General features: G+C 51.0%; 4 protein-coding genes, 1 long non-coding RNA gene and 1 pseudogene across 9 annotated transcripts; 4 read left to right on the top strand and 2 right to left on the bottom strand.

Moving 5' to 3' along the window:
* Positions 1-9,249: 9,249 nt before the first annotated feature.
* On the top strand, positions 9,250-14,500 carry XCR1 (X-C motif chemokine receptor 1). Its single transcript, XM_070391685.1, has one exon. The coding sequence runs from the start codon at positions 9,424-9,426 to the stop codon at positions 10,447-10,449; it is 1,026 nt and encodes a 341-aa protein (XP_070247786.1). The 5' UTR covers positions 9,250-9,423; the 3' UTR covers positions 10,450-14,500.
* A 681-nt stretch (positions 14,501-15,181) lies between these two features.
* On the top strand, positions 15,182-79,476 carry FYCO1 (FYVE and coiled-coil domain autophagy adaptor 1). Its single transcript, XM_070391684.1, is given in 19 exon segments — positions 15,182-15,276; positions 25,221-25,356; positions 26,791-26,897; positions 28,786-28,911; positions 32,430-32,536; positions 33,874-34,017; positions 34,907-34,997; positions 35,969-36,919; positions 36,921-38,351; positions 39,548-39,640; positions 40,347-40,465; positions 42,536-42,703; positions 44,505-44,651; positions 45,385-45,590; positions 48,782-48,926; positions 62,107-62,202; positions 69,193-69,403; positions 74,689-74,798; positions 76,036-79,476. Coding segments are annotated over 18 exon segments (4,383 nt in total). The 5' UTR covers positions 15,182-15,276; positions 25,221-25,301; the 3' UTR covers positions 76,112-79,476.
* CXCR6 (C-X-C motif chemokine receptor 6) lies at positions 53,307-57,977 on the bottom strand. 3 transcript variants are annotated; one of them, XM_070391070.1, is made up of 2 exons: positions 57,913-57,977; positions 53,307-55,416 (listed from the first exon to the last, which is right to left on the bottom strand). In XM_070391070.1, the coding sequence occupies exon 2, from the start codon at positions 55,393-55,395 to the stop codon at positions 54,376-54,378; it is 1,020 nt and encodes a 339-aa protein (XP_070247171.1). In that variant the 5' UTR covers positions 55,396-55,416; positions 57,913-57,977; the 3' UTR covers positions 53,307-54,375. The 3 variants fall into 3 exon arrangements, with proteins under 3 accessions (XP_070247171.1, XP_070247173.1, XP_070247172.1); XM_070391072.1 differs by having other exon boundaries at positions 57,917-57,973; XM_070391071.1 differs by having other exon boundaries at positions 57,886-57,925.
* On the top strand, positions 66,810-68,011 carry LOC138992343 (52 kDa repressor of the inhibitor of the protein kinase-like; annotated as a pseudogene).
* Positions 79,477-81,194: 1,718 nt separating the features above from the next.
* LOC138992749 (uncharacterized) lies at positions 81,195-86,795 on the top strand. Its single transcript, XR_011468132.1, has 3 exons — positions 81,195-81,434; positions 82,370-82,499; positions 86,014-86,795. It is a non-coding gene; the product is annotated as an uncharacterized lncRNA (long non-coding RNA).
* CCR9 (C-C motif chemokine receptor 9) lies at positions 84,416-94,831 on the bottom strand. Of its 3 annotated transcripts, none has more exons than XR_011468131.1 (3): positions 90,359-90,499; positions 85,258-89,071; positions 84,416-84,600 (listed from the first exon to the last, which is right to left on the bottom strand). XR_011468131.1 is itself a non-coding variant. In XM_070391677.1 (3 exons), exons 2-3 carry the CDS (start codon positions 90,377-90,379, stop codon positions 87,983-87,985), a joined length of 1,110 nt encoding a protein of 369 aa, XP_070247778.1. In that variant the 5' UTR covers positions 90,380-90,403; positions 94,733-94,831; the 3' UTR covers positions 84,642-87,982. The 3 variants fall into 3 exon arrangements, 2 of the variants coding, with proteins under 2 accessions (XP_070247778.1, XP_070247777.1); XM_070391677.1 differs by lacking the exon at positions 84,416-84,600 and adding an exon at positions 94,733-94,831 and having other exon boundaries at positions 84,642-89,071; positions 90,359-90,403; XM_070391676.1 differs by lacking the exon at positions 84,416-84,600 and having other exon boundaries at positions 84,642-89,071.
* Positions 94,832-103,255: the final 8,424 nt, after the last annotated feature.

Genomic DNA, 103,255 nt, shown 5'->3' with positions numbered 1-103,255 from the left:
CCCATATGTCCCTGTCCCAATTTTCAGGATCTCTTTTTCCCCGGTCAATGCCCTCACTTTAACAGAAGATACCCTGCAAGGCTGTAGATTTGGTTTGCATTATGATTTGGCCACTGCAGGTTGAGAGGTGGTTTGGTTTTCAGAAATCTCAGTCTGCTGGCCACAGGAGATAGATTTCTTTAAGGACAGATCTAGAAGTTTTCATGTCACTCATGCAAAACTTGAGCTGACAATCTGAAGCCCTGAGCTAATCTTCTTCTTTGCTCACTTTCTCTAGGACAATGGAGAGCCACCAGCCAATGTCATTACACACCTTAGATTGACTAAAGCATCTTAAAGTATCAAATACATGGATAGTCACCCAGAACCTTGCCTTTGTAAGTATTTGATTAAGAGCACACATTGGCAATATTTTCCCTATCTCTATTGCCACATCACAACAAGATGACCAACTTTTTATCACCCACAGAAGTTTCATCATGCCCCGTTGTATTCAAACCCTCTCTCCACCCTCAACCCAAGCAACCACGGATCTGATTTCTGTCACTGCAGAGTAGTTTGCATTTTTTTACAACGTTCTATAAATGCAATCACCCAGTGTATCCTCTTTCTCACTTCCTTCACTCAGCATCATTTTGAAATTCATCTGTGTTGTAGCACGTGTTAATAGTCGGTTCCTTTTTATTGCTAAGAGTATGCCACTGTATGGGTATTCCACAGTTTATGTACCCATTCACCTGATGATGGACGCCTGGACTGCTTCAAGTTTTTGCACTATTACAGATATAGCTGCTATGAATAGCAGAAATAGCTGCTATTATGAACAAAATTTTGTACGGACATTAATTTTATTTCCTTTTAAAAAAAATATGTCTTTATTGATATGAGAGAGAGGAAGGGAGAGGGACACAGAGAGAGAAACATCGATCAGCTGCCTCCTGCACATCCCCTACTGGGGACTGAACCCCCAACCCAGGCATGTGCCCTGACCAGGAATTGAACCAGTGACCTCTTGGTTCATGGGTTGACGTGCAACCACTGAGCCACACCGGCTGGAGCTGGTTTTTGTATTCTTGAGTAAATACATAGGAGTGGGATGGCTAGATCACATAGGTGTGTGCGTTTAAATTTTGAAGACTCGGTCAAATTGTTTTCCAGAATGGTTATATCGTCTCTTCAAGTTAAAGCTGTCACCAAATAGCCCTTCATTGATCATGTGGGTCAAAATCTTTGGGTGAAAAGAAAAATCAGTGTTGAAATGAAATCTTGAAATGCTAGTCTGACACATATAATGAGGACTGAACTTCCTCCAGGCGTTTCTAAGAGCAGTAAGAAGACAGATGGAGGGGGACATTCCACCCCAGCCTAAGGGGTCAGATACTGTTTAACACCCCAACCCCAACCCTACACCCAATCTTGGAAAACATGCAGAATTTGATCCTAGATTGGATCTTGACTCGGGGGTGGGGTGGGGTGGGGGGAAGCTATGATAAAGAACTTGATCGAATCAACTGACTAAGCAGGAATACCCATGAGTAGATTAGACACGTGTTAACATTCACACAGAATTTACTGATGTTGATAACTGCACTTTCTTGCTATTTGACTGTAGCCCAGTGACTTCTTACCTCTGGGCAGCTCTGCTGGCTCATCCATAAAGTTCAAATATGGATAGTGCCCTCCTTACTGAAGTGTTGCTATGAGGTCTAATCAAGTCAGTGGTTAGCAGAGAGATGGAAGCTCCCGAAAGCCATGCTTGTCTGTGCAGATCCTCCTGCTAGACAGGCAAGGATCCCAACAGCCTTGGGCTTTTGAAGTTATGGAATCAGGGCCTCCAGAGGGGCTTCTAGGACCTCTGCTCCCTCCTTCCCAGCCTGAACCCACTTCAGAGGGCACCTAGGGATACAACTTAGGAGAAGCTCTCTTGCTCCCACACCAAGGTCCAGATGTCTTACCTGCTACAGATTCCGCCAATGAACGAACGGACTACTTGGCCAGAGGGGGAAGTTCGGAGTATTATACTAACAATAAAGACTTCTGCAGGAAACAAATGAAAAAGCAAGGCCATTTGAGTGACTCTTTGAGAAGGCAGAGACTCTAGATCAGTGGTTCTCAACCTGTGGGTCGCAACCCCTTTGGGGGTCGAATGACCCTTTCACAGGGGTCGCCTAAGACCATCAGAAAACACATATATAATTACATATTGTTTTTGTGATGAATCACTATGCTTTAATTATGTTCAATTTGTAACAATGAAATTGGGGGTCACCACAACAGGAGGAACTGTATTAAAGGGTCACAGCATGAGGAAGGTTGAGAACCACTGCTCTAGATCATGACTTCATGCGAAAATAACCCGATTGTATTTGCAAAGAGGAACTTGGGAAGGAAACACAAGAAATTAATCAAAGTGGTTTGAAGGAGGACAGGAGAGTAAGGTTTTGCACCGTCTACTTTTTGTTTGTTTTTAACTTTTAAACTATTGATTTGAAAAGAATTTCAAACAGAGAAAGATGGCAGGACTAAGAACAGCACATACAGAACTCACACTGTTGCCATTGTCACTGACAGTTGCTAACATTTTGCCCCACAGCATTTTCCTGTGTGCTTGCAGGCATTCTCTCTCTCTCTCTCTCTCTCTCTCTCTCTCTCTCTCTCTCTCTCTCTCTGAATTATTTAAAAATAAATTGCATAGCCCATGGCTCTTCATCCCTAAATATTTCAGTGTGTACTTCCTGAGAATAGGGATGACGTATTACATAACCACAGTGCAGTTATCAATGTCAGTAAATTCTGTGTTGACATTAACATTTGCGTCTAATCTACTTCTGGGTATTCGGCTCAGTCAGTTTATCCCATCATGTTCTTTATAACAAGTCTTTCCCTCCAGGCAAGATCCAACCTAGGGTCATATCCTACATCTGGTTGTCATGTCTCTTTATCTCCTTTAATCTGGAATCATTTCTCAGCCTTTCTCAGATTGACATTTTTGAGGAATAGAGCTCCCCTCTTTCTTTTTCTTTTTATATTAATTTCTGAGAGGAAGGAAGAGGGAAAGAGAGTTAGAAACATCAATGATGAGACAGAATCATCTATCCTCTGGCTCCTCCACATCCCCCACTGGGGATTGAGCCTGCAACTGGGCATGTGCCCTGACCGGGAATTGAACGGTGACCTCCTGGTTCATAGGTTGGCGCTCAACCACCGAGCAACACCAGCCAGGCAAGCTCCCCCCTTTCTTAATAGAGCATTCCACATGTTGAGTTTGATGAGTTGTCATCTTTGGATTTGGGTTATGCCTCCCTGGCTAGAATAGTGATATTGTGTCCTTCTCAGGACATCACATCTGGAGGCACGTGATGTCCACCTGCACCCTCATTGAGGATGTTAATTTTGATCATTTTGTCAAGGTGTTGTCCAATTTCTCTGCTGTATAATTACTATTGTTTAATAAGTAGCCTGTGTGGAGACACTTTAAGACCATGAAAATATCCTGCTTGTCAGTAAAATTCCTCACCCTTAGACTTAATGTCCATTGATGGCTCTTGCTTGAACCAACCTTCACTGTGATGGCACAGTGATTTTCCAACTCCAGCTCTGCCTCCACTTTGACCTGCTGGCCTCCAGACCTCTCCTGTATGCAGAGCCCTCCCCTCTAACCTGTCTATTGTCTTACTTGCTTTCTTACTTACTATCAATATGGAGTTGTTTCTCAATATGTATCTTTGATTTTGATCAATGATTCACATTGACTCCTGTGACTGTATTACTGATGCAATAAGAATAATGTGCAGTGACCTGCAGTGACCTTCATAGGGTCACAAATTTCTGTAACTCCTGAAGCTAATGCTATTTCATGTCCTCCTGTAGATCTAACTTTGCCTTAGACTCTGGCATTAATAGAAGGGCCCACCCTCTCCAGCCTAACACTCAAATAGGTCACACTGACTTCAAAATCCAGATTACATTGGCCCTCGCAAATACATACCCCCCATGACAGGACCTCAGCACTAGTCTTCCTGACCCTCATCTCCCAAAGCCTATTCAGTACATGATGAGGGCCTGACATGGTCTCATGTGTTGTCATCAACAAGGCTGCAGCATTCTTCCTTTCTATCCCTTCATGGTATCCTTGGCCTGCACGGCTATCCAAGGCTGCCCCTCATCACTGCCATGGTTGCATATGTTCCCTGTGAACGAACTGCTCACTGAAGCCAGGATGCTCTCCCCAAGGGCTCCCAACGCTGCAAGACCTTTGATGTGAATAGGCCTATGCCTGGTCTCATGTCCATGGGGCTGAGGCTCAAATAGAGCCATTCATATTGCTGGACTTGGTCCCATTAGATCATGAGACCGTGGAGACCTACAGTCAGAAGTTCATGTATTAATAGCAATTCATTCCTGCCAAGGACTCCACTCTGATGCTGATGCCAAAGACCTCTGACGCTGTTCTCTGCCCTGGATCCTACTTTCCCACAGATGGGTCCAGACCTTAACAGTGGTAACCAGGTCGCTGTCCACACTGTGCTATACCCAGGACTGGACTTCTCCTTTTGCATGTTGAGCCCCACCTCTGTGCAGCCTGACCAATGTTTTAGAACTTTCTGTTTTAAAATGTATATACTGACTCTGGAAAGGAAGAAGTAAAACCATCTCACTATGATGATGGCATGATTTTACAGAAAACCCTAGATTTATAAAAACAAAACAAACAAAAAAACTAAAAAAAAATTATTAAAGCTAGTAAAAGATGAAGAATATAAGATCAACATATAACAATCAGTTGTATCTTTATACTCTATTAATGAACAATCTGAAAATAAAAGTAAGGAAACAATTTCATTTACAACAGCATAAAATTAAATACTTAGGAATAAATTTAAGTAAGAATGCATAAAATCTGTATATCAAAAACCACAAAACACCATGGGAAAAAGTTAAAGAATACCTAAATAAATGCAGTGTTTATGGATTGAAAAACTCAGTATTGCTAAGATAGCAATACTCCCCAAATTGATCTACAGGTTCAATGCAATCCCTATTAAAATTTATTTTCCATTTATTGATAGTGTCCTTTGACCCACAATAGTTTTATAGTTTTAGTTCTTAACAATTGGGCCCTTAATCCATTTTGATTTAATTTTTGTATCTCACATGAAGTAGGAGACCAAATTTATTCTTTTGTATCTGGTTGTCCCTCAACATTTGCTAAAAAGGCTAATATTCCCCTACGGAGTAGTCATGGCACCCTTGTTGAAACCACTTGCAATCATACTCCATTTATCTATTTACAATCTTAAACAGAAGAATACAGTTGGAGGCCACATACTTCCTGATTTCAAAACTTACTACAAAGTTACAGTCATCAAAACAGTGGAATGCTGGCTTAGACAACAATGGAATATAATTAAGAGTTCAGAGCTAAAACTGAAGAACTTTAGGCAGGAAACAGGTACAAATCTTTGTGACTTTGGATTAGACAGTGGTTTTTTAACTATGATACCAAAGCCACAAGAAACAAAAACAACTTATAAATGCACCTTTATCAAAGTTAAAAACTTTTGTGTGTAAAAGGATACCAACAAATAATTAAAAAGGAAACCACAGGATGGATAAAGTTATTTGCATATCACATATGTGATAAGAGACTGGTGTCCAGAATCTATATATATAAAAGCCTATTATACATCGTGTCCCCTTGGGAATTTGACTACCCGTGAGTTTGATCACTCACTATGACGTGCACTGACCAACAGGGGGCGGCATGGAATGAAGGGAGGCCCCGGCCAGCAGCCAGCAGATGCTAGGGACCCTACCTGTGCACGAATTTTGTGCACTGGGCTTCTAGTATATAAATAACGCTTTTAAGAATAAAAAGCCAAATAACCCAAATTTTAGAAAGGCAAATGTTCTGAATAGATACTTCCCCCAAAAAACACCCAATAAAGTAAATTTCCAAATGACGTGGAAAGATACTCAACATTGTTATTCATTAAAGAAATGTAAACATAAATCATAATGAGTCATCATTTCATACCCTATCAATTTTTTAAAGGAAGGAAACTAACAAGTGTTGGTAAAGATGTGGAGAAATTGAAACACTCATACAACATTGGTAGGAAAGTAAAATGGTGCAGCTTTGTGAAAAACAGTTTGGCAATTCCTCAAAGAGTTAAACATAAAGTTACGATACAATCCGGAAAGTTCACAACCCAAGAGAATTAAAAATATATGTCCAAATAAAATGTGTACATGGATGTTCAGAGCACCATTATTCATAATAGCCAAAAAGTCAAATAACCCAACTGTCCATCAACTGATGAATGGATAAATGAAATGTGGTTTAACCATACAATGGGATTATGCAACCATTACTTAATCAGTTATTTAACCTTAGAAAGAAAGTACTGACATGCCACAACATGGATGAATCTTCAAAATGTGCTAAGTGAAAGAAGCCAGACACAAGAGATCACATATTGTATGATTCCATTTACATGAAATGTCCAGAATTGACAAAACCATAGAGACAGAAAGTAAATTAGTGGTTGCCAGGGGATGGAGAAAGAGGTAGGGAGTGGGATTGATTACTAACAAGCATAGCATTTCTTTCATGGGGGTTGGTGATGGAGATGTTCTGAAATTGGATAGTAATGATGATTGTACATTGTGAATATTCTAAAAACTTCTGAATTCCACAATTTAAAATCATAAATTTTTGCCTGGTCAGTGTTGCTCAGTGGTTGAGCATTAACCTATGAACCAGGAGGTCATGGTTCCATTCCCGGTCAGGGCACATGCCTGGGTTACAGGCTCGATCCCCAGTAGGGGGCCTGCAGGAGGCAGCCAAACAATGATTCTCTCATCACTTGTTTCTATATTTCTCTCTCTCTCACTTCCTCTCTGAAATCAATAAAAATACATTTAAAATAAATAAATAAAATAGTGAATTTTACATTACATGAATTTTATCTTAATTTCAAATAATCATAATTATTTATAACTGGCACATTAATCGAATACAATTTTTGATAAAATAGAAATACAACTTAAAAAATACATTATCCTTTATTATCCCTTCTAACTCCAAAATTACCTGAACCTACCCTTGATAGATTCCAGGTAGGAAGCCTGGTGGTGGGAGGAGGAGGGGTTAGTGAAGACTCCATCTCCCACCTTCCTCCAACCTACTTTTGGTTTCTCATGAGAAGCACCATTTCTGCCTGAGACGCATGGAAAGAGGTGTAGATATAGGTGAGTTCCTTTTAAACTTATGTTCTCCTCTAATTTTAACAGGAATTCTTAGACTTTGGTGGCCAGCAGAACCACCTGATGAGCTGATAAATGTGCAGATTCCTGAGCCCTCCCTCCAGAGGCTGATTCCATGGGTCGGTGCATGGTGCTTGGAGTAGAACTGTCATATATAACACTTTTCTTTTCCTTTTTTTTTTTTTTAATATATTTTATTGATTTTTTACAGAGAGGAAGGGAGAGAGATAGATAGTTAGAAACATCGATGGGAGAGAAACATCAATCAGCTGCCTCCTGCACATCTCCCACAGGGGATGTGCCCGCAACCCAGGTACATGCCCTTGACCGGAATCGAACCTGGGACCTTTCAGTCCGCAGGCCGACGCTCTATCCACTGAGCCAAACCGGTTTTGGCAACTTTTCTTTTCCTTATGCTAAAGACAGTAGAGGGGATTAATTGGTTATAAATTTTTATGTAAGGTGTGGTTGTTATTGGTAGTTAGATAATTTAGAACTGTGTTTCTCAATCCAAAATATGTTGCGGACCAAAAAGATAAGTTTACTAGGGTTGAGGAGGCCAAGGAGATAGGGGGAGAGAGCAATGACAGGCAAAGGGGAACCAAACTAGAATGTAACTCAGAGTGGTATAGGGTCTGGCAACATTCTCCTTCATATTCCTCAGGCCTTCTGGGCCCAGACTAGGAGTACCTCTCAATTTTTGAGTAAATGAATGAATAACCAACAGAAAAGTGGAGTGGTTTTTGTAGATGCCCAATATCCCCTTTATTTTTAATTTGCTGAGAGTTTATGTCATGAATGGGTATTGAGTTGTGTCAGATGCTTTTCTGCATTTATCAAAAAGGATCATGTAGTTTTGTCATTATTCTGGTTAATATGGTGAGTTATATAGATTATTTTTTAAAAGAACAATTCTTTTTTAAATTGATCATTATTGATTTCAGAGAGGAAGGGAGAGGCAGCGAGAGATAGAAAAATCAATGAGAGAGAATCATTGATCGGCTGCCTCTTGCACGCCCCACAGTGGGGATTGAGTCCACAACCCGGGCATGTGCCCTGACCTTCAGAATTGAACAGTGACCTCCTGATTCATAGCTCAACACTCAACCCTGAGCCATGGCAGTCGGGCAGATTAATTTTTCAAATATTGAACCAATCTTATATTTCTTGGATAAAGACCACCTGGTCATGGTGTATTATCCCTTTTAAATATATTGTTGGATTTGATTTGCTAATATTAAGTCAAGGGTTTTGCTTCTATGTTCATGAGGAAGTTTGGTCTGTCATTTTGGGTGGGGGGGTTGCAATATTTTTGTCTGGTTTTGGTATCAGGATTGTGCTGGCCTCATAAAATGGTTTGGGAAGTATTCCATCTTATATTTCAGATAGTTTTTATAAGATTCATATAATTTCTTCCATAAAGTTTCACAGAATTCACTAGAAAAGTCATCTAGAGTTTTCTTTGATGGAAAATTTTTTTATATAGTTAATTAAATTTCTATAATAAATGCAGGACATTTCAATTTGCCATATCATTTCATGTCTGTTTTAGTAAGTTGAATTTTTTAAAGTTTTTTCCCATTTCATTTAAGTTGTTGAATTTAAGATAAAATTAATATATTTCTTTGTTATTCATTTAAAATCTGTAAGATCTGTAGCAATCACCATTCTTTCATACCTGCTGTTGACAGTTTCCGTTCTCTGTTTTCAATCAATCTAGCTAGAGTTTTATTACCTTTACAAATATTTTTCAAACAACCAGATTTTGTTTTGTACATTTTCTCTCTTTTATTTTCTATTTCTTTATTTCTTTCTTTATCTTTATTATTTCCTTCCTTCTACTTACTTTGGGTTTAATTTGTTCTCTTTCCAGTTTCTGAGCCACCGATTTTAGATCATTGATTTTTAAACCTTTCTTTTTTCTAATTAAAGCATTTAAAGCTATAACATTTTCCTCTAAGCACTGCTTTAGTTACATTTCATGAATTTTGATATGTGCTACTTCCATTATTATTCAGTTCAAAATATTTTACAATTTGCCTTGTGATTTGTTCTTTGACACCTAGAGTCTTTAGAAGTATTTTGTACTTCCAAGTTACCGAGGTTTTTCTAGGTATCTTATTGTTATTCGTTTCAGATATTCTCAGTGTCTAGATGGAGCCCTCAGGCATCCCAGAGTCCACCACCCCTTATGATTATGATTCGCAGAGCCTTTTGTGTGAGACTCAGACCTTCACCTTTGCGACCTTCAACACCACCATCCTGTACTGCCTGGTGTTCTTCCTCAGCCTGGTGGGCAACAGTCTGGTATTGTGGGTCCTGGTGAAGTATGAGAGCCTGGAGTCCCTCACCAATGTCTTCATCCTCAACCTGTGCCTCTCAGACCTGGTGTTCTCCTTCCTGTTGCCTCTGTGGGCCTTGGTGTACCACTGGGGCTGGGTGCTGGGAGACTTCTTCTGCAAGCTCTCCAACATGATCTTCTCCATCAGCCTCTTCAGCAGCATCTTCTTCCTGACCATCATGACCATCCATCGCTACCTGTCTGTGGTCAGCCCCCTCTCGTCCCTGAGAGTCTACACCCTCCAATGCCGCGTGTTGATGACCACAGCTGTGTGGGCCGTCAGCATCCTGTCCTCCATCCCCGATGCCATCTTCCACAAAGTGTTTGATCCTCCAGAATATTCATCAGAACCTTCGAAATGTGATTATTCAGAACTCAAGTGGTACCTGGCCTCGGTCTACCAGCACGTTGTCTTCTTTCTGCTCTCCATGGCGATTATCCTGTTCTGCTACGTGGAGATTCTCAGGACTCTGTTCCGCTCACGGTCCAAACGGCACCACCGGACAGTCAGGCTCATCCTCACCATTGTGCTGGCACACTTCATCAGCTGGGCTCCCTACAACCTCATCCTGTTCCTGCAAACACTGTTGAAACTTAAGATCATTCAGAGCTGCAAGATCTACTGGCAGCTGGATTATGCCTTGCTCATCTGCCGTGATTTTGCCTTCTCCCACTGCTGCTTCAACCCAGTGCTCTATGTCTTTGTCGGGGTCAAGTTCCGCAGACACCTCAAAAGTCTGCTCCGGCACTCCTGGCTCTGCCGGTCACAGGCGCCCAGCCTTTCCCCGTTACCTCACTCCCCAGGTGCTTTCCACTTTGAGGGCGCCTCCTTCTATTGAAAGGGAGTTTGGCGCTGCAGGTTGAGATGGACAGAAGAGATGGAGGGGGAGCAAAGAGAAGTGGTACAAGAAAGAGCATTGCAGAAGGCACAACACTGGGGATGCTACGGCTGCAGGGGTGGGAGATGAAAGAAATACGTTATACCAGGAGGTCCTACTGCAGAAAAGGGGCTCCCTGCCTGGAAATTTTATATTGCCATCAAGAAAAACATTTCTTAGATTCTGAGTTTATTATTCATTCCTTCATTTATTCATTCATTTAGACATGGGTTTGTTATCATTGCTTAGTTCAGAAGGTTCTAAAACATAAAAGGATTCCCAGAAAAGAGCATCCTTCAAGACTTGAGGAGGGGCTGAAACTCATGTGTGATAATTGTGCAAATGTAGGGTGCTGGCAAGACAGTCTCTCCCATTCCTGACTGTACGGTTGTCCCAGCTAATTTTAGAGAGCATTCTTCAGTGATGACTGGATGAGGACAAAAGTACCCACATTCTCAAATCTGGATTCTAAAAACCTACAACTGGACTGGAGATGTGTTCTGCATCATAATTCCAACTTCTAGCATATGTAGTCCATAGATCTTTTATTGAAAAAAAAGAATGAATTCAGTAAGTGCTGCCGTCTGCATGAAGCAAGTACTTGGAGGATATAAAGATGAACAAGGTACCAACGTCCAGCTCTGAAGGCCCAGGCTGGCATCCATCTTGGTGAAGGCAGCCAAGGTGAAGATTCCTCCAATATCTCATTCTCTCCCGGTAGCTATTGATCTGACACTTCAGATTCATTATGTTCCACCTGGAATGTTCTCCTGCTTGGTTGACGGCACCAGCTTCTCCCCAGTTGCTCACCCTCCAAACCTGAGTCATTTTCAAGCCATGCATTTCCTTTCCCGCCACTCCCACAGCCAAGTTCTATTGACTCTGCCTTCCCAGTGCCTCTCAGAGTTGTTCTCGCCATTGCATGGTCATGGATTCGTCCCCAATGGCCTCACTTCCTCAGCATCTTCCTGCTGCTCATCTCTTTCCCCACCAGCATCCTCTGCATTGAAACCAAGCTGCTCAAAACCCTTAGGCAGCTCCTTATTACCTACAAATAAAGCCCACACACCTTAGCAAGTCCTTCAAGGCCCCTGAAATCCACTGCTAGCTAACTTGTGCCTTCTATTCCATCCTAAGCCCCCATGCCACCAGCGTGGCATCCAACCACAAAAGACCCAGTTTCCTCTTGGCCTCTGCCATGCTGTCACCTGGGCCTGGGACACTTGTCCTTCTGCTCCCTAATCTACAAGCCCCAGCTGAAAGGCCATCTTCTTCAGGAAGCCCTCCCCCATCTTTAAATCAGGAGAGCAACTCTCTGGTTGTTGTGGCACTTCGCTTGTCCCTGAAAGATATTATTTGTCACTTTCTACCACGTGTCATAGTTACGCACATGCATGTCTTTTTAAAAAAAAATATATTTTACTGATTTTTTATAGAGAAGAAGGAGAGGGATAGAGAGTTAGAAACATCGATGAGAAACACCGATCAGCTGCCTCCTGCACACTCCCTACTGGTATGTGCCTGCAACCAAGGTACATGCCCTTGACCGGAATCGAACCTGGGACCCTTGAGTCTGCAGGCTGTTGCTTTATCCACTGAGCCAAACTGGTTAGGGCCGCACATGCATGTCTTAGCTCCCTGCCCCATCAGAGGGCAAACTGGCTGAAGGCAGGCACCTGGTCCTGCACCCTGCCAAGCATGGACCCTGGTGCTCTGTCATTGTGTGCGAAGTGGGAGCAAAGAATGACAACTGTCATTATTCTTCTCATTGTTTTTGGGGGATGTGTGCCTTGGGGCACTTTCTACCTTCCTTGCCCCAAGCCACTTCTTTATAGATATTAACCTTTCTTTCCTAGTCTACACTCAGAGCACATTGCTTAATCTTCTAGGTGGCAACGACTATATCTGACCTTGCCTTTTAGTTCATGGTACGCATGCTTGCCTCTTCCACGGTCCCGTAGCTTCACATCCAAGGACCACCCTCTAACTTTCCCCATACCATCCAGACCTGGTCCCCGTCTGTGAACCTGATTCAGCTCTGGACTGGGGCCTTTAGAAAAGCTCCCCAGCTGATTCTGACATGTACCCTACTTAGAAACATTGGGTGCAACTACTTGAAAATGGGAATTCCAGAATCTTCCACAGTTCATTGAGCAGGAGTTTGTAGAGTCACTGTGGCACTCAATATATGTTTATTGAATAAAGTAGTGACTAATACAGCCCTCGGCTGGAGCCTGGAGAGCTTATAAAGCATCTTTTCCCTTCAGTTCCAGCTATAATTTCAATACTCTAGTTGCCATTGGGTGGCCAGCCTTGGAGGACATTGACCTTGCTGGGGAAGAGTGAAGGTCTAATTTTAAGAATTGGTCAGTAACACCTGGAGAAGGCTGGGTGGTGCACCAGGGAAGGGACTAGCTAACCAATAGGTGGGCCATCACCCACCATCTATGGAAGAAATAGCCCACCACCTAAGGAAGAAGATGATAAGATGGTTTCGGGGTCTGAGCTAAGCCTATGGGCTTCTATCAGGACAATAATTTGGCACCCCCTTACTTAACTTTTGTTCAACTTTTATTTAGATGGCAGGCTGAGGCCAGGGAGCAGAAAAACAGGATTCCAGATTACACACCCACTTGGCCAAACCAAAGCTCCATGGGTTCTGAGCCCACTCTTCTTAGAAGGCAGGCTTAAGGGGTCTTGTATCACCAGAGAGCATGGCCTTTGAGAGGCTTGATCCACTGTCTCCTTACCCCATCCCATTCCTTCAAATCTCAAGATGCATATCTAAGTATTTCTTTCAACACATACAGCCATATCCCTAGGAGCAGTTCGTGAAATACAATCATGTCCATCTCTACATTTCTAGTGATGTTTTGGCACTCCCAATAGACTAGCTCTGAAAGTGATCTTTAACCAAGAGTCTTCTCCTAATCCAGTTCCTTGGGAATGCAAGGAAAGAGGCATAGAGACAGAAAGGTAAAAACTGGAAGGTAGAGGGACCACCTATCAGAAAGGGAGTGTGGGTGAGGCCAGGGACTGTACTCTACATTCTCTGACCACACCCTTCATCAGCTACAACCTCCTGCTTTCTCCTCCCTCCACCCACTAAAACCACTGTTCAACCTCAACCGGACTCTTGTGAGCCTATCCCTCCCCTAATAGTTGAAATATGATGCCCTGGTCACCGGGCTGCAGAACTGCCACACCAGAAACATATAAAATCCCCAACGGTACCCAAGGAAGATCCTCTTCACAGCATTTCCACCTCCATACTCCCTCAAACAAAATCAAGAGGAGAGGAACCTTGCTGATCTCCAAATAGGAACGTGCCTCCAAGCCCAGGGCAGCCCCAGACCTCAGATGAAGTTCCAGCCAGAGTGGAACTTCCTCAACAGCACAATCTGTGTTGCATAACTAGAACCTGCCTTGGTGCCCCACAATATTTATGGTTGGTTGAGTAAGTGGATAAGGAGACTCTCTTTTTGGTGTGTTTTTTTTTTTCTACTTCCTTTTCCTCTTCTGACACTTGCTTATATTACATCCATCTTCCAGTCAACTCCAGGTATCATTCACAGACTTCTCATGGGTTCTTCTCCAGAGCCCACCAGCCCAGGCATCACCTGGTTTGTTGAATTCCTATGGCTTTCATTTGTGAAAGCTGCCTCTGGTGGGACAAAGAAACCCACACGCATGGAAAGCCCAGTAGAAAAGACCCCCAAAGTAAACTGGCTGAGAAGTCTCTTGGGATTTGAGCCCTGGACTCAAACCCCAAATCCAAGCTCTTTACTCACTTACTGTGACCTTGGATCTCTCAGAGCCTCAGTGTCCTCATTTGTAAAACTGTATGTCAACAACACAAAGACAGATTCTACGCACACAGTGGAGGTGCACATGAGGTTATGTGTGTAAAGTACTTGCTTTGTAAATCATTCAGCCTAAACTAATATGAATTACTATTGCAATCGTCTAATAAAAACAGAATCATTGTATCATATGCACAAATAAATCTCTACCCAAGATCATTACGTAAGATTCCTAAAAGTTCTCTGCTTATGGGGGGAATTGGGTTAGGATTTGGGGTGAAGGGAGGGACACAGAAGAAGGGTTGGAGATAAAGTGTGAAACAAGTCCTGTGTGAATCAGGATGGTGGAAAATTGGCTCCATTTAGGTAGGCCTTAGGCAAAATTGTCCGAGGCCAAGTCTGTCTTGAGTGTTCCCTGGCTCAGTTTTTTGTCCTTATCTCTCCTCTGGCCTAACACCCACGTCTCTGTCTCCAAGTCCAGGGCTTTTTCGTATCTCTTAATCCAACTGTGTCTGAACAAGGACCAACCAGAAGGAATGATACTGCTTTCTGCTCGGAATTTCTTTTTCACACTAAGTCTTTGGAACTCAAGTGTATTCTGCACTTACAACACATGTACAATAACTCAAACTAGCCACATTTCAAATTCTCAAAAGTCACACACGGACGGGGCTGCTTTCCCAAAACCGTGGTTTGTGTGTCCTCGGAGATTGAAAGGTTAACCTACAGCCAGATGCAAGGGAGAACCAGTAGGCATTGTCAACCTCAGCTCTGCGGAGCATGCCGGGAGTTGTAGTCTGAGCCCATCTGCCGCTGGGATCCGATGGGCGTTGTAGGCCTCGGGCTTGTGGTGCATGCCGGGAGTTGTAGTCCGCACCCGCTGGTGGCGGGCTCTGCGTATCATGGCCGTCTCCGCCGCTCACCCGCAGTCTTCCGCTTGGCCCCAGAAAGTTTCGGTTCTGCCCAGCGGTGGACCCACTAGCGCGTAAGTGCCACCGGGGGGCCGGCCGGACCCTGGGGGCGCCCAGGCTGCTCTCGGCCCCGGAGCGGAAAACTTCAAGGCACCTGTTGCCCTTTCCGTTCCCACTCCTCCTGGGTGTCCCGCAGACCCGGAGCCCTTGCCCAGCGGGCCTGGGAAGTGTCCACTGCGGGTGAAACTGGTGCGGGAGCCCAGGCTACCCCTGGTGACCAGTGAGGAAGACCCCCCCAACGCCAGCTCCAAGACCTCCAACGGCCGAGGGGCCGCAGAGGAACGCCCCCGGTGGGGGTCTCAGAACAAACCTGGGGTGTTTTAGGCGCAGCGGGGAGAGGTCCCCAGCTTTCTGCTTGCATGGTCCAAGGCACTGACCTGAAGGAGCCAGTTCCTGGCTCAGCGGAGCCAGGACTGCCCAGACCCTTCACTTTGCGCTGCTCCACGGATGCTCTCCCCTCCTCCCGTAAGAGGTTGGTTTGTTCATCCCGAGACATCCATCCTCAGATCACGGCCGTCGGCCCTCTACCCACTGCCCCTTGTGCCCAGACACAGGCTCTCAGGTTGGCCCCCGGCCATCCTTGCTGAAACACCTGTGGGTTTGTGGATTGGCTCTGGTGTGGCTGCTCCGCACTTGAGCAGAACCTCGGCTGGGGGACGTAGAAAGGGGTGCTGAATGTTGTTGTTAAAAGAAATCATGTGTGGTTGACACATTAACCACGTGGCTCCCTATGCGTGCATCTTCTGATGCCCTTTGTCACTCGTCACAGTTCCCATTGGCTGCCCTCCCCAGGGGAAAAAGAAAAAAATTAGAGCACTTCGTGAAACCGCCGGCGTTGGCTACAGCCTTTCTGCCCCTCTGCGCCCGCGTCTTACCACAGCCGCTTCCTTTTCCGACAGAGAAATGGGTCAGGGGCTCCGAGGGCAGAGGATCAGGCCTTAATCTGCTCACTGCCCCCCTGCCGCCGCTGCCGCGCGCCTTTCCGTCTCAGTCGCAAGCTTAACTTCCCTGCCATCTGCCTCGTGCGGGTGCTGGGGGGCAGCCGGGGGAGCGCTGCCGGCTGAGGTTTCCTGCTTTGGGGGCTCCCACCTGAAGTGGGCCGCCTTCTCCCCCTTCTGTGACAAGAACTGCTTATAAACGATTGAATGCCCTGTACCGGTTGTGGGCCGTTACTATCTTCACCCCGGAGAGCAGAGTTCATTGTCTCCGAGCTGGGCTGTGTGGCCTTCGTTGATTAAATGATTCCTGTTTTAGGAACCGGGTTTTCCGCTTCGGTTCGTTTTTTAATTGTTTACAGGATTTGGTTAGGAAAATAGCTCAACGCACAGACTCTTGGAAAGACCTGTATGGTGAACACACACCCACCTGTTCGATTCTAGGATCAATATTTGACGTCGGTGGTTTTTGTGCGTTGGAGTCAGTCCCTCTAGCGGCTCCTTGGATGGTCTTTGCTCCTTGTGGCTGGTTTCAGGGCACCGGTGTGGGCTTGGGAGCCACGCTGTTAGCCTGGTCCTTTTGGGGGGCAGGGTTGGCACCCACAGATGTTTGTGATGAGAGGAACCACTTAGAGCAGATATCGGGGAGGAAAAATTATCCTCTGCCCTTCAAGGTTCTTCTGGTGGGACTAATAGTCAAATTGACACGAGGCAAATTAGCAGGAGAAAAACAAATTAAAAAGGTTAATCACACGTATCCAAGGGAGAGACCCAGGGAGAACTGTGTAACTCACCAAAATGGTGGAATCCAACACCTTCAATACCACCTGCAGCTAAAGACAAAAGCAGATGTTGGGGGTGGAGGGTCCTTTCTGGGAGGGTTCTGGGGGAAGCACGGCACTCCAGGGTGAGGCTGTTATGCAGATTTAAGCTCCTGCCTTCTCCAGTGCAGGCAAAAGCAGGCCTGGTCCCCTGAGGGGAAACACCCTTACAAATGGAGATTGCCCTTACAAATGTAAATGGCCTTTTACTAAGGGTAGCTTCTAGGTATTTTGGGCTTCGGGCACCTCTGCTGTTTCTTAAAATTAACTGGCCTGCCGTGATCTGTATCCCAGAGAGGCCAGGTGGAGCGGTTAACTGCTTAACCTCCAACCGCCAGGCCAGAGCAGCTGGTGACGTTGACCCGTGTTGGTCACCGAGGTCTTGGGCTGCTGCCACCAGAACGCACAGCCGCCCACCACTCCTGGCGGTCCTTCTCTTCCCTCTTGGCTGATGGGTTTTCTGGTGAATCCAAGGACACCTTGGGTGAGTCAAGACCAGAATGCCTTTAAACTGGAGGCAGAGGAAGGGTGTTGTCTAGCTGTGGTCTCCTGGTGAAAATCACTGCTAGGGACTCAGAGTCTGGTGCCTCATTCACCAGAGCAGCCCCAGTCGGCAGAGCAGGTAAGGCTCATGAACTGGTGTCGTAACTAGGCAGAAGCCACCTGTGAGCAGAGATGAGTGGAGTTTGGCCTTGTCAACATCTGCTCACCTAGTGGCTGAATGTCATTGTCTTGCTCAAAAGATAAACGATGTTCTCTATTTGTAATCTCAGTGCCAGGTTTGTTTTGTTTTGTTTTTAAGCTCTTGATTGGCATAAGAGCTTCTGTTTGAGGAACTAAATACACGAGTAGAGTGGCTGTTGAAATGTTTCCATGGCTCTGTGTTTATCTCCTTGCTGTTTTTAGATGTGTCACTGTGCTGTCCCCATATTAAGAGGTTCACCCTCAGAGCATGTGGGCTCCATGGCTTTTAGAAGATGAAGATGGCAGAGATGTGCCGAGTTGTGCAGGAGGCATGTTCCCCTCTTCCTCACATTGAAGCCACTCAGCCTGGTGGTTGTAGTGAACACCAGTGGTCCTTCCTGTTCATGCAGTTCTCGGTGGCATTAGAAAGACACCAAGCGGTTGTTTATAGCTGGGCCAGATCCTGTTTTCAGGGACCAGGGTGTGTACGTCAGTATAGTTCTGAGGACTGACTTAAGGAGAACCTGAGGTCTGGTTACGGCACTGTGGCCCTCCGGCTGGTTCAGGGACCCAGGGGCAGGTTTGACCAAACCATGGGAGGATGTAGGTAGTGCACCTTCAGCCTGAGGCAGAAAACTCTTAGGGACAAACTTGCAATTAAAAAAAAAACACACACATAACGGAAGCAGAAAAAGCATTCTAAGCAAGTCACTAGAAGGCAGAGGGGTAGGGCAAGAGAGTCCCTGTAAGAGGTCCAGGATGGATGGACAACTGAACCAGAGGTGGTGTCCATTTAACATAGAGCTGGAAGGAATTTCTTCAAGCTGAACCTGCAGCCTTGGTCAGGGAGGTGCAGCTCTCAGTAGGAGCCTCAGCCAAAGTTAGCCACTGAGAGTATCTGTTCTTCTCTTTCCCCAACTCATGAAGGAAGGTAAAGGATCACCTCCCCACACTGTACCAAGAAAACAAATTTTAAAACCACCACACACAACGTAGGAGGAGGTCAAATAATGTCCCTAGGACAAATAGATTTGCTAAAACTGCCTGAAAATAGTTTGGTGAGCGAAACATACCATGGTTCTCACCCAATCGTGGTGTGATCTTGATTGCATTATTCATCGCATGATAGGTAACGGAAATTTCACATGACCAGTCTGATTCCAAATTCAAAGAGCATCCAGATTGGCAATACTCGGCTACAACCGATAAAAGAGAAGACCATTTTCTTGCCCATTGCCACAACTCCCACAATCCTAGTTCTTGCTTGCCCCTCTTATGTGCCAGCATAGCCCCACCCCCTACCCCACCTCCGTAACCATGTTGCTGCTCTTGTCACCCAAGGAGCACAACATAACTCAGATCCATCAATACTTCCCACACCCACCCCTGTAGTGTTCCTGTTGATGGTTCCAGATCTAAACTTCCAGGAGTGGAGGAAGCAGAGGGCCTTGGGGAAGTCTGGGTGAATGGGGAGGTGGTGGTAGTGGCCCTGGTTATTATTGTCCTGGGTGAGGGAAAGGAGGCTTCTGGGTAAGGCTGCCTCCGGGTCAGAGCTGTGGTACACACTCTCCTGTAGACACACTTAATCCATCCAATCCCTAAATTACATAATTCCATTCATTCTCAGAGTAATAACTATAGTATTGCCACAATAATGATGATATAATGTCTGCGTTTACAACTTGACTTTTGAAATGCATTATTTTAGTCAACATAAAAGTATTTTTATGCTCAATAAAGGCAAATTGAAAAATCAGAGAAATAGCTTTTGGGGGGCAGATTTACCTATGTTACTCACCATTGCAGGATAATTATCATTATTTACATGGTGCTACATTTCTAGTACATTTCTACGCCTAAAGTTTAATTTGGTTTGTGGAGCAAGAGTCAATGGTTTGGTTTGTATTCATTCATTCATTCAACAAGTAATTTATTGAGGGCCCACCAGCATAGTCAGAACTGTGCTATGTGCCTGGGATGAAAAAATAATGAATAGTGATGGAGCTTACAGACAAATGGGAAAGACCGATTAAACAAGAAAGTACTGGACGGGTACTGCAGGCGAGTCCCCATGCAGTGGGGGCTTAGAATCGTGAGCAAAGTAGTTTGCCAATGGGTTCACCTGTTTTCATCGCAGTGATTCTCAGGCCTCAAGTGATCTCTTATTCTATAAGCTTGTACAGGAGGCGTGGTCATGCTATCTGCTTCTCCTCCCTGGAGCATGAGTTCCTTAAAGGTCTGGGACTCCACCAGCCTGTTCACAGCTGTAGCCCTATCTCCTGGACCAGGCCTGCCTCTTAGAAGTGGTGCCCAGCAAACCCCGTTGGCTGGCAGGAGGTTTGTTAGCACATATGGGTCACCTGCTGTCTTCCTCAAGGCCATGTTTAGTGGTACAGCACATCCTGCCAGAGATTCGGTCCGGAGTTCAACATTGGCCGGCCTGGCTCCCAGGGTACAATTTGGGAGCACTGCTGTGTTCCCACCTGCTTGGGGTTTGTGCTGTTAGGGGTAGGTGCGCCCGCTTGTTCTCACTTGTTTGTGCAGCTGTCCCAGAAACTGCCCACATTTTCACACACACATGCCATTGTGACCTCCCGGATGCTTTCTCTGGCCTTCGATGGCACTGCAGCCCCAAATACCAGTACTGATGGGTGGTACTGATGGGTAGCCCTTCCTGGGAGCAGCTGCCCACCTTCCTGGAAAAAAAAAAAAAAGACAGCTTCCCCCAGGCCCAGAAGCACAGCCCCCCCCCCCCCCGCCCCCCATCCACAGGTTCCTCTTCACCCTGCTCTCCTGGGTCAGTGGGCAGGAATTGCGGCCAGATTTGTGTGTCTTTCAGGACAAGTGACCAAGAAACCTGAAATTGTTGGTGGGGGGCTGGGCAAGAGAAGGTTCAAGAAGGGATGACAAAGTCTGAAGTCTTCATTCCCTTTAAGAAAAGGAGAAGATTGCAAGCCAGACGGTGTGTTTGGGAAAGATGACCCAGGCATACAGTGGCTTACCATTTTAATTATAGTCGAAGGGGTGGGGTTGCCTCAGGAGCCTTTGCTCACGTGAGCTGAAATGTCTGCTCTGAGCTGGCCTCTGACAAACTGCTGAGCACTCGCCCAGGCACCTTGAAGCTGGTGAGGGCAGCCTGACTGCCGGCAGCCGATTCAGCGCCGAGCCAGCAGCGCCGCGGGCCTTCCCAGCCGCAGGTACCTGCCTGGGGCCCCCCTTTCCATAGGCGGCTGAGCCAGGCCAAGGCAGTGGGCTCTTCCAGAAAGGCTTGCTGCTTTGGCTGATCTGAACGGGTTAACATCCTTTCTTGGACTGGGTGGGATTTACAACTGGTGTGTTCCACCGTGTTTGAGAGTGGGAGGAGCCCCACCGGATGGTGGCCTCTCAGGGTCAGTTCTTAGTTATTGTGTTGTTATTATCAGTACTGGTTATTGAACAAGTAGGACCGATTTTGAGAGCAAGGCATGGTTGCCTTTCATGCCCCAAACCTCCTCCTCCCCTTCTTTTTTTTTTTTTTCCCTCCTCGGACCCTTCCGATTCTTCTTTCCTGATGTAGCTACTCACACACTGTATTGCCCCTGCCAGAACCCATTTCGGGGCAACATGAATATTAGTCATTTGCACCATAGAATAAATAAGTTTATGTGAGTCAGTCTTTGTATCTTGATTTGGGACTAAAGGGCTGTGTCTATTGTTTAAGCATTTAGGGCTTCTGGGCAGGAATAGGAGGAATTTTCAAGGTGGGGGAAGGTCATTTACCTCTAAAATAATTTTTAAAAATGCGTATAGTCCCCTTTCCTCTTTCAGAAGATTGGATGTTTTCAGGCATTCTGGCTAAGCTTAAACATAATTTTCAGTTGTTGGCAAGAGAATCCAGTGTCTCCCCAAGTAGTTAGTGTCAGAAGTGAATTGAATTGTGGGACACGCAGTTGTTGTCAGAACTGGTTCCTGCTGTGGGAAAAAGCCACACATTTGGTGTCAGAAGTGGTGTGAGTTAAAAAAAAAAAAAAAAAGATAAAAAGCTTCATCCCTCAACCAAAGGCCGAAGTTATCTAGAGACACAGGAAGTTGACCGTGGTTTGGAGAGAGGCAGTGCCCTTGCCCCTTTCTGTGTCTTTCATTGGTTAATGACCTCAGACTAAGGAAGAGGGAGAGCAAAATGCTAAGTCCATGGAGCCAGCATCCCTATGGTGACCATGTCATGTCTTCCAGGGAAGCTCTGACTTCCCAAAAACCATGTGAGGTGGTGACCCGCAGCCTCGGTGGAAAGCCCACCGCGACCTACAGGCCCAGCAGCCGGTTCTTAGGGCTCACTAGCTTGGTGGTGACGCAGGCTATTTGGAAAAGCAGCTCAGGTTGCTGGCAGCTGGCACAGCTCACCCCGTGACCCGGGAACTTGGCTCCCGCTGAGCACACTGCTGGGTCAGGCAGGGAAGGCCTCCTGGGCTCGGGCCCACACAAGGGCAGCTTCCCCAAAGCGCCAAGAGGTCTTGAAGGAGCAAGTCTCTCTCTCTCTGTCTGTGTTCAGGCTCGTCATGCGAAGGTGCCAGTTTGGTCTGCAGACATTGTTTCCCTCATGCCAGACTCCAGAGAGGGCTGGTTTCTAGGATATGCAGCTGGTTGTGTGGTTCCTGCATTGTCCTGGCCTGAGCCTGCCAGCTTTACTCCACCTGCTGTTTTCATGCCCTTCCAAGCTCCGCCCTCTCCCAGGTGTGCCAGTCTTGCCTCTACTTTGAATAAACACACAGGCCCAGTAGGCTTCCTTTGAGGACTCTTGGGGTATTAGTCATCTTCCTCCGAGATTAGTCCTCCCAGAAGCTGCAAGGCTCTCTGTGTTGACAGCATTCAAAACAGAGGGACGTCAGTAGAGAAACAGGCTTCCCGGACCCTCCTCCCTGGCGCCCTTTCCACCTTGTGTCTCTCTGAAGACCTGTTCATTTTCAGGCCTGGCCCGACACGGGTGCCATCACAGTGTCCACCTCCCCCCTCCTCCCCCAAGCAGAAGGAACCTTCCCTTCCCCGGGTCCCACCGCAGCTCGTGCTTGTGAGATATTTACAGTCAGGTGACCACCACCACAGTCAAGATAGAACAGAATTGCCCCCCAAATTTCTGCATGCTCTTATAGTCAAAGCCTCCCTTCACCCCAGCCCCTGGCAACCACTATCTGGTGTCTCCCCAGTGTTTTGCCTTTGCAAGAGCATGCACGTGGATCGGAAAGCATGTAGCCTTTTCAGTCTGGCTTCGTTCACTCAGCATAAAGCACTTGTTATGTGTATCTGTGGTTCATGCCTTTTCACTGCCGAGTACGCATAACATCTTACCCAGATGCCTGCATGGACCTCTTCTGTCCTCTCCTGATATCTGGATATTTTTCTGTCTGTCTCCTCGGTGCACAGCCAAGCCCGTCCAGGGCTGGCCTGTGCTTTGCCTGCCTCTGTGTCCCCAGCCCACACATAGTAGGCCCGTGACAGAGTGTGGGGCCAGGGCAGCTGGGCACTGCCTCGCCAGGGGGTCCGAAGTGTCTGCCTGGGCAGCAGGGCCCCTGCAGAGGTGTGGCCCAGCCTGGGCGCCGGCTCTCTCCAGGCCCTGGCTGCTCCCTGCTCAGTCTCTGTTCAGCAGGCGACCTGGACAGACGGGGCTGGGTGGTCTGGCCTTTTGTAAACCGCTCCCACCCTCAGTTTGGCGTCTGTGATGGGCAGGGTGCCAGCACTTGCTGGGGGGCTTTGGCAGGTTCTCTCTGTTTCCCCCGACTCTCTGGGGCTCCGTGTCATGAGTTACTGGGAGTGTGTAAATATGCGCCTGTCTCGTTCCTCCCAGGCCAGAGAAGCCCTCTCTGGGCCTTGTTTTCCCTGAGTCACAGCTGCCCTAGCTTGTTAGTTAAAAATAGGCCTGGCATCCCCGCCCTGTGACAGGCCCTCCCCACTCAGGCTGACACTGGAATGCTTACGTAAATATTTGTAGGAGCTCAGATTGGGATCATTTCTATTCCAGGATCTTCTTGCCTTGACTCCTGGAGCAATGAGGGGACGGTGAGGGCCAGCACGCGTTAGAAACACTCGGGGTAGCGGCACGTTATTTGGGAAGTGGCTGGAGTTCAGGGTGGTTCCTAGAAGCCAGTGGGACTGGTTGGTCATTCACTGTAGTGACAGTGGCTCAGCTGAAAGTCCAGTTTGCTATCAGACTGACCGGGGTTGTTCAAACCCCATTTCCACTCCTTGCTGGCCCGTGGTCTTAGACAAGTTCCATGACTTCCCTGAATGCCAGTTTCTCCGTTGTGCTTTATCTCCTCTGCTCAGGCGGTTGTGGGAATTAAAATGATCACGTGTGTAAAGTGCCTGACAAGGCCCAGCATCGTTTAGCGTGGCTACTACTACGGGCACCTCTAGTCTTGCCAATTGCTGTGCCAGCAAACACTCCACCTTTGCATGGGACATCTAAGGAAAGAGCTAGAGGTTCTGAAAGAAGGACACAGGAGTGTCCAAATGCATGCCCAGGCCTCTTTCCAGTGCTGCTCAGATCTCATCATTGTTGGGTTCAGCCACTGCAGTGTCCTTAAATCACTTCAGCAGCTGCCCAGTAGGGCTGGTAACTCAGGACTCACCAGCCGCAAGAGGACAGTAACTGAGCTTAAAATAGAAGTGTCCCTTGAGGGCTGCGCAGGCCCCGGGGAAAGGCCCGGCAGTGTCTGCCCACCCAGGCAGAGCCGGACTCTGGGCTTTGGAGCTGCAGACCTCTCCCTGTGAGGCAAGCCAGGCTTCCTTGGTCCAGAAGCCCTGAGGGTACGTGTCCTGTCTCGCCCACTGGTTGCAGAGCTGCCCTCCGAGAAAGCAAGCCAGGGAGGGTGTTGGGAGCTAGGGGTCTGGGGGTAGCCGACACCAGAGGCCTGGCAGGCCGGTGAGCTGGGTGGGTTGGACTAGTTCTGGCCTTGGTTTCGGGGTGTAAGGGAGCCACTGGGAGGCATTTTTAAAGGTGGAAAGTGAAGCCGCGCTAAGAGGGCAGATTAGGAGAGGCTAGGCCAGGCTGTTTGGCTGATGTTTTTTGTTTTGTTTGTTTGTTTTTTTCCCATTGGTTTTTTTTTTTTTTTTTATGGGAGAGTGGAAGATAGAGAGAAAGACAGAGAAACATCGCTGTGAGAGAAATACATCGATGGTTGACTCCCACAGGAGCACTGACTAGGGCAGGCCAGGGAGGAGCCTGCAACCAAGGCACGTGCCCTTGACCGGAATTGAACTCGGGACCCTTTGGTCCGCAGGCCGACGCTCTATCCACTGAGCAAAACCGGCTACGTCTTGTTTTTTTGTGTGTGTGTGTGTTTTTTAAGGCTCCAAACAGGTCATTGTGTCTGAATATAAGTGTGTCAGAAGCCAACCAGGGGATGCCCACAGAGCAAGGCCCACACAGAAAGGCCAAGCCCTCCCCATTGCAGGAAGATGCCCAGACGGGGCAACTTTGTGCTCAGAGCAGCATCCCTCTGCTGTTTGTACATTTTGTCTGACTGGTGCTTCTTCCCCCTGCAGGTGCCACCATGGAGTCTGACTTCTGCTGATCGGACCCAGGCAGGAGGGCACAGCCGAGACCACGGCCTGTAGCCAGTCGCCATGGCTTCCCCCAGCACGGATGGCCAGCTCCAGAGGATCATCCGTGATTTGCAAGGTACGGTCAGGCCGCCAGGCATGCGGGTTTGGTGTGGAGGGAGCTGTGACTGCTTTTGCTTTTGCGGTTGAAGTTCAGCCCTTTCATCTGTGTTCACACGGGGAGGGGTGGGGGACGTAGATTGGAGCCCTCAGGACACATTATATTGAAATATTCGGGGCTCAGCTGTCCATCCTGTATGGCTGGGAGACCCCAAGGGCCCTCCTCTCTGGGCACTGTAAGGGCACTTTGTAAACAAAATCAAACACTCCTTTCCAGGTCTGGGTCTGGTTTGTGTGTGTGTGTGTCTGTTTTCCTGGCTGAAGCTCGCGTCTCTGGGCTCTCTCTGATGGAGACGGGAACGAATATTCTCCTTCTCTCTGAGCAGGAAAACCAGATACCAGTCTTTCTTGTTTTGCTGTCTCGCCTGCTGGCAGTAGGCAGGTAGCCTATCCTGGACGAACTCCGGAACTCCGAGCTCCGGTTGTGGGCCTGCTGCTCCTAGGCATCGCCAGGCGCAGGAACTCAGCCTGAGGGTGCAGAGGAAGGCCCCTGCCACCCCGCCCCCCACCCCAGCGCTCAGTGCACAGCAGTGATCTGACCTCTCTGCCAGCTCCTCGTCTGTAAAATTTACGTTGTCCTTATTCTTTTTCGTGTTTAAACAGCTCTAATGTTGGGATCATCTTAAAATCAATTGCATCTTAGATTTGTTGAAGTAAGGCACTTCCTGCCTCACACGGCTACATTAAAGGAGAAAGACTTGCAAAGGCCTGGCCCCTAGCTGGGCCCCGTTAACAGAAGCAGGCACTGTTGTCATTCTTGCGATTGTCACATGACTATTTGCACATTCTGGGTCTTCTTGAAGCCTGGACTTCCCTGTACTGAGCGGTGAGGTGATAGTGAAGGGAGAGTGAAGAAACATGGCCAGAACGAAGGATAAGGCTTTCTGGCAGCCATTGTTAGGAGACTGCTCAATGATCCATCCACACAGCAAACATCTGTTGACCAAGCAGTATGAGGTCTGCATGGTGGGCCTGCAGGGATGGCCTGGAAAAATGCCCACCCTGGGAGCTGTTACAAAGTGCCTGTGGGCTCTCGGGACACCTTAGCGCCTTCTGACTTGGCCATGTTTCTTCACTCTCCCTTCACTATCACCTCACTGCTCAGTACAGGGAAGTCCAGGCTTCAAGAAGACCCAAAATGTGCAAATAGTCATGTGACAATCGCAAGAATGACAGCAGTGCCTGCTTCTGTTAACGGGGCCCAGCTAGGGGCCAGGCCTTTGCAAGTCTTTCTCCTTCTGACTTGTCCTCCCTGGGGGTGGACACAGCACTTCACGTTTTCGAGGTGCTTTGCCATCATCGACCACTGCCGCCTCCTGCTTCCCGGTTATCCTGCTTGTCTCCCAGTGGTTGGCCTCCACCTGGTTACGTGTTCCTGTTTGTTGTCTTAAAGATGCTGTGACAGAACTAAGCAAAGAATTTAAGGAAGGAGGGGAACCCATCACAGATGACAGCACCAGCTTGCATAAGTTTTCTTACAAACTTGAGTACCTCCTTCAAGTAAGTGACTCTGTAACGTGTTGATTTCTGCTCTGTTGTCTTGTTTCACTTGTCAGCTTTAAGGATGTGGGCCAGGAAGCTCAGTGAAGCCATTAGGCCGTCCTGATTAGGCCCGAGGCATCGTGACTTGGGCCTCCAAATGCCATCCTCTGAGGATTCGGCAAGTTGCCCCTTAGGACAGTGGTTCTCAACCTTCCTAATGCCGCAACCCCCAATTTCATTGTTACAAATTGAACATAATTAAAGCATAGTGATTAATCACAAAAAACATGTAATTATATATGTGTTTTCTGATGGTCTTAGGCGACCCCTGTGAAAGGGTCGTTCAACCCCCAAAGGGGTCGTGGCCCACAGGTTGAGAACCGCTGCCTTAGGAAGATTTGGGAATCCAGAACATTCTTTAGAGACTTAGGTCAACTTAAGGCAGGTAAGAAGGTTTCTGTATAGCAGGGATCTTCATTTGGGGGAGTCACATCCCCTTTTGAAAACTAGGTGAAAGCTATGGAATCTCTTCCCAAACAACATGCGTATGTGCACACACGAATCACATTTTGCAGGAGCATTTGGGCCTCTGAAGGTTGTCCAGAGGCCTGTGCTAGAGCCTTCCTGCCCAAAGCATTGTGATTCGTAGGCCATCAGCACCAGCTCACCCAGGAGCAGGCTGGAAATGGACGCTTGGTCCCCACTCTGAGGTCAGCCCAGGGAGTTTTCTTTTACACACTTGCAGCCTAAATCTTGTGTCCGCTGGTTCAAGTGCACAGACCAGAGAACTCTGCAGATGCAGAAAAGTACATCAACTACAACAGGAAGGAAATGGACCGATATGTTAATAGAAGTTAATCTTAGGCATTATAATCTTTTCTATTTTTAAAAAATATTTTTTATTTTTATTGATTTCAGAGAGCAAGGGAGATGGAGAGAGATAGAAACATCAACGATGAGAGAGAATCATTGATTGGCTGCCTCCTGCACGCCCCCTACTGGGGCTCGAGCCCACAACCCAGGCATGTGCCCTTGATCAGAATCGAACCCGGGACCCTTCAGTCCGCAGGCCAACACCCTATCCACTGAGCCAAACCAGCTAGCACATCTTTTCTATTTTTTAAAATCCAGATTTCCTAACATATCTGCATGTCTTCTATAGTCAGAAAAAAAATGCTGTAAGGTGTTGTGTTATAGGAAGATACGCCTATACATTTTGAGCACCATTAGTTTTCAGCGTCACATCCCACCAAGGTATACAGGATGAGAGCCCGCTGGAGGGGTGCCCCAGCTTGTTGAAGGACTCCTGCCCCATGCGTGCCCTTTCAACCTGTTCTCTGTTTTACTTTGTGAAGATATTTATGGACTTTTTTTTCTCATGTAGCCAGTTTTGGTTTTGGATTTGAAGTGATTCATAGCTGACACTTACTTGAATTTATTGTATGTGTATTAAACATTGATGTAACGGATTAAATCCCACTAACTCATTTTCCTAAATTGAGACATAGTTAACACACTTCATGTTGCCCTTAAGACTTTTCACTTGTATTCCTTTGTCATAAGTTGTTATATATCTTTATCAAGGTTGTTACTAGCAAACTTTGGTGGTCTCCCACCCAACTCTATGCATAGAGATCTCTTCAAGAGATGAATTTTTTTGGGGGGTGGGCAGGGGCTTCTATTCCTGAATCTTAATAGTTGTATGACCTTGAACCAGTTATTTAACCTCTCCCAGCCTCAGATCTGTAAATTGGATTAAAGCACCTTCATTTACAATAAATAGAAATAATGCCAGTAAAGGGCCTTGCCCAGTGCCAGGCAACCAAAAAGCTATTGTTAGTTATCATTTAACGAGATGAACAGCAGTGGGTCTGGACCGCCTCTCTCTGTCCCTTTCCCTACCCAGTTCGATCAGAAGGAGAAGGCCACCCTCCTGGGCAACAAAAAGGACTACTGGGATTACTTCTGTGCCTGCCTGGCCAAGGTGAAGGGCGCCAACGATGGGATCCGATTCGTCAAGTCTATTTCGGAGGTAAGCAGAGCAGCCAAGGACCCCACATCTTCCTGTCACCCGTCTTCAGCGTCTCTTTACAGAGAACTTTGCTGCAGACAGTCAAGTGAGGAAGTGGTGTTTACGGGTGGTGAAGTAACACGTTAGCCCAGGTACACTCAGTGCCCACTGTCAGCGCAGGGAAGCCGCCCACATGAGCCTTCACCCAGTCGGGCCTGTTACGAGACCGCAGCCCACACTCATAGCGGGCTGTTCACACTGTGGTCGGCCCATGGGGCCCCGGAGGTGTACAGCACCTGCTGAAAGTGTCAGTTTCTTAGATAAATTCTTCATGTTTGCTGGGCTGTTGCTTGCAGGTTTTCCAGAAACCTTAGATTTGAAATGAAGAGAGTGATGTGGGATCTTAAGAGACATTAAATGCCGGTGTGCTAAGCAGCTTCCCACGTTAAGTGCTGAGCCCCTAGAGCAGAATGCCCTGGCTCCCGTTTTGCAAAACTCCAGAACAATCTCTCTGTCTCTCCCAAGTCTCCTACTCCTGAGGAATCTTTTTCTCTCGTACGCCTAGTCCATCTGAGAGTAAGAACTTTACATATTAGGGAGCAAGTGACCCCCTGGATTTAGAGCAGGAGGCCTAGAGGGTTTGGACATTTCATCTTTTCAGTGTCTTGTCTGTAAGTTTAAAGATACTTTAAAGGCAGCACCGTGCTCCTTGGCTGGCCTCCTGCAGAGACCGCAGTCAGGTGCTCCCGGGAGAACTCCTTTCCAGCGCTGGAGCCAGCTGGTTTCTTCTTATAGAGCATGACAGATACGCTGGCATGAGGGCTGGGCGTTTTCCACCAGCTGCACCTCTGACATCTGAGATCATGAAAGATCCCGGACTTGAGGAGTTTGTTCTGCCAGTGTCTTCCATGTCCGTGTAGCGCAGACGGGTCTTGTGAGATCTTGCCTGGTGGGCCACTGGGGCCTGTGATGTAGAGCATGCTTGCTGCTCCCCAAATCTGGAGGAGGTGCTCAGTGTTGCCCTCCTCTCCATATGCTGAGGAGTTCCCTTGCACTCCATCTCCCGCTCCTCACAGCAACTGCAGCCTGCGACCGCTGACCTCCAACAGCTCAAGTCTGGAAGTACATTTAGTTTAGTCCTCACGGCCCAGGGTTATGAAACGCCTCCATCTACTCTTTAGCTGGTTCTTATTCTTTACTCACAATTGCAGTCCAACCTTTCGAGGCCAGGAAACTGTCTTCTAGAAGCAGGAGCGTTTCCTGCTTGCACAAACATGGTTGGGTTTCTGGTGGCTGACATAGGCTCCCCTGCCCAGAGGGTGCAGTCCTCTCATCTGTTGAGGACTCTGCTCTCTGGGCACCACTGAGCTTGGGATGTCACTGGCAGGATGGACTGCTGGTACTTGAGTTAACTTTAATCAACGATCAAGTGCCAGTAAGCCAGAAGGTAAAAGTTCATGAGCAAGAGCATTGCTGGGCCCCTCTGGCCCCTTTGGGCGGAGGCAGCCATGTGGACTAAAGCAGTCAAGGGCTCTGACCTGCCACTTCTAGAGGTTCAGGATGGGCTCACGCTGGGCTCTGTGCATCTCCCCACATTGAGCAGGAGCAGAACCTGCCTTCAGCTTGGTTGTCAGGCTCCTGGCACATGGCCCGCGTAAAGCGGAATCAGCTCTCCTGTACCTTGTAGACTTCCTGTCCTCGCTGCTGCTGTATCACTTCCTGATAGACTGCATATGGTCTGATTGATTGCTAATAAATTTCAGGAATTAGGCCATAAAAGCAGACCCAGGATCTTAAAACGTAGAAAATAAAATGGCTGGGCAGTATTTTCATTTGTAATACAAGGGAACCACTGTTCTCTTCCCTAAGGGATGTTTAAAAAGACCTTAAAATAAATAGCTCCCTTTCTGTATATAAAATACATTCCATTAATGGGCCTGGTTAAAAACAAGACTCACGTGTTTTCCATTAAAAAGGTAAATGTCCCAAATGCTGTGACAGTAGCCATTTTGCTCATAAAGACAAGCCGCTCCCTGGGAGCTCACAGACACGGCTGTCCTGTGAGGTTGGCTCGGTTCCATGGGGCTGGTGGGGAGGGTGTTTATGTGACAGACACGCTTCGCTTCACCGCACCCAGCTCAGCTCTTCTCGCTGCCCGAGTTCCCTACCCGTCACCACTGGACACTTCGTTCTCACTTCACTCATCAGTGGCAGAAATGCTTGGACACAGTGATGTCATCAAGATTCCCCCGGGCATCTATCACAGCCAGCCGACTGTAGACAAGCCACGGCGGTTTGATAAAGCCAGGGCCACGCTGCCACCCACCTCCCTCCAGGCATCCTGACTTTACCCCAAACCCACAAAGCTGACATGGAAAAATGTCTTGCAGCCTTTGTGATTATTGAGGTTTCACACCTTTTTATTTTTTAAAAAGACTTCATGTTGTGGTATCATCTCCTTAAGTGAACCGTGAGAAGTCGGATAGCTCTGAGCTAAACGGTGCCTGGTCTTCTGGAGCCGAACCGTCGGCGGTATGAGTCCTGATTTGCAACTGGTCTCACTTGTCTTCTGTGGCTGACCCCTAGGTCTCGTCCATCTTGGCTGCTGTGTGTCCCCAGCTGGCAGTCTGACCAGCACTCTCCCTCTCCACAGCAAGCTTCCAGAAACCTTTAGAAACCATGTTTTGTTACAGTCGGGAGAGGTTTCGAAGACAGTCCCGTACCCAGGCCCTCCATCCAGCTCCTCCACCCTGAACGAGAACTGTGCTCCTTTTTCGTGACCCCCGCATAGCGGGGCCACCTAGATGCACCCCTGCTCTCCCCCCTGCCCCCCCGCCCCCCCCCCCCCCCCCCCACACACACACCTGCTGACTAAATGCAGTGAGTTGGTGTAGCTGCAAAGAAACCCACCAGGAAAGTGTCGACGATGCGTGCACTTCACTGCTGGTCTCATGAGGGTGCAGAGGAGGCAGTTATACAGTCATTAGAACTTCTTAAAAGTCCCCTTACACAACCCTGCCCTTTGCCCTCCTCTCTCCCCCTCCACAAGGGCTCCAGCCAAGCCCTGTAAGCCTCTTCCGCCAAACAGCCCAGATTAGCCACGCTGACCAGCTCTCGCTCAGGCTCACTTCTGGTGTGAGAAGTCCTTTTTCGGCCTCCAAGTTTCATTCTGAATATTCCAAATTAAATCATACAGTTCTTCTCTGACTCCAAACCCAGAGACTCTGATGGAGTAGAACCCACAGGTGTTCGGAGCCTCGTGAACACATCTTTCTGAACCTGCCTATAGGTTATTCTACAGGTTATTCTTGGAGGGAGGCCCAGAAGAAGGTGACCCACTTCAGGCCTCACATTGGGGGGTGATGTTATCAGATGTTTGTGTCCTTTGAGGGACATGAGTGAAGCCAGTGTACAGGGTAGAACTGGGTGGCGTTGTCTGTGCTGTTTCTGTTTTATGCAGGCCATCTATGGGTGCTCACAGACATGCGCCATTATGACTTAGGCTAACAGTTCTACATCCCCATGTCATCTTTTTCCAGCTCCGAACATCTCTGGGGAAAGGAAGAGCATTTATCCGCTACTCGTTGGTGCACCAGAGGCTGGCAGACACCCTGCAGCAGTGCTTCATGAACACCAAAGTGACCAGGTAAATGCCGACAGCTCTGGGTTGACCCTGGTCCATTCACAGGTGAACCCAAGTGCCCTGGTGAATGTAATGACACCTGCGGCTGCAGTGTCTGCCCTTGTGGCATAAGCAGAGCCCTCCCACATCTGTCATCCTCATGTGGGGGGCAAAGGGCACTAAGTGCCCCCCTGCCCCCAGGCTCCCCATGCTGAGTCTGAGTCCTAGAGCAGGAGCGTGGGTCCAGATTGACAAGCAGTTTTCCCTGGGGATGGCATGGCCTTGGCAGGCACTAATGAGTGGACACACCCCCCTGGTCACCCTGGCCTGTCTGCAGAATCACCTGTGGGGTTTTGAGCCCCACTGAGCCTGGGCCTCACTGAGGTAACCAGGCATGTCTGGGCACCCTGGAGGTCATGATGGGCACCAGTGAGGGAACCTTTGGGCCACTAGTGATGACACCTGGGGTGGGGGAGGGGTTGAGTGTGTAAAGCAAGTGGAGTGAGTGTGTCAGACCAGGACCCCACTTCCAGCTCTGCCTCCCTCTCCCTAGGGAGCGTGCCTCCAGGTAATCAAAGAAATCATTGCTGAATTAATAAAAAAAAAAAAATAGAACTGTTGGGGGAGCATACTTTGTTTCATTTTGTCACCTTTAAGATGGATTTGCCTAAAGGTGTATTTCTCACACAGTGACACGTGAGGGCCTTTGTGAATTCATGTGAGGCGAGAGAATCTTCACACATTGGATTTGCAGGCTGTTTTGTTCTAGTCTTTGGTGAGAACAGCTTGGCTTCCAGTGTTTAGGAAGCCAAGTTCACGGGCATCAGCCAAGTAGCTCTTTAAACTCAGCAGTGTGTCCTTTTAAATTCTTCCTGCTCCAGGAAGTGAACAGCGGACACCACACAGTGCAGATCTTTTGTTCTTTGTCTTTTAAATTGGTGTCAGGACAGAAATTAGCAGTGAGGTCAAAGTCCTGTAATGAATTCTCCAGGAGGAATTGCAGATGAGACAAAAAGGAAGTGTTCTGTCCCCTACAACTACCCTTTCTGGGCAAGTAATTGAGACTTAAGGTTTCTCATATCCTTTTGGGGAAATAGATCTAACAGAAATAATAACTGTATAAGTATCTAGTTCATCTCAGGAATTTCTGTGAAGAGCAGGCTTATAGGGGAGTTAGGAGCTGCAGTGGAAATCACATTGCGGGGGGGGGGGGGGGGGGGGGGGCGTGTGTCTGTCTGTCTGTCTGTTCGCTTTAGTAGCCTGTGTTAGAATTGGATGGGGCAGCGCCATGCTGAGAGCACTCAATCCACTCTTTTCTTTCCTGCATTTCTTGTAACCTCACCTTGTATGTTTCCCTGCAGCGACTGGTACTACGCCCGGAGCCCCTTTCTGAAGCCCAGGCTGAGCTCTGACATTGTGGGCCAGCTCTACGAGCTCACCGACGTTCAGTTTGACTTGGTGTCCAGGGGCTATGACTTGGACGCGGCCTGGCCGACGTTTGCCAGGTATTGTAAAGGATTGCTTGGTTTAAAAGACAGGGTGGTGGGGGGATGTTTGAAGTTTTCAAAATTGCCACCAGTCTACTCAAAGGACTTTTGTGTGCTCAGTAAATACACAAAGCTTCACCACTCTTATGCCTGTTAATTGTACAGACTTTGTTGAACTGTGACTCACCAAACATCTGAAGGCTCCAACCTTAAGCTGACCTAATTGGCCAGGTGGCATGAGAGGAAATGCATATGCAAAAGCCAGGGTTTTTTAATGTTAAGGGACGTGTGCCAGTCTGGGGAGGAGCAGGTGGGCTTTTTCCCGTTCATTCGTGTCCTTGGGGGTTAAGGAGGCCTTCCAGTCAGGAAGAGGGAGTGGAAGCTACAGCCTGTCTGTGGAAGGGTTGCTGGGAAGGTTGCCATGTTTTCACTTTTTACACCAAGATGGCGCTCAACACGTCATCCCGCTGAATCCTGACAACACACCAGGAGGGTAAGGCTGAGGACACGGGCTTAAAGAGGGGGACTTGCCCAAAGTCACACGGCTGGTGGGCCGCAGAGGCAGGGCCTGCACCTAACTCCCCAGGACAGCCACCTGACTCGAAGCAGGTCTGTGAAGCCGTGACCATGAGCCCCTAGGCACGGTGTGACCTTATGGACCACGTTGACTGCTCCTTGTTCCCACTAGCAGACAGACTGAGGCAGGCACCAACAGTCAAGGAAAGTTTAAACCAAAAATTGGGAAATACTACACTCACTTAGGTGTTGTTTGGCACAGGGAGGAAAGCCATCATGTTTAAACGTTTACAGCGGAGTCCCCCCAACACACCTGGTTTCCACGTGTGAGTGCGTGTGTGCGTGCGTGCTTCCTGCTGTGATACAGGTGTGCCTGTTCTATGCCCCGCAGGAGGACACTGGCCCCCGGCTCCTCTGCCTACCTGTGGAAACCCCCCAGCCGGAGCTCCAGCATGAGCAGCTTGGTGAGCAGCTACCTGCAGGTAATGCCCGAGAGGCTGGGGTTTCCCCGCCGTAGTGTCAGCCAGGTTGTGTCCTTGCCCCGCACAGCTCAGGGCGATGTTCTCAGACACCTTTGTTCCGGCCAGAGCAACGAACCCTCAGTTACACCCAATATTTTCTAGAGTCCGGGTTCTTATGACCAAATAGAGCTTAAGCCCCTTAAAAAGTAAATTCTTTTAAAAGCTTTAAGGTATTTGAAAAGAAGCAGGTTAACATTCTGGTTAAAAGCGGCTGAGTCAAATCCCGCCTGTCACCTACCAGCTGTGCCCCAGGAAGATGCCTGACCCTCTGGAAGCATCAGCTCTCACACCCATACGAAGGGGATCGAAAAATCACCGTAGCTGAGCGGATGGTTGTGGGGTGGGTACAGGAGCCGTGTACTGCGCATAAGGGCTTGACACAGCAAGTGCTAAATAAGTGCTGGTGGGTAGGGTTAGTTTTGGTAGTTTTGTTAGAAATGAAGGTGTCAGAGTTGTATATAGTTTTGTGGGAAAGGCTGCTGAAATTACTCAACAAAACAAAATAAAGGGACTTAACATAAGCAGCATTAAGAGTAGAAAATGGACTAATCCTTCACCCTGTTTTGTGGTCTAATCACCCCAGGAGTTGTGGGCATAGTTCGTGGTGGACAGTAGTTTAAGTTATGTAAGTTAAGTTAGTAACATTTTTATGTTACTAATGCACAGGAATCTGAGTGGGAAGCAAGTTCTGAGTCTTGGGGCTCTCACGTGTGTGGCCCTGGGTGTTCAGGGTGTGCTGCTGGCAGGTGCTGTGAGCAAAAGGGTTCTCATCCTTTGAACAGCTCGATGGACTAACCTTAGGTCATGTAATTGCTATATTGTTACTTCTGTTCTCATTAAACTTTAAAGATTTTCCAAATAGCCATGTAGCTTCATCCCAAAGCCATGTTTTTGTTGTTTTCCTCCCCCTTTTCCCCTCCCCCCACCCCCAGACTCAGGAAATGGCCTCCAGCCTTGACCTGAACAGCCCCTTGAACAACGAGGCACTGGAGGGCTTCGATGAGATGCGGGTGGAGCTGGACCAGCTGGAGGTGCGGGAGAAGCAGCTGCAGGAGCGCATTCAGCAGCTGGACCGAGAGAACCAGGAGCTGCGGGCCGCCGTCACCTCACAGGGGGAGCAGCTCCAGGTGGAGAGGGAGCGGGCCCGCTCTGCAGCCGAGGACAACGTCCGCCTAACGCGCATGACGGCTGAGCTGCAGAAGCAGTGGGAGGTCACCCAGGCCACACAGAGCACCGTGCAGGAGCTGCAGAAGTGCCTGCAGGCCCTGGAGCCAGGCCCTGCGGAGAAGGGGGGGGATTCCCACTTGGCCCTGCAGCGGCTGGAGCCCATGCTGCAGCGCCTGGCGCAGGAGCTCGAGGCCACACGGGACGCGCTGGGCAGGAAGGATGAGCTTTCGGCTAATGTCCCAGGTCCGGGCATGGCTGAGCAGAAGGCAGATGTGGCACTGGACACAAAGGGGCAGCCAGAGCTCGACCCCAGTGCCTCGGCCCTGACGATCCAGCAGCTGGGGGAGAAGCTTCACGCCCTAGAGCGGGAGAGCACCAAGGTCCAGGAGCTCAACAGGCAGCAGAGCACGCAGCTGGAGCAGCTGGCCAGGGAGCTGCAGCTGAAGGAGGAGTCCCGTGCCGGCCTGGAGCGTGTCGTCAGGGAGATGGCCTCGCTGCAGGAAGAGCTGTCCGCGAAGAGGAAGGAGGCGACCCAGCTCCGGCGCCGGCTGCAGGAGTCGCTGGCCCACATGAGCACCATGGAGGAAGAGCTGGCAGAGGTGAGACAGGTCGAGCGGCAGCAGCGCGAGGAGAAGGAGCTGCTGCAGCGCGAGGCCAGGTCCCTGACACGGCAGCTGCGGCTCCTGGAGACCCAGCTGGCACAGGTGAGCCAGCGCGGTGAGCGACCTGGAGGAGCAGAGGAAGCAGCTCATCCAGGACAGAGACCGCCTCAGCGAGAAGGTGGGGACGCTGGAGCGGCTGGCTGCGCAGCCAGGCCCCGGCCTGCCTGTGGCAGCGGAGAGCAGTGAGGTGCTGGCCCCCCAGGATTCCGCCCTGCAGGAGGGACCGATGGATGGTACTACAGTTCAGGGGAGCAGCCGGGAGGAGGAGCTGCGGCAGGCCAACATGGAGCTGGAGAAGGAGCTGCAGAGCGTGATGGCCCGTAACCAGCGCCTGGAGGACAAGCTGCGGGCCCTGCAGACGGATTACCAGGCCCTGCAGCAGCGGGAGGCAGCCATCCAGGGCTCCCTGGCCTCCCTGGAGTCCAAGCAAGCCAGCATCCGGCACATGGGTGACCAGATGGAGGCCAGCCTCCTGGCTGTTGTGAAGGCCAAGGAGACCATGAGGGCCCGCATGGCCGAGAAGGAGGCTGCCCTGCAGAGCAAGGAGGCCAAGTGCCAGCAGCTGCGGGAGCAGATGGAGCAGTGCCGGCAGCTGGCAGAGGCCCGGGAAGGGGAGCTCAGGGCTTTAGAGAGCCAGTGCCAGCAGCAGACCCAGCTGATCGAGACCCTCAGAGCAGAAAAAGGCCAACAGGGGCTCAGCCCACCTCAAGAAAATGCATCCCAGGACCTAGCTGCCCAGCTGGCCCTATCTCAGGCGCAGCTGGAGGTCCATCAGGGGGAGGCTCAGCGAGTGCAGGCTGAGGTGGTGGACCTCAAGGCCAAGCTCCAGACAGCCCTGGGTGACCGAGAGAAGGTCCAGAGCCAGCTGAGCGTGACTGAGGTGGCTCTGCAGGAGCACAAGGCCCTTGTGCAGCAACTGAAGGAGCAGAACGAGGCCCTCAACAGGGCGCATGTCCAGGAGCTGCTGCAGTGCTCAGAGCAGAAAGGGGCCCTGCAGGAGGAGCAGGCCCAGGAGGCCCATCTGAGGATGGAGGAACTCCAGGCCCTGCAAGAGGAGCTGTCCCAGGCCAAGTGCAGCTCCCAGGAAGCCCAGCTGGAGCATGCCGAGCTGCAGGAGCAGCTGCACCGGGCCAACACAGACACCGCCGAGCTCGGCATCCAGGTCTGCGCACTGACCGCGGAGAGGGAGCGGATGGAGGGCGTGTTGGCCTGCACCGTGCAGGAGCTCCAGGACGCCAAAGAGGCAGCTGCCAAGGAGCGAGAGGGCTTGGAACACCAGGTGGCGGGGCTGCAGCGAGAGAAGGAGAGCTTGCAGGAGAAGCTGAAGGCAGCCGAGGAGGCAGCTAACTCACTGCCTGGCCTGCAGGCCCAGCTGACCCAGGCTGAGCAGCGGGCCCAGGGCCTTCAGGAGACTGCACACCAGGAGCTTGACACCCTCAAGTTCCAGCTGAGCACCGAGATCATGGACTATCAGAGTAAACTTAAGGTAATCCTAGCCTTGACCATGGGCTGCACCTGTCTCCTGCGGCAGGACCTGGTGGGTTCATGAGGGGATAGGACGCACCTTCAGCCACGGGCACATGAGGGCCCAGGTGTACATAGTCCCGTCCCGCCATCATAGCTCACAGCATCCTCTCTGCAGGAACATGCTAGGGGCCCAACATTGGGGAATGATGCCTTAGCCCAGAAATCTAAACTCAAGGCCATGGCTCACAAGTTTGGCCCAGAGAATTTTTTTAAAATTAATAGTCAGCATTCAAAGAGCAGGATGTTTACACATTCACTTTGGGCACTTTTTCAAAATCTTGAGAGATTCCTTTTTTTTTTTTTTTAATATTTTTTTATTGATTTTAGAGAGGAAGGGAGAGGAGAGAGAGATAGAAACATCAATGATGAGAGAGAATCATCATTGATCCGCCTCCTACTGGGGATCGAGCCTGCAACCTTGGCATGTGACTTCCTGATTCATAAGTCGACGCTCAACCACTGAGCCATGTTGGCTGGGCTGGAATCTTGAGCGACCTTAAAGCCTATGCCCTCCTCGGTGCGGCAGCGGTCAGCAGGAGCTGGGCGGGCACCGCCCACATTAAAGGGGACCTGCATCCTCTGGTATTTTCCTTGCGATCCTTCATGCACTTACCCAGCCCGTTTGGGCATGTGAGTTTGAAACCCCTGCTGTAGCCTCTGTGAGCAGCAGTCCTGGCTGCCTCGAGGCCTGTGTCTGTCCCCTCAGGTTCCATTCTGCCAGCAGGTGCAGTCGGAGGGAACTGACTCCGTTATCACAGGGCCTTGGAATAGATGAGAACAGCGGTTACCACATGCCTTTGATGCTGCACAAAGAAAAGGAGTTAAGTGAGGACAGGGATGACTGTTCTCATCTGTTCCAAGGGCCCCGTGATAAATGGCATTTGTTTGCACAGATGTGCCTCCTATCGCCCCATCCCATTCAGCTCCATGGGGCTCAGAGGCCACATTTTCCCTTGCAGAAATGAAATTCTAAGTTGGGGGACCAAGCTAAGTCTCTTAGTAAACTTGGAAGAGTTTTATTACCAATGAAGCCTGACGCCTATTGAGTTTGGGGGAAAAGAGGGAGGTAGCTTGTTTTTACCCATTTGGGGAATGTGGCTGAGGAGTCTCAGAGCAAGGACCTCACATCTGCGATCCCTTTCTCGTCCTCTCCAGACTGCCAGCGAAGAGTGCAGGAGCCTCCGGGGCCAGCTTGAGGTACGAGGCCAGCAGCTGCGGGCCGCCAAGGAGGCCGTGGACAAGCTGGAGGTAGGCCTGGCGGGGAGTGCCCCTCTGGGAGCCCTGATCAGAGGCTGGCACCTGGGAAGGGAGACCGATGTGGTGGCCTCCACCTGGTCGTTTTCTCTCTCAGAGTGTGGACCCATCAGGGGCGAGGGGATCTGGTTTGATTCTCACTGGACCATTGAGAGGCTCCCCATAGGACTTCCCATTCCCAAGCTGAAGGGGTCATCAGTCCACTTTTGCAGACACCCCGAGTTTGTATCTTGGTCCCTTTCACTCCCCGGACACCTGGCTGGAGCTGCCAGATGTTTTTTTCACGCAGCCTCTGGCAAGGAAAACGTCCTCTAGTCATCCCTGCAGATGTGCTCTGAGTCAGTCTGAACCGAGCAGGGACGGGGGTGGCGCTAAAACCACAGTCTTCAGGGCAGAGGCCTTTTTCACTGAATCCTGCTCCCTGCCGCCCACCCCCAGCCCCACCCTGGAGATCCTGACCCCTGCCTCCCCTCCAACCACCACAACCGGTTGCCTTTGATGCTTAAGGGACTTCATTACAAATCGGAGTGTGTCACACGCCACAGACATAGAGCAAAGGTTCTTGGCCTCATTTAAAACATAAAAACAGAAGTCCCTCCAGTTGGAAGGGACCAGCCAGATGGTGAGAGCACAGCTGTCGCCTCATGGCGTCTGACATGTGCTTCTGCGCCTGAGTATCCGCCCTGCCGTCCTGTGCCAGGCCACCCAGGCAGACCTGGGAGAGAAGCTGAGCCGCACCAGCAGCCGCCTCTCGGAGTGCCAGGCCGCCGTGCTGAAGAAGGACAAGGAGGGGGCCGCCCTTCGAGAGAACTTGGACAGGTTAGTGACGCGGCCCTCCCACGCGACCCTCCCACGCGACCCTCCCACGCGCCCCTTTCACGAGCCCGGTGGCAGTCTTCAGGGAAGGGGTATTGGGTGCAGTCATTTAGAAAGTCAGCCACTCGTGAAACTGAGGTCCTTTTTCAAGAAAAGCCACAGACCAGAAAGTGCTTGTGCCGGAAGCATGCCACCGAGAGCCTGGCCGTCGCCCCTCACAGCTTTGTGGACGGCAGGCCCTTCCAATTCCACTTCCTTACCCCTGGCAGGCGTATTTCAGTCCGGTAGCGTCGTGTTTTGGAAAAACTAACAGGAAGTAAAAGTTGGGATGTAATAATGGCAATAAAAGCAGCAGACACTTAAATAATGCCTGAAATGGAGCAGGTACCGCCTTAAATACTTCGCATCTAGTTGCCCACTTAATCCTCCCAACAGTCCAATGAGGGTGGTATTATTTATTCCCATTTTATAGGTGGGAAGAATGAGGCTCAGAAGAGTTCATTTGCCCTCCCAGGTCAGACAGGGTGTAAGCGGTGGTAGAATTGGAACCCAGACACTTTGGGCTCCAGAGGTCTGTTTTCTCAACAATATCCGGACAGACACGTGTTCTGTTTGACTGGGGGGGCGCTGGTGTTGGTGCGCGTGTGTGTGTTTCCCCCACTAAAGAGGTGCCTCGAGCTCTCCCTCATTTCCCAAGCTCGTCCTGACAGTGAGCGAGTGCACCAGGGACCCTGGCCGGCTTGTGTCCCCACAGCCGCTCTGGTGCTGTGTCTGTGCAGAGCACATCACGCTCTCACCCTTTCCTCATGGTTTTTAACCTTATAGTTGGGGCCTATCTGTGGCCAGCCCCTGCGCCTGCCCCCTGTGCCTCCCTGAGCCTCCTCGTCTTCAGGCTTAGGGACCACCTGGAGCACGAGCCCACCACCTGGCCATGGGGCCCAGCTCGTCCTGCCAGGGGCTGATGAAAACAGGTGTAGCAGGAGGAGATGCAGGGACCGAATTGCACGTGTGCCCAGCTCCACCCCCAAGGCAGGCACCCGAATTGTGCCGAGGGTTTTACTTTTCTACTCACCCTCCTCCCCTTCTCCTCAGAGTCTGGGCCCACCAGCAGGAGATGCAGCGCCTGTTGGGTGTTCAGTGGCTAGACATGCATTCCTTCTCACCTGACTCCTGGCTCCATTAGGTCACGTTCACCTGGCAGTGTAAATAGAACTTCTACGTTGGTGATGGGTTGTTTTTAATGCAGTAATAGTGGTTGGTTGTGAGATCTCACACCATTGTTTTAGCTGCTCCAAGTTTCATTTTCCATGTGGCAGGAGTGGATTTTTTGTTATCCACTGTGTGAGCAGGCCGTGCTGGTCTGTGTGTACTCATTTAGGTGGACAGGGTCTAGTGAATAGCCTCCTGACGACATTATGCTGGAGGTGAAAAGGCCGGATGAGATGCAACTTAGTTCGTCTCTGCAGAGCCCTCTGTCTACTGGAGCTTTTACGAACATCTTGTGGGCCTTGGGATTTAGAGAGCATCCTTGGCAAACCACTGCCTTAGGGGATAGCCAGGCTGAAGGTGGGGTGGGCAAGGGCTGGCCGACAGCGGCTCAGCCAGCACATCGGGCCGTGCCCGTGGAGCGCCTGCTGTGTGCCCGGTGCCATGTCTGTGTGTAGTGTCACAAAGACACATGAAGACTGTCCTCCATGTGGTCACCTCCAGGAAGCTGTGCCCCTCTGTCCTTTCTTTCCTGATTCCTTTTCCTCTTGCAAATACTCCCCCTCCCCAGCACTAGTCCCTGAGCCTTGTCCTAGGGCTCCTCTTAAAACCTCATTTCAACTCAGCCTGGGGTGCTCGAGTGCCTGCGGTTCCCTGCTCTTCCAGAATGCCCCTTGTGTTTGGTGTGAAGAGTTTGGGTGTGTGAGGGGAGTCCTCGAGGCCAGGGGAGTGCCCCACCTGTGAGCAGGCAGTGCCGAGGGGCTCCTTCACTGTGGGGGGAGGCTGGGAGGGCCGCGGGACCCTGTTAGAGGCCCAGGGGAAGCGGGAAGGAGTGAGGAGTCAGGGAACGTACCACTCCCCCACCAGGACCCAGAAGGAACTTGAAAGAGCCACGGCAAAAATCCAGGAGTATTGCAGCAAACTCTGCCAGGAGGCGAGAAGCCGGGAGAAGAATGACCAGAAGATGCTGGCGGACCTGGATGACCTGACTAGGACCAAGAAGAACCTGGAGGAGCGGCTGATAGAGCTGCTCAGGTGAGTGTTGGTGTTTCTTTAAAGACATGCAACTGTTCGGAACGGAACTCTTCATGGAAACGCGCCCCCTCCCCATCTGCCACACACACACACACACACACACACACACACACACACAGACACTCACGTACAGGTTCTGCTCAGGCCCATGGCAACCTGGTGAGAGTGGATTTCGGTTTCACAATTTTTTCAATTGCCTTATAATTTTCCTAAATTAGATCCATGCATTGCATGGCGATATTTTCTTAGATCTCTTTCGTCTGTGGGTGTCCCCACCATCTCTCTTAACTTTTTTTTTCTTTGCAATTTATTTTTGAGAAAGCCAGGTCATTTATCTGGTCATTGCATCCTCCTGAGGTCATCTAACGTGTTCCCCCAGCCTTTGTATTTCTATAAATTGGTGGTCAGAGCAGTGCTTCTCAGCCCTGACTGCCCATTAGCATCACTGGAGAGCCATTAAAAAAAATAAAATACTTACGTCCAGGCCTCACCCAGACCCAGTGGGAGTGGGTTCCAGGCATCAGCGAGCCAGAGCCAGAGCCAGAATCTCTGCTCTGCTAGAGGCTGGCTCAGACTCAGGTTCACACTTGTGGCCAGGACGCTGCATGGAATTGGCTTAGAGTTCTGAGGCGTTCAAGGGCCACATCGATCTGATTAGCCCTTTCTTTGAATGTTAGTTGCCATTGATAAGCAATGCTAGACCTAATCATTTATTTGGGGTTGCAAAATGGTGATGTTAAATTATAACTAAGGTGGACGTTTAAAAACGCCACCCACATGTCATCAATGTGCAGACCTGAGACCTGAGCACAGAAAACTTCCCCCGATGGGTGAGGAGGAAGCCCAGGTCCGCGGCATTCCCACATTCCCAGGGTGTGGGTGCCTGGCCTCCTGGGACAGAGAGGACAAGTTGTGGAGCAGCCGGGAGAAATGCTCGTCCTGACAATGTCTTGTGTGCTGGGAAAGCCAGTCGATTCCATGTTCTGGCTTTGGGGGTTAGGGGGTTGGTCTGGGGTTGCTGTGAGGTCCCTGGCTGGGCGGAGCCTGTTTCCCTCAGGGCTGAGGTGGCTCTGGTGTTGGTCATCAGGGCTGAGGTGCTGCTGGGCCATGTTAGGCCTTAGGATGGTGACTGGGGTTCCATCGGGAAAGAATTAAACACTTCCGTGTCAGAAGCCGGGAGCCCCGAAAGTGACCAATGGCAGCAGTAAGGATGTCTCTGTACGCCTCTTCCCTGGTGTGCCGGGCACATTCGGATACTGCCAGGCCTTTCTCAAAAGCCCCCGCTTCTTTCAGACTTACTTCCTGGAGTGACTGCTGTCCCTCGGGGAAACACGGGGTGACGGACATCATTCAGGCTGGGAAAGCTTTGATCCCCTGCAATGATTAGATGCTACTTGAACCATGAGCCATAAATGCGTAAAGGCCCCGAGCACATTGGAGATGTGAGAGGGCAGTGTGCTCGTGGTCCTTGGCTCACAGCACACTGTCGGGTAACCACGGCAGCACGCTGGGCTTCAGCTCCCGGCGGCCTCGTGCACTGTCATCTAGACGCCTGAGCTGTGTCACCCTTGCCTGTGCTGGCCGCTCTGCAGGTGCCAGGTCACCTCTGTGCCTTGACGTGTGTGGTGCCGATGAAGGGCCTGCACGGTGGAGGGGCCTGTGGAGTCGGTGTGCTTCCAGGGTACAGGTGAAGTTTCCTTCTGTGTCTTGGGGAATTTAGAGTCAGTTTTTAAAAATGAATCCGGGATAATTCTATTGTTTTCATGGATTCCTTCTTTTTCCTGACGTGGCTCTGTCCCAGGGACAAGGATGCACTCTGGCAGAAGTCCGATGCCCTGGAATTCCAGCAGAAGCTCAGCGCTGAGGAGCGATTCGGGGACTCGGAGGTGAACCATTGCTTTGACTGCAAGCGCGAGTTCAGCTGGATGGTGCGGCGGCACCGCTGCAGGTTAGCAGGCCGCACGCTGGCCAGCACCGCCCCTGGCAGGGCCCGGAACAGGGCAGGCAGCCGACGGGCCGGCCTGAGGCTGTGCCCACCAGGACCACAGTGCTTTTTGGTTGTAAGGGACCTGGGCGAGGAGGGTGTCTTAGGCAGGGTAATAGCAGGACCCCCAGGGGATCCTGAAAGGAAAGAACCTTGCATACAGATGTGTGAGTGGAGTTAGGGGACCCGAGGGGATGTGGAGCACCCAGAGCAGCAGCCCTGACCCTCCCTCAGCCTGAGGGACCAGAGGGGGAAGGGTATTACTGGAACCCAGGCCCGTGGGGCTTAAGCTTCTCTGGAGGAGCACAGAGCAAAGACCCCTGGGGCCCAAAGAAGGGCAGACAAAAGTGGGTCTCCAGTGGTGGCAGAGGGGACATCGCACAGGCCTGGGGTCTTCCTCTCAGGGCCTCGGCCACACCCGGATCCTGTGTCAGGGAAGGTGGTCTTGACCGCACACTTTATCCCCCAGCCTCCCACAACCTTAGGAACAAAACGTTCTCCCACGAATCCTACCAGGATGGCTTTATTGGAATCTTACAGATGGGCCTTACGGCCACATTCTAAAGTGGGGGCAGAGCCAGGTGTGACGAGAGCCATGTGGCGTCTAGAACCCAACCCAGAGCCCCTTTCTGGTGCTGAGCAGATGGCACGAGGCCCACAGCTCCGTCCTCACAGCCCATGCTTGCTTGGTCCCCAGGATATGTGGTCGCATCTTCTGTTACTACTGCTGCAACAACTACGTGGCGACAAAGCCCGGGGGCCGGAAGGAGCGCTGCTGCCGAGCCTGCTTCCAGAAGTTCAGCCCTGGCTCCCCGGACAGCACCAGCTCGGGCACCAGCCAGAGCCAGCCCAGTCCCACTCTGTCGCCGGCCCAGGCTGGGCTGCAGGCCGCTGGAGGCCAAGGTCAGACTCCTGCTGCCGCCCTCGGTGTTCCCCAGGTGCCATCCCCACACCGCTGCCCCATCTTGGCTAGTTAGCTGCCACAGCTCAGTTCAGTGTTTTCCAAACCTGGGCACTAGGGAGGTATAAAAGTGTAGTCCACCAATTTGAGACTTTCTTTATGATGCACTTGGGATTGAACAAGAATTGAAAAGGGAATACCTTTCTGCCGGTGTGATTCAGCGTCGTGAACGTGAGGTCTGTGTCCCTGTTAGCTCACATACTACCAGTGACCATACCCCACACCCGAGAGACACTGTCTCTCGCAGCCTGGGCCCCGACGTCTCACCCTCGCCCCCAGAGTGACTGAAGGCCAGGAGCTGTGTCTGGAAATGACCGCCTCCTGCACGCCTTCCTGAGACTCACGGTCTCTCAGTGGCCAGGGAGGGTGTGTTCTCCTTCGTGTCTTTCACTCGGTGCAATAAAAGGAAGCGGGATTTGCTGCTCCTGCTCCCAGCACGGCCCACCTGGCCAGCTCAGGCTGCTCTCGGGGGCTGGCCTGTGGGCGTCCCGGGAGGCAGAGCCGGCATGGCCAGGGCTGAGGGAGTCTCATCTCTGCTCAGGCAGCGCTGCCCGCTGGGCTGCTCCCTGTGGACTCCTTGGCTTCTGCCTGGACCCAGGACCGCCAGTGTCTTTTGTTTAACTGGATCCTCAAGGAGGTTGGCAGCCTCATCACCCACAGTGGGTACAAAGAACCGCCCGGGAGGGGAGCGGGTGCTTGGCACAGCTTTAGTATTTCTTCACATCTTTTGCGAGTCCTTTATGTGTTCTGGATACAAGTTATTTACAGATATGTGTTTTACAAGTATTTTCTCCCTGTCTACAGCCTGTCTTTTCACTTTCTTTCAAACAGCACAAGTTTATAATTTTGATGAAGGCCAGTCTATCCATTTTTTTTTCTCATGGATCAATTTTTTTTTTATTTTGTGTATCATATGTATCTTTGGTTAACCCAAAGACTCAAAGATTTTTTCAAGTTTTCCTGGAAGTTTTACAGTTTGAGGTGGCATGTGTGGGTCTCTGACCTGTTTGGAGCTCAATGGGTGTGGTGCAAACTCTCGGTAGAGATTCATTCTTTTGCACATGGTTGTCTCATTGTTTCACTACCTTTGGTTGGAAAGTGTATTCTCTTCCTGTCGAACTGCCTTTGCATTTTGTCAGAAATCAGTCTAGTCTTCCAATCCGTGAACATGGTACAGCTCTCCGCTCATTACTGTCCTGTTTTATTTCTCTCAGTAGACATCACTGTGGGTTCCTGATGCTCCTTTGTGTCTGGGTCTGTACAAAGAAACCAATCCCCGGCCCCCTTTTTCAGCCGCTCCTCAGCCCTTTTATTATGTAGACTTGGGGCAAGAGGAAGAACAGAACGTTCCTTCTAAAGCACGGCCCGTCCCAGGAGCCATGTGGCAGGGCCCGTCCCAGGAGCCATGTGGCAGGGCCCGTCCCAGTAGCCATGTGGCAGGGCCCGTCCCAGGAGCCATGTGGAGGGCCCGTCCCAGGAGCCATGTGGAGGGCCCGTCCCAGGAGCCATGTGGCACAGCCCGTCCCAGGAGCCATGTGGCAGGGCCCGTCCCAGGAGCCATGTGGAGGGCCCGTCCCAGGAGCCATGTGGCAGGGCCCGTCCCAGGAGCCATGTGGAGGGCCCGTCCCAGGAGCCATGTGGCAGGGCCCGTCCCAGGAGCCATGTGGAGGGCCCGTCCCAGGAGCCATGTGGCACAGCCCGTCCCAGGAGCCATGTGGCACAGCCCGTCCCAGGAGCCATGTGGCAGGGCCCGTCCCAGGAGCCATGTGGAGGGCCCGTCCCAGGAGCCATGTGGAGGGCCCGTCCCAGGAGCCATGTGGCACAGCCCGTCCCAGGAGCCATGTGGCAGGGCCCGTCCCAGGAGCCATGTGGAGGGCCCGTCCCAGGAGCCATGTGGAGGGCCCGTCCCAGGAGCCATGTGGAGGGCCCGTCCCAGGAGCCATGTGGAGGGCCCGTCCCAGGAGCCATGTGGAGGGCCCGTCCCAGGAGCCATGTGGCACAGCCCGTCCCAGGAGCCATGTGGCAGGGCCCGTCCCAGGAGCCATGTGGAGGGCCCGTCCCAGGAGCCATGTGGAGGGCCCGTCCCAGGAGCCATGTGGAGGGCCCGTCCCAGGAGCCATGTGGAGGGCCCGTCCCAGGAGCCATGTGGAGGGCCCGTCCCAGGAGCCATGTGGAGGGCCCGTCCCAGGAGCCATGTGGAGGGCCCGTCCCAGGAGCCATGTGGAGGGCCCGTCCCAGGAGCCATGTGGAGGGCCCGTCCCAGGAGCCATATGGAGGGCCAGATGGGAAACTGGTTGCTCGTAGGAACTGGAGCCTTCTTTTTGCTCTGACTCAGTGGTGAGTGTTCTGGCGGCCACAGAGGGTGGCCCTGTGCCAGGGCACTGGGGTCACTTGTTTTGATTTCTGATATTTCCTGTCTCCTCTCGTCTCTCTGCCTTCCTCCCTCCCTCCCTGTCATTCTTGTTTCTTTCTTTCACCTCAGACCTGCCATCACATTTTCCATGACGTATGCAAGAGGGTGTTTGTGGGTGGGGACGGGCACAGGAACACACACAGGGCATCCTTGCTGCCAAGTGGCCCGCAAAGCCCAGCACCAGTCCCCTGGTCAGGACCACAGTGGCCGTTACAAGTCCTTGAGCAGAGGGAGCCCCCCCCCCCCCCCACCTCCCTGGATTGGGATGAAAATGCAGGCCAGACAGAATTCAAAGAGGCGTAGAAGGCCCTATCTCACAGAGCGAGGACTCAGCAGCACAGAAGTGCGTTTACTTTTCCGTTCGGGTCTTTCCTGATAAGGTTTTGCTACATGGTTTCCCTTCTAAACCAGGGGCTTCAGAGGCCGTGTAAGAGCGTGAAACCTCTCCAAGCTCCTGACTGGAGGGCTGGAGGGAAATTAAGCTGTGCATCTAGTTTCCTCTGTAGTCCCACTCTGCTTTTCTGGCTCTTCCCAGTAGCCACGTCCCGACAGCCATTCCTCGCGCATCTGGGCAGAGGAGCTATCGTTGGGTGATTCCTCACTGTGTGTTCCGGTGGCCTGTCCTGCGTGGCTGCACCCCTCACGTCCCCGAGGCTCCCTCCCATTCTGTTCATGACCGTATGTGTTTCTCCTCTCTCCTGATCGGCCTCTGCGGTCCAGGCGCAAACCCAGACTTCAGGTCACCAGACGACACTGTGTTCGACATCATCACGGACGAGGAGCTGTGCCAGATACAGGAGTCGGGCTCCTCCCTGCCTGAAACGCCCACCGAAGCCGACTCTCTTGACCCCAGCGTGGCCGAACAGTGAGTAGAGGTCGCCGCCATTTCCCGAGTGCTCGTTCAATGCCTGGCCCTTGCGCTGGCTTATCAAAGGACCAGGAAAGTCTGGAGCAGCGGTTCTCAACCTGTGGGTCGCGAACAATGAAAATACATCCTGCAGATCAGATATTTACATTACGATTCATAACAGTAGCAAAATTACAGTTATGAAGTAGCAATGAAAATAATTTTATGGTTGGGGGTCACCACAACATGAGGAACTGTATTAAAGGGTCGCGGCATTAGGAAGGTTGAGAACCACTGGATTCTGGAGGGAGGATCGCTGTCCTTGCTGAAGGGAAGGGGCCTCGGCACAGTGCTGGGGAGCAGTGGCCCTTAGGGAGTTCAGGGCTCGGGATGGTCACTGTTGACCTTGTCAGAGACGTCCCGGGAAAGTCAGTGGTCCCGGATTTCAGCATTAAGGCCTTCCTGGGCGTGGGCAGCTACAGTAGCCTGCTCAGGCTGCCATAACAAAACACCCAGACTCGGTGCTAACACGCCGGAGATGAGTTTTCTCACTGTTCTGTAGACTGGAAGTCCAGGTCCAGGAGGTGGCAGTTTGGTTTCTTCTGGGACCTTTCTCCTTGGCTTGCAGACCATGACCATGCCTCCTCGCGTGGTGTCTGCACGTCACCTTGGTGTCTGCACGTCACCTTGGTGTGTCCTGCCTCCTCCTTGCACAGGACACCACTCAGGTTGGATGAGGGCCCATGGTCCAAATGCAGTCACTTTCTGAAATCCGGCGATTTAGGACCACAGCATGAGTCTTGGTGTTGCCATCTCGTATTGATCTCTCTGTTCCTCTCTTCCTCCCCGACTTGAGAGGCGGCTGTCACCCAGGATTTCTGCTGCACGGGAGGGGATGCATTTAATATCATGGGACTCTCGACAGGAGATTTTAGGCGTAAGGGTACCTCCGTATCCAGTGTTCTTTTACTAAAGAGTGACTGCACATACCATGGTGTGGTCTCATGGTTAAAGCCATCCTGATCACCCAACCAATAGAGCCCCTGCTCATGTCACTTCTGTGGCTTTGGGCCTTTTCCTTCTGGAACCCCAGAATTCTTCCCAGACTGCAGCAGCCTGCGCATTCTCCCCAACCCTCACAGCCCAGCGGTCCCCAGGGTGTGTTCCGTCCCATTAGCGCTAAGTCGCTGTCTGCCGTCCTCACCTGGCCCCTCTTCACTGATGGCGCCTCGCCTCCCAGCCAGGTGATGGTCAGGCTAGCAGGACCGAGCTTCGGGCCTGGGAGGGCAGCCTCGGCTGCAGCTGCATGAGAAAGTGAGCCCCCTGCAGCCTTCTCTCCCCGGCCCCTCACCTTCCCCTTTCTCAGCAAGAACAAAAACAGAAGGTGTTCTGAGTGCTGACAGATATGTGCGCGTCAGTCACGGGAATCAGGAAGTGTCCCAGGGAAGGAAGCTGCCAGCGCTTCTGGGAGGCTGGCCTGGGTTGTGATGTGTAGGGCTGAGCTGGCATGTCTGCTGTGTGCCCATTACCTGGCACCTAGCGGTCCCCTTGTCTTCTCCAAGGTAAACCACTCCAGATGCCCAGATCATACTGAGCTTCAGCTCACCCACACAGCATCATGGCTGGTAACGCTGTAGAGCTGATGCTTCGTGGTCATGTGCTTTGGGGAGCTGTGGTGGGTTTGTCACCAACCGGGAAACTTGATGCCTGGTATCTCAACAACAAAATGAGGACAGGATATGGTGATGCTGATTAAGGCTAGAACGTCACAGTGTGCTTGGGTTAACCAACAGCTCTGCCTTCGGGTAAGTGGAGCTGGCAGGTACCTTGGGCCCGTCAGCTGCATAAAACCTCACCAACTTTTGGGGGAGGAGAAAGGCTCCTCACTGGGGTCCTAGCCCTCGTTCTGCAGTGTGAGCCTTGGCGGGTATTAGTCTCTGAATTAGTTTCCTCGCCTGCAAACGGTGTTGGCAGTTCCCAGGAACCACAGGCCGGGCACATGGAAGGTGCTGCCTTTGGAGCCCTTGGAGGAGAAGGCTGGAGTGCACGCCCTGACCGTTCCTGGGCCGTGTGTTCTCTGCTCTGCCTCCACCCCTCTGGTGGGGCAGCTTCAGGTTTCCCTCCCGCAGCACCCTCTCCCCAGTCAGCGTGCTCACGGAGGTCACCGGGCCGCTCCCAGATAGCCCTGCATCCGGTCACCCTGTGCTCACACAGGACAGGGCGGCCATCTGTGGTCTCTACCACGTGTTGCAAACATGGTCGGCGAGGAGCACTTTCTTTACCTTCAGACCCTGAGGCCACACCCCAGGCAGAGCGCCCACACCCAGCCTGCTCCCCTGCTCCCCGTCCTCCCTCTGTCTCCCTTCCTTTCCCTGCCCCTTCACCAACCCCTCCCCCGTCTCCAAGGCCTTTGTGACGTCCTGGTGTGCGCGTGAGAATAAGGGGCGGAGAAGAGCAGGTCTGAGGGTGGGGACTTCGACTTCCGGGCTGTTGTGTGGATGGAATGAAATCAAGACGCAAAAGCCCTGCGGCCTCCGTGGGCTGTGCCAGTGTCTGTGGCCAGTAACGAATGGCGTGTACCCAGGGGAGGACGTGAAAGTCATCCCTACTCCCAGGTGTCTCAGATAAGGGCCCAGTGAGTGATGAGGCAGGAAGGTGAAGGATTCAGCTGCTGTGCGGTTCCTGGGGACAGGTGGGCGGGTTTGCTAAGCTGTGGAAGGGCCGGGGGTGGGGTACGGACTGGCGGTGCCTGGTCCGGGAGGAGCCAGTGGTCCCAACAGTGGCCCTTGTGTTGCCGTGGCCAGGCAGCCCCCAGCCTGGCCCTCGGAGTGCACTGACCGGGCCTCTCTGTCGCTAGCCAGGGGCGTGGGTGGTGACGTGGGTCTGGGGGCCTGAGTGACTTCCCCAGGGACACAAGAGGTGGGGCTGCCACTGAGCTGGTGTTTGAGTGACCCAGGGCCCTGCTCTCCCCTCACCACCGCTTCCCCCCACAGAAGCCTGTGGAGATGCCGCAGGGCCTCGCCTCTTGTGCGGGGACACTGTCAGGAAAGTCAGGGGCTAGTGGCCCCGCTGTCAGAGGTGGAGGCACACAGGGAGATGACGGCAATGCCCCAGTGAAGCCCATTTAAAGAAGGTCATCGTCGGCCTTGTCCCCAGGAAAAGAGCAGATCGTGTTGTTTGGGACGGACGCAGTGGTCATGAGGCCCGAGTATAGGAAAGTCACTCATGGATGCACTGGGCGCGGTTATGAAACAGCAGGTGGGGTCACGCGGGCCCTGTGCCGCTGGCAGTGCGTGTGGCATGCCACGCCTCTCTGAAGGCGCGAAGCAAACCCTTCCAAGCCTCGCCAAAACAGCAGCTTCCATTTTGTGTTGCTAGTTTTTGTCTTTTCAATTTACCGGGGTGACATTGTTAATGAGATTATATAGGTTTCGAGTGTACACTTGAAACATCATCTGTATATTGTATTGTGTGCTCATCACCCTAAGTCTACCCTCCTCTGTCACCATATATTTGACCCCCCTGACCCTCTTCAACCTCCCCCCACCCCTCTTCCCTCTGGCAACCACCATACTGTTGTCTGTGTCAATGAACTTTTTATTTGTTTCTTTTGTTTGTTCATTTGCTGCCTTCTGTGTTATGTCCTTCACGGTGAGTGAGAACATGATTCCTGCCCTTTTCCATCTGATTGATTTTGCTTAGCATGTGACTCTCAGGATCCATCCACGCTGTCGCAAACGGCAGTGTTCCATCCTTCCTTGCGGCTCAGCAGTATTGCTGGTTCTCGGGACAAAGAGAAGGCACTTCTGCCATTTGGAGCCCTCCTTGCCCGTGAATGTGAACTGTGCCGTGTTCTGTACGCAGGGTCTCCAGTCCGCAGCCAGCCCTGGGAGGTCGGCCGTGGTACAGTCCATGTCTCACCAAAACAAAGGTGAAGAGATTACCACGTAGTGACGGGCAGAGCTGGATCCAGGTCTGGTCTATCTAAACCTCAAAACCACACTATTCAGCCCATAATTCTGCCTGCATAACAGCTGATGTCAGCTGTCCTCCTCATTTCGGCAAGTGACTTGTGACTCATGAACCAAAGAGGCAACTTTAAGCCTATTGAGCAGAGAGTTAGGATCTAGTAGACACAACACGCACAGTGTCTGACATTTAAAACTCTGCCTCATTCCGTGACCACAGTATGAAGGTTAAACAAATGCACCTCACATGGTGGGCAGGAGGTTGGAAACCACAGCCAAGGAGCTGGGTGGTGTTCACTGGTATATTCCACGTCCTGGGTAGAGCAGTGCCCTGAGAGTTTGCAATCTTAACTGCTTTCCTGTGCCCTGGGCCCACAAATAAGCTCTTGGCCTATCCCAGGCATGCCACATTAAAGTGGAAAGTGCCCAAGGGGTAAAAGTAGTTTGGAGACTTTTAAAAGTTTTATTTCTTAGTCATGAAAATCATATGCTGTTTGACATATGTGTGGAAGAGAGAATTACATACACATAAAGGATTTGTGTGCATGTATGTGAAAGGCATAGGATATCTGTGTTGTTGGTTTTTTAAAAAAAAATTTTTATTGACTTCAGAGAGGAAGGGAGAGGGGGAAAGAGGTGGAAACATCAATGATGAGATAGAATCATTGATTGGCTGCCTCCTGCACACCCCCTACTGGGGACCAAGCCCACAACCCAGACATATGCCCCAACCTGGAATCGAACCGAGACCTCCTGGTTCATGGGTCAGTGCTTAACCATTGGACCACATCGGCCAGGCAGATCATTCAATTTTAAAATGAGCAGACCCAGCATAGACTCCTTTTTAGAACACTTCTTAGATTCACGGTGATCTTAAACTTGGCTATGCACAGTTTCTAGCATTCTGTGGACCCCTGGGATTCTCAGCCAACTCAGTTATTTTGGCCTGTTCATATTCCCTGGTGCAAGTCCTTCCAGGATTAATCACAGAACAAGAGCATAAAAGTTAACCCAAAAGTGAGGCAGAACCTGACCTCCTTGGTGAGGAGCCCAAAGGAAAGGGTCAGCACCTGTTCTCATGGCTGATCTCATCCCTGCCTCCCCGAAACTGGAAGAATCTCCTGAACTTGGGAGCTCCACGTCACCTGCTGTCAGCAGCTGTGTGGTCATGGAACCTCTTCAACCTTCAGTCTCCGTCTCAGTGAAGGAGAACCTGGGGCTTTAGAATCACGCCATTCCCCCTGGTGTCAGAATTCTCGGAGATGGAGGAAGGAAACCCCTTACAGTTTCTAGCTCCCCCTGTGAGCTTTAGGCCTGGTGTTTAAGGAGAGAACAGGTGTGTTCACGCCTGAGAAGAAGCATTGCACACCAGCTGCAGCGTTGGGTCACTCCTCCGCGAAAATGCACAAGCTATAAACAAAGCCTTCCCCGTCGCCGCCAGAGGACACGGCATTCTGTGCTCCTGCAAGTTCCTGGGCAGCTTCTCTGAGCCCCAGGGCCTACAGCTGGAAGATGCTGGTGCCCTCCGCTTGCTGGGAGGCGGAGCATGTCTTGGAAGTGTCCTCCGAAGACTTCGGCTGGCTCCAGGCTCCCACGTAAGGGAGGCAGCCAATGTCTTTCACAAGTTTCCAGAAGTTCTTCCGAAACTTCAGGCCAACAAAAGCGTAGAGCACAGGGTTGAGGCAGGCCCGCAGGTAGGCAATGGCCTCCGTCACGACGATGGCGTAATGGTAGCTGGCCATGGTGTGGTACACCCAGCTCGTGCTGCGTATGAGCTTCACGAGAGTGAAGGGCGTCTGGGTCAGCAGGAACACAGCCACCACCAGGAAGATGATCTTGAGAGACTTGTGGTTCTGGAAGCCTCGGGCACGAAGCAGCGTCTTGATTATGACCGAGTAGCAGACAATCATGGTGAGCAGTGGCAGGAAGAACCCCAGAGTCATCTGGGTGGCGAGAACCACAGTGGAAATCGTCTCGTTGTGATCACAGACCCACTTGTCGTGCTCATGGACATCACCATAGATGATCTGTGGCAAGGCCAACAACAGGGAGACCACCCAGATGGACCCGCAGATGGCCTTGCCCCAGCTCATCCGCTTCGCCTTCTGGTTATAGGCCTTTGTGGCCCGGACCACCGCCATGAAGCGGTCCACGGTAATGCAGACGAGGATGAGCATGGACGTGTAGAAGTTGAAAGTATAGACGCCCAGCAGGATTTGGCACATCACCTTGCCGAAGACCCATCCGTGTATGCCTGCGTAGGCCCAGAAGGGCAGGGTGCAGACAAACACCAGGTCAGCCAGGGGCAGGTTCACCAGGAACATGTCCGTCAGGCTCTTCAGCTTCTGGTAGAAGATGTAGATGATCAGCACCAGCGAGTTCCCCACCAGGCCACAGAGGAACACGGCCACATACATGCAGGGCAGAAAGAGCTTCTTGAACTCCAGGAAGTTATTGTGCTCCTGCTTGTTGGCGTTGGACACGTTGAACATGTTTGCAAGATAGTCATCGTCCTCCATAGTGTCTGTTCTGATGAACACCTGTGAGTCAAAACACAGGAGTCATGTTTGGGCTGAGGGTCCACGCCCGTCTTCCCATTGCCCCCTTGCCCAGCTCCACCCTGCACAGTCTAGTACACGAGACGGCCAGTTCAGTGGGGAAAATGCTCCAGTGGGACAGGGAATTCTTCATGAGCCTTACAGTTCTCAGGACTCACCTGCCTGGGAGACCATGGGCATCCCAGAAAACCTGTGCTCACTTCGGCCTCAAAGGGCACCTGTGGTGACATGGGGTCGGTGCCCTTTGGTAGAGCAGCACAGCAGGGCCTGCTACACCTGCCCAGGCCTCACAGCATGTGCCCGCCCATCCCGTGCCCCACCTGCTGTTACATTGGACCCCTGAACTACTCGTGAAAGCCAAGGCACGTGTTCCCCAGGAGGTGTGTGGGGGATGGCCCGTCCCTCCTGCCTTTTGCTCTCAACTACATAGATTTTAAAGGACGGCTGATAGAAAAACCAGGCAGAGAAATGCACATGGCTGCCCAGCACTTGGGCTGAGCCGGCCCCTGGCCAGGGGTTGGGGAGTTCTCACACCCCAGCCTCATCTTTCCCCTTTATCGCCTGTCCCAGGGAGTGTGCCCTGTCAGAGCCTCATTTCCTGAAGATACTTTGACCTTTAGGCATCTCTTAAGAGGTAGGTTTCCTTAGAAGAGAACATGGCTTTAACTTTTACGACTAGCAGTTTAGGCTGAGGGGTCTCCTTTAACAAATGGGAGCCCTGGTTGAAATGGCCAGCTGGGTGGCTGGCCAGAGGCCGGTGGCAGGCCTTGCAGTGGGGCTTGTAGCCAAGTGCAAATAGCTGCCTCTTTTGCCTGGGACTCCCTGCCCTTCAAGGCCCACACTTCCCTTTGACCCTTCTCTTTGCCCTGTGACCCTGCCAAGGACCACAGGCAGGACATAACAGGTGATGTGACCCGTGGCCTGGGCACGGGCACCTGCCTGCAGCAGCTTCGAGTTTGGAGTGCCAGGCCACTGGTCTGCAGATTCTCCACACACAGTGGCTCATTTCCAGGGACCCAGGGCTATACCTTGCCAGTACCTCAAGAAGATGGGTTTTTTGTGTTGCTATTTTTTTAAACGAAAACACAGGTATTCTTTATTGCAATTTCATAGTTGGAAGGAGGCAGGTATTTGGATTAGCAAAGTCAAAATAACCACCAGCAAAAAAAAATACAACAACCGGCCAGACAAGGGCATAAACAAGGAGGCCTCATCTCTCCTTTCTTATCTCCGCGAAGACTTCTGACTGGAAGTGGCATCAGCCCTGGTGCTGTCCCCTCAGTCTTTTCTGGGAACAAAGCAGCCTTCACTGCAAGGAAGGGCCTTGCCTTTGGGTGAGACTACGCAATAAACAGTCCCTGCTCCTCGTCCGGCCGCGGTGGCTCAGTGGTTGAGCACTGACCCATGAACCAGGAGGTCAGGGTTCGATTCCCAGTCAGGGCACATGCCTGGGTTGCATCCTCAATCCCCGGTGCGGGGTGTGCAGTAGGCAGCCAACCAGTGATGCTCTCTCATCGTTGATGTTTCTAATTCCCTCTCTGAAATCAATAAATCGGATTTTCTCAAAACCTTAAAAAATTACTTTCCCTTCTAGAAATGGGAAAACCATTTACTTCCATAACCAAAGTTCTATGTTTATTTCTGAAAATAAAAAATAAAAAAGGTAATATATGCAACTTTGGAAATAGTGTAAATGTCTAATAATAAAAAAATAGCTAATTATAATTCAGACAAAATAGAATATAACTAATGTTTAGTGCTTTTAATATTTTTAAAAACGGTAACGCATTTGAATTGCTCAGAAGAGTATAAGCACAAACTTAGTATTGGCTGTTACTATTGCAGTGAGTAGGTGACAGGGGTATAGAATTAATCATGGTTCTTAACCTTTGATCATAAACCCCTTTGAGAATCTCATCGAGGCCGCAGACCTTTTCCTCAGAAATACGTACACACACTTGCACTCCTGGGGTCCGTGAGCCCTTTGACACTCTGCCACATACCCGGCCACCCTGGTCTAAAAATCCACGATAAGCTATAGGGTTTTGACTATATATTTTTTAAAACAGAAAAATGACCAGATTTTATCAGCAGTTCACTCTGGTTGGTGCAGACTTATTTCCCTTATATTTTCCAAAAGTTCTGTAGTGGTGAACCATATTCCGAGATAGGAGCCTGTCGTATTAAATGCAAAAGAAACAAAAACAAAGGCTATTCAGTGAACAAACATAGACAGCGAGTCTCCTCATCTCCCAGGAGGGTCTGACTGCCGTTGCCCCCCAGAACCATTCGCTTCCAAGCACGTCCAGTGCCCAGGACCCATAAGTCATTTCTCTAACCCTCGGCAGCAAGCAGCAGAGATGGGATCGGAACCTGGAGCAGCTGCGCGCTAAAGCCTGGGCATTTCAGGGCGGCTGCTCCCGGCAGGAATCTGAGAGCCCTGGCTCTTACCTATAGAGAGGAAGACAAATGACTCACCCACCAAGATGCCTTTTCAGTTTGTTCCAGAGATGAGCTGTGCTCAGCAGCAGGCTCTACCTCTGCCTCTCTCTGATGTGGTCCATGTTTCCGCTGAGTAGTTTTGAAGAACCCTCGGTTGCTGATTGGAAGAGGCCCAACCCATCTAGCAGATCAGAATCCACATGACCAGTCTGCACCCATGTAATTTGGGGTCAAAGATAGGAAGCTGTGGCCCCGTCACTGAGCCCCCTCTGCCCCCCCGGGCTGGCAACCGACTCGCCCGCTGGGACCTGAGAGGGCTTTTGTTTGTAAACCGATGGCATTCGAATCTTAAAATTCTTTCATTCACTAGTCATGCGTCTCTTTGGAATAGTTTGGGTCTGGACCAATGCAGAGTGCATGCTCTGGTCTCGTTCTGTGTATGTGTGCAGCTCCAACGTGATAGCCACGGATTCCGAACCCTGCAGAACTGGTACCCCCATTTAATAGGTGAGGACACCCAGGGCCGTAGTTGAATTAGTCCCATGCGCACACAGCTAGTAACTGGCATTTCCAGGCTACAAACCCAGCTCCGTCACTGCCAGGCCAGTGAACCAGATGGCTTCTAGGTGAATGTGGGTCTGTCATGGGATAAGCCAGCCATGTCATTTAGGACGAGTTCAAGAGCCGGAGTTGGAAGGACCTGAGCCTTGTCTCACACACGCTCGGCCGTGCTCTTCTCGCTTAGTAATCACTTGTGCCCCGTGGGGCAAACCAGGTCTCGACCTGCTGCCCTCCACAAGTGCCTTTTGTGATCTGCCTGTTTGCAGTGTTGCTTGTTTCAAGGGCATTCCTTTTCTTGGAAACAAAATATGCCTTGGCTTCCCACTGGCGTACTGCAACATTTTCTGAGCAGGTGAGGGGAGAACCGGAGGGGCATGGCAGCCGCCTGCCGCACACTTATCGGGGAAGTCAGGCTACGCTGACCTGCTCGCTCTTCCTCAGCACCTGGCACTCTCGAGCCAGAACTCTAGTTAGGATGTTGGGACCGGGGCTGAGGCCGTCACAGCTGCTGGCAGAAGAGGCTGCCTGCAAGACTTTGGTGGGTGACAGGGCTGTGGAGGGTAAGTTAAAAGATCCTATAAGTTAAAAGATCCTAACAACGGTAGCCTAACCAAAGGGCTAGGGAGGTGTGGGAGGGAGTTGGGTGTGGCCTGCACAGCGTCGCCCCCAGGTGTTGGTTGTGAGAATGGGCCTGCAGGTTTGTCTCTTGTGTCAGACCATAGTTACCAAGTAATCAGAAATCAAAATACCAGAACTGTTCTTCTTCGCTTGGTTTTTAGGCAAAAGGAAATCAGTGACTAAAACAACAACTACTAGGAGTTTACTTTAATCGTAAAATAAAATACCCCAATCCACAAAATGACTCACCCAACCTTGCAAACCGGGCTGTTCACTAGAGTCTCCTGCAGTGACGGGCACGTCCTGGGTCCGTGCTGTCCCCGCACAGTGGCCACTAGCCCGTGTGGCTGCTCAGCACCTGCTGTGTGGCTAATGCAACTAAAGAGTCACATTTTGTAGCTTTAAAATAATTTGGTGAATTTGGGTTTCAATAGCCATAGCTAGTGGCTATCTGTTGGACAGTGCGATTGTAAACCCAAGACCTCTGCCGCTCACAGGGCCCTGCTCACAGATGCAGGCTGCCCGGGGGACTGCAGGACTCTCATCAGTCAGAGCACCACTCCAACTGCTGGGCTCGGCCAGGCAAAGCCGTAGATGGAGCCCCTGAGGAAGACGGTCAGCCAGACCCTCGGGCCATAGGGGCCTTGCAGGCATCCTTTCCTGCCCAGCCCATCCAAACGAGCGGGCCATCTGCTATCCAGCGGTCTGCAAAATTGACATACAGCAATTCAGTAAAAAAGAACCAAGGCATTTTGATCTGTGGGAGGAAAATACTAGAGATTGCAGCTGCAGAAACCAAGCTGGAGGACCCCACCCGGGAACCCTCCTCCAGGCCGTATGAACCCCTGGACTGCATTGCCGGGGACTGCTCAGCATCCACCTCGTCTGTGATCACCACTTTCTTCTTACTTGGTTCTAACTTGGAGCCTTGCCCGGCTGGCGTGGCTCAGTGGTTGAGTGTTGATCTGTGAACCAGGAGGTCATACTTCGATTCCCGGTCAAGGCATATTCCCAGGTTGCAGGCTTGATCCTAGTGTGGGGCATGTAGGAGGCAGCCAACCAATGATTCTGATCTCGATCTCCCTCCCTTCCTCTGAAATTAATAAAAATATATTTAAAAATAAATAAGTAAATTGGTCGTGTCCTCCCTTGGGGGCATTTGAGACAGAAAACTGCCTTAGCCTGAGGCACCTAACCTGGACACTTACTGGGCACAGGCTGTGTGCAGGGCACGTGCCCAGGGATGTCGAGATGAGCACCTCAGGGGGTGGAGCAAGTTGGAAGATACCTGTGGTGAAGACAGGTCCAGCTGGACTGACCGTAGGCTCGGGGAAGTGTGGCATGCCGTCTCCCCACGAGGCTGCTGTGGCTAGCGTTAAGCTCCCAGGGCTGGAGCCTGGCGGGAGGAAGGTCACTTGTGGGCAGTGAGTTTGTCTCGCTCCTTTTCTTAGAAAAGCACGTCAATGACAACAGAAAGAAATGGGCCTGGGAGGGGATAGGCTGCCCCCTGGTGGCTGTGCTTTTGTTCCCTGTCATTCTCACATTTTTTAATCCTTGGGCATCTTCTAACACAGCTGCTTGGACAATTTCTACTACATCTCACAGTGAGAGTACATGTTACCTGACCACCTGGGTGTGGACATGTGTAGACTCCAAATCAGAACAAGAGCCTCATAAAACAATACTGAACCCTCCCCACATGCACTGGTCATTTCCGGTCTGTTTTCCTAATGTTGGCCATAACTTACTCACAACCTACTACGTGGGTTGTGACCCACTGTTTGAAAATCTATTGAAAACTACTCGCTACCTTCCCAACTTCATCGCCCACCCAGGCATTCTCTCCCCTCCTCCCCCCCCAGCTCCCTCTCGCGGGGCCTCAGGCAGGACCAGCAAGGGTCTGAGGCACCTACTCTGGGAATCATCTCCTTGTGGGTTGCTGGGGGTTGTCTGTCGTCATGATGGTCAGAGAGGGGGGAGATGCAGAAAGAGAGGGAACAATAGGTAAGGACATCTTTTGTCCTAAATGTAGGAAGATGGAGAGAACCCACTGCAGTTTTCAGAGTTTGTTTCATCATATGTTATAGATCTTTCTCGTTTACGGTGTTTCCACTTTGGACAAGGATAAAAGCAAATGAAATGAGGTCGGCCTGCATGGCCTTGGGCCCATCTCTCCTCCCCTGGACCCCTGTCTCTTGAGCTGCTTCTTGCAGGGACATTCTGTGATTCTCTTTGTCCCAGGGTCAGAGGTGGGGGATCTGGAAGCCATGGTTAGAAGAACAAGAAGGGAGGAGGGCAGAGCTGGGGCAGGGCCTGGGGGAAATGTAATGGTGAATGACAAGGCTTGCCTTGGTGGCAGCAGGCGAAAGGGCTTAGCCAGCGTCACACAGTCGCAAAGCCAAGACCGGAACTGCCTTGAAGTGATTCCCAACACCCCACCCCGAGCTATGCCACCTCTCTGCCCTGAGCCATAGTGGGCTCCAGTGGGAGGCTGACTGTCCCGCTGGTCATGGGCTGGTGTGAACTGTGCAGAGACAGCCCCAGCCGGGCGCCTGGGCACTCCTGGGTGTCTGGTGATCTAGACACCCCTGGGCGCCCCTAGTGCCAGCCCTCACCACCCCCACGTAGTTGCACCCGAGAGCAGATTCCCACATCCCATGGCCTCAGCACTCCAGCAGTAGGCAGACAGGAGCAAGGTCGGGCAGTGGGAGCTCTGGTGGCAAGCAGGCACGATATCCAGGCTGTCCAAAGGAAGCCAAGAGGTCAGAGCCTCTCTGTAACTCAGCTGGTGTGGGATGGGGGGTGGTCCATGTGTGCATGGTCATCCCGTCCCCACACCCGCGGGGAAGACGTTAGGGAGATCACTGCAGCCCTGTTGTCCTCTCCCACCCAGTGCTCTCTGCCCACAGGGTATGCGGGCCTGTCTCACGACCTCCGGATTGAAGGGTTTCCATGGGGTCTGATATTGGCTACATGACTCCAGCTGTGGGCCTCAGGTAGTGGGCCCCTGTGTGCTGATAGCTAAATGGCTGTATTCTCATGACATTTCAGGGACACCGCATCGAGCTCACTAACCCCTGAGGACACCGAAGACATGGCCCTGGGGCAGGACACAGAAATCTGCTTGCTGAAGTCCGGGGAGCTGATGTAAGTGCCCATCCCCAAGTGGGGCCTCCCGGGACAGTGGGTTCGGGGCAGAGGAACTGACTTCCCAGTGCCGGAGCTGGAAAGCACCCGCAGGCTGACTGGGCACCGGAGGTTGTGCTTTTTTAGGTATAATGCTTGGCCTTTGATAATACAGTGTAATAGTCACCAATCATCCTGCCCAGCCCACACGCAGCTCGGCCAGCAGCTCATATGATCTCAGGGACCTCAAAGCCCACCCAGCTCTGCTCCCCACTTGCTGCTCCATCTTGGACAAGTTACCTAACCTCTCTGAGCTTTAGTTTTAGTTTCCACCCCTGAGGCAACACGTTTTTTCCAGAAAAGGCAGAGTTGAGGAGATGTGACTGGCTCCAGCCTCAGACATTCCTAAGTTGTAGCCCTGAGCTAACGTGCTGCGAAAGAGGCAACCTCGTTCTGGGAAAGAAAAATAGTCCAAACCAGGTCCATCACCCCCAAAAGCTCCCTGTCCCACTTTAAAGTCATCCCTCTCCCATAGCTATGCCCTATGTTCTTTTTTGAAAATAACTTTGTTTTCTTATCATAAACACACTACATTTTCATTGTAGAAAACTAGGAAAATAGAGATAAGTAAATCACATTGACATGTAGCTCTCCAGTCTTTTTATACTTATACACATTTACATAATTTTTACTTAAATATTGTACATTGTATTTTGCAGACTTTTTAAATTTAATATTGCATGTGTATTTCCCCATAGCATTCTTGTTCTCTCCAGTGTTGTGCCCAATGGCTGTGTAACTGCATAATAGTCATTGAATAGATTCAGTCACTCATTCACCGGTGTTTATTCAGTACCTCCCGGGTACGAGGTACTGTTCTAAATCCTTGGAGTACAGCAGTGAACAACACAGAAAAAGATCCCTGCCCTCATGTTCAGCATGTAGTTCAGGAGGGTTGGACAAACTATAAACATGAGTAAGGAGATTATATAATATGTTGCAAGGTAGTTTGCTAGGGGAAAGAAACAGAGAGTCAGGTGAGAGGTCAGGGGAATTTGCAGCTTTAGATGGAGTGACGCCAAGAAGGTTAAGACTTGACAGAGTTGCCATTCAGATATGTGAAGGACCAGCATTCAAGCAGAGAAAACAGTCAGTGCAAAGGCCCTGAGGCAGGATGGTACCGGGCATGTTCAAGGACTAGGGTAAGGGCCAGGGTGGCGGAAGCAGAGAGACCTGGTCAGAGAGGGAATGAGGGCTGGGAGGTCCACATCACATCAGACCTCGCTGGCCATTCTAAGGACTTTGGTTTTTGTCTGAGGGGGAAATGGGAACCCCCAAATTAGGTTTGGAACAGAAGAGTGACTTACTCTAATTTACATCTGAAAAGGGGTCACTCTGGTGTGGAGGGATGACTGTGGAGACCCAGGGCAGAGTAGGGAGACCAGTAGAATTTACATTTATGATGTGAGAGTCCTGTGGACAGGAGGCTTTTATTTGAGCAGAGATAGCAAACCCTTAATTTGTCCTTATTTGCATCTCCTTTGGGGAGACTGGGTATTGTTCTTTACTGAACATATAAAGTCTAGAAAGGTCAAAAACATTAATTAAAGGCACAATCACAATAATGATGCAAGGGACAGTTCTGGAACATAAATTATAAGATAGCCCAGCCTTGGCGGGCTATTCCGTCAGGAAGTGACTACACACGTAATGTAGTAACACTTGATGTTACAAGAAAGACCTCTTCTCCACAATGAACATCTGCCTACTCTCAGATTCTCTGAAAAATGTAAACGTTGGGAAAGGCCTTTTATACCATAATTAGAAATAAAGCTTAGTACATGGAAACACGTTTAATGGAATTCAGTTTTCACAAAGGTGAATGACTCAGATCAGAGCTGTTCTTTTTAAAGCATTTGGGTTTTTAAATCATGGATTAGTCTTCTCGTTAGTGTAGCTTTGGGGAGTGTTTCCATCCATCCCCACAGCTTGGGAGGCAGACAGAACTCTCAGCACCAACACTTGCTGTTCAGTCTTGGGAAAGTTACCTAACCTCTCTGAGCTTTCGTTTCCACCCCCGACGCAACACATTTCCTCCAGGAAAGGCAGAGTTGAGGAGATGAGACTGGCTCCAACCCACCACATCCCAGGCTGTAGCTCTGAGCTACATGCTGCCTCTGGAGTTGCTTGGTACAGGACGGGGCGCCCCCCCCAGTCAAGACAGATAGCATCAAGGAGACTTTCCTATTCAGGTTCATCCTCTTACGTCATCTCCACACCAGGCAAGAGGCAGGTGGCTGTCTCTGTTTGCATATGAGGGGACGGAGGCTGAGGAGAGTCAGCCTACAGCAGTAAGAAGTGAGGCAGGCACCAGAGTCCAGGTCCCTCTGGCTCCACACCTCATTCTTCACATCCCCGCGGGGTCCTGCAGAGGGCCTGCAAGCAGAGGCACTCCCATCACTAGACCCTTCAGATTCTGGAAGAGGCTCGTACCCGCCTCGTGAGAGTTAGAGCCGGGGCACAGCCCCAAGATACGATCCCCGAGGCCATGATATCAGCCCTGCGTTAGAGAGTCGGGGGAGGGATCCCAGACGGCCGTGGAGGAGGTGGAGGTCGCACTCCCCACCTCCCAGGACCAGACTGGCATTACAGCGGAAACAGAACGCCTCACCTGAATAATCAGCTGAGACTAGCAACAGAAGTCTTAAAGCTAAGGATTTACAGAGAAGCCACATTGAGACTGGTAGGAAGGGCAGAGATTCCAAAAGGGCCGCCCCCCCCCCCCCCCGCCCCTGCCCCGCCCTTCAATGGGCACAACTGAAATTCCAGAAGGTTGTCTCAGCTGCCAAGGTTCCCCCAGGAGCGAGCGGTCTCAACCCTACCCCCGGCTCCCCAGCCCAGAGGACCGGAGCCGGGAAAGAGGCACCACATAGCATCTGGCTGTGAAAATCGGGATTCTGTCCTCCTTGGTTTCCTGCTGGAAACTAGGGTGCCCCCTTTAGGATCCAGCACAAAATCTCGTTGGCAGATACTCACCCAGGGCTCCAAAGGAGGGAGGGCGGAGGGACTAGAGTTCTGTGAGGAGAGACTGGGGTTTGTGGCTCCAGGGAGAGAGCTGAAGGAATGGCCACCAGGGTCCTTGCCCTAAGTTTCTCTTGTATTGTAGATGCTATCTTTCTTGGGTGGAGCATCTTCTCCGTCCAGCATCAGCCTGGGGGAAATGCCAAGAGTCCCACCCTCCAGGCTCCCTGTTGTCCAACACAGCAAAGATCACGTCCTGCAGAGGAGTCAGCTGCTTGGGCCCCGAGTGTAGAGGTCCAGACAGGTTCAGGGGGTGTTAGTGACTGAGTGGTGTGGCTCTGGGGTGGGGGCCACACCCCTTACCTTCCCCCAAGACTGACCATTGCCTCCCTCTCACAGGAGAGGCAGAATCTGGGACAGACAGGGTTGTGTGGCTCTAAGATGGTGTCAGTTTTTCCCCTCACACGCCCAAGCAGTGCAGAGCCCTTCACACAGCCAAGCCTTAGTCTGTTTGTGCCTGATAAACTCTGCTGCCTCCCCCTGACGACTCCCTGAAACCCTGCTCCACCACGAAGGTCTGCAGGCACCCAGCAGCTGGCGGCTAGCCGCAGTATACCCCAGGACTTTAGTGAGTGGCCTCAGATCCAGCACTGACCCCGCCTGTATCGGTGATAAACACCACTCACCCCTCCTCCCTGGTGACTCACTAAGGACCTACATCATTCAACCCAGTACTGCCGGAGGCTCTCTTAGTGACGAGCCTAATGGGCAGCCAGAAGGCAGAGGCAAATCTCAGAGTGCCTTGTACCTTTTACTGACCTGCCCCCAGGCTCAGTGCTACTGAATGCCAGCCTTAGTGCACAACTTGGTCCTGCACACGCCCAGGCTCTGCGGAGGCAGCCACAAGCTGTGGGTTGTTTTAAAACTCCAAACAGGTTGCCTAGGGCCAGTCACAGGCAGCACCTGACATTGACCTGCACCAGAGTCCCTCCCACGAGCCACCAGAACCAGCTAGTGACAAGCATCAAACAACTCCAGAGCGGGATCCAATTACCTTCACAAGGGGCACCAGACCCTGCTGAGGAGAATTCTGCTTCGTGTGGTCAACTCCTGCACAGCAGCTCGTACACTGTGGTCAGGGTCAATCCTCGGTTAGCCAGCCTGAGGGTCAGCCCCACATGTGAACAGGCAAATCAGAATTAAGACTCAGTTACAATAGCAGGGCTCCTATAACCCACACAGGGACATTCCTGGAGCACCCAGCTCCAGTGGTCAAGGAGACGGTGCCACTGGGTCACACCTACTACGTAAGACACCCTGTGAAGACTGGGAGACATAGCAGATCTACCTAATACACGGAGACGAACACTAAGAGGTAGCCAAAATGGGGAGACAAAGAAACATGCCCCAAGTGAAAGGACAGGAGAAATATCCAGGAAAAAAAACCCCAAAGGAAATGGAAGCAAACACTCTACCAGATACAGAGTACAAAACAATGGTTATAAAGATGCTCAAGAGGCACCTGTCTTGCCCAGCCAGCTGGCCAGGCTCCCCTTCCCGGAGGAGGCAGAGAGGGGAGCGCTGGGCAGGCCCATGGGCGGGCGATGATGCCGAGCTTCTGCACGGCCTCCAACTGCACACTGAAGAGCATGCAGTCGGATTTGGCCGCCTTCAGGTTCCCGAGGGATCCGGCCAGATGCCAGAAGTGGGTGGAAAATTGTAGGAGAGCAGACTTAGAAGATAAAGCACCTCATCAACTGAATAAACATTATCGATTATGTGCCAGACACTTTGAGACTCCTGTGATCTGTAGAACTAGTCCTTACAGGACAGTTCTTCAAGACAATGCAATACCAACAATATTTGATCTTACCAATCATTTGAACAATCCACATAGTAGACACAGAAAACAAATAAAAGAATTGAGTGAAGATGAAATCAGGACACTGAAACAGAAAAATAATGAGGAGGCATGGACTCCGGCAAAAAAAAGAGGGAAGGATATTGTGTGTAGAAGTAGAGTGGCTTGAAACAGGGTGCCAGGTTTGAGGAACTACATTCATTTTGTTGTTGGAGCTTTTAAAACCCATGATGTTGACAAAACTTCTGAACAGGAACAAAAACATAAAGAAATCTACAACAGCAATGCTCAGAACTCCAGTGCAGAAGAGGGTGGAGAACAGGATGAAGACATTTTACCTTTAACCCTTGAAGAGAAGGAAAACTAAGAATACTTAAAATCTTTATTTGAGATTTTGATTCTTACGGGAAAACAAAACATACCTCTATGGACACGAAGCTGATGAAATCCCAGAAGGTCTCTTTACTCTTGATAACTTTCAGGCACTGTTGGAGTGCCCGATAAGTTCTGGGGAAGAGGTTCTGAGAAAGCGCTTTGAGACAACAGCAGTCCACACGCTGTTCTGTTCAAAAGCACAGCAGAAGCAGGTGCTAGAGATCTGTGAGAGCTGCATGCGGGAAGAAACACTCGGGGAAGTGAGAGACTCGCACTTCTTTTCGATTATCACTGACGACGTAGTGGACATAGCAGGGGAAGAGCACCTGCCCGTGTTGGTGAGGTTTGTTGATGAAGCTCATATCCTGAGAGAGGAATTTGTGGGTTTCCTGCCTTATGAAGCTGATACTGAAATTTTGGCTATGAAATTTCACACTACGATAACTGAGAAGTGGGGATTCAACATGGAATATTGTTGTGGCCAGGCTTACACTGTGTCCAGTGGATTTTCTTGCCAGGCTGTCTACACAACAGATTGGTCTGTTTTATCCTGTCTTTTTCCATGACTGTATCTACTGCCTCATCTTGATTTATAAGCAAAACCTAGAAAACCTACAAAAAAATGTGTTTTGTCGTTTATCTAGGAATAACACAGAAAATATTCTATTATTTTTGGTGAAGAAAGTCAATTTTGTACAGTTTATTTTGACATAAATAAAATGTGAATTTGTTTTTTTAAAAAAAGATGTTCAAGAAACTTAGTGAGAACTTCAACCGCATGAAAAAGGACATAGAAACCATAAAAAAGGACCAGTGAGAAATGATTAATACAAAAATGTGAAATGAAGAATATAGTATAAGAAATAAACAGTCAGCCCTAACCGGTTTGACTCAGTGGATAGAGTGTCAGCCTGCAGACTAATAGGTCCCAGGTTCGATTCCAGTAAGGGCATGTACCTTGGTTGCGGGCACATCCCCAATGGGAGGTGTGCAGGAGGCAGCTGATCAATGTTTCTCTCCCATTGATGTTTCTAACTCTATCCCTCTCTCTTCCTCTCTGTAAAAAATCAATAAAATATATATTTTTTAAAAAAGAAACAGTCAGTTAGATGAAGTAGAGGTTTGAATCAGCAATTTGGAAGACAAGGTAGCAGAAAATATCCAATCAGTGCAGCAAAAAGAAAAGAATTTAAAAGATAAAAATGAGGATACTTTAAGGAAATTTTGGTACGACATGAAATATAATAACATCTGCATCATAGGGGTACCTAAAGGAAAAGTGAAAGAACAAGGGTTTGAGAAACCTATTTGAAAAAATAATAAGTGAAAACTTCCCTAATCTGGAGAAGGTAAACAAAACATAAGTCCAGGAAGTGTAGAGAGTCCCAAACAAGACGAATCCAAAGAGGCCCACACCAAGACCCATCATAATTAAAATGGCAAAGATTAGAGACAAAGAGAGAATATTAAAAGCTGCAAGAGAAAGGCAGTTAGTTACCTATAAGGGAGCTCCCATAAGATTGTCAGTTGATTTCTCAACAGAAACATTTCAAGCCAGAAGGAATTGGTACGAAATAGTCAAAGTGATAAAAATCAAGGCTCTACAACCAAGACTATGTTGCCCAGCAAGGCTATCATTTAACATTGAAGAAGAAATAAATAGCTTCCTAGACAAGAAAATGCTGAAGGAGTTTATTACCATTAAATCAGTTTACCCATGTTGATCAGGTCCCTCTCTTCATTTGTTTTTTTAGGGTAAAATTGCCCTTCACAGTGGATGAGATTGCCAGCTTTGGGGAGGGTAGCAGGGAGCTGTTTGTGAGGTCCAGTACCTACAGCCTCATCTCCATCACCGTGGCCGAGACCGGCCTCACCATCAGCTGGGTCTTCTCCTCCGACCCCAAGAGTATCTCCTTCAGCGTGGTCTTCAGGGAGGCAGAGGACACTCCGCTGGATCAGTGCAAGGTAAGGAGGCCAGCTCCTTGCCAGTGGGCCCGGGCTCACATCAGGACGCCTGGCCAGGCCCTCCCTACAGCAGGGCCAGGGCCGTCCTGCCTTCTGCTGGGCAGGCCTCTCTTGAAATGTTCCGGGCCCCAGCTGTGAGAGGGACACGGAGAGAAACCAGGGTGGGAGAGCCCTCTGGCTGCATCACAGAGCAGGCACGGCGCCTGGGCTTGCCCAGCTTGGGAAAGGAGAGACCTGAAGCTCAGGAGAGCGGTCTTCAAATGTCTGAAGGTCACTCCTTTGTCAGACAGCTTCAGTCTGACCTTCAGATAGATTGGTAGTTGAAACGTTGAGGAATGCAGACGGATGGCTCAATGTAAGGATTATTTTTTAACAGAGTCGTGCAGAGCAAAAAGTATCACTGTGAGATCACCATCTCCCAAGATCCCTACATCTCACCACAAAACAGCCACTGTCACTTGGGTTGGTTGGGCTTGAAATCTTCACGCCAGAGACCAGTTCATACGCTCCTGAGACATCCTAAGCTTGCAATATTGATGGTGGTCTGGACCACAGTTCTCAACCGGGGCCTCACGTTAGAAACAGCTGGGGAGCGTCTTTAAACCCTCCCCAAGGCCACTCCCCGGACCACGAAGTGAGGTCCTCGTGTGGCAGGGGCACAGACATCCCTAGTGATTGCAGTGAGCGGCCAGGTTGAGGGCCACGGGGCTGGATCAAGGGGAGGAAGTCAGAGTGCAGAGGGTGGGGTGGAATTTGGGACACGAGCAGGTGAACAGGACCCGTGGTGGCGATTGAATGTGGGGTGAGGAAGAAGGTCAGGGTGCAAGGGACAATGGATGAGAGCTGGTTTGGGTAAAAATCCCAGTTCTGTTGGAATCACTGAGTGGAGGGAATGGTGAGGACAGTCAGCCACGCTGAATGGGAGCTGGGGTGGATCCCGGGCCTTAATATGGTTGCCAAATCTCCATTTTCCAAAATTGCAAGAAACAGGATAGAGAAGAGCAATTTGGGGTGCTCTGGGGGGCTCGGGGTAGGGGTGGGAAGGCCCCCGAGCTGAAGGCAGTCTCGTTCATTCTTATCTGAACACTGCTCTGCCCTCTCATCATTTTGGGGGCTGACAGCCATGCCACCTACCTGGCTTTGGGGCACTTCTTCCTGAGAGGTGGCGATGCCCCAGCCCGGAGGTCCTGGAGCCTGTGGTCTGAGAGTGGACCCAGGGCCACCTGCCAACTGGGCACCGGGAGGGTGGAGTCTTGCTCTGTGGGGCAGGTCTTCGTCCGGTTTGCAGATAAGCAAGCTTAGGTGCGCAGTGACTTGCCTGTGTGGTTGGTTGAGCAGCAGTGATACCGATGCACTTACCAGCTCCGCCCTGACCCTGCTGCACAGCCAAGAGCTTATACCAGCACCTTTGCTGTTCACCCTCCCGGTCCCCAGGCCCACCAAGCGCCTAGCACTGCAACCACCCAGATTAACACTGTGGGTGTTTGTGGCCGGGAGGGAGGAGGTGACTAAATCAGATGTCCAGACCTTTGCCATTCCACCTGCCCACATGTGGCTGAGCCCTGGGTCTCTCCCCTTCCCAGTCACTCACCTGCCACACCTGTGTGGTTCGTACCAGGAATCACGCCTCCTCTCTGGCTTCCAGGTGCCTTCCTGGGTTATGACCACCATTGTCTTTCCCACAGTGGACGCCAGGGGGCAGAAGAAGCCCATCTACGGGGGAAGAGGCAGGGTGTGAGCTGGGTGCTCAGTTGCTCCTCTGCCTTCACAGGCCCCTGTCCCCAGCCAGCTGTAGGTGGAGGTGGTTATTTCTACCTGAGGTCCCCAAACAAACAGATGTCACCATGGGGAAGGTCCAGCACACGTCCTCAGCATCTGTCCTGTGTGGCCCCCTGACAGCCTGGGTCTTACGAGAAACAACGGGTGCAGTGTGATTGTGGAGGTGCAGACACAGGAAGTGTGCTCATGCTTGCAGTCTGTTCACAACCATTTGTTGAGCTTCTGCTCTGTACTGGGCTCTGTGGGGCCCGTGGGATCAGCCCTTGAAGAGCTCACAATAGAACCAGAGCCCCTAGTGAAAAGGCAGCCATGATTCACGGGGTGAGTGTCATAATCAGAGGGAGTGGGCACTGTGGTCACCTAACCCAGCCTGGGGGCCAGTGATTGGAGCAGGAGACCCTGGGCCAAACCAAGAGAAGCATATGGGGCCATGGGTTAGAGAAGTGTCCAGGCAGGAGCAGCACAGCAGAAGGCCGGCCCCGACTCTGGTGGCACCGGTCAGAGACACACACACCCTTGCCTCACCCTCTCCAGGGTGACTTCCTCCATGCCTGGACACCGAGCTTAGAGTCTGAATTTGGGAAGGCACTTGTTAAAGAAACAGTACACCAGGAACTCGAGGCTACCCTTGTGAGGACACAGGCTTGGCCAGAGAAGCTCGATGGCCACCTAGGGCCACAGAGGGAGTCAGGGGAGGAACCGGAACTGGGAACAGGACCTTTAAATTCTTACTTTTTAAAAAAATATATTTTTTTATTGATTTCAGAAGGGAGAAGGAGAGATAGAAACATCAATGATGAGAGAGAAACATTGATCGCCTGCTTCCTGCACCACCTTCCCCAACCACCCCCAAATACACTGGGGATTGAGCCTGCAACCCAGGCATGTGTTCTGACTGGAAATCGAACCGTGACCTCCTGGTTCATAGGTCGATGCTCAACCACTGAGCCATGCCAGTCAGGCTAACGTCTTACTTTTTAAATAGCTTTATCGAGATATCACTCAGCATTTAATATGTACAAGTCATTGGGGTTTTGTTTTGTTTTTAGGTTTATTCACTAAGTTTTGCAACTACCACCACTGTCTACTCTGATACCATTTTTATCACATCCCCCCAAAATATGGACCCACTAGCAGTCCCCTCTAATCTCTACCCAGCAGCCACCAGCTCATTCTCACTATGGGCTTGCCTATGCTGGACATTTCATGTGAATGGAATCGGACAGTATGTGGCCTTTTTAACTGGCTTTTTCCATTTAGCATAGAACCTTGCTTTGAACCAGGACCCCAAGACACCGGAGCCCATAGAAAGATCAGTTAAACCAATGTGGACTGTTTTACAGACACATCACCTGCATCAGGGCATGGCCACTCAGGCATGGGGGCCAAGGAGGTGTCCCCAGACATCACCGCCGAGCCCTGTCTCCGGTTTATGCCATTATCGTCCCGTCACCTCAACTGCATGAGCTCTGACACCAGAGCAATTATGAGTCTCCCCTAGACGTCTTGATGTATTTATTTAAAGTAATGAAGAGTCTTATTTTAAATGTATCCTCTTCAGAGGACCTGCCTTAACGATCCCTTGGTTGTTGCTTTGTCGTCAAGGCTGTGACTGTAGGTAGGAGATGCAGGGCGCACAGGTGTCCCTGTAGAAAGGGCAGGCTTTCTGCCCAGCAGCTCCTTCCTACCTGTGCTTGCAGGAGGCCTCAGGCCAGGCTCAGAAGTTTTAGGTCATGGACCACATCCATGACCTAACCACCCCAACCACTCGGCTCCCCGGGGACCTCAGACCCCAGTGGAATTAGAATATTATCGAACATGAATGAAACTTAACGAGATAATGTGCAGAAGTAGCTGCCTCAGAGCCCACACATAGTAGGTCCTCATGTATCTCTGTCCCCTCCAGGCTTGTCTTGGGCCCATCCCACACCCTCACCACCAGCAGCCTCCAGCCAGAGCGAATGTACTGTGGTGTCAGGAACACCCAGGCACTCTCTCCTATGCCTTCGGGATCTCCCTTTTGATTTCTCTTTTACTCGTGTGTGATTTAGAGTGTGTGATGTCATTTCCAAGTATTTGGGGATTTTGCAGAAATCTATTCATTTTGTTATTTAATCCCATTGTCAGAAAACACACTTTGTATAACTTGAATCCGTTTAGATGTAAGTTGTTTGTTTGTTTGTTTTACAGCCTAATAGAATACCTGTTGAATGTTCCAAGTGCACTTGGAAAGAATGTGTTTTCTGCTATTGTTGGGTGGCATTGTTCTATAATTATCAATTAGGTCAAATTGTTGATAGTGTTGTGCAAGTATTCCATTTCTTTTCTTTTTTTTAAGTTTGCATTTTTTATTGATTTTTAGAGAGAGGGGAAAGGAGAGATATCATTGAGAGAGGGAAACATTGATCGGTTGCCTCCCATACAGGCCCTGAGCAGGGATCGAACCCTCAACCTTTCAGTGTTCAGGACGTTGCTCCAACCCACTGAGCCACACTGGCGAGGGCCTATTTTCTTATTGAGTTCCTGTCTACTTATCCCCTCAATTATTGAGAGATACTGAAATATCCAACTATAATTGTGAATTTATTTTATTTCTCCTTGTAATTATACCTTTTTTTTTTTTTTTTTTTTTGCTCTATGTGTTTTGAAGCTGTCATCAGGAGCATAAATGTGTAGGATTATGTCCTCTTGATGAATTGACAACTTTATCATCATAAAATTATCCCTGGTCTTATTCTTTAATATAATATTCACTTTGATATTAATATAGTCAATCCAGCTTTCTTTTGACTAGTGTAGCATGGTACATCTTTTTACATCCTTGTACTTTTAACGTATTTGTATATTTACATTTAAATAGCATTTCTTATAGGTGTGATGGGGTTGGGTCTTGATTTTATCCAACCTGATCATCTCTGCCTTTTAATTGGGATGTTTAGACTATTTACATTTAATGTGATTATTGATGAGATTAGGTTTGCGTATACATCTTCCTGTTTGTTTTCTGATTGTCCTCTCTGGTGGTTGTTTCCTTAGCAGTGAGCTAAGGCTCGTCCTGTTCTCTCAGAGATCCCTGACCTTCATTGCCTATGTCCAGTATCTTGAAAACTGCTGCTTTGTATGAAACTGGGGCCAACAGGAAACAGCCAGGCAGACGGATTTCACCTAGAATGAGCCCCAGCTTCCTAAAGCCAGAAAGGGGCTGCTTCTGCAGATGGTGGGCGTTCCGGCACTGGCCATGGTCAGAGGGGGCTGGGGTCTACTCCTTTGGGGTGTTGACCAGTTCATGATCTGGATGAAACTCATACCTACCCCTGCGACAAGTTATCACCAAACCATGGCGTGTGGAAGGCACCCCACTACCCCTAGGGGCTGATCCCAGCCCAGCTCAGCTCTGACCTCAGACAGGACACTGAGTTTCCTCCCCCCAAATAAAGGGTCTTCCCAGAGGGTCCATGGGGCCCTTTCAGCCTCTGATGGTTTTCCTTACCTGCTTTTCCACCCAGGTCCTCATTCCCACCACCCGATGCAATTCCCACAAGGAGAACATCCAGGGCCAGCTCAAAGTCCGCACACCAGGCATCTACATGCTCATCTTCGACAACTCCTTCTCCAGGTAGGGGCCTCCTCATGCATCAGCATCCGGACCACCCACCTGCCACCTGGTCTCAAGAACAGAGGTGGACACTGAAAATAGATTAATTAATTATCATTCCTTTATTATTAAGAGTTCTTTGATTTTAGACCCCTATACTACAGTGTTCCAATGTGTTGCCAGTTTTATGAACACACAAGCTGATACTTACAGCCTTACTACATGTCGAGTATGTTCTCAGCCCTCCACACTCACGGACTCACTTCTGCCCCACAGCATCCCCAGGTAGTAGGGACCATCTCTCTCCTAATGTTACTGCTAAGGGCTGAGGACCAGGGGGAAACGAGTGACAGTCCCAAGTCACACAGCTAGTGATGGGGCCAGATTTGAACACAGCTGGCCAGCTCCAGGCTCTGAACTCAACCGACATGCTCTCCTGCCTCTCTGATGTCCAAGTTCCCCATGTCCAGGCCACAGAAAGGCTCAGTAAATACAGTGGAAGGATTCAGTGGGTGGGTGGGTGGGTGAAGTGACAGATTGTTGAAAGAGAGAGGGATAAAAGAATGACGGCTAAAGCTAGGGATAAACAGGATAGAACTGTGGGGCGAAGTCCCTGGCCTGCTTGTCAGGGAGCAGGGGCTTCGTGTGCTGCCTCTGGGAAGCCCTGTATCAAAGCAGCAGGTCCAGGTCCAGGAGTGGAGGGGTTGGGGGGTGAGATGGCAATGTAGGGAGATATAGCTTGAAGGGCAGCCAAGGAAGGGCGTGGGAGAGGACCGGCATTGATGAGCATCGCCCATAAGCCAGGGCTCGTGGAGACATGAGACGGGAGCTCCAGTTATGGCCACCTATCCCTTTGATGTCTTCTGGCTCCAGCATAAGCCCTTAATTGGGGCTGCCTCTTAGGAGACCTGCCTGATCAGCACGCAGCCACGTCTCTTCTGTGTGGTGCCCAAGCTGGTGGCCACATCCCCCATCCTGGGCCCCCTTCCCAATCCACTTGGGTTTTCAGCAGAATAACTGGGTAGAGCACTCTGAAAGTCCATGGTGATGTTCATGGTGATGTCCCAGGGCCCCTGATTCTTTGCAGACACAGAGCTCAGCTGGCCAGACAGGAAATTGGGTGCGGCCCAGGCCTCTGAGCAGAGGTCCCCTCAAAGGGCTCTCTCTGCCAACCGGCACCCTCGCCCTCCAGGCCCCTGCAGCCTCGGCCTCTCGGCTCTCAGGGTAACACCCTCCATGTCCATCTCTGTTTCCTCAGGTTTGTCTCCAAAAAAGTATTTTTCCACTTGACGGTCGACCGGCCCGTGATCTACGATGGGAGTGATTTCCTGTAGCCTCCGCACCTGGATTTCAGCAGTTTCACTTCACCCACAGGAAACACTACTCTCTCACCTGCCACATAAAACACTAAAACAAAAACAACAAAAACAGTCCAGCCACTCCAAAGCTGATCAACTATGCAACTCAACAACACCCTGGCTGCTCTCCTGGCTGCATGGGCCGGGCAGCGTGCACTCAGCCCGCAGCTCAGCTCCCAGGGGCTCACGCAGCCTTTCCCTCACTGCCTCGCCCCCGAAGGGGCACTGCCGGAGACCTCACCACTCCTGAGCACAGTTGGTTCCAAGCCTCCTGGGGAGTTTCACAGGCCAGAGGTGGTACCTACCTCTGCCCATGGAAAGAGTTGCCCTGCTCTGCCAGCCTGGCCCGGCATCCTGAGAGACCATGAGCCAGATGCCCTTGCCGGACCCGGTGAGGCCTTGGGTCCCAGGGTCATCATGAGAGTCAGGGTGCCAGGGGCCCTCACGAGACCTCAACCAGCCTCCTCCGGCCATGTTCCTGTCCCTTCCGCCCCAGTAAGTTTGGCGTTGCTCCCACACTCAGCAATTCCAGAGCCCCTCCAACTGCCCGTTCCTCCTGGGCCTTCTGCTGGGCAATTCTGTCCACGAGCAAAGCCCTTCATCACCCAGGCCTCTCAGATCTCCCCTAAGAATCAGAACTGAAAGTAATCCAGGGAACAGAACCCACCACACTCAGAGCCTGCGGAAGCCACCCCATACAGACGGTGAAAGCCCAACACCGATTAACACCAATCTGTGACCAGAGAGCAGGCTCGTGCTTGGCCTGCAGGTCCCACTTCTTGGCTGATGGCCTTCACTTATACAAATAGGAGCTGCCTCGCATGCAGATACATTTACTAATGATCATAATCGGGATGAGAACCACTTTCAAAAACAGGGGCCTTCTTAAGTCTTAGGTAACTCACGTGTAAACAGGCACGACTCATGAATCTGCTCTGTTCACCATTTGGTCCCGATTCCCTGGCACCACTTGCCCACTTCCTGCTGCTCAACCCGAACCTGATGCCCAGGAGCCACCTACCCTGAGGCAGATGTTTCCTTTTCCTGGTCTCTGGCCCTTTGCTTCGCCCACCGCAGAAGCTCAACTTTGATGGCCTCTGTGCCTGTTCAGGGGGGCCAGCCGCCTGTAGCCAGGGCCTCGGTCCTTCCTGCTGAGCAGAACATCTGACGAGGCAGCCCACGCTGACCGGGGCTGAGGGAGAGAGCGCTGGGCCCCGGCAGCCCTCTGTCATCCATGAGCCTGGCCTCACTGGTTCTGAGAACTTGAGGCTGGGTCAGGGCCCCCCACTAAGAGCAGCACCGACCCCACTGTGCCCCAGCAGAGCACTCCTGGGGCAGGGGTTGGAGGAAATGGCTACTGCAATGGGCTCAGACCCCTCGTTCAAGCAGGAGACTGGGCACTTGGGTTCGTTTAAGTGGAGCGTGGGGAACGGTGACCAACCTTCCGGAGAAAAGCTGGGCCTTGTGGGGTTCGTTTAAGTGGAGCGTGGGGAATGGTGAACAACCTTCCGGAGAAAAGCTGGGCCTTGTGCTCTCTCCTTGGAGCCACCAGAGCTCTAGCATCTACGGCCAAGGGCCTGGTGGCACCCTGCACCAGAACCACACAGCATGTGCTTGTCCTCAGTTGTGCCACAGCCCGAGACTGAAGGCTTCAGAGCTCGTTGTTCTGCCTGTGAATCCATCCCCTCCCCCCTTCCAGGAAAGCATAATAGAAAGTAGCTGCTCACGTGAAAGAAACTAACAGTTAATGGAGAACGCAGGGCAGTCTGGGATCTGGTGAGAGCTTAGCTTTTGCAGGATCCCAGGAACCAGCATCTAGTGAATAGCTGACAGGGTTCCTGTGAAAGGCCTGGGACATTCTATTCATGAGGTCCTGCTGCAGCTTTAAGACCACTTGGCCTGTCAACCCAGAGCCACCCCTGGGGAGCAGGGACCCTTCATGGTGAGCACCCCTGGAGCCTTGACTGCAGTTGCAAAAGGGCCTTTGGTGGTGGGAGGACTGTCCGATCGATCCCCAGGTCATGGCCGTCCCCTGTAGCATATTTGTGTTGGATGCACTCCTGTCCGTTACTTTGCGTGTGAGCTCGGGTTTGCTGTGCACTCTGCAGCTGGAGACCGCCTTGCCTCCTGAGGTGTGGCAACAGCTTTATCATTCTAAGCAGGGTCCCAGCTTTACTGAGGCTTTGGGGTTGGGGTACTTTTAAAATGCAAATGACAATGAAGACCCAGCGAAGGTGGTAGCCCAGCCAGTAGACAAAATGGCACTAGAAATCAACAAGGAGGAAACACCTTGAGGTCCCAGCTCTGAGTAAGTCACTTCTTTTTTGATATTGATGCTGGCTGGCTTGTTCACTACGGCCTCAGAAGCCACCACTAATCTAGCACCCTGAGCGCAAGGCCTGTCAGGAAGCGGGTTTGGGTGAAGTGTGGCCTCTACAGAGCCCACCGCACTCAGGTCGACAACCAGGGGCAGACAAATTCTCCAGCAGGAACCTGGAACGGGAAAACCCCATGGGGTTTGGGAAGTGGAAAGAAGCCTCATACTGTGACTCAAAAATGAAGGGGATGGTTTCTCCAAACATGTTCGTTGTCACCAACCTAACGCGGTGAAGCCATTTCACTCATGAAAGGAAGTCCCCCGGCTGAGGATGAAACTCAGTCTGTGGCTTATGGTGCCGATTAGATGTCCACTGCTACACTCTCAGGACTGTCATTTCCTAAGTCTGTGTTGGTAACTCCCTGTGAGAACCCCGTCCTGGGCGGGGGTTGAGAATTAGAGCAGAGAAGCCCTTTGTGGTGCTCAGAGCCGAGGGTCGCCCTTCACAGCCACTGCTGTCAGCTGTCCACCTTACAAAACTCCCAAAAGGCGCTTTTTAGTGGAACTTTGGGTAAGTTTTTCTCATTTCACTGTGACTCAAGGAAGTGGGAAAAAACTGAATAAAGCCTTTTCCCTCTTAATCACTTTAAAAATAATGAACCATATCTTTAAATATCGGGAAGCATTTTAATAAAAAGGCTTCCATAGAACCTGGTTATCCAGAGATGCTCTTGCCTGGTGGCTACAGAGCAACACCCGGGCCTCAGGTGCACGGCTTCTGAGCGGAATTGCACTTTCATCGACTAACCCTCAGTCCTCGTGGCCTCATGGGATAGTGGGCCTGGGCACCCGGTTCATTCTGACCTGCCAAAGAATTACCCAGAAGCACATCAAATGCCAACACCCCACCTGCACAGTGGGGGTGAGAACCTTTTGTATCCCCAAACATTTCTTTACAGCCTCTGCTGTACCGTTTGGAAGTGTATTTTTAATCTCAGGATTTGAATAAACACTATGACATTGAGGATGGTGTCATCTTTAATTCCATTGGGACGTAAGGCACACAGTGAAGTTACCCAGACCAGAGTCAGGTTAAGCCGCCTTGCTGGGAGATTGGCTCTGAGAAGTCCAGCACGGCCTGATCTCTGGATACTTCCCAGCCCACTCGGGCGGGTGTTGAGACTTGCCTGGGCCAATCCCCATTCCAGCCCACCGCCCTCCACCAGGCAAGCTGCCCTCGGCTCACATGTCCCAGCCCTTCCACGGTACAGCGCTGTGAGCAAGGGCGGGCGTCTGATTTACCAGAAGAGTGGGGTGGGGAGGTCATGGATGGCTTAAAACCACAATGAGTCCACCATGGTACAGGCCGGGCAGCTGGCAGAGGGAGGAGTGCAGGCTCTAGTGGGGTCAGGCCCGGGGCGGTGTCCCAGTCACCCCTGGACCAGTCAGATTGAGGTCAGGCTGGGCTGTCCACATCTGGGGATGCCAGAGCTCCTTCCCTTGGTCTCCCTGTGCCTCATAGAACACCTCCCAGCCCCCTTCCCTGCAACCCTCCCCATTCTCCCGTGGCCTTCCCTTTATTCAGCCGTTTCAGAGTAACTTTCTGCATCTGTGTGCTCCCTGGCTCCGTTCATCCCCCCCCCCCCCCCCTTTCCCTCACTCTCACAGCATTGAGCACTGCCAGGGTGATCCAGTTACTGAATCCTCAGGGACTGGCCAATCACTGGTCGGTCCCTATGCCTTGGTCAGCTGTAAGCCCTCAGCAATGCCATTGGCAAACTTGGTGAGGGACAGAAGCTCCTGGAACTCCCTTGGCCTACGAGAGGTTTGGAGAGGGTGCAGGTGAGGTGAGCAATCAGTGGCTCCTCCCCCTGTCCTCCCTCTTGTTATGTCCTCAATCCAAGCCTCACTCTGTCCTACGACCAGCCTGAAGTAACGGAAGATTGGTTCATCCAAGCACCCGAAACAGCACAGAGGAGGGGTCTCTGTAGCTGGAACAGTCCCTCTAGAGGCCTGGTGGCTTTGCGGGGTGGGGGCTGGAACGAGAGCCGAGACACAAATGTACGTGCTGTGTCTGGGGCTGGGATCTGGGGGCCTCCATGTCAGAATCCCCATCGCACCTCCCCCACCCGCTAAAGCACCACGCAGCCCAGGACGACCTAAGTCTGCCCCAGGTTTTCCAAGGCCCATGCTTGCTCCCAGGCTCCTGGCCAGCTCAGTGCCAGCTCCGTGGCACGTGGAGGGACCACGCCTCCTCAGGCCACGTGCGTCCCTTGGTGCTGGGGGATGTGGCGACCCCCAGGTGACTCAGAAGGACACTCAGCAGGGTCAGCCCTCTCGGTTTGAAGATGCGTGGGAAAAATCTGGCGAGAGGAGCTCGCCGCCCACACATATCTGAAAAGCCAAATAGATAGTGAAACCGGTCGCCCCAGAGGAGAAAACGGACTTTTTTTGAGGGAGCAGTTGAAGCTGAAGCCATAAAAAGGCAGGGGGAGGGCACAGCTGTTCTGAAAGCCGTTCAAAGTGGGTGAGGGTTGAAAGAAAGGTCAGCCTTTTGCTTTTCCCACGCCCCGGGCTCCTGGGGGAAGATGGTAAAGCCGAGCAGAAGCGCGATGGCCAACCTCGGCCTCTGATGTGTGTCTCCTCCCTCCCCGCCGCCGAGCCCGTGGGAGGACCGAAACCGGTGCGGTTTCCTCACACCTTCTGGCCCGTGTGCACTGAGGTTATCTCCGAGCTCGCAGCCCCAACTGGAGCCTGGAATGAATGGTTTTCTTGGCTAAAAAGGGAGAGACGTGAGACAGGCCTCACGAGACCTGAGATGCGTGCGTGTCCTGACCCCGTTTGGCTTTGGGCCTGTGGCTCTGTGGACTCACCCAAGAAAAGGTGGGTCCAGGAGGCCCTCCCCAGCTTTCTGCTCCCAAGGAGCCCGACTGAGCCACGAAAGAAGGAGCCCACTCCTGGGAGCCTAAAGCTGTCTGCCAGGTCAGTGGGGCCGCACTGTCTTCTCCCTGGAGGGTGTTGGAGGGGAGGGGCTCTAAGGATGAGCGAGCACAGAAGGGGTGAGGAGAGGGAAAAGCAGGAAGGGCCTTCCCCAAGGCCTCCGGCAGGGCTGGACTGCAGGCAGGTTAGCAGAAGTCACCTTGCTCATCGGAGGAAAAGAGTGGTGGGGAAGGGGCAGCATTGGGGTGGCCAGAGCCAGCTACCCCGTCCAGTGGAGGCAGCGTGTTAGTGGAATGGAGACCTGGACCGTTTACCAAACAGACACCAAAGGCAGTGACAGCAGGCGGGGAAGAGGCAATCCGCCTGTTCCCCTGACTCCGGCTGCCTTCGAGGCCTTGCGTGCATCCACAGAAAGGCACTGAGGAGTGCAGGCCCCGTCCTGCTTCCCAAGAGGCCTTGTCACAGGAGACGGGGTCCACGCGTGGAACCAGAAGCCTTTGTAAAGACAGCCCTGGCCACCGGCAAGGACGCACACCGAACGGTTGGGTGTTCTCTTGCCCTGGTTGTGGAAGAGGGAGGATGGGGAACCAGGACCCATCTCCGATCAGGCCCAGAGCCACCTGCGTCGCCAAGGGTACAGACATCAGAAAAAGCCCAAGGTTGACCCTGGACTCCGCTTTGCTCCAGAGTCAAGCTGTTCATTTAGTGTCAGTAAATGTAAAGCAAGTACCAAAGACTTTCTTATTTGGGTTCCCTGGTGGCCTGTTAAAATGCAGATCCATGGGCACCACCCAGTCAGCTCTGGTCCACCTGAGCTAACTCATTCATGAGTCTGCCCAGTGATGGAGGCGGAGCTGATCTGGGAGCCACTTCGAGAAGGTCCTTGAGGATGGCCGCTGTGTCACCACTTCGGTTAGGACTTGAGGAAAGGGGGTAAGATGAGCTAATGGATCTATTTCTTAATTTAACTCCAACAGCAACCCTTAAATCTTGGAACCGGAACTTCTCCCTCAATGTGTTGGCCCAGCCAGATGCAGTGATGGAAAGTTCATTCTCGGAGAGGAAGGCATTTCTAAACGAATCGCTTCGTATGAAAATATTCTACAGGTACAATCTTTTTACACCCACATTTTTTATGGCTTATATTTATATTCAACGGGCGTGTTGCTAATTGGCAGATCGCTTGTAAATGGAAACAATCCCTTCCCCAAATCCAAAATAGTTCCCTTCATGTCCAAAATTTAAGAATCAGAGGAAGAAATGTGAGTTTGGTACCAATGGGTATGAGTTGGTGGAGATCAGGTTAAACATGGGCTCCCCCCCCCCCCCAAAAAAAATTTAACAATACACATGGGCTCCCAAGCTGGTCCATACACTGAATTCAGAAGCTCTGAACTTGGGTTGGGGGGAACTGGCATCTCTCCCCTAACTCCTAACTAAAATGTAGGCCTCCCCGCAGTTAGGGATATAGATAACATGCCACACTAGTATGAATTGGCGAGAACTTTGACTTTGTCACCAGTGGAAATGACAGATATTTTCATGTCATGTGACAACTGTTGTAGACTCACAAAATATCATGGGTGCTCATCTCCACCCAGAAACAAAGGCTGTCCTTAGACCTGCTGGTAGATCTTACTTAATGCACCAACAGAGAGGCACACGTATTACTAGTTCATGAATCGTTTTAATATGTGGAGAATTATATATCAATAGAATTGGTTTTCTTTGTAATCCTATATATTTGATTCATTTTAAAACACTGAGCAGAGGGCTATAGGTCTTGTCCGATTGCCAAAGGTGCATGAGACCAAAAAAAAAAGAAGGTCCATTGGTCTGCATGGGAAAGAAGTCAAGAGAAAGATCAGCTCAGTGCAATACCGTTCACTGATGTCAATAGTGGCGTTTCTATCTTAATAGGCTCTTGCCATAGTCAACCAGCTGTTGCACATGGGGGAACCAGGGCCCAGGGAATGTCTGAGCTGTTTAGAGAAGATGCTATTCCCGCTACTCATGCTGAGATGGCTGTGGGCGTGGTTTTCTCTAAACCAGTGGTCAGCAAACTGCCGATGGAGAGCCACATGCGGCTCTTTGGCCCCTTGAGTGTGGCTCTTCCACAAAATACCACGTGCGGGCGCGCACGTACAGTGCGATTGAAACTTCGTGGCCCATGCACAGAAGTCGGTTTTCAGCCTGGGCGAGTCTATTTTGAAGAAGTGGTGTTAGAAGAAGCGGGGGCGGGGGGGGGGTTGGGGGGGGGTGTCGGGATATGCAACTCAACTCGGTGGAGGCGCGGGCGATTCGTGCACAAGTTGAGTGACACTGGCTACAAGACGAGTGTGGATGGGAGAGTTGGAAGGGGTCGACCTCAGCGAACGTACCTCAATCAGATTGAGGACGTTTTTAGCAAAGGCCAGCTTAGGAGTACCCTAATTAAGTTAATAACAATGTACCTACCTGTATAGTTTAAGTTTAAAAAATTTGGCTCTCAAAAGAAATTTCAACCGTTGTACTGTTGATATTTGGCTCTGTTGACTCATGAGTTTGCCGACCACTGCTCTAAACCATTCTCATTTCACTGGAGCATAGATTATGAGATGATTTTTTTAAAGTCCTCTATAAACCAGGAATTATGAGGCCAGGGTGGGGCAGAAGATGCCTTTGCCCAAACTCTGACCTACTTTCCATGTTAAGCTCTAACATCTGAGGCCAACTCAGATTTGGGAAAGCAAGCACATCCACTCAAAGATTGCAGACACAGAACACGTGACAGCTTTTCATTTATTGAATCAGTTACCCGAAGTGTCCAAAAGTCTCATCCTCCATGGCAGCCAACGCTGTGTACGTAAGCCCATCATGGGAAGACCACGTCTCAGCACCACCCTGCCATGGCAAAGGCCTCCGGGGAAGGGTGACCAGATCAGAGCGGCAGGCGCTCACGGGGCTGCTTGCTTCCTCACGCAGGACTGTTTGTAACAGCCACCGTGGGCCAATGCAAGAGGTCATACACACACACCCTTCTCAGGAGTGGGCCGGCGGCAGTCTGAGCCACTCCAGCCCACTCTAGCCAGCCCTCCCTGGACCCCCCGCTCCTCTCGCTGCCTGTAGGGAAGGGGATGACATTACTACCCAAAGGACACAATGTGCCATTGCTCCAGGTTGTCCAACTTTACTTTTCCAAAGTTTCCTGGCAGCTGATTTCCGGTACCTGCAGTACAAATTGGACAAATGACTAATTTTACATTTTAACCAATTTATTAGTTCAACATATTGTATCTACTACATACAAGGCACATACACCAGATCAGAAACACACACAAAGCTGCTTGTCCAAGGACTCACCCAAGGAGGCTGCCATGTGAGTTGCCTGTCCCGGGAACTGTCTGCAAACCAGTTGGTAAGCCATACAAAGGCCAGCCTCGTGATTCTCAACCACGGGCTCTCACCTGACACAGCCTTCCAGAGCATTCTCCCAAATCTGAGTCCACGTGGCACGTGGCCTGTCCCTATTGCTGGGATGCAAGGATCTTGTATTCCCACTATAACCTCAGTGAGTAGAAAGGTTCATGGTACATAGATGAATGCTTGTTGAATGAATGCATGAGTATGCTGTAGGCCTGAACGACAATTTCAAAAGACCAGATGTCAAACTCACTACTTCAAAACAATGACTCCCACTTGAATATACATGTTGTGATGGGTCAGCTCAAAATTAGGTGTTTGTTTTTAAACTTTGTGGTTGAAAAGCCATGTTTGGTAATGGAAACATCACACTTTATTCACTTTCTTCATTTTTCTGATGCATAGAGTTCTAGTAAAATGTAATGATATACTATAATCCTCCTTTATTTCAAAAAGTACTCACACAGCATGTTTTCTGGAAATGTTGGATGATCACAACTTCCTCCTGGATTTCCCCGTGTGGACTCTTCCAACTTTTTATCTTAAGATGATTCTGTTCCTGAAATCTGGTTTAATTTGAGTGTCAAATGGTCCTACTTATGCAATCACTTAAAAACTAAGGCAATTTGCCAACAACGAATCTTAAAGCATAAGAGTCACAGCATGTCTTCCATCCTGCAGTGTAGCTGTTAGGTCCGGACAGTCCATGGTGACAGTGGGATCCCAGAGGAAGCCCTTGGAACTGGGCATGATGACGTGTGTTAGGGCGCAACTCAGGGTTCGTGGTCCTTGTGCTGTTCCCACGTCTCTTTTCTTCAAAATCAGAGGGGACGGTGGGCCTCCTGGCACTGTTTTGCCAACCAGCCTACACTGCCCAGCGTCCTATTTACCTCTAGACTCCTACCGAGTCACCATCATAGTGTAGACTCTAGACCAGTGGTTCTCAACCTTCTGGCCCTTAAATACAGTTCCTCATGTTGTGACCCAACCATAAAATTATTTTTGTTGCTACTTCATAACTGTAATATTGCTACTGTTATGAATCATAATGTAAATATCTGATATGCAGGATGGTCTTAGGCGACCCCTGTGAAAGGGTCGTTCGACCGCTAAAGGGGTCGTGACCCACAGGTTGAGAACTGCTGCCCTAGACTAAGAGGAGATTCAGTGACCTCCATCCTGGCTCACCCTCCTCCCATCTTCCATCCCCCATCCTTAGCTCCACGGGGCCCATGACACGTCACACCAGAACTGCAGTATCGAGAGGACCCAGGACGGAAGAGTTGTGTTCTTCTCGCCCACCTGCGCGCTGTTATTTAGGTTCGGCCCATGCTTGTTCCTTATTCTTCCAAGTTCCTCCAACGACATCTGGGTCTCCCGGGAATGGTGGCCATGCCGATGGCTCTACCCATAGACTGACCTTGCAGAAGTCACCCTACCCTTGACTGTGAGCAGAGCCTGTGGGACTGGAGCCCTTGTTGATGTGCTGGTCCAAGGCCAATGCTTATTCTCCACCAACTGCCCCACACGGGATGGGTTAGCGAGGCCTTTGTAGGACCCCCTGTGCTCCCTCGTTGCTGCCTGTTTTCTGTGCACTTTCCCACTAACCCGTAGTTTAGAAGCAGACAGGAGGTGAAGGAGGATGTGGCAGGGTCCAGGCTTCTGTGTCCCCTTTGGAAGAGATGGCCTGGCCTTGAAACCACAGTAAGTCCCTGCACACGGAGAATCAGATACTTCCTCTAGACACCTGGCGAAGCTGCCGGGTCAGGCAAAGCTGCTCTAACAGTCCTTGGCGGTTCCCTGGACTAACTGGGGAAACCTGGGAAGTAAGTTTGACCAGAGGAGAGAGAAACGGGTCGGCCAACATGGTTTCCAGGTCTTTCGGAGATTCTTTTTCCATAGCCCAGTCTCTTCCTCACCACACTCTTCATATGGCTCTTTTCTCTGTAATTGTACATATTTAAAATATCGGGACAGAGTGAAGAAAATAGCCAGTAATAGATATTTTTAAATGTACATCAAAAACTATTTCTAGTTTACCTAAAACTAACATAATATTGTATATCAACTGTAATTGAAAAGTAAATTTAAAAAAAATTAAGCATTTTTCTAATATTTGAAATGTTTTCAAATGTGATCAAATTGCTGAACAGCTAAAAGAAAGACGCAAAGAAAAAAAGAGATATTACTTTTTTTCCAGTCAGGTGTCTAAGTTGAAAGCTTTAAACGTGATAGCTCTATACACTAAGCAAGGAGAAGCATGGAGGCCGATGCCCTCCCAGCAGCCTCAGCAACGAGAGGGCCGGTGGACCAGCCCATTTACAGGGAGCCAAGTGGACCCTCACAAAAGCCACTGAGCCGAGCGAGCCCACGGGGGGCCCGGGGCTGGTCCTCCCTGCACGGGCTGAGAAGATCGTTTCCATGACCCCGGTGGGCAAGCCGACTCCTCGCAACATCAGCCCTGAGGCAGGTGTGGAATCGCAGGGCCTCCGGCAGGACACAGAAACGGGTTGGAAGCCAACCGAACCCAGATGACTTGCTGGGATGGTCAGTCGCCCAGGGGCCCAGTGGCCAGTCCTGCAGATCGTTTCCAAACAGGCCCAAGGACCCTCCCTGGCCCAGAGCAGATCAAGGAGACCCGGGGGGACTGGATCTGAGGTTGTCTGGAAAGATTCTAGAATCTAGATTAAGACTCTGTAAGACCTGGCATAGGTATCAGCCTCAAAACCAGGGTAGAAACTCCCCCAAAAATGCAAGTTTCCGTGAAATCTTGTGCAGTGGCCAACGCTTCGGTGTCTGCTCTGGAAGGGGTGGCTGCAGAACTGAAACCATGGCAACTCGCAATGCTCTGAGAATCTCAGATGCCACAGATCAGATGCATGAATGCTCAGGCCAGGGGGAGCCGGGGGAGCCTGCATGCGGTCCATCAGTTCTCTGAAAATCGCAGGCATGGCAGCCAGGAGCCAGCAGCCCCGGGATGCTGCCCTGGGATGGCTAGGCAGTTTGGAAAAAATCTGGCTTGGTGAATTCTGACTCAAACTAATAATGTTCCAATTATTCCTTTCTGAGGTGTCTCTCTCTCACTTCCTCTTTCTTCTGTGGTGTCCCTCTGGTCCCATCAGTGGGGAGGCTGTATCTGTATTTATTGTCACTTCCAAAGGGACCATCCACCCCTGCAAGACGGTCCCTCACAAGGACAGAGCCCCTGAGGTTGTCTCCAGCAGCACCGAGGACATCTTCAAGCTGCCCTCTCTTCTGGCAAAGGAGGCCCACTGAGCCTGGCTGATGCAGCCCAGGTTCTTCAGGGTCTTCACAAGATCCCGACGGAATCTCTCACCCACAAACACGTAGAGGACTGGGTTCAGGCAGCTGTGGAAGAAGGCAATGGTCTGCGTGACCTGGAAGCAGATGTCAAGGTTGATGGAAACGGCACAGCTCGAGATGAACCGGGCGAAGGCGTCGATGGTCTGCACCAACAGGATGCAGTTGTAGGGGAACTGAGATAAGACAAAGACAGTAAGGACGGTGATGGTCACCTTCAGGGCCTTGTGCTTGGAAGACTTCTTGGCTTGGGTCAGAGTGTGAATGATGATGGTGTAGCAGCAAGCCATGACCACAAAGGGAAGGAAGAACCCCAGGATCACCTTCAGGGTCAAGACGACCGACTTCGACTTGGTACTCTCATCACGAGGGTACACCATGGTGCAGATGGTGATGTTAGAATCCCTCTTGAGTTGGCTGTACAGGATCTCTGGGATGCAGAGAGCGGCCGCCATCACCCAGACGACAATGCAAACCATTTTGCTGTATAGAAGCCTTTTCTGCCTCCAGGTCTGCGCTCGCGTGGCCTGGGCAATGGCGATATACCTGTCCACGCTGATGCACATGATCAGCAGCCCACAGCTGTAGAAGTTCATCTTGTACATGCTGTTGACCGCTTTGCACATGAAGGTCTGGAATTTCCACTGGTCGGCAGCGGCGATGGCCCAAAAGGGAAGAGTGGCCAGAAAGAGAAGGTCAGCGATGGCCAGATTCAGCAGGAACATGTCCGTCATGGTCTTCACCCTGGTGCAGTACCAGTAGACGAGGATGACCAGACTGTTGCCCACGGTGCCCACGATGAACACCAGCCAGTACAGGGGTGGGAGGAAGTGGCTCGCAAACTCCCTGACGTTGTTTTTTTTACAGAAGAAGTCCGACAAGTTTAAGTTCTCATAGTCATCCATGGAAGACGTGGAGTCATAGCTGAAGTCATCAGACAGATTAGGGATAGGACTCTGCAAGAAGACGCAAGACAGCATTAGGTCAAGGACACTCTTTTGGAGGCTCTGATGGCAGAGGCATGGACCACTTGACCCTTCCAAGCCCCAAAGCCTTTGATAAGACAAAAGAAATGTACATGCAGAAAACAGGGATTCTGAGAGCATCTGCTTGGGTCATAACATTTATTTATTCAACAAATGTTGGTTGAGCACCTATGGTATGTCAGATACTCTGTATGTGCTGAAGATACAGAGGTGGGTAAGTCAGACACGGTTCCTGCTCTCCTGGAACTCACCGCTCATGGAGGGCACACACAAGGAGTGAGCAATTGCAGGACACGTGACAGGTCTCTCATGGAGTAATGCCCCTCGGGACCACTGATGGCACAAACGGTTATCACACTCTGCGCATGATGCTGACTGCCCCTTCTCCTCTCTGTTCTGCTCTCCCCAAAAAGGTCCTCAGAGGCTCTTCAACTTTTCTGGGTCCAGATCCCTCTGAGTCTTCTGAGAGCTATGGGTCCTCTGCTCCAGCAGCACCAACCGTATCCACACATATGAGCACACATGTACACACGTGCATGCACACACATTCACACACTCTCACACACATGCACATACACAAGCCCCAAGACAGGTTGTACCATTTTTAGGGTCCCTTGTTCAAAATTTGTTAAGAATTTCAAAACAGTAGAGCATTAAATCACGCAAGTGGCACCTCTAAGTACAGGGCCCTGTGCAGTGTACAGGGCAGACTCCCATGACGCAGGCCCTCACAAGCACACATACACATGCAAACACATGCAATTCATGCATAGATTTGCACATGCACACTCACGTATGCACAAACATGCCTGCCCTCTTGCACACATGCACATATACACATATTGCACACACTGTTCAGACACATGCACACACATGCACGCCCACATAACACCCCTCCTTACAGTTTGGGTGGGTTCCTGGCCCAGAGCCAGTCCAGAACCCCTGCTAGGGGGAGTGGAGATAAGGGCTGGTGATCAGAACCCTGAGCCATGAGCCCTTGACAAAGGGATGGAGGGTGGGAGGGAGCAAAAATCTAAATTTGCATTTTCCTCTGTCGTCACAACATACCCCAAAGGGCTTCTGGTTCTCCACGTTTGTAAAGCCCTCTGCACTGCGCATCGACTGCCTCTATGGGGCGCTGCTCAGCAGGGATCTTACCCAGGGAAACCTCCCAGAGAAATCCCTCCCCCACACTGGATTCTTTCCCACACCCCCAAAAAGGGCAAGACAGGAGTGCATTTCAGGAGCTGTACTCACTGTGAATTCTAGGGGTGTCATGGTGCGTCAGAGGCAAGCCCGCTTCTAGAAAGAGAGGGCAAAGATAAAGAAGAGGCTTGTCAGGGAGCAGTGGTACACACCTAACGGTGGAGGTTCAATGTCAAATCTGTTTTCCTCATGAAAAAGATCGCAAGCAAGGTTGGGGTGCACGCAGTGCCGATGTCAGTCAGATAGTCTATATTCCAGAACCATCTTGATTGTTCGCGTAGATGAGAGCGAAGCCTTCCTCTGAGAGCCCTGGCGCCTTCCCATTCCAGCGTCCTGTCCATCAGCTCGGCTTCTTTTGGCTCAGCTTCTCCATCGGAGTCTGTTTACCTGAATCCCTCTCTTCCCCATGTTATCAGCCTGACGACCGCAGGACAGCGGGTGACTTGGGAATGCTCAGGCCCAGACTCCGCAGGGGCAGGGGCAGGGCCTCTGGGTAACCAGGTGGCAAGAACATGAAAGGTGGGTGGCATCTGCCATCGGAGTCCCTCTCCCGGAGGGCCCAGTGCCCCAGCACCTGCCTGCACGCTGGCTTACCAGCTCCGAGAAGGGTAACGGGCCCTGTTTTCCCTGGATCCTGACTCCTGCCCGAAAAGGAAGTCCTAGGTTTGTTTACCAAAGAAGAGGCAGTGGCCTCCGGTACAGGCCTCGGCTGACCGCAGGCCGGCTCCGCTGCTATTTCCAGGTATTTGCATCTCTGTGAAAGCCACACGCCTGTAGGACCGAGGGACCCACAGCCGGACTCCCTCAGGGCAGGGCCTGTGCCTGAGCGGGCGGGTCCTCTCTGTGGTGTCCAGCGCCACACCCAAGCTCTAGGAGGAACGCTTCTCCGTCATCGTCATCGATCCCACCCTAACCTGCTGGTTTCCTTTTTATAACACAGCACCGTGACTCGTCCTGCTTTTCTGAAAGCCAGTGGTTTTCAGTGCATACCGTGTGAGACAACGGCTTTGGAAAAAGCATTTGTCAGTTTCTTAAAAAATGAAACATGCCTACGCTCTCTGTGTGCTTAGCCATCCCCCTCCTGAGTGTTTGCCTAAGAAAAGCGCAAGAAAGACTATCCACACAAACACTAAAGAACCAGTGTTCATAGCAGCTTTCTTTGTAACAGTCCCGACGCCCCTCAAGCGTAGTGGAAGGATGAGTAAATATGAATCCTTACTACAGAGTAGAGGTGAATGGCTGGTACACCGGCTGGGTGAATAGCTATTTGTCTTTGATTGTCGTTGGACCTTGGTTATGGCTGGTTATCGCTGGATTCGGGGTGCACACAGGGATCGCTGAGAATGGTGTTGGTGAGAGTTCGGGGACGGGCCTCCGAGCGCTGTGGGGAGTGGAGGTTTAGGTGATCTTTTTGGAGGGTTAAGCCGTATCTGTCGAAATTACAAAGCTCAACGGCTCTGACTCAGCAGCTCATCTGCTGGGAACACACCTACTGGTATTATCTCAAAAGAACACAGAGATGTGTACAGGGCCGCGTGTCAGCATTTCCCCCCAGGACAAAAACAAAACAAAACAAAACAAAAAACTAGAAGAAACCTAACTATTCAGAAACTGGTCATATTCCGATGCATCTGTTCAATAAACCACCCAGAGCCAATAAATAGAATAAGGTAGACCTCACAGTGTACAAAGAGCTCAGCAAGATTATTAGGTGAAAATGCCCAGAGTAGAAGACTACATTGCATGATCTTTGAAAATCTATATAAAAGGTGACGCACCTCACAGCTGATTCGCACTGAAACATTGTCTTGCAGGATTGTGAACAATGAGGGCCAGTGCGAAGTGAGACTTTCATTTTTTTCCTTTACTTTGTGCATGAAGTTTGAAGAGCTAACAGAAAAATAACCTGTCAGCTTTACTTAAAAAAAAAAAAAAAGAGGCCCCGTTGCTCTTCCGCTCCGTGGACCTGTTTGCAAAGCTCGTCCAGAGGAGGAACTCGCAGCTGCCCAGCTGGCCGGGCCGCTCGCCAAGCCACATCTCCCATTCAGTTCCCCGAGCTGCTCTGCGTCTTTGAAACCCTGCGCTGGCTTTTTATAAGGGTTATCTTTCTTCTGTGACAAAGGTGTTTCTGGCTCATAGAAAATTTGGAGAGAGCCAAAGAGCAAAAACGAACCATTTTCCTCCCCAGACCTAAAGACACCCCCGGCGGCCTTGCTCTCCATTCCCCTCTATCTTAGTCAGAATACTTGTTGAGTATTTTATTCGTAAACTGCAAAGCCTCAGGGCGCGCTGTCATTTTCCTCTTGCCCCTGAGAAGGAGGGAAAAACAGAAGGGGGAAACCCCACATATGACAAAAGGTACAGAGGCTGTTGGGAGTGCCCTGGTGCCTGACTCAGGGATGCCCCACATCTCTGCCCTGCTGCTCAGAGTCGCCGCGTCCCGGGCTCTGCGCCTCAACTGGAAAGCCCGCCTGTGTTTTGCAGCACAGTGAGCTGAGGCGGGGGGAGCACCATGGGCCAGAAGTGAAAGACCCCATCTGGCCCTGGGCATCCCTTTCTGCCTGTGGACCCTGGCAAGGAGTGACAGATCCTCACTGAGCCTGGGTTTCCTCGTCTATAAAAGGGAGGTGAGCCCGGCCAGTATGGCTCAGTGGTTGAGCATCGACCTATGAACCAGGAGGTCAGGGTTCGATTCCTGGTCAGGGCACATGCCCTGGCTACAGGCTCGATCCCCAGGAGGGGGCATGCAGGAGGCAGTCAGTCAATGATTCTCTCTCATGATTGATGTTTCTCGCTCTATCTCTCCCTCTCCCTTCCTCTCTGACATCAATAAAAACATATATTTATAAAAGGGAGATGATAGCCAACCTTCTCCGAGGGCTTGTTGGGAGGGTCAAGAGCAATGCCATGCATGAATGCTTTTTGCAGAATAAAGAGAGCTCTGTGAGAACAAGGGGACGGTCTTCATCCCACAGCTCACTTACCAAGTGTACCTTGATACCTGATTCACTTGCTTAGCTTAAACAGTGTATAAGACATGACCTGTGTCCTCACAGCTCATGGCCATAAATACCAACAATGGTGAATGCTATGAAACACTTTTGGGAATTAGGAGAAAGAAGTCACATTCTCCAGCGCTGGGAGAAATCTAGGAGGGCTTCACTGAGGAGGTGGTGTTTTTGCTGGCCCTTGGAGCCTTGGAGATCACAGAGACACATACAATGAAGGAAGAGAACATTGCTCCAGGGCAAAGAAACATATCAACAAAGGCATGAAAGCCAGAAAGCATGAGATGTGTGCTCTTCGCATCCACCTTAGAGGTAGAGGAAGCGAGAGACCTGCTGAGTCTCCAAAAGTGGAACATGCCTCTTAGACAAGTTAGCCTGGAATCAGTTTTTTTTTCTGTTCTCTACTGTCCTCACGTAACCAAGATAAAAGTGAGCGGGGAGCAGCTGTGGGCGCAGTAACGCCCCCCGTCCATAGACTTCATGGCTCACAGTAGTAACCCAGCAAATTGGACACTGACGTGAGTCAGGAATGTGGGCCCTTCCTTTGATCTTTGTCCAGTTTGCTACAGGGTCAGCGCCCCCCCCCCCCCCCCCCCCCGCCAGTCCCCATAGGCACTGACCTGGCCCCAGGGGGCTCCCAGCGAGAGCCTATGAGTGGGGCTCCTGAGTAATCAGACAGATCCTGGAAGAAAGGCTTCCCTGAGCTCTGGTTTGTTCATCCTGGAGGAGATGGGCATGGGGACTGCTGGCTCACCCCACCCCAGGCCCGCACTCAGCACAGCTCACCTGCCCTGCCAGTGGCGGGGAGCAGCAGCTGATTAAGAACTCGAGAGGGGTATGTTTGAAAGGCAAAACAGTATTCATTGATGAGTCATTTAAAAGAAAGTAGCTTGGCTGATTTCTGATTATAAAGGAGTCTTTTCACACCGTACCAGGAAAATCCCCCCAACGCAAGCACCCATCATGAAAGAAATGAAAACACAAACGCCTCTTGTCTAGTTTAGCCGCTGTTAACTTTCCCAGACACCTCCTGTTAGATGATTCCCTGTTCTCTCTCTCTCTCTCTCTCTCTCTCTCTCTCTCTCTCTCTCTCTCTTAATGGTGAGGAAATCCGACTGCACACACAAATGCTCTGTCTTGCTTTCTAGTGAACAGTCCTTCAAGGGCCACTTTTAACGCCAATTTAACATGGAGCTACAACATCCGATTGGGTGGCGGCTGAGTATTTTGTTGTCTGGATGGGCTACAGTCTATTCGACCCATCACCTCCTGGGCATGTCATCGCTCACCCTGGAAGCCTGGTACTCATGACCACTGAACACGTACACAAAAGCCTGGGTCTTAGAAGCTGTTGTGACTGCACACAGCTGAGGGCAAAGGTGGCCCAGGGCCGGGGAGGAGATAGCGGGGTACTCACCTTGAAGGGCAGCACGCGAGAGAGGCTTGGGGAGAAGGGGCCGCCAGCTGTGCTTGGGAGGGGCTGGCTTGCTGTCTGCCTGGGACGAGAGGCAAGCCTTCTGAGCAGGCAGCGACCTGGTGAAAACAGCACAGAGGAAGCCAGGCCACCCCTGTCGGTGCAATCACTGGTGGGGTGGGCCCAGAGGGTGGGGAGTGGGGTGTCACCAGCTGCAGCTTTCAGCAATTCGCAGCATCGATGGTTTGCAACCAGAAACGAAAAGCCAGGGGAAGCTGGGCTAAGCTAAAACCATCTCTGAACACGCATGTACAGGCTGATCATGCAAGAATAGCGTTTTTTCCTGGATGGTGCGGCTGCTGAGAGGAAAAGGGAAGTGGAGAGTCCCCGTGAGGGCCGGGCCATCAGCTGGTGAAGGTGCATCTGTAAGGTCTCTTCAGGTGCTGGTGTCTGAGCAGGCCTGGGGGATCGTCGCCCCAGAGCTGTCCATCACCTTGGGACCCTTTGGCCTTGACCTAAACCCATAGAGCCGTGCCGTCCAATACAGTGACTGGTAGCCCCGTGTGCCTCTTTAATTTAAAATTAATTCAAATGTCACTAGTTCCTTAGTCACACGAGCCACATGGCAGCTGTGAGATAGCCGCACGTAGCCAGGGACAGCGTGCCTGTCCTCTCTGGCATCCTATCAAGTGGCACTACGTTAGCCAACATGTGACACAGACCTAGGAACACAGGGGATGCTGGGGGACCGCAAGCACCTTAAACTCGGGGTCACATAGAGCAAGATTTTATTTGGACGTGGCCACCCTACATCAGATACATTAACACTGATAATATGTTTCATTTTATTCATTATGGGTGTTTAGATGAAATTTTGGAAAAAGCCTAAACATACAAAATGTGTTTTTTAAAATATATTTTTATTGATTTCAGAGAGGAAAGGAGAGGGGGAGAGAGATAGACACATCAATGATGAGAGAGAATCATTGATCGGCTGCCGCCTACATTGGGGATGGAGCCTGCAACCCGGGCATGTGCCCTGACTGGGAATCGAACTGTGACCTCCTGGTTCGTAAGTTGATGCTCAACCACTGAGCCATGCCAGCCGGGCCAAAATGTTATGTTTTTAACGAGGCTCGAAGCAGGAGTCTCCCCAGCCACGTCGAAGGCCGGCCTTGGATCACGACACAATTGCACCCCCGCTGGGCGCAGAGGAAAGCCCCAAGTGGGTCCCCTGTTGTGATTATGACAGAGTCTTTCATACTTGCTCTGAGGACAATCACAACCCGGTGGTGCCCTCCAGCAGAGCGGGCCTCCCAGACACAGGGCCCCTCAGTCACCATCAATCTGGACAGAAAAAAACAAAGGGTGAGATGCAGTTGGATTGATTATCTACATAGGAAAGGCCAACACTCAGCCCTCGGACGGGCGCAGTAAGAATGAAAGCAGTGGTTTGTGCAGCCGCCGCCTCCACGGAGCCCTGAGTTCCCTTCCCTCGCCCCACGCTCGTTGAGCATCGTGTCTGGGAAGCAGCCCCTCGCGTCTCCCTCTTCACTGGCCACTGTGACAGAGAAGGAAGGGGCAGCAGAGGGAAGACAATGCGCTGCTAACTGCCTCTCCCGCTGTCTGTGCGCAGAGCCGTGAACCTGCTTCCCCCTGGGTCTGACGGGGGCTGGGAAGGCTTTCGGGAGGCTGGGCTGGTATGCCCTGTGGTGCAGGAAGATGCTGGGCTTTCCACCTTCTCAGGGCCCAGGCTGTTTCTTCCCCAGGTAAGGGCACCCCACTACTTGCCCACCTGCTGCCTGGGTGAGACGGTGGGAGGAAAGGAAGTGGGGCAGGCAGTGGGGGAGAAAAGGATTAAACGCACCATAGGGAACCCTGGGGTCCCGGTAGCCTCCGGGCCTGGAAGAGCTGCCTTAGAACTCCCAGGTCCCCTCCCTGGGGAGGGGGGTGCAGAGAGGAGCCTGGGGGGCGGGCACGAGGCTGCCGGGAAGCAGGAGAGAGGACCCACTCATTTCTCGGAGCCTGGGACCGATGTGGTTGTGTTAGCTGTTGTGGGTTCAGGTTCGTTCCCCGGAGGGAAAGCCCCATTCTTTTGTTTTCTTGGCTGCATTTCTCTCTTCGCAGGTAGAATCCAGAGCTGGGCGGTTCTGACAGGTTGCAGGTTCCCCTTTGCAATGGGCATTACTCTGCATTCTCACCCCTCGAAGGGGAGTTCCCGAGGGCAGGGCCGGGGTGCGTCCCCTCCGGGTCGCGGGGCCGGGTGCAGGGGCTCATGCTCCCGCATTCCCACGTTCTGAGTGTCTAACACGGTTTGCCGGCCGCCCTCCGTTTCCAGGGCCTCCACGTTTAAACCAGGCTCGGGGTCTGTCCTCCTTCTGAGGCTTCCACACATCCTGGGAGAGTAATGATGTGAGGTGTCTACTCTTCATGGACTAAGGCCTTATCTGAACCTGGGGAGTCCAGAGTGTCTGCAAGGGGTTCACAGGAGCCCGGTGGGGAGAGTCTGAGGGGGGCAGTGGCCAGGGGCCCCAGTGGCAAACGTCCGAGGGATAAATCTGTAAGGACTCTCCTTCTGCCCACTGGCCCCATGAGGCTGGGGACCCTGGGGGCTTGGCCATGGTTGCAGCCCAGCAGCGATTGATCTCTCTCTCTCTCTCTCTCTCTCTCTCTCTCTCTCTTTCTCCGCCTTCCCCTCTGAAATCAATAAAAATATTTTTAAATTTTTAACAAATTAAAATTGGCTTAAACTTAAATGTAAACAGCTACCTATGGCTAGTGGCCACCATGGTGGACAGTTCAGGTCTGGACAGACCACCTTTCAGCAGCTGATATCTCTCCCTAAGCCGGCACCTTGGGACGGCTCCGTCTGTGATACAAGCCGAGGCCTCTGGGTCTTGGGGGCCACTCTCCTCTCGCCAGGGGCAGAGGGGCTTGAAGGGGAGCCCCTCCCTTATCTTTTGCCAGATTCAGTGGCCATGACTAGCCATTGAAAGTGAGGAGCCGGATAGGGGGCAGTTGTCAGAGGCAAAGAGAGAGAGAATGAATGAATGAATGAATGAATGAGTGACGGTCCCCACCCTGCAGCAGCAGGAATGAAAGGGATGGGGGCCACAAGAGCTGACAAACGACAGGAAAGGGGAGCGCAAGGTCACTTGGAGGCTCCGGAGAGACTTGGGTGCCTTCACAGAGAGGGCACGTGGGAGGAAAAGTTGGTTTGAGCCGACAGCGACGCACTTAGCATTGGATGTGATGTGGTCCGGGGATTGGAGTGGACGTATCTGGAGCTCAGAGGGAGGCCAAGAGTTCATCTTGCAGCCTCCAATCTCTTGCAGAACCTGAGCTATTTATAAGGGAGACGAATGTCCTCCCCGCTTCCTCTGCGGTCTGTGCCTGCAGCAGGTGAAATGTGAGACCAGTTGCAGGATTTATCTCATGTGCCTCAGCTCTTAGCGATAAAGCTCGGCCCTTCTGCCTGGACACACTTGCTCACCAGAAGAGCTCAGCTGAGTCCTTCACTCAGCATCTCTATGTCACATTCCTACTCTGTCTGCTCTGATCTAAGAGACAGGGGTGAAGCAGTAAACGAGACAGATCATATTAAACTAAATGGCAGAGTTGGAGCAGAGAGATGACAGTGTGGCTTCGGGAGGGCTCGCTAAAGAGGTGACACTGAGGAAGAGAAGTCCCCATAAAGGTGAAGACTGGGGAGACCATTCCCAGCAGAGGGGACCAGTGGCAGGAAGAGCTGGCCGTGCCCCGGGATGTCAGGACCATATGCTGGGGACAGAGAGGGCTGGGGGGCAGCCAGAGAAACGGTGGGCCCCCTCGTGCGGGGACTAGAGGCCAGGGTCGTTGTTTTGATCTGATGCCAGGCGTGAGGTTTACGTAAACATCAGAGGTTTACACAGACAGTGACATGACCCGACCTCCACATCTCACAACTCACGGGCTGCTGCGTGGGAGACTTCAAGGAAAACAGCAAGAGCTCGCGCAGTTTCTCCGCAGGCTCTCGGCGTGAGGCCCACCTGCCAGAGCAGCTGGTGGATGGGCGTGTCCCTGAGCTTGCCCGCAGGAGCCAGACCCCCCCATCTGCCTGCCACTGTCCCTGCTCCCTCTCTGACTCTAGGGAGGCGTGGGTGTGAGTCCGAACACCCATGTCCCTCCCTCTCTGACACCCAGCAGGTAACTTTTGCAACGCTGGTGACAACCAGACCATGAGATGTGCTGATGGCTTTTTTAAAAATAAGTCTTGTGGGGTTTTTTTGTCTTTTTTTTAATATATTTTATTGATTTTTTACAGAGAGGAAGGGAGAGGGATAGAGAGTTAGAAACATTGATGAGAGAGAAACATCGATCAGCTGCCTCCTGCACACTCCCCACTGGGGATGTGCCCGTAACCAAGGTACATGCCCTTGACTGAAATCGAACCTGGGACCCTTGAGTCCGCAGGCCGACACTCTATCCACTGAGCCAAACCAGTTAGGGCTTTTGCGGGGTTTTTTAAAGCAGTTTTGGGTTCACAGCAAATTTGAGCAGAAGGTACAGAGAGTTCCCACACGCAGGCATCCCCACCAGAGTGATTCATCTGTTACCACGGATGAACCTCCACTGTCATCATAACCACCCAGAGTCCACAGTTCACCCGAGGGCTCACACTTGGTTTGTAGGTTCTTGGGGTTTGGACAAAGGTCTAATGACGTATCCACCCTGAGAGTATCGCACAGAATAGTCCCATGGCCTTAGAAATCCTCTGCTTCTTCATTCCTCTCCCCCAGCCCCCCGCAACCACTGATCTCTTTACCGCCTCCATCATTTTGCCTTTTCCAGAATGTCTTATCGCTGGAATCATGCAGTATGTAGCCTTTTCAGCTTGACTTCTTTCACTTAGTAATATGCACTTAAGGTTCCTCCACGTCTTTTCATGACTTGATAGCTCGTTTCTTTTTATCACTGAGTAATATTCCACTGTCTGGATGGACCACTTTCTATGTATCCATTCACCTACTGAAGGACAACTTGGTTGCGTCCCAAGTTTGGGCAATTGTGAATAAAGCTGCTGTAAACATCTATGGGCAGGTTTTTGTGTGGGCATACAGTGTGAACACGTTTGGGAGAATTCCAAGGAGCATGCTTGCTGGATCATAGGGTAAGAGGAAGTTTGTTTTGTAAGAAACTGCCCAACTGTCTTCCACGGTGGCCGTACCATTTAGCATCCCCACCAGCAATGAATGGGGATGTTTGATGCTGTCGTGTCCTGGATGTTGACCATTCTAATAGGTGCGTAGTGGCTTCTCATTATTTTAACTTGCATTTCCCTGATGACATATGACATGGAGCATACGTTCATATACTTATGTGCCATCTGTGTATCTTTTCTGGTGAGGCGTCTGTTCAGATCTTCGGCCCATTTTAAATTCAGGTTGTTTATTTTCTTATTGATGAGTTTTAAGAGTTCTTTGTATATCTTGGAGAACAGTCCTTCATCAGATGTATCGTCTGCAAATATTTTCACCCAGCCTGTGGCTATTTTCTCGTCCTCCTGACATTATCTTTTGCAGAGCAGATGTTTTTCATTTTAATGAAGTCCAGCTTCTCAATTCTTTCTGATGGGTTGTGCCTTTTGAGTTGTATCTCAAAAGCCTTCGCCACACCCAGGGCTACTTAGGTTTATCCCCAAGCTATCTTCTAAACGTTTTCTAGTTTTGCACTTCACATGGAGATCTGTGATCCATTTGAGTTAATTTTTGGAGGAGGTGTGAGGTCTGTGTGGAGATTCACTCTCTGCATGTGGATGGCCAGCGGTGCCAGCACCATTTGTTGAAAAGACTGTGCCCCATTGAATTGCCTTTGCTCCTTTGTCAGAGATCAGTTGACTATATTTATGGGGGTCTATTTCTGGGCTCTCTATTCTGCGTCATTGATCTAGTTGCCTGTTTTTTTCACCAACACCACACTGTCTTGATTGCCGGAAGGGTGTTTAACTAGGGGGAGTTTTGTGAACCTAAAAATCAGACCATTCAGTTTTTAACTCTTCTTTTCCTAGAAGAAACGCAAATTACAAATGGACCCCCATCCCAGAGCCACATCCCGCCCCCAGTTGCGCCCAGGATTTTGACCCTCACCCTGTCTCTGACCCCCGGTGACGCTGATAGTTGATAACTTTTTTCAAATGCTGAAAGTTCAATGGCAGCTGGTGACACCCCACTCCCCACCCTCTGGGCCCACCCCACCAGTGACAGCACCGACAGGGGTGGCCTGGCTTCCTCTGTTGTTTAAAAGTCAGAAATTTTCCACGGCATTAATATAGCTGTGTCAAAACGTCCCGTTTCAAAATGGCCACATCAGAACCACCACATCAAAGGTCAGCCCCTACGTGGAGCTCAGAGGAGCCTTCCTGACGGGCAGCGGCTGGCCCGAGGCTCTGCTTCCTCCTCTCGCCACGCACCTGAGCTGCTACCTGCTGGACGGGGAACCCGAATTCAGACCCCAGCCCAGGCTTCAGGTTCCTCACCGGGCTCCACCTGAGAAGCGACTGCTCATTTTTCAATATTAACCACGTTTTAAAAAAATACACCCACAAAGGTCATGCAGCAGCCTTCCCAGATGGTCCTACGGCCCAGACTGAGTTAACACATCTCCAGCTGTAGGAGTTGGACCCCGGTAGTTTCTCGCTCGGACAAGCCCTGATGAAGCTTCTCCCCCTGCTTCCGAGATCACGTAGGAGGGTCACCTGCTGTCTCGGCTTCCACCTGCGGTGTCTTGTATTGGGGGGAGGGGGGAGGGGGAGGGGAGCCTCTGAGCAAGGGTGGGGGACAGTTCCCCTTCCTCTCCCCACTCTTGCCAGCACCACAGAAATGACCCGCCCTTGCTTTCTGTTGGCCTCAAAGACTTAGTTCATTTCTCTTTCTGTTTTAAGGCTCCTGCTATCTACCCGATTTCTTGAACTTCCCCCCATTCCACCCACCCCCGGGAATGGCCAAGGAAGAGAGTCGAAAGGTCCATACTCGGGCGTACAGTGCTGGGATGACTGCCACGTACTGTGGGACCCTAGGCAAGAGCCTTCCTTTCCTGTCTGTGGGGTCAGTGCCCCTCCAAGGGTTGCCATGAGGGCAAAAGGCTAAAGTGGGGAAGAGCCGGGCCAAGGCCTGGCCCTCAGCACAGGCCCAGTGAGCGGTACTCTCTCTGGAAGGTGTCATCGCGCTGTCATGGTGACACCTGGGGTCTGCCCAGTCTGCACGTGCTTGCAGGATGGCCTTGTCTCAGAGCCTCGTTCCTCTTCTGGAAAGCAGGGTGTCAGTAGCTATGCCCCAGGGTGCTGTCAGGGTTGCTATCTGAGACGGTGGTGTTCAGGAGGTGCCAGAGCAGCCATACTGATCCTGTTGTTGTTTAAAGATCTTATTTCTAGGCACTACAGAGAAATTCAATGAATGGCCAGGGTAGGAAGAACACTTAAATTCAACCCAATTAGCAGGCTTGCCTCGAGGTCGCACCCTGGATTCCCCTTTCTAACAACCTTTTTTCTTTTTAATTTAGTATAATTTGATTGTTTTAAAACTTTATTGTTCCAGGTATTACAAATGTCCCCTTTCCCCCCGTTGACCCCTTCTACCACACTCCCGGCCTCTCCCCAGGCCTTCCCCCACTAATGTTTGTCCATGGGCGATGCATGTGTGCATATTATTCTTTGTTTAGTCTCTTCCCGTTCTTCCCCGTCTGAAATGCACCCGTCTGTTGCATGTTTCAATGTCTCTGGATCTGTTTTGTTCTGCAGTTTATTTTGTTCATTAGATTCCACATATAAGTGAGATCACGTGATACTTGTCTTTCTCTGGCTGGCTTATTTCGCTTAGCATAATACTCTTCAGGTCCCTCCATGCTGTCTCAAAGGGTGAGAGATGCTTCCTTTGTTCAGCTGCATAAAAACCTTTTTACTTAATGCTTCCAAAGCCACTCGGAGATTTCCCAGGGTTTCCTCTCCTGCTCCTGGGGAAGAACAGTGCAGGCTTCCTCTTGCCTGGATTCCCAGCCTTCTCCAGGGGAAAAGAAAAGAAAAGAAATGTCCAGGAGCTTTACAAACACCACCTCATTTAAATCCCATAAGACAGAGAGTGTGTCCTTTTTAAAGATAAGGAAGCTGAGTCTTTGAGCAGCTAACTGAATTTCTGGAGAAGTTCTCTAACCAGTTGGCTATTGCTGCATAACAAACCAGTCCACAGTTTAGTGGATTAACACAATGATTATTATTTAGCTCATGATTCTGTAAGTCGTGATCTTTTTAAAGACACCGCAGCCCTGCAGTGGGTACCAGCCAGGACTTCAGCCTCCCCTGCCTCTAGAAGCTCCCCGGGCGGGCGGCAGACGGGACCCCTCATCTGCCACCTCACATCCCCTGGCAGCTTGTAAAAACTGCAGAGTCAGGCCCTGCCCCAGACTCACTGAGTCAAATCTGCATTTTTCAAGATCGCAGGGGATTCGGGTACTCAGTATAGTTAGAGAAGTTGGTTTTGGGAATAGGACTGGGAC

Source organism: Myotis yumanensis, unplaced genomic scaffold (genome assembly GCF_028538775.1).
Source record: "Myotis yumanensis isolate MYYU_CA2020_CCGP unplaced genomic scaffold, mMyoYum1.0.hap1 SCAF_14, whole genome shotgun sequence".
NCBI lineage: Eukaryota > Metazoa > Chordata > Mammalia > Chiroptera > Vespertilionidae > Myotis > Myotis yumanensis.
This window is presented reverse-complemented; position numbering and strand designations above follow the sequence as displayed.

Bases quoted from the DNA above. Each gene is read 5' to 3' on its own strand.
- XCR1 (XM_070391685.1), top strand. From the start codon at position 9,424: ATGGAGCCCTCAGGCATCCCAGAGTCCACCACCCCTTATGATTATGAT.
- CXCR6 (XM_070391070.1), bottom strand. From the start codon at position 55,395: ATGGAGGACGATGACTATCTTGCAAACATGTTCAACGTGTCCAACGCC.
- CCR9 (XM_070391677.1), bottom strand. From the start codon at position 90,379: ATGACACCCCTAGAATTCACA. The intron at 89,072-90,358 runs GTGAGTACAGCT...GTCTTCTTGCAG, and splicing joins TGACACCCCTAGAATTCACA to AGTCCTATCCCTAATCTGTC.